Raw genomic sequence first — 144,179 nt, forward strand, 5'->3', positions numbered from 1 at the left:
ATTTGTCTCCGAAGCAACTCGAATACCACAAATAAAACAAAACAAAGGATTTGGCTTGCAGAATAAGCTGGAACAAATACATATGATAGAGATTTTGTCCGAAGTTTTCGTGGTGGGGCCCACACAGGCTCGATCGTACAGCACCATCATGTACAAGGCAGTGCACATGACGTACAAAGCGTCCCCGAATCGGCATAGCCAAGGGTTCTTTAAGACACAACGAGACCACTGTAAAAACGACCGTGGATAAGAGGACCACTAGACGTCGAACCCCAATCTCATATCATGCATCTGTCGGAAAGATATTCTAGGAGCTACTTGAATTCCCACTTATAAACTCCCGAAACTTTCTGGTTATGCAATATGGTGTTGGGGATACAGGGGAAGCAATATATATCTCACCCAAAACTAACAATCCCTACATCCGGCTGTATCCACCCATCAACACATAACCAAGAAACCTTCGGAAATCGTGTACCTCAACCTTCAAAAAGCATCCGTTATACGAGCTATGGCAATACTCCCGAACTCCCTAGTACTGGGTGGCGTCGAGGTTATCTTACCACTAGCTGCATAAAAGAGATTTTCGATGTCAGCAAAACTAAGGTATTCCAGAACTGCAACGATAAAATTATGACGACAACACCTCAGAGCTCAACTCCCCGGGACACTGCCACAACTCCTAAATATCAGAAGGCACCAAGAACAATGTTCTCGTCATAATAATATCGGAACGATCCCAAGATACCCGCGTGATCCTAAATTTTTTTTAGTGAAATTTGAGGCGAGGAAAGACAAAACATATACGTCAGGAGGCCTCACCAGAGCAACGAAGGGACTGAGGAGTGAAAAGAATCCTACTCTCCGATATATATAATCCTAAGACTCAAAATATTTTTTGTTCTAGACTCAACAATGCCAGCGATTCGATCAAGCAGGGGGCTCTTAAGTTGGGGACGGCTCTGATTACCAACTTGTAACACCCACGATGCGGCTATATCTCCCACGTGTCAAAGCACGACTTAGAGGCATAACCGCATGGTGGGTTTATCGCAAGAAGGATCATCTTCACACAATCCCATGTAATGAACAAGAATGGGATAAAGAGTTGGCTTACAACCACCACTTCACACAATAAACATATAATTTATACCTCATTCAGAGCATACGCATAGTCCGACTATGGACGAAGCCAAAAGAAAAGAAGATAACCCAACTGCTAGATCCCCGATCATCACAACTGGGCTCCACTACTGATCAACATGAAACGCAACATAGCAACGACCAAGATCTCCATTGAGCTCCCATCTGAGCTCGGTTGCATCGCCTGCACTGGTATCATCGGCACCTTCAACTGTTGTGATAGTATCTGGTGAGTCACGAGGACTCGGCAATCTCAAAATTCGTGACATCAAGACTATTTAAGCTTATGGGTAGGAAGTGGTAATGAGGTGGAGTTTCCGCAAGCACTAAGCAAATATGGTGGCTAACATACGCAAATAAGAGCGAGAAGATAAGCAACGGAACAGTCGAGAAGCTAGAAGTGATCAAGAAGTGATCCTGAAACTACTTATGCACAATCATAACACAAAGACCGTGTTCACTTCCCAGACTCCGCCGAAAAGAGCCCATCACGGCTACACACACGGTTCATGTTTTTTAATTGAATCAAGTGTCAAGTTCTCTACAACCGGATATTAACAAATTCCCATCTGCCACATAACCGCGGGCACGACTCTCGAAAGTTTATACCCTGTAGGGGTGTCCCAACTTAGCCCATCACAAGCTCTCATGGTCAACAAAGGATATTCCTTCTCCTGGGAAGACCCGATCAGTCTCGGAATCCCGGTTTACAAGACATTTTGACAATGGTAAAACAAGACCAGCAAAGCCGCCCGATGTGCCGACAAATCCTGATAGGAGCTGCACATATCTAGTTCTCAGGCACACTAGATGAACACTACATACAACTAAAACCAGCCCTTAAGTTTCCCTGAGGTTGCGCTGCAAGTGGCTCTAGTTTGAACCAACACTCGGAGGAGCACTGGCCCGGGGGGGGGGGTAAAATAAAGATGACCCTTGAGTCTGCAGAACCCAAGGGAAAAAGGCTTAGGTGGCAAATGTAAAAACCAAGGTTGGGCCTTGCTGGAGGAATTTTATTCAAAGCGAACTGTCAAGGGGGTCCCATAAATCACCCAACCGCATATGGAACGCCAAATCAAGGAACATAACACCGGTATGATGAAAACTAGGGCGGCAAGAGTGGAACAAAACACCAGGCATAAGGCCGAGCCTTCCACCCTTTACCAAGTATATAGATGCATTAATTAAATAAGAGATATTGTTATATCCCAACATAATATTGTCCATCATGGAGCAATCTTAAACTTCACCTGCAACTCACAATGCTATAAGAGGGGCCGCGCAAAGCGGTAACATAGCCAAGCAATGGTTTGCTAGGAAGGGTGAAAAGGTTAGAGGCTGACATGGAAACTTGGGAGGCATGGTAAACAAGTGATAGGTAGCACAACATAGCGATAGAACGAAGCAACTAGCAAGCAAAGATAAAAGTGATATCGAGGGTAATGGTCATCTTGCCTGAGATCCCGCAAGGAAGAAGAACGAATCCAAGAAGAAGACAAACGGACGTAGTCGAACAATCCTCACAACTCCGGAACAAAACCGAAGCTAACTAGAGAAGCAAACCAGAAAGGAGGAAACAACATGGTAAACACACAAGCATAATCATGGCATGATGCACAATCAAGTATGATGCATGTCCGGTTTAATGAGGCATGGCATGGCAAAGTGCAACAAACAATACTACAAGTTAAGTGTAGCTCAATATGCAACGAGTTGCATATTGACAAAACACGACATGCAATTATTTAGTTTGATCTCGTTATAAGCTACTCAACAATATTAAATGTTGTTAAACATGGCAAGAGGTGAGGCATAAGTAAACTAACTATTTAGGCAAATTTAAATGAGGCCGGAACAGCAACCAACAATTTCGGAAAATCCCCATGTCATTTAGCAATTTTAATGCAAACATCAATTTTAGACATTTTAAATGTTGTTATCATGATGCGGATGACATATGCGAGTTTTATGCAATTTTATGAAATGTTGACATGAGCATGTTATGAAGCATTTGTCACCATTGCGGAACGAAAGGGGTGCCACGGCAACAAATTCAAAAATGATGCCACGGCAACATATTTATTCCGGTAGCTCATGGAGGTACCGGTGCAAAAGGACGTGCGACATGAGCGAGTCATGCAAGATGGTGGGGTGATCCCGGATTCAGGGTTCCCACGGAACGGCGGCATGAAAAACAAGGAGGAACATGCCAAGACAACTCGGACTGGGAGCAAAATAGGGTGCATCTCATACAACACATGCATTCATTCACGGGCGGTCCTCTCGGTGGTATACCTTTGAAGCGTGCGTTTTCGGGGTGGAACAAGTCGGTGCGAAGTAGAGGAAGTAGACATTCTCGTGGCGGTCGTAGTGGAAGTAGTGGTAAACGGATCTTGTCGGATCCACGACGACGGTAGTCATACAACGGTTCGTAGGCGTTCGAGTCATTGGTAGAGGAACTTGGCGGACCATGTAGTCGAACTTGGCGCATCCGAAGGGGTACTTGATGAAATCCACCTCAGATGTAGTCGTACATGTGTAGTCGGGCTTGACAAAAATGCACACCAGTTGTAGTGGTACACAGCTCGTAGACCTCCAGGGTCATCGTAGAGGTACTTGATGTTCACGAAACTAGCAGCAAAGCGCACGGGTCTCGAGTCCTGATCTTTAGGAGGTTAGCAAACACTGCAGGTACACGGGAAGGCTACACCGGGGCCCAAGGCAAGCAGGCGGGCTACGACAACGAAGTAGTAGAGATGGCATCAGTGTCATCGGGGGTGCCAGGAGGTGGATCTCAAGTAGAGGAGGCTTGGGGTGGCGTGGTGGTGTGGAAAAACAGCAGTGGCTGCAGGGCATGGAGGATGTCAGGAGTGCGGGTCAGGACGAGGCGGGACGTGAGGACGAGGCGGACAAGGAGCTGCAGAGGAGTGGCTAGAGATGGTGGTGGCAGCGCCATGGCTGCGAAGCTCGAGCAGGGGCGATGGGGAGGCGCGGGTCCATGAGATGTTGCGGGGCGGTGGCCTGGTTCTGTGATGACTAGCGGCGAACGACAGAGGGGCAGGCGAGGAGAAGCAGGAGAGGTCTCCGACGAGGTAGGAGATCAGCGGAACGCGGGCTCTTGGTGGAGCTCGTCGGCAACGGCGGTCACCGGCACGGCACGGCGAGGTGCGGGCGGCTGGCGCGAGGAGGTGGAGAGGCGCTGCGAGGTGAGAAGGGGAGTCACGGGATCGAGGGGAGGAAGAGAGATGGGGATCAAGCAAGCTGGGCTCTCGCTCCTCTCTGTGTGTGGTGGCGGAGGAGGACGACGATGGGGAGAGGGGATAGGGCGCGAGGCGCGGGTGTGTGTGGGGGTGTGCGGCGCACGGGGAGAGATGGGGATCAATCGGGTGAGGGAAGAGGCTGCGAGGGGATAGGCTAGGGTTTAGGAGAGGGTTAGGTGGGCTGGTGGAGGCCAATGGCTGGGACTGCGCGGATGGGCCGGTGTCGGTGTCAAAACCGGCGGATCTCGGGTAGGGGGTCCCGAACTGTGCGTCTAGGCGAAGGGACACGATGTTTTTACCCAGGTTCAGGCCCTCTTGATGGAGGTAAAACCCTACTCCTGCTCGATTAATATTGATGATATGGGTAGTACAAGAGTAGATCTACCACGAGATCGGAGTGGCTAAACCCTAGAATCTAGCCTATGGTATGATTGTTGTTCGTCCTATGGACTAAAACTCTCCGGCTTATATAGACACCGGAGAGGGCTAGGGTTACACAGAGTCAGTTACAATGGGAGGAGATCTTCATATCGTATCGCCTAGCTTGCCTTCCACGCCAAGGAAAGTCCCATCCGGACACGGGACGGAGTATTCAATCTTGTATCTTCATAGTCCGGGAGTCCGGCCAAAGGTCTTAGTCCGGCCATCCGGACACCCCCTAATCCAGGACTCCCTCAGTAGCCCCTGAACCAGGCTTCAATGATGACGAGTCCGGCGCGCAAGTTGTCTTCGGCATTGTAAGGAGGGTTCTCTTGCAAATTCTCTGTACCCGTTGAATAGTGTCCGGCTTCTAGTGTGTGCTATCCTCCTCGGCTTATGTGCCCCATAATGGCCATCTTCCACGCGTCAAGCGAATGTGAAAAGCCAGGGGGTTTTCTTTTCACTTACCCCTCCCCCCCGGTTGCGTTAACGAGCCGCCCATAAAAGAGACGGGGATTTAGATCCAACTCGCACCATCTTCCCTCTGCGAGTCTTCATCAGAGCGCCTCTGACAGAGATCCATTCCAACATGGCCAGTCGATGCCGCTCCTCCTCTCGCTCCTCCAACCCTCGGCACGGAGATTGGGGGCGGTGCTCCGTCCCACATAGCAAGTTAGTAGTGCTTCAGTCCAAGGGGCTTCTCCCCCCAGCATATATGGTCCCCGTTCGGGCCGGGATTGCTGCCCATAGCGGCGGAGAGCAGGTGGAGGGCGTTCCCAACCCCTCTCAAGGAGAGCGGGTATGCCTAGTCCCTTATTTGATGAGAGGGCTTGGATTTCCAATTCATCCGTTTCTCTGAGGGTTGCTAGAGTTCTATGGCCTCCAGCTACATAACCTCACGCCCACCTCCATTCTGCACATCGCGGGCTTCGTGGCCCTCTGCGAGCTGTTCTTGGGTGTTGAGGCCCATTTTGCGCTGTGGAATAGGTTGTTTTGCCTTGTGCCCCATTCTCAGGAGGGGTCTATTTATCAGGTGGGCGGAGCCGAACTATGGCGCATCGCTGGGACCGGATATCTATCCGGCACCCCAAAGAGGGCGTTTGAAGACTGGCCCTCGGAATGGTTTTATATAGATGACGTCCCCCTGCCGGACCCTGTAAGGATCGGACTCCCCGAGTTTAATAATGCCCCGTTGAAGAAGCGCCTGAGTTGGCACCCACGGAACCCTTAGAGGGAAGCCGACAGGGACGTCTTGTACCTGATGAGCCGGATAAGGTTGTTGGCTCACTCCGGACTGACCATGATTAAGGTCATGGCCATATGCATTACACGAGGGGTGCAACCGCTTCAATACAGAGGCCACCCCATGTGGGATTTCAACGAGGAGGATGACGCCACCCGGTGCGGTCGCAAGGGGCCAGATTCGGCCGCCACCTTAACGAGAATCTTATCCGCGGGAAGAGGAAGAATTCCTCCGTGTCAACCCGGAAGGCGGATTCTCTATGTACAATCCTCCTAGTTGGGTGAGCGGACATTTTCACTTGCCTGTCCGTTTGTGAAATTCCCGTAGTTGAGTACTTAGACTTAGTAATGTTCAAACGCAGTAGCTGCGCCAGGCTGTGAAGGAAATAAACAGCCCTGCTCCACAACCCGAGGACCCGGGACGTCCCCGCGATCCGGACTCCCAAGAAGATCCGGACTTATGCGTGGAGTTGATTGATGGAGTATTTCATCAGTTGAGCAAGGATGACTCCTTAGTGGCCATCACGGCCGACTATCCCGGACAACTTCCAGCCTCCAAGGTAACTAAGACCGAAGTCCCAGTATTCTAATGCTTTATCTTGCATACCGTGTACTAACAACGTTTCGCAGGGTAAATCCTTGAGGCAGAAGGCCGAGCCCGCGGTGGGCAGCCAACAAGGGCCACTGAAGCCAAGCGGGTCAAAAAGAAGTGCGGACCAGATCGAGATTCCGGCGCAGCGGTATGGCTTGCGGATTTAACGCCTAGGGTTTACACCCTTGAGTCTTACTAATGCTCATGATTTTCTTAGGAATAAGAGAGCCCGCCGGACTATGTCCACCGACGAAGGCTCGAGGCCGGGTCCGGAAGCGGAGACGGACACGGAACGCGCCTCGGGCGCTCCTCCGATAGAGGGCGCCGACAGGCTATCCGCCACCAATTCAGAGGTGGAGAGTGCCCTGAACCATAGGCGTCGCCGGACTATTCTTCGTGACGCGTGTTTTCCCCCAGAGGCATTGGACGCCTTTAATATAGGAGATGCGTATTTCCGTGCTGCTCAAAATGGTCTAGCCAGAGCCACGGAGCAGTATGTGAAAGACATACAGGTGAGTAAAATTGAAGGTTATATATGTCAGTAGCCCCCGCGACTTGAAACAATGAAGATAACTATTTGAAGGATCATTTGCTATGCAGTGTCTTACAAAGAAGAACACGCAATTGTCCCAGGAGCTCGAAGAGTGCAAGGCTCAACTCGAGGCCGCATTGGCCACTTCAGAGAATGTCAAGGGGACGCCCGCAGGTAATATGTGCTTCGAAAGGTACTTCCGTTTTGAAATGCGGCAGGCGTGCAACCCTGACTATAATAATGCAGATGAGGCCGGAGTAAATCCGGACCAGCAACAACTCCTACGCCAACTAAAGCCTGGCGAGAACATGCTGACGAGGGTGAGGCAAGAGAAGAACAAGCTTCAAGACGCTAATACCCAGCTAGGCGAGGAACTGAAAGATGTTCGTATTCAGCTGTCTTCTGCCGTGAAGGAGAATCGGTGACTTCGAAGCGGCATTTTTAGTAAGTGCTTGAACGAATCTTCAAAAAAAGAATTCGGCGAGGAAGTCGATTGACAGAGCTATGTCTGTAGGTCTGCTGACGGGTCGTCCGGCGGAGGAAATGCCCGGTTCATTGGGAGACCTTCTTCCCGAGCTGTTGCAACTACACGAGCGAGTTCGGCAGGCAATGCAAGGCGTCATCCAGGCTATGTGGCCATCCCTCTCCATGCCCGAAGGCCTTGAGGAGCTTGCCAAGAAGCTGGAGGGAGTGCGGCAGCGCTTCCGGATGTGGAAGATATCGGCTTGCTGTCAAGGTGCCAGGGAGGCCTGGGCCATGGTGAAGACTCGGTACACGAAGGCTGACCCAAACCACATGGTCGAGGTCGGCCCTATAGGTCCGGACGGAAAGGAGATCCCGGTCAGCTTGGCATATGGCCAGGTTGTGACGCCCGGATAATTAGGCTACAGTAATTCCACGTTAATGATGCCACATCACCACTCTTATTGTTGCTAACCTCGCAATGATCCGAAACCTTTTCAAATTCAAATTCAAATTGATGTCAAGCGACAAAGTTTTCAAAATATTAAACTAAAATGTTTGGAGTGTGCAGTTAAATGCCTAGGTGATTATAGTGCAACAAACACCCTTTTTGAAAATGTCTAAATATATTAAAATGAAATAAAATAGAAAAATGAAATAAATAAAAGGAAAAGACAAATCTAACTAAAAATAAAAAAAAGAGGCACCCCCACTGGGCCATCTGTGGCCCAGCTGGCCAGCCCAACTGGGCAAAGGCCCAGCCGACTGGCCCAGTCGGTCGACCCACCCCGCTCCCACCTTATCCCCCCACTCGACAGAAACCCTAACCGCTACCCCCCACTCCCCTCGACCCCCACGTCTCGCTCCCTCCCCCTCCCCTCCCGATCCAGATCGGGGGCAGCTAACACCGGCGACCGCGCCGCCTCATGCCTCGCCGCGGCGCCCCGACGATGCCACCGCCCGACGTCGTCTCACCGCCTCGACCACGCCTCCTCGCCGGACCGTCACGCCGTCGTCCTCCCCTACGTCGCCGTCATCGCCACGTCGCCCATGCCGCCGCCCGACGCCGCAAGACACCGCCGCCACCCGAGGACCGCTCCGCCGCCTCAACAACGCCGCCTCGCCGGACCGCCTCCCCAACGTCGCCGCCGACCCCGACCTTCATCGAGCCCATGGCCCCGTCCCCTACACTCCCTCGGTGAGGCCCCGGCCTCCTCTTCTCTCTCCCGGCACCGTTCCGTCGCGCCGTTTGGATCGCCGAACGGCACCACGGCCACCGCACCGCCTCCCCCCTCCTCCCGCTCGCTCGCGCGCCCACGGTCGCGCGCTCGCGCCGACCGCAGCTGCGGCTGCCCTTCCCCGTGCCCTGGTGTGCCGCGCCCCCCTCGCTGCGGCTCCCCTCACTGCCGACCCGCGCCCACCCAGGCCATCCCAGGCCACCGCCCCCCCCTCTTCTCCGGCGCTCTGCCGTGGTCGCCGGCGCCCCGGGTGGGTTGCCCTTGCCGGTCGCGCCCGCAGCGCCCATACGGGCTGCGCCTGTGCCCGATGCCCGCTCGCCCGCCTGCCCGCTATGGCCCCTGTGCCTATGGCACGTGGGGCCCGACCCAGAACGTTTAAAAAAGGAAAAGAAAAAAAGGAATTAAAAAATAATAAAAAAAAAAATAAAATAAAAATAAATATATTAAATAAATAAATACCAACTAAAATAATTAAAATATTAATTAATTAATTAATTAAGTAATTAATTAAGTTAATTAATCCTGATTAGATTAACCTAATCACTAATTAAATTATCTAATCTGTAATTAAACTAAACAGAGTATGACAGGTGGGTCCCACTGGACCCACACGTCAGGTTGACCAGGTCAATGGTCAACGTTGACCTGCTGACATCACTCTGATGTCATGCTGACATCATAAATTCATTTTCGAATTAAATAATTAATTAATTAAATTCCAGAAATTAATATAATCTTTAGAAAATCATATCTTTTAATCCGTAACTCGGATGAAAATACTTTCTACATGAAAGTTGCTCACAACGACGAGACGAATCCGGAAACGCAGCCCGTTCGTCCGCCACACATCCCTAACCTATCGAACTTGTAACTTTCCCACTCCAGTCTAACTGTCCGAAAACGCGAAACACCGGGGATACTTTCCCGGATGTTTCCCCCCTTCATCGGTATCACCTCCTACCACGTTAGGGCACACCTAGCATCGATACTTGTCATGTCATGCATCGTTATGCACTTTCTTGCTATGTATTTACTGTTTCTTCCCGCCTCTTCTCTTCGGTAGACTACGAGGCCGACGCTGCTGCTGCCCAGTTCGACTACGGAGTTGACGACCCCTCCTTCTTGCCAGAGCAACCAGGCAAGCCCCCCCCTGATCACCAGATATCGCCTATTCTCCTCTATACTGCTTGCATTAGAGTAGTGTAGCCTGTTACTGCTTTCCGTTGATCCTATTCTGATGCATAGCCTGACATTGTTGCTACACCTGTTGATACCTTACCTGCAATCCTAAATGCTTAGTATAGGATGCTAGTTTATCATCATTGGCCCTACATTCTTGTTGGTCTGCCTTGCTATACTATTGGGCCGTGATCACTCGGGAGGTGATCACGGGTATATACTATACATACATACATACTATACAGATGGTGACTAAAGTCGGGTCAGCTCGAAGAGTACCCGCGAGTGATTCACGGATTGGGGGCTGAAAGGACCTTTGTCCCGACGGCCCTCTGTGTGGATCTTTGTGGCGGAGCGACAGGGCAGGTTGAGACCGCCTAGGAGAGAGGTGGGCCTGGCCCTGTTCGGCGTTCGCGGATTAACGCTGAACGAGATCTTGGTATTTGATCTGAGTTGGCTACGAGCCTATACGCACTAACCATCTACGTGGGAGTAGTTATGGGTATCCCGACGTCGCGGTATCAGCCGAAGCACTTCAGACGTCAGCGACGGAGCGGCGCGCGCCGAATTGGACTGGAACGCCACTAGGCTAGGTCTGCTTTTGGCCGCCCTCGCAACGTGCAGGTGTGCTATGGGCGATGGGCCCAGACCCATGTGCGCTTAGGTTTAGACCGGCGGGCTGGCCTCTCTGTTGTGCCTAGGTGGGGCTGCGACGTGTTGATCTTCCGCGGCCGGGCATGACCCAGGAAAGTGTGTCCGGCCAAATGGGATCAAGCGTGCTGGGTAAGTTGGTGCACCCCTGCAGGGAAGTTAATCTATTCGAATAGCCGTGATCTTCGGTAACAGGACGACTTGGAGTTGTACCTTGACCTTATGACAACTAGAACCGGATACTTAATAAAACACACCCTTCCAAGTGCCAGATACAACCGGTGGTCGCTCTCCCTCAGGGATACGAGGAGGGGATCGCCGGGTAGGATTATGCTATGAGATGCTATTTGGAGATGCTACTTGGAGATGCTACTTGGAGGACTTCAATCTACTCTCTTCTACTTGATGCAAGACGGTGGCTGCGAGAAGCGTAGTCTTCGATAGGACTAGTTATCCCCCTCTTATTCTGGCATTCTGCAGTTTAGTCCACTGATATGGCCTCCTTACACATATACCCATGCATATGTAGTTTAGTTCCTTGCTTGCGAGTACTTTGGATGAGTACTCACGGTTGCTTTCTCTCCCCTTTTCCCCCTTTCCTTTCTTTCTGGTTGTCGCAACCAGATGCTGGAGTCCAGGAGCCAGACGCCACCGTCGACGACGACCCCTACTACACCGGAGGTGCCTACTACTACGTGCTGCCCGCTGACGACGACCTGGAGTAGTTTAGGAGGATCCCAGGCAGGAGGCCTGCGCCTCTTTCGATCTGTATCCCAGTTTGTGCTAGCCTTCTTAAGGCAACTTGTTTAACTTATGTCTGTACTCAGATATTGTTGCTTCCGCTGACTCGTCTATGATCGAGCACCTGTATTCGAGCCCTCGAGGCCCCTGGCTTGTATTATGCTGCTTGTATGAGTTATTTATGTTTTAGAGTTGTGTTGTGATATCTTCCCGTGAGTCCCTGATCTTGATCGTACACATTTGCGTGCATGATTAGTGTACGATTGTATCGGGGGCGTCACAAGTTGGTATCAGAGCCGACTACCTGTAGGAATCCCCCTTTCCAACTCCTTGGCCGAAGTTGAGTCTAGTCATTGCAAAACTTTTACTAACTTGGCTGTGTGCCTTACGGGCCCACGTCGCCATTGGGTGGTAGTAGGATCTTTTATTCCTCAACCTATGCTCTGGGACTCTGACATCTCTTCTATTCGGGTTAAACGATTTTTACTAAAATCTGACTTTAGGTTCTCGAAAATACTTTCTCCCGGAGAGCCCCTTCAGTCCAGGTGATCGCCGGCTACACCAGAAGATTTCGAAGTTACTCGCCGAAACTCTTTTGAGACTTTGTGCCCGTTGCCTTTGCAATTCCCTACCATCGAAATATCCCTATGGATAAATACATACACTTGACGTTCTTACTTTTATTCTCAGTTGATCTTGTTATCACAAGATACCCCGAAATTCTCTCTATTGATCCGAGAATATCTTGTGCCTACTGTCTTGCAATTCCTTGTCACCTGAATACCCCTATGGATAATTCTCGCACTTGTCGAGTAACCGCTTATCCCCAGTTGTTCATGTGTTTCACGAAAGTCTTCAAAATAATATTCGATCTTCCGAAAATCCTCTGGAGCCTTTGGCTCTTGAAATTCTTGCTTGCTTGCATTATGGTTAATCCCATAAGTCTCGTAGTCTTAATGACATTCCTTGTCATTATCATTTTGAGTCTGTTGACTCAATATTCTGCGAATACACGCAATCATCATTGATCCTTATAAATTACCTTTCCGGCTGAGCTTCCATTCTTTTAACTGGAATTGGTTCTCGACCAATCCAATTGTCATTGATTGTACCCTAAGGCTATTCAACTTATCCATCCCTACTCAGAGCATTGCTTCTGATCCCTTGATTTGGAAATCATAATTCCTTTGCATTTGACAATTGAGTTAGTCAGTTGTTTCTATAATCTGATCTCCTTGCAATCTTCTTCCTCTAGTTGAGTACCGATGCTCACGTCAGATCCCTTGTGGACCACCAGATCCTTTGTTGGATTTTATCTGACAACGCCCTTCATATTCTATAACCTTGTGAGCCTTTCCTCTGATACATAATGCCTTTGGTAAATTGTATCCTCTGCTTTCTTAACCATGCTCTGTCTTCGAGCTTGAGTTAATTACTTCTAAAGATTCTGGTATATGATTCTAAGATGCCCCGATGGGTTGAACCTATGCCTTCCTTAATAGGTGTGAACTCGAAAGTTTTCACGAGTCATACTCTTCTGGTATTTTGCCAGATAAAATTTCAAAACTACAACTTCATTGAGCGCGAGAAGTGAATGAAAGGTTGTGCATTGGAGAAGTGGGAGTCGACCTTGAACTTTGCATTCATGCCCATGGACACGATGTACATCTTCTCATCGAAGCTTCTTTTAAAATCAATTATTCCCTTGGTATAAGTTCATCTTATATCTGAGATCTGGCCTTTTTGCAATCGTGGTTCTGACCATGTTCTCCTTTAAATATCATGTCTTGTGCAAGTTTAAGCACTTGTCTTCTATAGAGCAATACCCCAGTTCAACTTCTAGTTTGATCTGTCGTCGAGTATTACCACCTGGTATCTCGAGATTATCTTGGAACTGCATAATTTCTTATGAGTTCTTCATCAAGTACTACATACTCACCGATTACAATTTTTCATGGGCTCGGAGTTATTGAACACTCAAAGACACCGATAACTGAACCGAGTCCGCTCTATGGTTCAACAACTCTTCAGTAAGCTTCTATAAGTACGAGTTTGTACCCGATCACGCCATTCCTAGCCTGTTTGGCTATATCATTGTCGTGACGATTCTAACGGTGCTACCTGGTCCTTATTCTCGGAGCACCAATTTTCGACGATGAACTAACCTTACGTCGATTTTCCTCGTCATACCCTTTCACCTTAAACAACAAGCTTGAGTTCGAGTTTGTGTCGTACCCATGGTTCCAATAACCTCTTGCTTCATCATTCTTTTGACTTGATGTGATCGCGGATCGATTACATCTTCAGGTAATCTCTCGACAAATGTGTCGTGATCATTATCAACTTTCTGAGCTATTCCAGAATAACAATCAAATTCATGATAAGAATTACCATCCTTGCCCCTCGATGAATTGTGTGTCATCGACTACTTCCTTGCCTTCTTTCCAACACAAACTTGTTTGTGTTGTGGCTATACCTTGAGTTCACCAGACACCTCCTTGTCCTCTCCTTGGTTTAATGGTGAACTATTGCTTCAGAAACCCGCTCCCATAGTTCATTTCTCGAGGATCTTGCAATGCCATTTCGACGATTTGTGTTGCACCTTTTTCCTCTCGGACCCCCTGAGTCTGAGGTTTCATGACACCAATTGGATATGAATCTCGGTCAGATATGATGGTTGGGGACAACTTTCCAAGAGTTATGATGTTGATCCTTTGATGACCCGGTAACATGATGTCATGCCTAGCACCCCCCCCCCCCCGGCTGGAGGACCTATCATTATAGATTCCTTTTCAGCAAGGTTATCAATTCATCCATGAGGAAATTGTAAGACTTATTCTACAAGTTATTCCTGATGGATCCTTCGTGTTTTCCAAAGTCTGATCTTCACCTGATGACCATGTCAATGCTATCTCGAAGCATGTCTATGGTACTCCGATTTTCAACAAGAACATTTGAAGCCCAATGCCAAATGTTTCTTGCTCAATTATCCAAACACCGTTGTATGGGTAATGGCAAGAAATTTCTCTCCCCTTTCCTAAAGGGTTTTCACGTTATATCCCGTCATGGATATCATGCTCTGCTTGCCCTTGGGAAGGATATACCCCTGAAATATGTGTTTAAACACATTTTCCTTTACATTGTTCTGTTTAATCTGATGATCACCTTTTCCTTTCCATTTGTTTTGTTAATCTTTCTTGCGATCTATATGATCTAAGCAGTAATAATTCACTGCTTATAAACACCTCGGTGTACAACTCTATCAGTGAGACCCTGTTACTTTTGTTGGTGACATTTCGGTAACCACCGATGGACGAGAACTTTGCCTATTGGTCCGCCTCGTTTCAACGAGCAGGAAAATGGTTCTCCTTGTCCCTCGCCTTGGTACCGATGTAGTTGCTGACATATAACTGACAGGATAACCTCTGACATGCCTTACTTGCATGATCGTGCAAGACATTACCGCCTTCCTACTTTTAACCCACATGGTGGGCCCATAACCCACAGTTCCACAGGATCGAAACCTGACTCTCCTGTACAACCTGATGTCAAAGTTATTCCTCGTGCTTGACTTTGTATGTAATTCACGGGCCACTTGCCTGTTGATCTATTCTGGTATCGGACACAATACTTATTCCCGTTGCTCTGAACCCCTTTCGCACTCTGCTTCAGGCAATGAATGATTGCCTATCCGCTTGAAACTTCTTATTACACCGTCTTACTTTGCTCTCGATGTGTGTCATTTGTTCAACTCGAGAGATACTCATATGTTCATTCTTGGGATACCCCCAGATGAATTTCCCTTATGACATCCTATCATTGTAGAGCTGCCCCTTACCTATTCGTAAGTACGATGGAGTTCCCCGAAGAAAGGACGACAACTTCATCATGACGCTTTGGAATAAAGGATTGAAGACATCAACGAAAGGGATTAACTTCTTCGAGAAGATCCATTAGAATAACCATAACTTTCCCCCTTACTCCCCCTCTTAAATCTCGGGACGAGATTTCCTGTAGTGGAGGAGAATTGTGACGCCCGAATAATTAGGCTACAGTAATTCCACGTTAATGATGCCACATCACCACTCTTATTGTTGCTAACCTCGCAATGATTCGAAACCTTTTCAAATTCAAATTCAAATTAATGTCAAGCGACAAAGTTTTCAAAATATTAAACTAAAATGTTCGGAGTGTGCAGTTAAATGCCTAGGTGATTATAGTGCAACAAACACCCTTTTTGAAAATGTCTAAATATATTAAAATGAAATAAAATAGAAAAATGAAATAAATAAAAGGAAAAGACAAATCTAACTAAAAATAAAAAAAAGAGGCACCCCCACTGGGCCATCTGTGGCCCAGCTGGCCAGCCCAACTGGGCAAAGGCCCAGCCGACTGGCCCAGCCGGCCGACCCACCCCGCTCCCACCTTATCCCCCCACCCGACAGAAACCCTAACCGCTACCCCCCACTCCCCTCGATCCCCCACGTCTCGCTCCCTCCCCCTCCCCCCCGATCCAGATCGGGGGCAGCTAACACCGGCGATCGCGCCGCCTCACGCCTCACCGCGGCGCCCCGACGATGCCACCGCCCGACGTCGCCTCACCGCCACGACCACGCCTCCTCGCCGGACCGTCACGCCGTCGTCCTCCCCTGCGTCGCCGTCATCGCCACGTCGCCCATGCCGCCGCCCGACGCCGCAAGACACCGCCGCCACCCGAGGACCGCTCCGCCGCCTCAACAACGCCGCCTCGCCGGACCGCCTCCCCAACGTCGCCGCCAACCCCGACCTTCATCGAGCCCATGGCCCCGTCCCCTACACTCCCTCGGTGAGGCCCCGGCCTCCTCTTCTCTCTCCTGGCACCATTCCGTCACGCCGTTTGGATCGCCGAACGGCACCACGGCCACCGCACCGCCTCCCCCCTCCTCCCGCTCGCTCGCGCGCCCACGGTCGCGCGCTCGCGCCGACCGCAGCTGCGGCTGCCCTTCCCCGTGCCCTGGTGTGCCGCGCCCCCCTCGCTGCGGCTCCCCTCACTACCGACCCGCGCCCACCCAGGCCATCCCGCGCTCTGCCGTGGTCGCCGGCGCCCCGGGTGGGTTGCCCTTGCCGGTCTCGCCCGCAGCGCCCATACGGGCTGCGCCTGTGCCCGACGCCCGCTCGCCCGCCTGCCCGCTATGGCCCCTGTGCCTATGGCACGTGGGGCCCGACCCAGAACGTTTAAAAAAGGAAAAGAAAAAAGGAATTAAAAAATAATAATAATAAAAAATAAAATAAAAATAAATATATTAAATAAATAAATAACAACTAAAATAATTAAAATATTAATTAATTAAGTAATTAATTAAGTTAATTAATCCTGATTAGATTAACCTAATCAATAATTAAATTATCTAATCTGTAATTAAACTAAACAGAGTATGACAGGTGGGTCCCACTGGACCCACACGTCAGGTTGACCAGGTCAATGGTCAACGTTGACCTGCTGACATCACTCTGATGTCATGCTGACGTCATAAATTCATTTTCGAATTAAATAATTAATTAATTAAATTCCAGAAATTAATATAATCTTTAGAAAATCATATCTTTTAATCCGTAACTCGGATGAAAATACTTTCTACATGAAAGTTGCTCAGAACGACGAGACGAATCCGGATACGAAGCCCGTTCGTCCGTCACACATCCCTAACCTATTGAACTTGTAACTTTCCCACTCCAGTCCAACTGTCCGAAAACGCGAAACACCGTGGATACTTTCCCGGATGTTTCCCCCCCTTCATCGGTATCACCTCCTACCACGTTAGGGCACACCTAGCATCGATACTTGTCATGTCATGCATCGTTATGCACTTGCTTGCTATGTATTTACTGTTTCTTCCCCCCTCTTCTCTTCGGTAGACTACGAGGCCAACGCTGCTGCTGCCCAGTTCGACTACGGAGTTGACGACCCCTCCTTCTTGCCAGAGCAACCAGGCAAGCCCCCCCCCCTTGATCACCAGATATCGCCTATTCTACTCTATACTGCTTGCATTAGAGTAGTGTAGCATGTTACTGTTCGGTTACCCCTATTCTGTTGCATAGCCTGTCATTGTTGCTACAGTCATTGATACCTTACCCGCAATCCTAAATACTTAGTATAGGATGCTAGTTTATCATCATTGGCCCTACATTCTTGTCGGTCTGCCTTGCTATACTATTGGTCCGTGATCACTCGGGAGGTGATCATGGGTATATACTATACATACATACATACTATACAGATGGTGACTAAAGTCGGGTCAGCTCGAAGAGTACCCGCGAGTGATTCACGGATTGGGGGCTGAAAGGACCTTTGTCCCGACGGCCCTCTGTGTGGATCTTTGTGGCGGAGTGACAGGGCAGGTTGAGACCGCCTAGGAGAGAGGTGGGCCTGGCCCTGTTCGGTGTTCGCGAATACTTAACACGCTGAACGAGATCTTGGTATTTGATCTGAGTTGGCTACGAGCTTATACGCACTAACCATCTACGTGGGAGTAGTTATGGGTATCCCGACGTCGCGGTATCAGCCGAAGCACTTCAGACGTCAGCGACGGAGCGGCGCGTGCCGAATTGGACTGGAACGCCACTAGGCTAGGTCTGCTTTCGGCCGCCCTCGCAACGTGCAGGTGTGCTATGGGCGATGGGCCCAGACCCCTGTGCGCTTAGGTTTAGACCGGCGTGCTGGCCTCTCTGTTGTGCCTAGGTGGGGCTGCGACGTGTTGATCTTCCACGGCCGGGCATGACCCAGGAAAGTGTGTCCGGCCAAATGGGATCAAGCGTGCTGGGTAAGTTGGTGCACCCCTGCAGGGAAGTTAATCTATTCGAATAGCCGTGATCTTCGGTAACAGGACGACTTGGAGTTGTACCTTGACCTTATGACAACTAGAACCGGATACTTAATAAAACACACCCTTCCAAGTGCCAGATACAACCGGTGGTCGCTCTACCTCAGGGATATGAGGAGGGGATCGCCGGGTAGGATTATGCTATGAGATGCTATTTGGAGATGCTACTTGGAGATGCTACTTGGAGGACTTCAATCTACCCTCTTCTACTTGATGCAAGACGGTGGCTGCGAGAAGCGTAGTCTTCGATAGGACTAGTTATCCCCCTCTTATTCTGGCATTCTGCAGTTCAGTCCACTGATATGGCCTCCTTACACATATACCCATGCATATGTAGTTTAGTTCCTTGCTTGCGAGTACTTTGGATGAGTACTCACGGTTGCTTTCTCCCCCCTTTCCCCCCTTTCCTTTCTTTCTGGTTGTCGCAACCAGATGCTGGAGTCCAGGAGCCAGACGCCACCGTCGACGACGACCCCTACTACACCGGAGGTGCCTACTACTACGTGCAGCCCGCTGACGACGTCCAGGAGTAGTTAGGAGGATCCCAGGCAGGAGGCCTGCGCCTCTTTCGATCTGTATCCCAATTTGTGCTAGCCTTCTTAAGGCGAACTTGTTTAACTTATGTCTGTACTCAGATATTGTTGCTTCCGCTGACTCGTCTATGATCGAGCACTTGTATTCGAGCCCTCGAGGCCCCTGGCTTGTATTATGATGCTTGTATGATTTATTTTATTTGTAGAGTTGTGTTGTGATATCTTTCCGTGAGTCCCTGATCTTGATCGTACACATTTGCGTGCATGATTAGTGTACGATTAAACCGGGGGCGTCACACAGGTGGAGCTGGCTGCAAAGTATTCCCAACCGGACTGTAAATTAGGCCGCCTATTGGATGGCACATAAAAAATGTCCTCTAGCCGGATTGTAGATCGTTTGTCATTGCGGACCTTTTTGCTTCGACCTCTGGACCCTATAGTCCGGAGGGTGTCCGAATACCCTCTTGGTTATCTAAGAACTGGGGCATGCATGGAGACAAGGCGTAGGGGTCATAAGTGCTTTAGCAAACAAGTGCCCAACTAGTTATGTTATATTACATGGTTAGTAAGAAACATTTTCCAGAGAGAATAGTTTCGTGAGGGGTTCCTTTCCCTGGGAGGCATGCCCTAAAGTGCATGTCCGAACTGCCGAAAAGAGCAGAAAAGCATCTGGGGGCAAATGAATAAATACGATCATCTTTTAGCTGACCGACCAAATATTCCCTTAAGAACGCTAGCTTTCAGCTTCACCCAGTCTGAGGTACACATCCGGCTGACCCGGCAATAACAATCGCAGAGGTGCTCCCTTTACCACCTAGCCGAACGAACGGGAACGTAGGGGTAAGCACAGGAGCCAGGCAACCCAGCTTGGCCAAAACATAAGTCATATCGATGCATATAATGGTGTATAAAAGGTTCATGCGGAAGCATCGCACATGTTTTGGGCATGAGGCTCGTTTTATATAAACTTCTTGGTATTGAAGCCCCCAGGTATTGTGAGCGCAGGTAGCGCGTCGGGTGCGTGCGAATATTGCACATGCAAGCCCCTAAGGGCTTGTGAGAAAAAAGGGGAGGGAGAAGGAACAAAATCTCGGACTGCCAAAAATAAAAGTAAAAAATAAAACAAAGGGACGAGGGATGGAGATGAACACGGAGTCCGGTGCTAGGCGTAGAACCTTCGTAGGCGTGCTACATTCCATGGGTTCGGCTCGAGTCGGTTGTCCGATGCGCCTCGCAGATGGTACGCTCCGCCGGTCAGTACTTGGTCGATGATGAAGGGGCCCTCCCATTTGGGCTTTAATTTATCCTTTTTCTTGTCTGGCAGGCGTAGAACTAGTTCGCCAACGTTATGTGTTTTGGCCCGTACTTCTCTGCTTTGGTATCTTCGAGCCTGCTATTGATAGAATGCGGAACGAGCCTTTGCCAGGTCGCGCTCCTCTTCCAATGCGTCCAAGCTGCCCTGCCGATCGATATTGGCTTCTCTTTCTTTGTACATGCACACTCGAGGTGAGTCATGGATTATGTCGCATGGCAGTACTGCCTCTGCGCCGTATACCAGAAAAAATGGTGTGAATCCGGTAGTGCGATTCGGCGTGGTCCGCAACCCCCAGAGTACGGAGTCAAGCTCCTCTACCCAGTGCGTGTCAGATTCCTTGAGGGATCGCACTAGTCTGGGTTTGATGCCGCTCATAATGAGACCATTCGCCTGTTCGACTTGACCGTTAGTTTGAGGGTGATAGACTGAAGCATAGTCGAGCTTGATGCCCATGTTTTTGCACCAATGTTTGACTTCATCGGCCGTGAAGTTTGTGCCGTTGTCGGTTATGATGCTGTGGGGGACGCTGTAACGGTGTACGACCCCGGATATGAAGTCTATCACTGGTCCGGATTCGGCCGTCTTTACAGGCTTGGCTTCTATCCATTTGGTGAATTTGTCCACCATGACTAGTAGGTATTTTTGCTTGTGGGTTCCTCCTTTAAGGGGTCCGACCATGTCAAGCCCCCAGACCGCGGAAGGCCAGGTAATGGGTATAGTTTGTAGGGCGGTAGGCGGCATGTGGCTTTGATTGGCGAATAACTGGCAATCAACACATCGTTGCACTAAGTCCTGAGCGTTTGCCCGGGCCGTTGGCCAATAAAATCCGATATGGAAGGCCTTGCTTACAAGGGCCCGGGCTGCGGCGTGGTGCCCGCCGAGTCCGACATGAATTTCAGCCAAAAGGTCTCGCCCTTCTTCTTCGGAGATACACCTTTGAAGGACTCCGGTTGTGCTTTTCTTGTAAAGTTCTCCCTCGTGGACTTTGTAGGCTTTAGATCGCCGCACTATGCAGCGGGCCTCGTTTTGGTCCTCGGGAAATTCCTGCCTAGTTAGGTAGGCTAGGAATGGTTCTGTCCAAGGGGCAATGACTGCCATTATTTCGTGGGCTGACGGCGTTCTTTCGTTGGCGTAGCCCCCAATTGTGTCAGAATGTTCGGTGAGGGGCAGTGTAGTTGTGTCCGGGCTATTGTTTTCGGATTCTCCTTCCCATGATACAGATGGCTTGAACAGCCTTTCTAGGAAGATGTTGGGAGGGACAGCCACGCGCTTGGCGCCGATGCGTGCCAGCACGTCTGCTGCTTGGTTATTTTCTCGGGCTATGTGATGAAATTCGAGCCCCTCAAACCGAGTTGACATCTTTAAGATGGCGTTGCGGTAAGCTGCCATTTTCGGGTCCTTGGCGTCGAAGTCTCCATTTATTTGGGATATTGCAAGATTTGAATCCCCGCGGACCTCTATACGTTGAATGCCCATGGAGACTGCCATTCGGAGGCCATGTAAAAGGGCCTCGTATTCGGCTGCGTTGTTCGAATCCGTGTACATTATCTGAAGTATGTATTGGACTGTGTCCCCGGTTGGGGACGTCAGAATGACGCCAGCCCCCAGGCCAGCCAACATTTTGGAGTCGTTGAAGTGCATGATCCAGTTGGAGTATGCGCCGTATTCTTTAGGGAGTTTGGCTTCAGTCCATTCGGCGACGAAGTCAGCCAAAACCTGCGACTTAATAGCTCACCTTGGCTTGTAGGTTATGTGGGAGGAGCTCGATGGTCCATTTGGCAATCCGGCCCGCTGCGTCGCGGTTGTTTATAATGTCATTAAGGGGTACTTCGGATGCCACTATTACGGAGCACTCTTGAAAGTAGTGTCGCAGCTTCCGGGATGCCATGAACACCGCGTATGCTATCTTTTGATAATGCGGGTACCGTGACTTGCATGGGGTTAGCACAGTGGACACGTAGTACACTGGTTTTTGGAGGGGGAACTTGTGTCCGTCCGCTTCTCGTTCAACGACGAGCACCGCGCTTACAACTCGATGGGTTGCCGCGATGTATAATAGCATTGGTTCGCCCGTGTTGGGCGCGGCCAGGACCGGATTTGTTGCCAATATGGCTTTTATTTCTTCGAGTCCGACTGTGGCGGCCTCCGTCCACTCGAAGTGGCTGGTGCGTCGCAGGAGGCGATAGAGGGGTAATGCCTTTTCTCCTAAGCGGGAGATAAAGCGGCTTAGAGCCGCCACGCATCCTGTCAGTTTTTGTATTTGTTTGAGGTCCTTTGGGGTATCTAAATGTGACAGAGCTCGGATCTTGGCTGGGTTTGCTTCAATTCCTCTACCGGATATGATGAAGCCCAGGAGCTTTCCGGCTGGTACGCCGAAAATGCATTTTTCCGGGTTGAGCCTAATGTTATATGTTCGAAGATTGTCGAACATGAGCCTCAAGTTGTCTACTAGAGTATCGGCGTGTTTTGTTTTGACGACCACGTCATCTACGTATGCTTCGACTGTTTTGCCAATCTGGTTGGCCAGACATGTCTGAATCATGCGCTGATATGTTGTGCTGGCGTTTTTGACCCCGAAGGGCATCGTGTTGAAGCAGAATGGGCCGTATGGGGTGATGAATGCCGTTGCGGCCTGGTCTGACTCTGCCATCTTGATTTGATGGTAGCCAGAGTATGCATCAAGGAAACACAATGAGTCGTGTCCTGCGGTGGCGTCGATGATTTGATCAATTTGGGGGTGTGGGAAAGGGTCCTTTGGACAGGCCTTGTTTAGGTCTTTGAAATCGACACATAGGCGCCAAGATTTGTCCTTCTTTGGTACCATCACCAGGTTTGCTAGCCAGTCCAGATGTTTTATGTCTCTGATGAATCCGGCTTCAAGCAGTTTTGCTAGCTCCTCTCCCATGGCTTGTCTCTTAGGTTCGGAAAAGTGCCGTAGGGTCTGCTTGACGGGTTTAAACCCTTTTATGATGTTCAGGCTGTGCTCGGCCAGCCTGCGTGGGATTCCTGGCATATCCGAGGGGTGCCAGGCGAAAATGTCCCAATTTTCTCGCAGAAAGTCTCTGAGTGCGGCGTCTACATCGGGTTTTAATTGTGCCCCGATGAAGGCCGTTTTTGTAGGGTCCGTTGGATGGACTTGGAATTTGACTATTTCGTCCACTGGTTTAAAAGAGGTGGACTTGGATCTCTTGTCTAGTATCACATCGTCCCTGTCCACCGTAGAGCGCAACGCCGTTAATTCCTCGACCGCTAGGGCCTTAGATAATGCCTCCAGGGCCAGTTCGGATGTCTTGTTTTCAGCGCGGAGTGCTATGTCCGGATCACTTGCGAGAGTGATGATTCCGTTGGGTCCGGGCATTTTGAGTTTCATGTACTCGTAATGGGGTATGGCTTGGAAAATTGTAAATGCTTCTTGCCCTAGCAGAGCATGGTAGCCGCTGCTGAACGGGGCCACTTGAAACGTGACCTCCTTGGATCTGTAATTATCCGGCGTGCCGAACACCACATCCAGTGTGATTTTTCCTGAACAGCACGCTTCCCGGCTTGGTATTAGTCCCCTAAAAGTTGTGTTGCTTTGCTCAATGCGGCTCCACTCAATTTCCATTTTTTGCAGGGTTTCCTCGTAGATGGGGTTGAGTCCGCTGCCGCCATCCATGAGTACCTTTGTAAGTCGGAAGCCGTCCACTATCGGACTGAGGACCAATGCAGCTGATGCTCGGGCTGTCCGGAATTTAGGTTCGTCACTGGCATTAAAGGTGATAGCCGTGTCACTCCATGGGTTTATTGTTGCTACTTGGTAGACTTCGGCGAGGTTGCGGAGCGTTCGTTTCCTTGCATTGTTTGATGTGAAGGTCTCAAATACTGTCAACACCGTACTGGGGTGGTATTCTTCGGGTGCTGGAGTTAAAAGCTCCTCGCCACTTCTGGCTACCTGCCGTAGTATCCAACATGCTCTGAGGCTGTGCGTTGGTGTGGCTTTCCCTGAATTATGAATTTTACAGGGTCCATTGAGCCATCCTTCCAATACGGTCCCGTACCCTGTAGAGGGTTTTTGTATTTTCATGTTTGGCTCAGATGTGTGGTGATAATGCGCCCATTTGTTTCGGACTCGTGTTATATACGGGGCCGGATTGTCCCAGAATTTATCTTCGGTTTTCTGAACGCTTTCAGTCGCACAATACTTTCGTACTATGGATGTCAAGTCGGCGAATCGTGTAGTTTCGTGACGACTTATGGCGTTGAGGATTCCGATGTCCGTGCAGTTGTTAAAGAAGAGTGAAATTGCTTCTTTCTCATGGCAGTCCTTTATCCTGTTCATAACCAGGAGGAATCTGGCCCAGTAGTGGTGTACTGTTTCTCCAGACTCTTGCCCTATTAGTGATAAATCCTGTATAGTTGGGTGGGCGGGTGGAAATAAATCCGGAACCCTGCCCGATGTAAGATTCAGGGGCCGAGCGGTTTCCGAATTCGGAAGCTTGCTTTCTCGGATATCATTCAATGAATCGGGCCTGCTGCCTGACTTTAGGTTCAGGGTTTGGGTGACATCCTCCCCTCTGCGAGTATCCGGCTTGGAGGGATCGGGAATCCAGACGCATCTGGTCCTTAGGGCGGGCAAAGACTCGCTGCATTGTTCTTCCACCACTTTGACGTGGTGGGTAATCTGGGGAGAGTCAATCTCTCTCTGATTAGGTTTAAGCCCAATCTGGTAGTAATCAGTAGCGACTCCTAGGGCCGCGATGCGATCCAAGAGTTCGTTCAGGGAGAAGAGCTCCATCAGATCTAACTGCTCGGCGAGCTCCGAGCTGATGTGAAGATTGCTTCCGATGGCCCGAGAGGTCATCGTTGGCGCGGCGGCCGGACTGGCGGTCATCAAAAACCTGCCTAGCCGGATAGTTTGGCCGACAGCCAAAGCTCCTTTAGCAACGACGCCATATTTAAATACGGGATGCGACATCCTTCCTGATGGTGATGACACAGCTGAACTCTCAATGAAAGCACCAATGTCGGTGTCAAAACCGGCGGATCTCGGGTAGGGTGTCCCGGACTGTGCATCTAGGCGGATGGTAACAGGAGACAAGGGACACGATGTTTTTACCCAGGTTCGGGCCCTCTCGATGGAGGTAAAACCCTACTCCTACTTGATTAATATTGATGATATGGGTAGTACAAGAGTTGATCTACCACGAGATCGGAGTGGCTAAACCCTAGAATCTAGCCTATGGTATGATTGTTGTTCGTCCTACGGACTAAAACTCTCCGGTTTATATAGACACTGGAGAGGGCTAGGGTTACACAGAGTCAGTTACAATGGGAGGAGATCTTCATATCGTATCGCCAAGCTTGCCTTCCACGCCAAGGAAAGTCCTATCCGGACACGGGACGGAGTCTTCAATCTTGTATCTTCATAGTCCAGGAGTCCGGCCAAAGGTCTTAGTCCGGCCATCCGGACACCCCCTAATCCAGGAATCCCTCAGTCGGCCTGGTTGGTCAGGCCCAAGAGGCCGATGGGTGCAGGCTACCTCTCTCTCTCTCTAATCCCCCACTTCTCTTTTATTTACCAAAAGCAATAAATAGCAAAGAATGAAAAAATTAGATAAAGAAAGGGTTGGAGAAATAATTTGAGCATGGGGTTCATTTTCCTGGACTCATAAAAATGAGCCTGACCCAAGAAAAATGGAGTGGGCAAGATTGCAAGAATGAAATTCAAAGTCATTTGAATTTAATTCAAATGGTTTGAACAAGGACTAGGATTTAGAAGTGTCCAAAAATGTTGAGAATTTAGGAGGAGCCTGATAAATGGAGAAAGAATTATGGAGAAAGTTTGGAGAACGAACTTGAAGCAAAAGGCATGAGAATTAAATTGCAAGTGTGTTGCGGTTAATTCCAAACTAATGGAATATTTATTATAACTCCCTAAATATCGAGAGGATATGTTATAAAGAGAAATCACCATGTGAATCCCTCGATTTAAATGGACCAAAGATCCATACAATTTTATTTAGATGAGTTTTTCAAATTAAATGACATGCTGGCATGATGACATGATGCAATGCAAATGATGCTAAGAAGAATGCAACAAACAAATACATCACGCGGTAAAAGTCAGGATAGCTAGAAGTCTTCTGGAGCGTCGGTCTCGGGGCGTCACACCATGGCAGCAAAGTATGTTTTGCTTCTGTTGCTCATCCAGGGACCAACGGCCAGGCAGAATTGGCAAATGCTAAAGAGCTACGGGGCCTCAAAACAAGAACTTTTGACAGGCTTCACAAGTGCGGAAGACGCTGGATTGATGATTTGCCGACAATTCTTTGGTCAATCAGAATGACACCAAATCAAGCCACTGTTCAGACGCCCTTCTCCCTGGTATATGGGGCGGAAGCAGTCCTCCCCACAGAACTAATATACGGGTCACCCCGAGTGCTTGCTTATGATGAGCTTGAGCAAGAGCAGTTGCACCAAGATGATGCTACGCTCCTTGAGGAAGATCGTCTTCAGGCTGCTGTGCGAGCCGTGTGCTACCAGCAAGCCTTGCACCGCTACCATAGCCGCAAGGTTCATGCCCGAAGACTTGAGGAAGGCGACCTTGTTCTTCGGCGCACTCAGTCTGCCAAGAATTCCAACAAGTTGACGCCAAAGTGGGAAGGCCCTTATCAGGTAATACGAGTCACCAGGCCCGACGCAGTCCACCTGGAGACGGAAAATGGCATTCCAGTGAGCAACTCGTGGAATATCGAACATCTTCGCAAGTTTTACCCATAAGGCGTGGTTGCCGGGTCCCCCGGCAACCCCCTTTTGTACTAGCCTTGCTGGCAAGGCATATAACCCTATGTACAAAGCCAGATGCAGACCCTGTGCGAAGTTGAATAACCTTGAATATGTACAGTTCTTGTTGATTTCCATGTTTATGTATATATATATGTATGTATCTATCTATCTATATATATGTATGTATATATATATATATATATGCATGCCTGTCCAGGATATTGTGCTACTTTTGTCTCCAGCAAGTACTGATGAACCGCCAAGGTTCCATTTTCCTATTTTCTCTTCTTTCTTTTTCTCAAAGGGCAGAAGATTCCCTCACATACAGGTTTTGATGCGGAGCATCCTTTGGTCATCCCCATGGACCTTCCATCGTCTCACCAAGCACCAAGAGGACCCATGACTAGAGCACGAGCTAGAGCTCTCGAGACCGAGGTGACTTCCCTCCTTAGTGATATATCACATGATCCTCTCGAGACATGGCTACTACCTCAATTCGAAATGTTGTGCATGATTAGGTAGCAAGAGGACCCTCCCGAGGATGCACGTGAAGATGGTCAAGACCCCAAGTTCACAAAAGAAGAGAACCAATGGAAGAAGGCAAGAACAACCTCTAGGCACCGGACATCCGGCCAGGACCCCGGACATCTGGCCCCTGGAGATCTACATGGCCAGGCCTCTGCAGAAGAATCTACAGGGCCGAAATCTGGCATCATGCCCGGACATCCGGCCCCCCTCACCGGAAATCTGGCCAAAATCCCGGACATCTGGCACCAGCGTCCTAGGAGCACAGAAGGTTGCCCCATCAGCCCGGACATCCGGCTAGCACCCCGGACATTCGGCGCCTCCTGAAGCAGCGGACATCCGGCGCCGCCCATCCAGAGGACAGAACGGCCATCTTCACCAGCCCGGACATCCGGCCCTGCCGACCGGACATCCGGCCCCTCGCGAGCCACTGGACATCCGGCCCGACGCCCGGAAATCCGGCCTTCCCTGTCTGCGCACAGTGTAGGGCCGAGGCCCATGTATCCCTCTTCGCCCCTAGACTATATACACTCCATCCCCTCCTATGTTTTATGGTTAGCATTGTGATAGCTCATTTAGAGACAGAGGTCTGCTCATCCGTACCGGGTCTACTCTACGTGAGGGACCGTGCCTCTTCGGAGAAGATCCATTCGGATTCAAGGCCTCCACCAAGAGAAGACAATCAAGACCTCCTCACGGAGAAGAAAGGTTACTCTTGTATCTTCCTTTGTTGATTTTGGATCTCGTGATACTTTGTGCTTTCGGTGATCTAGCCCTTGTGTGATCGATTCCTTGTCGGTTGAGTGTTTCTCTCGTTTCCCTTTGTGTTTTCCCTGTGTTCTTCTGCATGTTCTTCGTGTCTCCACGTAGGATCCACTCCAAACATGAAAGATCGGCCCCTAGGGTTCTGCCCTACATCATCTTGGTATCATGAGCCACGTTGATCACGTTTTTGGAGCCCCTACCCCGTGTTTTCTAGCTTGATTTTGTTTGTTTTTGTCCTAAATCTGAAAATTCCCCACCAAAAATAGCCCCAATTTTTTTTTTGTGATTTGTTGGTGTGATGAAGTTTTGTTGGATTTGATCCACGGATCTGCTTTGCATTTAGTTGATGTAGCTTTTCCCCATCTCTCCCGCGATTTCCATCCACCAATTCATCAAAATTTTGTCTGGGAGTTGCAATTTTTCCCGTGGAGTACATCGTTTTCGTCCCCGATCCAGGAGCCCGGACATCCGCCCCGTGTCCACCGGTGCCCATGCCTACTTCCGCATACCCCCAACGCTTTCCACAAGCACCACCACCACTCACCGCTACCTCCTATGTCAATTTTGACACATTTTGGTCTTTGAGATTTTAGGTTGTGGTTTCCGTGTCCTATTGTGTTTTGCTATATAGGTATGGTTCGACGTCACCATCACCACTGCTCATCTCCATCAACTAATCATCATCGCCAAGGATGGTAACCTCGACTATATCTTTGTCATACCTTGCAATTGCATTGATACCCACATGGCCTTACTTTTGCGTAGCTTACCCAACGAGACTAGCCATTGAGTATTGCTGGCAACATGACTTGTGCACATTAGTGATCATACTCCATAGCATACATACCATACCATCGTGGTGCATATCTTGGCATCAACTTTTGTGTCACAAAGTTGTCATCGCATACACAATTGCTATCTTGGTTCGTGAAGTTTTGCATAAGAAAAGATCTCAAAAGTGAAAGAGCCACCCGAGCTTTTAAGCAAAGAAGAAAGATAAGCAAAGAGATTATAAGCAAGAACCATAACATCATACTACATTAAGATTGTCATACTCGATCATCTTGGATCGTAGCACTGAAATAGCATACATATAGAATACATAGGATAGAGATCGTTGCATTTTTTCCTAGTAGGTTATGCACAAGTTCCGTATCCGCCTATTGGGCAATCGTGCTTGCGTCTCTCGTGTATTGTGCAACAAGAGCATTCTTGTGGATTCCACATTTTGGCTCACTTTTGGTGTGCACAATCCCATTTATCTATTTGTGTGTGTGTTTCCGTGTACTCCCCCACTTGCTTGCTCTACTTGTTGCATTTGCAAATTTGTGAATCTTTTCCAACATTATTGAAGCTGACTTTCAATTGCATCAAATTTTGTGACACCATCCTAACCAAGCTCCACCATAAGCTTTTACTTGTGTATGTTTGAGAACCGACAAGAATTGGTACCAATAGTGCTATTTCATTGTCCGCATTTGAGTGAAATTGATTCATCGTCAACATCGGACAAGGTACATTGATATAAGTTCTTCTCCGTCCACCACTCACATTTTTGCTTGGAATGACGGATAGGCCGAGTACCTCTACCAACCCACTCTTCATCGAGCAAGACGAGGACATGTCATCATACGTCACCAAGAGCCACCTCTTTGGTGCACAATGAGCGTTGCATCAAGAGCAACAAGCTATGAATGAAAGCATTGACAACCTCGCCACCGACTTGCGACTCTTTGAGCAACGTACCAAGGACTACTTCGACAACAAGCTCGACGTGCACAAGCAAGAGAATGATGCAAGAATGGACGAGATCCGCACCTTGTTGGCGAACCATCCTCCTTCCCAATTTTAGGACCTTGAAGGACCAAATGGAGACCAAAGCTCTGATAGCACTTGTAGGACCTTGAAGTATGTCTAGAGGGGGGTGATTAGACTACTTGACCAATTAAAAACTTAACCTTTTCCCAATTTTAGACTTTGGTAGATTTTAGCTATCTTTGGACAAGTTAAGCAATCTTCACACAATTCAAGCAAGCATGCAAAGAGTATATGAGCAGCAGAAATTAAAGCATGCAACTTGCAAGAATGTAAAGGGAAGGGTTTGGAGGATTCAAACGCAATTGGAGACACGGATGTTTTTGTCGTGGTTCTGATAGGTGGTGCTATCGTACATCCACGTTGATGGAGACTTTAACCCATGAAGGGTAACGGTTGCACGAGTCCACGGAGGGCTCCACCCACGAAGGGTCCATGAAGAAGCAACCTTGTCTATCACACCATGGCCGTCTCCCATGAAGGACTTGCCTCACTAGCAGTAGATCTTCACGAAGTAGGCGATCTCCTTGCCCTTACAAACTCCTTGGTTCAACTCCACAATCTTGTCGGAGGCTCCCAAGTGACACCTAGCCAATCTAGGAGACACCACTCTCCAAGAAGTAACAAATGGTGCGTTGATGATGAACTCCTTGCTCTTGTGCTTCAAATGATAGTCTCCCCAACACTCAACTCTCTCTCATAGAATTTGGATCTGGTGGAAAGAAGATTTGAGTGGAAAGAAACTTGGGAAAGGCTAGAGATCAAGATTCATATGGTAGGAATGGAATATCTTGGCCTCAACACATGAGTAGGTGGTTCTCTCTCAGAACTGGTAAGTTATAAGTGTAGGTTTGTTCTGATGGCTCTCTCCACGAATGAAGAGGAGGTGGAGGGGTATATATAGCCTCCACACAAAATCTAACCGTTAGACACAATTTACCATTCTTGGTGGGACCGAATCGAGAAACTCTGTCGGACCGATTCAGTAAACCTAGTGACCGTTAGGGTTTTCGGTGGGACCGACATGCAACTCGGTGAGACCGATATGGTTAGGGTTAGGGCATAACGTAATCTCGGTGAGACCGATTACACAAACTCGGCGAGACCGATTTTGGTAATTAGCTAAACAGAGAGTTGGTCAGGTAAACTCGGTGGGACCGATTCGCTCTTTTCGGTGAGACCGAAATGTTACGAAAGGGAAACAGAGAGTTTACATTGCAATGTCGGTGGGACCGATCGCTCACTTCGGTTAGACCAAAATGTTACGAAGGGAAATAGATAGATTACAATACCATCTCGGTCAGACCGAGATCCCTATCGGTAAGACCGATTTGCCTAGGGTTTGTGGCAGTGGCTATGACATTTGAACTCGGTGGCGCCGGATAGAAAGAATCGGTAGGACCGATTTTGGCTTTGAGTTTAGGTCATATGTGGATGTGAGAAAGTAGTTGAGGGTTTTTGGAGCATATCACTAAGCACTTGAAGCAAGAGGCTCATTAAGCAACACCTCATCTGTCCTTGATAGTATTGGCTTTTCCTATAGACTCAATGTGATCTTGGATCACTAAAATGTAAAATATAGAGTCTTGAGCTCTTGAGCTTGAGCCAATCCTTTGTCCTTAATATTTTGAGGGATCCACTTTCATCATCCTTGCCATGCCATTCATTGAGCTTTCCTGAAATATTTGTCTTGGAATAGCATTAGCTCAATGAGCTATATGTTGTTATGAATTACCAAAACCACCTAGGGATAGTTGCACTTTCAATCTCCCCCTTTTTGGTAATTGATGACAACATATAGATCAAAGCTTCGACAAATGATAATAAGATTGAAAAACATCATCGCTTTGAGAAGTATGTGATAAGCAAGAGCTCCCCCTAAATTTGTGCATAGTTTAAGATTTGCTTTGGACTGCAAATGCACAAGGAATTAGGCTCATGGGTTACTCTTCCATGTCACATACATCTTGGTGGAGTGCTCAAAATAATAAAGATTGAATACATGCACTCATCACCAAGCAAAGTGAATGATCATATAAGGATAAGTAAGATAATATCATTTAACAAGCATAAGTGTAGCTTATGATCAAACACATGATCATCAATGTCTCACAAATAATAGCATAGTATCTCAAGCAAGCAAATAAAGTTTAACCACCAAAGCAAGAGAGAACAAAAAGCAACACTCTCTCTCGAAGCCTATGATCTATACATTTTTCTCCCCCTTTGGCAACAAGTTACCAAAAAGTTCATAGAAAATGCATAGTACTAGATCGACTCTCAGGCTTGATCTTTAGTGGGTGGTGTAGATAGAATGGCAAGGACGAAAGCATCAGTTGATGTAGATGGAGCTGGAGGTGTGGGTGCTGAAGATGGTTGCACTGGAGCTGTAGGAGCTGTAGCTGGTGCAGATGAAGTGGCTCTGGTGTCTGTCACTGGCACTGCAGCTGATCTCTGAGCTCTAGGAAGTTTGGAAAATGCATCTGTGGTTATCTTTCCCTTCCTCTCCTCCATGTCATCCTGAAGCTGCTCAACAACAGACTGGATCTGAGTCACCTTCACATCTAAATTGTAGAACTTCTGCTCCATTATCCTCTCCAGGCTCTCCTGGTTTTGAGTCAAGGTGGCCAACCCCTTTTCTATCCTTAGAGTGGATGCAATCAAGTAGCATAGTTGATCCTGTTTGCTTTTCAGAAAGTACTAAGATGCCTCTTCCATTGTTGTCATCTTGGTAGCCTTCTCTGTCCTTGCCTTCTCCTTCTTTGCTTGAGCATGCACAGAAGATGGTTCATCCTCATTCATCACAACTTGGTTGTCCTCAAATTCTGGATAGATAGCAAAATTTTCCTTGTCCAGCAAGTATGTGCCTGTGCCCATCTTGGAGTTAATAAGATCCTGAATCTGTGGGGCATACCCACAACTTCTCTTCTGGTCTGCTGCTGTCCTCTTGATAGTCTCAACAATGAGGCTCATGACCTTGAATTTCTGTGGCACATAAAACAAGTGTAGCAAGTTTATAGCATGGCCTCTTATCATGTTGTGGTCACCTGACTTGGGCAATAGAGTATGCCTTAGGATCCAGTTGATCGTTGGGAGTCCTGATAGAAGATAATGTACAAATCCAAATTTATGTGTCTCAACTACAGCATCTGGGATCTCCTTGTACATATGAGCCATGGAATTGTGATCCATCTTCTTCTTGGCATAAACGTCCAAGTCATCTTCACTCTCCTTTGGGGCATTTATCAGATTGGCCCATTCCTCAATAGTTGATTGGTACCTTGTACCTTTAGACATCCACACTATCCTGCCATCTGGATAGAAATGTGCTGTGGAGTAGAATTGCATAATGAGATCATCATTCCACTTTGTGAGCTTCTGCCCAACAAAGTATGCAACTCCACAAGCAATGAAATTGTCTTGCACTCCTGGATAGTGTTCCTCATTCTCCTTCATGTAGGTCTAGTCGACCCACCTCATGTCACAAACTATAGGCTTCTTGTCCAACAACACTGTCTCATAGAAATCCTGCTATTCCTTGGTGTGGAACCTGTAGTCAACAGCAGTCCTTCTCCTGATAGCATAGGGATCATACAACCTCCACTGTCTGAATCCTGCATCCTTTCTCAGCTTCATGTTCTCAGCCACAGGATGAGCATCATTGTGGTTTGGAATCTTTGGCTTTAGCTTTCTCAACACATGCTCTTCATCTTCTTCCTCAACAACAGTTTCATGCACTGGGGCCTTGTTCTTCTCAGCAGCTGGTATACTCCTGGTATTCCTCTTTGGTACATTCTTGGGCTTGGAGGAAGCTTTGGGTGCTTCTTTGGGCTTTGATGTTGCAGCCCCTGACTTTATAGCATCACACATCAGCTTTTGTGCCTTGGGTGCTGGTGCAGCAACCTCTTCTTCCTCTTCCTCAGAGTCTCTCCTCATAGAGGGATTGCCAAGAACTTTGGCATTGGTGGTTCTGAGTCTCTTCTTCTTTTTGTCTTGACCAGTAGCCTCATCTTCTGACTCAATAGTAAACTTCATGGTTTCTCCAGTGGCAACCTTCCTGGGTTTGGAAGTGGGAATCCTTCTTGTAGGTGCCTTTTTCTGCACAACTGGCTTAGTGGCTGCAGCTGACCCATATTCTTTCTTGACCACCTTCCTTTTAGAAGTGGTCTCATCTTCAGCTGCCACATAATCCTCATCCTCAGATTCTGAGGTTCTTTTCTTCCTTGTCCGGGTGGCAGCTTTGGGCAAATTGCTTGGGGTGCTTCTACTGCCATCATCTAAGGAACTAGAGGGACTAGTGCCCTCACTCATGTGAATCTGCTCTTCTTCCCTGTTCTGGCTGTCACTTTGGTCTGGCATGCTGCAAACACTGACTGCTGACCCTGTGAATAGTTATAGATGAGATAGAATGGATGAGCATCACAAAATGCAGAGATTTTTGCAAAAGAATGATTTAAAAACTTAGTTTTAGTTTTCCATAGAAAGCATTTCAGATCAACCGATTTTCAAACTCGGTGATACCGAAGCAGTTTTGGAACCTAAACTAGTGAACTCGGTCAGACCGAGTCATAGTTCAGTGGCACCGAGACTGCTAGGGTTTCACAAAGTTCTAAAATCGGTCACACCGATTAGCAATTCTCGGTCAGACCGGGAGTTACTAGTGCAATGGCGTTAGCCGAATGGGTGGGACCGAGTTTTTCAACTCGGTGGGTCCGAGATGGTTTCGGCGGAAACCTAACCCTAAATTTTCAAATTGCATATATTCTAAGGATTGTTTTGACTGGATAGAGGTATTTCAATCGTGGCAAGAATCATGATGAACACAATGTGCCGAGAATCAGACGAGGATAGCACTGTGATCGAGTTCATACCCTAGTTCGGCAATGAACTCGCTACGGCGGCAACGGCGGAGATGAAATCCATAGACGGCGGCGGAGACCAGCGACAGGAGGTGGCTGGCGACGAAGTCGACGATCCGGAAACCTAGAAGGTAGAGCGAGCTATGCGCGGGCGAAGAGGTTTGGAGAAAGTTTTCCAAATTTTTGCCCATGTGAATATATAGCCCGACCTGTCGGTGTGACCGAGTGGAACGACTCGGTGGCACCGAGATGCATAACTGTTGATAGTTACAGCAACTCGGTGTGACCGAAAAGTTCAAATCGGTTGCACCGAGATTGAAAACCTAGATCGACTTAGTGATCTCAGTATGACCGAAATGGAAGAATCGGTCAGACCGAAAAGCACAAAGAAGTTTTGGAATTTTAAGTCTATGACGAATCGGGGACTCCGAGTGCTCCTCACACCGAGTGGTTCGAATCTGACTTGATCAAATTTTGTGATGTAGCATGAATAGAGTTTGAGACGAGAAAAGCACAGATAGCTAGAGAAGGTTCTTATGCATTGTTGTCCATCCACTTGGCAAAAGAAAAAGGATCCAATCAGTCAAAACAACAAGTGGATGTACTCGAATGAGTAAAATATGCAACCAACATGCTCACACAATAAAATGGCAAATGAAATATGTGGCAAAGCATTCACAACCAATTCTAGCATCTATCAAACAATTGGCGATGACTAGGTCATCTATATATGAGTATATTGACTTAGGAGTCAAATGAGAACATTTGATCATAGGTCATACTCATCGTTTAAGCTCAAGTGGGGTTACCACTTTTACATAATGCATTGATGTGTTCACATCATTAGAGTTGCTTTGAGTCAATTCTTAGACTTAAGCTCCCCCTAGATGTGAGATCCCCCCTTAGAGGGATGAACTAACCTTGGGTTTTGTCGATGATGACTTCATGTAGGTGTTGAAGATGTGGATGCTCAATGTTGATGTATATCATTTGGAGCAATCCTTTGGAGTGAGTTGCACTTTCAATACCTACATGGGTTAGTCCCACAAGGAACAAACAAGAATATCCATAGACATAGAGTGATGCACACACAAGATGATGTCCATGAAAACATTAGGTTACCTTGTCCCTTGCCTTACGAACATGAGGGTTTGTGACTCCTTGAACTAGTGCAAGATATGGAAGTTGATTGCACTTGTCCTTGCCATAATGATATGAGTGAAGAATGTTGGCAGAGTCACCCTCAAGAACTCTCTAGTTTTTCTTCTTCGGGATCCACATCATCTTGATGGGAATCCTTGGAGTTGTAGTTGTACTTGATGAAGTAGAACTTGACGTAGTCTTGGGAACCCACTTGACCAAGGTCTTAGGTGCTTCTTCAAATGCATCAATCTCCTCTTAAAGCTTGTCCTTGCCTTTGTTCTGGTGGTCTTTTGGTGGAAGATCATATTGTGCTTGTGTTCCCTTGAAGGAAGTAGGATCATACTTCTCTTGTTGAGGAACAAACTTCGTCTTGGGGTATTGATATTCTTCCCACTCAACTCCATTGGCATTGAACTTCCGTTCAAAACCAACACCTTGATTCTTCCGGTGCCTTCCTTGCTTGCGTACAATTTCCTCGAATTGCTTACTTCCGGCAAGGCTCTTGTATACACCCTTCTCTATAATTCCCTTCAATAAGCTATTTTCTTGCTCAAGTGTAACTTGGCTAAGAGAATCATTAGTGGAATCAAGAGAACTACTAGAAGCAACAATATTGGATTTGGCATTATTATTGTTACTACTAGAGGAAGAATCTTTCTTGTTCTTGTTACTAGACTTGACTTGAGGCATGTAAGTAGATAAGAGTAAACGCTTGGCAATGTAAGAAGAACTTTTCTTATGGAGATCATCATTGATTGCCTTTAAGAACTCATGCTCTTGCTCAAGATTGAGCTTTTCAAAGCGTAACTTCTCATGAGCCCTTAAAAGTTCTCGATGATCTTCAAAGATAGTTTCATGAGCTAACTTAAGAGTGTTTAGTTCTTTAGTTAGAAGCTCAATATTCTCCTTATCATTGTCATTCGTTTTATCTTGATTAGCATGATTAATTGACGTTTCATCATAGTATTCATCACTAGAGTTGTCAATAAGTAAATCATCATCACCTAACAAGTCATCTTCATCACTATTAAAATCAACATACTCGGGGTGTGTTACCTTAGGACCTTTGGCCATGAAGCATCTTCCAATTCCTTCATTTGGTGAATCAAATATGTTGTAGGAGTTGGTTGACACAAGTGCTAGACCGGCAACACCTTCATCTTGAGTATATTCGGAGTCAGAGTGATAGCTTCTCTCGGAGTGATTGTCGGAGTCGGAGCCGGATACCCATTCACCAACATGAGCTTGATGTCTTTGTTTTGTGTAGCTCTTTGATGACTTGTCCTTCCTTTCCGAATCCTTGCTTCTCCGTGAGGGTCTTCGTTCATAACGATCATCTCTACTCCTTCTCTCTCTTGGTGGTGATTCTTCTCTTCTACTTCTTCTTTTTGGAGAATCTTCTCTTCTTTTGTAGGGTGCCGTACACTCATTGGAATAGTGTCCGGGTCTCCCACAATTGTAGCAATTGCACTCTGACTAGAAGATCTTTTGTCATGGTAGGACCTTGACTTAGAGCTTCTTTCTTTGCTTCTTCTCTTGTAGAATTTGTTGAAGTTCTTCACCATTAAGCTCAATTCTTCATTGAAGGTTTGTTTCTCACTTGATGATGTGGGGGCTTCACATGAGGCTTTGTAAGCACCACTTGACTTGTTGTGAAGTTCCTCCTTATGCTTGAGTGACATCTCATGAGCAAAAATTCTTCCAGTGACTTCTGTTGGCTTGAGATCTTTGTAATTTGGCATCATTTGGATCAATGTGCACACGGTATCATACTTCCCATCCAATGCTCTTAGGATCTTCTTGATGATGAATCTGTCGGTCATCTCTTCACTTCCTAAGCCGGCAATCTCGTTTGTGATAAGAGCAAGCCTAGAGGACATTTCAGCGACAACTTCACCATACTTCATTTTGAACTTGTCAAGCTGACTTTGGAGCACATCCGACTTGGATTCCTTGACGGAGTTGGTACCTTCATGCATATCAATCAAAGTATCCCAAATTTCCTTTGCATTCCCAAGACGGCTGATTTTGTTGAATTCTTCGGGGCACAAGCCATTGAAGAGGATATCACAAGCCTGAGCGTTGTATTGCAGCATCTTCAATTCATCCGCGCTAGCTTCACGGTTCGGTTCTGTCCCATCAAAGAATTCACCTTGCAAGCCAATACACACAATAGCCCAAACGACGGGGTTATGTCCAAGAATATGCATTTTCATCTTATGCTTCCAACTAGCAAAATTAGTGCCATCAAAGTAAGGACCTCTACGGTGATAATTTCCCTCGCTAGACGCCATACTCTCCTAGGTTGTGAAACCAAGGCTATGACCACCAAAAGCTATGGAAATCAAAGCAAATGGAGACCAAAGCTCTGATACCACTTGTAGGACCTTGAAGTAAGTCTAGAGGGGGGGGGGTGATTAGACTACTGGACCAATTAAAACATTAACCTTTTCCCAATTTTAGAGTTTGGTAGATTTTAGCTATGTTTGGACAAGTCAAGCAATCTTCACACAATTCAAGCAAGCATGCAAAGAGTGTATGAGCAGCGGAAATTAAAGCATGCAACTTGCAAGAATGTAAAGGGAAGGGTTTGGAGGATTCAAACGCAATTGGAGACACGGATGTTTTTTGTCATGGTTCCGATAGGTGGTGCTATCATACATCCACGTTGATGGAGACTTCAACCCACGAAGGATAATGGTTGCGCGAGTCCACGGACGGCTCCACCCACGAAGGGTCCACGAAGAAGCAACCTTGTCTATCCCACCATGGCCGTCGCCCACGAAGGACTTGCCTCACTAGCGGTAGATCTTCACAAAGTAGGCAATCTCCTTGCCCTTACAAACTCCTTGGTTCAACTCCACAATCTTGTCGGAGGCTCCCAAGTGACACCTAGCCAATCTAGGAGACACCACTCTCCAAGAAGTAACAAATGGTGCATTGATGATGAACTCCTTGCTCTTGTGCTTCAAATGATAGTCTCCCAAACACTCAACTCTCTCTCATAGGATTTAGATCTGGTGGAAAGAAGATTTGAGTGGAAAGCAACTTGGGAAAGGCTAGAGATCAAGATTCATATGGTAGGAATGGAATATCTTGGCCTGAACACATGAGTAGGTGGTTCTCTCTCAGAACTGGTAAGTTGGAAGTGTAGGTTTGTTCTGATGGCTCTCTCCATGAATGAAGAGGAGGTGGAGGGGTATATATAGCCTCCACACAAAATCTAACCATTACACAGAATTTACCAATCTTGGTGGGACCGAATCGAGAAACTCGATCGAACCGATTCAGTAAACCTAGTGACCGTTAGGGTTTTCGGTGGGACCGACATGCAACTCGGTGAGACCGATATGGTTAGGGTTAGGGCATAACGTAATCTCGGTGAGACCGATTACACAAACTCGGTGAGACCGATTTTGGTAATTAGCTAACCAGAGAGTTGGTCAGGTAAACTCGGTGGGACCGATTCGCTCTTTTCGGTGAGACCGAAATGTTACGAAAGGGAAACAGAGAGTTTACATTGCAATCTCGGTGGGACCGATCACTCACTTCAGTTAGACCGAAACTTTACGTAGGGAAACAGAGAGATTACAATCCCATCTTGGTGAGACCGAGATCCCTATTGGTAAGACCGATTTGCCTAGGGTTTGTGGCAGTGGCTATGACATTTGAACTCAGTGGCGCCGGATAGAAATAATTGGTAGGTCCGATTTTGACTTTGAGTTTAGGTCATATGTAGATGTGAGAAAGTAGTTGAGGGTTTTTGGAGCATATCACTAAGCACTTGAAGCAAGAGGCTCATTAAGCAACACATCATCCCTCCTTGATAGTATTGGCTTTTCCTATAGACTCAATGTGATCTTGGATCACTAAAATGTAGAATGTAGAGTATTGAGCTTTTGAGCTTGAGCCAATCCTTTGTCCTTAATATTTTGAGGGATCCACTTTCATCATTCATGCCATTCCATTCATTGAGCTTTCCTGAAATATTTGTCTTGGAATAGCATTAGCTCAATCAGCTATATGTTGTTATGAATTACCAAAATCACCTAGGGAGAGTTGCACTTTCAATTACCCAAATCGTCAAGGGCGTCATCATCACCATCACCAACTACAAAATGAAGAGCAATGCTATGGCAAGCTTAAATTCACCATGCCCAAGTTCAATGGAATCAATGATCTAGAAGAGTACCTCTCATGGGCATTGAAGGTAGACAAAATCTTTCGTTTGCACAACTATGAGGAATAGAAGAAGATCGCTATGGCATCACTTGAGTTCGAAGACTATGTGCTCATATGGTGGGAACAAGTCCTTGAGCACCGACAAGCAAGAGGTGAACCTCCTATCACCACTTGGTCTCAAATGAAGGATGTCATGCGAGCACGTTTTGTGCCCACCGACTACAACCGTGATCTCTGCAACAAACTCCAACTCCTCGAGCAAGGAACAAAGAGTGTTGAAGAATACTACAAGGAAATGGAGATAGCTATGATTCGAGCCAATGTCACGGAAGATGATGAGCAAACTATGGAACGTTTCTTGAATGGACTCAATCATCCCATCAAGAAGATGGCCGACTTCCAACCCTACTCCAACCTCATTGAGCTCGTGCATCAAGCTACAAAGGCGGAACACCAAGTGCAAGATGACTTCAAGTACGCCAAGTACTCGTCCAAGACCTACGGCTTCTCCAATATCGAAGCTTCAACAACTCCTCCAACATCTACATCAACCAAGCCTTCTCGAAGCAACGACGACAAGTCAAGTTACAAGAAAACTTCGACTAGCTCGAGTCGTCCTCCTCCTACTACAAGCAACTTCAAGCCGCATGCTTCATCATCTACTCCGACCGATGAGACCATCAAGGCAAGCTCCTTCAAGTGTTTCACTTGCTGCGACCGAGGCCACAAGTCTTATGAATGCACAAACAAGCGCACCATGATCCTCAACGACGATGGCACCTATGACTCCATGAGTGACGAGGAGATGGAAGCCCTTGAGCAAGTGGACATGCACCAACGAGTGAATGAGGATGAAGATGATCAAGTCTTTTGTGATGAGGATTTGAGCCCCGCTCTCGTTGTCTCCAAGGTCTTGACTCTTCAACATGAACAAGAAGAATACCAATGATGCCACATCTTCCACACAAAGGCCGGCATCAATGGAAGGTCCGTCAAGGTCATCATCGATGGAGGTAGTTGTCACAGCTTGGCAAGTGAGGAACTATGCTCCAAGCTTCAATTGGTCAAGATGAAGCACCCGCACCCCTACAAGGTTCAATGGCTAAGTGACTCCGGCACTATACGATTTGAGCATATGGTCCAAGTCTCCTTCAAAATTGGTGCATATGAAGACACTTTGGAGTGTGATGTTGTCCCAATGTTCGTTTGCCACCTCCTTCTTGGTCGACCATGGCAATTCCACCGTGGTGTCATCCACAACGGGCGTACCAATCACTATAGCTTCAAGATGAAAGGGAAGGAATATGTGCTACGACCTATATCTCCTAGTCAAGTGATAGCCGATAAGCAAGCCACCCATCATGGAGAGAAGAGTGAGAAAGTGATCCACCAAGAAGTGAGTGAGAGCCACAAGCCAAACTTGAGCGCCTCTTCGCCTAGAGAGAAAAACCTAGTTCTATTTGCCACAAAAAGTGAGATGAGAGAAGTGTGTGAGAACCCATCACGTGTGATGCACTTTGTCCTCGTGTGCAAGGATGGGGAACAAAAAGCTAACACCGCTCATGAGCTACCTTTAGTGTTTCAATCTCTTTTGCAGGAATTCCAAGATGTTTTCCCTAATGAGCTACCTCCAGGTCTACCTCCTCTACGAGGCATTGAGCATCGATTGACCTCATCCCCGGAGCGCCACTTCCAAACAAAGCTCCATACCGTGCCAACCCCGAAGAAACTAAGGAGATCCAATGGCAAGTCCAACAACTAATCGACTATGGTCATGTACGTGAAAGCTTAAGTCCTTGTGCCGTTCCCGTTATACTTGTGCCTAAGAAAGATGGAAGTTTCCGCATGTGTTCCGATTCTAGACATATAAATGCTATTACCGTTCGCTATAGCCATCCCATTTCTCGCTTAGATGATATGCTTGATGAACTTAGCGGTGCCGCCTTTTTCTCAAAAATTGATCTTAAAAGTGGATATTATCAAATCCGCATACAAGAGGGTGATGAATGGAAAACTGCTTTCAACACCAAATTTGTCTTATATGAGTGGTTAGTTATGCCTATGGGTTTATCGGAAGCTCCCGATACTTTCATGCGTCTTATGCATTATGTGCTTCGACCTTATATTGGACTCTTTGTTGTGGTTTACTTTGATGATATTATTGTGTTTAGCAAATCCATGAAAGAGCATATTAATCATGTTAGGGCTGTTTTGCAAACGCTTTGCAAGGAACGTCTTTATGCCAACATGAAAAAGTGCATGTTTGGTTTTGACAAACTAGTTTTCTTGGGTTTTGTCGTTTCTTCCAAGGGTGTCCATGTTGATGAATCTAAAATTGAAGCAATTAAAACTTGGCCCCAACCCACCAATTTGCAACAAGTGCGTAGTTTTCTTGGCCTCACAGGTTTTTATCATCACTTCGTGAAAGACTTTAGCACTATTGTCGCTCCTTTGCATGCCTTGAGTAAGAAGAATGCTCCTTTTGTTTGGGGATCTTGGCAATCCACCGCTTTTGATGAGCTCAAGTCTTTGCTTACTCATGCACCGATTCTTGCTTTGCCCAATTTTGACAAAACTTTTGAGGTTCATCATGATGCAAGTGGTACCGGAACTGGCGGAGTCTTGATGCAAGAAAAATGAGCCATTGCATATTTTAGTGAAAAACTATCCGGTGCTCAACTTAACTATCCCATATATGACAAAGAATTGTATGCTTTAGTGCATGTGCTACATGTTTGGGAACATTATCTTAGACCTGATGAGTTTGTCATCCATACCGATCATGAAACGCTTAAGTACTTAAAAGGTCAAACTAAGTTGAACAAGCGTCATACCAAATGGAGTGAATTTATTGAATCTTTCCCATATGTGATCAAGTACATTAAGGGTAAGGAAAATGTAGTTGCGGATGCACTTTCGCGCATATGCACGCTTTTCACTAAACTTAAGTCGAATCTTATTGGCTTTGAGCACATAAAAGACTTGTATGCTAATGATCCATCTTTTGCTACTCCTTATGCTAAGTGTTTGACGCATACATCTTGGGAAAAATATTACATCAAGGATGGTTATCTTATGAGAGCTAACAAACTATGCATTCCCGAGTCTTCTCTTTGTTTGCTCCTTTTGCAAGAGGCTCATGGAGGCGGACTCCTGGGACATTTTGGACGCGACAAGACATTCGCCACTCTCTCCAGGAACTAATTTTGGCCCAAGATGTTCCGCGACGTCTCACGCTTCACCAACCGATGCTCTACATGTCGCAAGGCTATGTTTAAAGCTCAATCCCATGGTCTGTACATGCCTCTTCCTATTCCTTATCAACCTTGGAAAGACATTAGCATGGATTTTGTACTTGGTTTGCCTAGAACTCATAATGGAAAGGACTCTGTGTTTGTTGTTGTGGACCAATTTTCTAAGATGGCACATTTCATTCCTTGCAACAAGATAGATGATGCGTCACACATTGCAAATCTCTTTTGTAGGGAAATCTTGCACCTCCATGGAGTACCAAAGACAATCGTCTCCAACTGCGACGTCAAGTTCTTGAGTTACTTTTGGAAGACGCTATGCGCCAAGCTCGGAATCAAGCTCTTGTTCTCATTCGCATACCATCCTCAAACAGGCGGCCAAATGGAGGTGATGACCCAAACACTCTCCACTCTACTTCGCGTGTTGATCAAGAAGAACATCAAGGAGTGGGAGGAGTGTCTACCCATCGCCGAGTACGCCTAAAACCGTGCAAGACATTCGACTACCGGCAAGTCCCCTTTCGAGGTCATCTACGGCTTCAACCCTTTGTCCCCACTGGACATTCTACCTCTTCCTCTACAAGAGCGCACCAACCTCGACGCAAGTGCCCGTGCAAGCTACATCAAGAAGATGCATGAAGATACAAGGCACACCATCGAGAGCCAAGTACAATGACTCGCGACCAAGCTCAACATCAACAAGCACCCCATGATATTCAACATTGGAGACCTCGTGTGGCTACACATTTGCAAGGACCGCTTCCCAAACAAACACAAGTCCAAGCTTTTCCGTCGAGCCGATGGACCATTCAAGGTGCTAGCACGCTACAACAACAACGCTTAGAAGAGAGATCTCCCACGCGACAAGTACAATGTGAGCGACATCTTCAATGTCTCCGATCTCTCCCCATACCATGGTGATGAGGATTTCAAAACCAAGGTGACTTCTCTCCTTAGTGATATATCACATGATCCTCTCGAGACATGGCTACTACCTCAATCCGGAATGTTGTGCATGATTAGGTACCAAGAGGACCCTCCCAAGGATGCACATGAAGATGGTCAAGAACCCAAGTCCACGGAAGAAGAGAACCAACGGAAGAAGGGAAGAACAGCCTCCAGGCATCGGACATCCGGCTAGGACCCCGGACATCCGGCCCCTGGAGATCTACACGGCCCGGCCTCTGCAGAAGAAGCTGCAGGGACCGGACATCCGGCGTCCAGCCCGGACATCCGGCCCCCCTCACCGGAAATCCAGCCAAAATCACGGACATCTGGCACCAGCGTCCAGGGAGCACAGAAGGTTGCCCCGTCAGCCCGGACATCCGGCTAGCACCTCGAACATCCGGCGCCTCCCGAAGCAGCGGACATCCGGCACCTCCGAGCGGACATCCGGCGCTGCCCATCCAGAGGACAGAACGGCCATCTTCACCAGCCCGGACATCCAGCCCCTCGCGAGCCACCGGACATCCGGCCCTACGCCCGGACATCCGGCCTTCCCTGTCTGCGCACAGTGTAGGGCCGAGGCCCATGTATCCCTCTTCGCCCCTAGACTATATATACTCCATCCCCACCTACGTTTTAAGGTTAGCCTTGTGATAGCTCATTTAGAGATAGAGCTTTGCTCATCCGTACTGGATCTACTCCACGTGAGGGACTGTGCCTCTTCGGAGAAGATCCATTCGGATTCAAGGCCTCCACCCGGAGAAGACAATCAAGACCTCCTCACGGAGAAGAACAATTACTCTTGTATCTTCCTTTGTTGATTTTGGATCTCGTGATACTTTGTGCTTTTAGTGATCTAGCCCTTGTGTGATCGATTCCTTGTCGGTTGAGTGTTTCTCTCGTTTCCCATTGTGTTTTCCCCGTGTTCTTCTGCGTGTTCTTCGTGTCTTCCCGTAGGATCCACTCCAAACATGAAAGATCGGCCCCTAGGGTTCCGCCCTACATCAGGTTTGCCAGGGGGATAGAGAGTATGGGCACCAACAGGCACCGTTCGAAGTGGCATCTTGCGGAAAAGAACATAGTGACGACAAGCTAAGTCATGCCAAACCTTGAGTGATTTTCTTTTCAAGTGTAAGGTTATTTTCATCGAATGGTTTTGATTCTTGTATGGAAAACCTTTCACGCGAAGGAACCCTGCCACAATTGGTAGCGCCCTTGTTCTGTTTCGAGTTTGCTCAGCAGTTCAAGTGGTTGCGCTAAGAGCGGCAAGGTGTCTTGCCAGCAGCAACACCCCCAACAGGCTGCTAAGGATCCCTTCCTCAATGTACTCGTGGCAAGGGAGCGTGCACCGGCAAGCCTTTCCAAATGAGCGTAGGGTGTATGCCATACAAAGAGGGATCAAACAGGAAGATAGCTTGCATTCAATCCAAAACACATCAAGTTATAGTACATCGGTGGTTGTTGTAGTTCTAGCTTAAGATAAAATCATCTTGTTCACGGTGGCAAGGAGAAGTGAAGCAGCTAGTCCTGGCGCTGGCCTTCCAACGTTTTGGCTCCGTCAACCTTGCTGATGATAGGCGTTACAAGCTCTTCAAGCGCCTTGAGGTTCGCTTCCTCTGCAAGCTCTCAAGCGCGTTGGTGAGGTCGAGGCCGGGGTTCCACTATGCCACCTTGGTGAGCACTTTGGGAAGGACGCCCCAGCAAAGCTGTCAGTGCAACAGACCCTGGGCCTATTGACCTGACTATGCACAGGCACATGATCAACATTGAAGCACCAGAACAAGAGACCAAGAGACTCGAAGAACCAACTAGCAGATCAGAAGGGACCAAGACTAATTCAGAGGAGCCAGATGTTATCAAGTAAGAAGCCTCCCTTGCCGGATAGGCGATCCCGACAAGGGGCGAGGCCACCCCTAGAAGAAGAGGACCCATGCACCCCGGCAGGGCATGCCGAGGCTCACGGAGGCCAAATCACCTCTCTATCTACTTCACCATGACCCACGTTGTTGATCAGTGCGGTGTCAAGATGCATGATGATTAAGTGGCAGCCATTCGCCACATGGCGGCTACTTCCTACCAAGTGAACCCACAGATGACACCCGTCCAGTGACGTGTCAAGCACGCAAGCGTGGAGTTAGTGAATTAGCCCGACAAGCCTTGCCGAGGAACCAATGATATGACACTAAGCGGCGTGATACGTCTCCGTCGTATCTATAATTTTTGATTGTTCCATGCCAATATTCTTCAACTTTCATATACTTTTGGCAACTTTTTATACTATTTTTGGGACTAACATATTGATCCAGTGCCCAGTGACAGTTCCTGTTTGTTGCGTGTTTTATGTTTCGCAGAAACCCAATATCAAACAGAATCCAAACGGGATAAAAACGGACGGAGAATTATTTTGGAATATTTGGGATTTTCCGGAGGAAGAATCAACACGAAACAGTGTCCGAGGTGGCCACAAGACAGGGGGGCACGCCCACCCCGCTGGGCATGCCTGGCACTCTCGTGGGCCACCTGTAAGGGGTTAATGCTCTTCTTTTTCCGCAAGAAAGCTAATTTTATGAGAAAAATCTGGGCGAAAGATTCACCCCAATCGGAGTTACGGATCTCCGGATATAAAAGAAACGGTGAAGGGGAAGGATCTAAGAACGCAGAAACGGAGAGATAGATCCAATCTCGGAGGGGCTCTCTCCCCTCCCAAGCCATGGGAGCCAAGGACAAGAGGGGAAACCCTTCTCCCATCTACGGAGAAGGTCAACGAAGAAGAAGAAGAAGGGGGTCCCTCTCCCCCTTGCTTCAGATGGCGCCGGAACACCGTCGGGGGCCATCATCATCACCGTGATCTTCATCAACACCTCTGCCATCTTCACCAACATCTCCATCACCTTCCCCCCCTCTGTGACGCCCCCGATTCAATCGTACACTAATCATGCACGCAAACGTGTATGATCAAGATCAGGGACTCACGGGAAGATATCACAACACAACTCTAAAACATAAATAAGTCATACAAGCATCATAATACAAGCCAGGGGCCTCGAGGGCTCGAATACAAGTTCTCGATCATAGACGAGTCAGCGGAAGCAACAATAACTGAGTACAGACATAAGTTAAACAAGTTTGCCTTAAGAAGGCTAGCACAAACTGGGATACAGATCGAAAGAGGCGCAGGCCTCCTGCCTGAGATCCTCCTAACTACTCCTGGTCGTCGTCAGCGGGCTGCACGTAGTAGTAGGCACCTCCGGTGTACTAGGAATCATCGTCGACGGTGGTGTCTGGCTCCAGGGCTCCAGCATCTGGTTGCGACAACCAGGTAGAAGGGAAAGGGGGAAAAGAGGGAGAAAAGCAACCGTGAGTACTCATCCAAAGTACTCGCAAGCAAGGAACTAAACTACATATGCATGGGTATATGTGTAAGGAGGCCATATCAGTGGACTGAACTGCAGAATGCCAGAATAAGAGGGGGATAGCTAATCCTGTCGAAGACTACGCTTCTGGCAGCCTCCGTCTTGCAGCATGTAGGAGAGAGTAGATTGAAGTCCTCCAAATAGCATCTCCAAGTAGCATCTCCAGTAGCATCGCATAGCATAATCCTACCCGGCAATCCTCTCCTCGTCGCCCTGCGGAAAAGCGATCACCGGGTTGTCTGTGGAACTTGGAAGGGTGTGTTTTATTAAGTATCCGGTTCTAGTTGTCATAAGGTCAAGGTACAACTCCAAGTCGTCCTGTTACCGAAGATCACGGCTATTCGAATAGATTAACTTCCCTGCTGGGGTGCACCACATAACCCAACACGCTCGATCCCATTTGGTCGGACACACTTTCCTGGGTCATGCCCGGCCTCGGAAGATCAACACGTCGCAGCCCCACCTAGGCTCAACGGAGAGGCCAGCATGCCGGTCTAAACCTAAGCGCGCAGGGGTCTGGGCCCATCTCCCTGAGCACACCTGCACGTTGCGTACGCGGCCGGTGAGCAGACCTAGCAACCTCCATTACAAAGGAAGTTGCGTTAACGCAGTCCAACCCGGCGCGCGCCGCTCAGTCGCTGACGTCACGAAGTGCTTCGGCTGATACCACGACGTCGGGATACCCATAACTACTCCCGCATAGATGGTTAGTGCGTATAGGCTCGTAGCCAACTCAGATCAAATACCAAGATCTCATTAAGCGTGTTAAATATCCGCGAATGCCGAACAGGGCCAGGCCCACCTCTCTCCTAGGCGGTCTCAACCTGCCCTGTCGCTCCGCCACAAAGTAACAGTCGAGGGCCGTCGGGAACCCAGGCCCACCTCTACCGGGATGGAGCCACCTGTCCCTTCAGCCCCCTCATCAGAATCACTTGCGGGTACTCATCGAGCTGACCCGACTTTAGTCACCGTCTGTATAGTATGTATGTATGTATGGTATATACCCGTGATCACCTCCCGAGTGATCACGCCCCAATAGTATAGCAAGGCAGACTGACAAGAATGTAGGGCCAATGATGATAAACTAGCATCCTATACTAAGTATTTAGGATTGCGGGTAAGGTATCAATGACTGTAGCAACAATGACAGGCTATGCAACAGAATAGGGGTAACCAAACAGTAACATGCTACACTACTCTAATGCAAGCAGTATAGAGTAGAATAGGCGATATCTGGTGATCAAGGGGGGGGGGCTTGCCTGGTTGCTCTGGAAAGAGAGAGGGGTCGTCAACTCCGTAGTCGAACTGGTCAGCAGCAGCGTCAGTCTCGTAGTCTACCGGAGAGAAGAGGGGGAAGAAATAATGAATACAGAGCAAACAAAGCATCACAAAATATAACAAGGCAATACGCGGTGTTCGGTGTGCCCTAACGCGGTAGTAGGTGATACCGGTGAAGGGGGGAAAACATCCGGGAAAGTATTCCCGGGGTTCCGTGTTTTCGGGCAGAGGAGCCGGAGGGGGAAAGTTGCGAGTTCGATAGGTTAGGGGGGTGTGGCGGACGAACGGGTTGCATATCCGGAATCGTCTCGTCATTCTGAGCAACTTTCATGTTGAAATTATTTTAATCCGAGTTACGGATTAAAAGATATGATTTACTAAAGTTTTATTAATTTCTGGAATTTAATTAATTAATTAATTAATTCGAAAAAATGGATCTATGACGTCAGCATGATGTCATGCTGACGTCAGCAGTCAGCAGGGTTGACTTGGTCAACCTGACATGTGGGTCCCGTGGGACCCACCTGTCATACTCTGTTTAGGTAACTAGGGTTTAGGCTAAACTAATTACTGTTTAGTTAGACTAACAGGTTAATTAGATTAATTAAGTAGGATTAATTAACTTAATTAATTTGTTAATTAATTAATTAATTATTATTTTTTAATTCTTTTTTTATTATTCTTTTTCTTTTTAACAGGGGCATGGGGGGCCACTGGGCAGTGGCCCAAGGGCCAAACCGGGTGCGGGCGTGCGGGTACCGGGCTCAGGGGCTCGCGGGTGCGAGCGTTCATGCCCGAGGCCACATCCAGGCGCGGCAGGGAGAAGGCCCCTGGGGCGCGGCGAGGTCGCCGGCGACGGGGAAGCTGCGAGCGCTTGCGGGGTGGCAGACGACGCGGGGGCGAGGTGCGAGCAGGTGCGGCCTCGCGCGAGCGTGCGGGACGCGTAGGCGCGACGAGCAGGGGCTGCCGGGGGTGAGGTGAGGGTGGTCGGGCGCGGTCAGCAGTTGCGGAGGATGCGTGCGCGTTGCGACATCGAGCGAGGTGAGGCATGTACGGGCAGAGGCGGCATCGCCGGCGCGACGCACGGGCAGGCAGGGGGAGGCCGGTGTGCGCGGGCGATGATGGAGATGGGCGCGGTGACGGTCGCGAGGTGCGACCGCGCGCGCGGCGGTGCTGTGTAGTAGCAGCAGCAGGTCGTGGGCGAGCGTGGCGCGCGGGAGACGGGCGCCTGGGTGCGGCCATGTGCGGGCGCAGTAGCGCCGGAGAGGCGACGGACGGGCGCGCACGAGGCCACGCGCGGGGTGAGGAGGGAGCGGCGCGGGGAGGTCGGGCGCGATGTGGGGACAGGGGAAGGAGAGGAGGGGCGCGGAGGCCGTGGCCTCACCGGGATTCGTAGGGACGGGGCAGCGGGGGTTGAGGAGGAGGACGGTAACGAGCGGCGGAGGGGATGCAGGCCGGCGGGGAGGAGGCAGTCCGGTGGGGGAGCTCCAAGCGGGGTCCCACGGCGGCGGCGCGAGCTCCAGGCAGCGTCCGCGAGGCGACGAGGCGATGGGGTCGGGGAACCATTTTCGGGGGCGAGCGCCCCCGATCCAGATCCACGCGGGGGAAGGGGAAAGAGATCGGGGGGATCGTGGGGGGGAATGTGGGGTGCGGCTAGGGTTTCGATCGGGTGGACCGTGGGGTTAATGGGGGAGTGGGTGGCCGGTTGGGCCGGCCAGGCGGCCTAGTGGCCAGCTGGGCCACGGTCCAGCAGGGAGGGGTTCCCTCACTTTCCCCTTTTTTGTATTGTTTAGTAAAATATGAAAATAGCCCCAAAAATAGTGTGTCAAAATAATCCACTGTTCTAAGAAGTTTTACCTCAGAATAAAAATAGTTTAGTATTTGGTAAAATATATTAGGAGTATAACTAATTGTTTTGATGTTGTTTTAATCACTTTAGTGTATTTAAATATCTTATAAAGATGTTGTTTCTCCACCAATAATATCCATGATTTATTTGTCACATTAAGAACATTTTAGTTTTGACCTTTGAAAACTTTAGTTGTTTGACTTGATTTTAAATTTGAATTTGAATCATTTTTGAACCATCGCGAGATTAACAATAGTAACCGAGGTTACATGGCATCATTAGCGTGGAATTACTGTAGCCTAAATATCCGGGCGTCACAATTCTCCTCCACTACAAGAAATCTCGTCCCGAGATTTAGGCGGTGGAGTAAGGGGGGAAAGGTGTTGGTAGCGAAAAACCTAACGAGTCTTCTCGGTCTTGGCTGCCCTTTCGAAGAGGTTGATCCTTTTCGTTGATGTATTCATTTTTCTGCTTTACGTAATCATGATGAAGTGGCCATCCTTTCTTCGGGATCTTTATCGTACTTACGGAAAAGAATAAGGGGTGGGCATTCCGGGAGAAACGGACCTCTGCAAGGTCGACTATCTGGTCGATAACATCGAGGAAGATGGCGGAACTAACTCTCGAATTTAATCTTAAGAAGATATCAAGAGAAAAGTTAGGAGGTATCATGTGAAGTTTCGAGCGGGCAGGCAATCGTTTGATGCCTGAAATAGGGCGTGGAAGGGGTTCAAAGCAATAGGTATAAGTATTGTGTCCGATACCAGAATTGATGATCTCTCAGAAGGTGGCTCGTGAATCACATACGAGGCCAAGTGCGAGGAACAACCTTAAAATAGGGGGTGTATAGGAGAGTCAGGTTTCGATCCTGTGGAACTGTGGGTTATGGGCCCACCATGTCGTTTTTTTTATAGGAGCAGTGACATCTTGCACGGTCATGATAGTAAGGCATGTCAGAGAGTACCATGTTAGTTATGTCGGCAACAATGTTGGTACCAAGGGCGAGGGACGAAGAGAACCATTTTCCTGCTCGTTGAACGAGGCGGACCAGTACGCAAAGTTCTCGTCCATCGGTGGTTACCGGAATGTCATCAACAAAAGTAACAGGGTCACACCAGACAGGAAGGTACACCGAGGTGTTTACCTAAGCAGGGGATTACCACTGCTCGATTAAGTAGTTTACAAGAAAGTTTGAACAAAACAACGGGAAGGAAAATGTGCTTAAACACGTATATTAGGGGTATATCCTTCCCAAGGACAAGCAGAGCATGATATCCATGACAGGATATTATGTAGGAAACTCCTTAGGTAGGGGAGAGAAATTTCATGACATTACCCATACAACGGTGCTTGGATAATTGAGCAAGAAACATTTAGCATTGGGCTTCAAATGTTCTTATTGAAAATCGGAGTACCACAGGCATGCTTCGAGATAGCATTGACATGGTCATTAGGTGAAGATCAGACTTTGGAAACACAAAGGATCCATCAGGAACAACTTATAGAATAAGTCTTCCAATTTCCTCACGGAAGAATGACTAACACTGCTAAAAGGAAGAACTATAAGAATAGGCCCTCTGGGCAGGTGTGTTAGGATGACATCACCTTATCGGGTTAAAGACCAATGAATATGTTCAAACCATCACATCTGACCAAGGTTCAGGTATGATTGGTGTCAGGATACCTCGGGCTCAGGATGCCTGAGAAGAAAGGTGCAACACAAATTGATGGGATGACACTGTAAGATTCTCGGGAAATGAACCATGAAGTGATTTCCGTTAACAAGAGTTCATCATTATCCCAAGGAGAGGACAAGGAGGTGGATGATGAACTCAACGACAATTCTTCGAGATTTCCAAAAGATGGATTTCCACAATTAAGTGAACAAGGAGATAACATTGGTCAGATCAAATGATATAAGGAAATATGCTCGAGGAAAACATACATAATTAAACATTGGTTGAAAGGTGCGCCCGAAATATGGGTTGGGTTGCACGACCAATGTCAGAATGGTGATTCAATAGTCAATAGCCTAAGAATGAACTTCCGACCATTAACTTCAAAAAAAATTAGGGTTGCTAGAAGGAAAGAATCCAAACAACACCGTTCACTTGTTGGAATTAACACGGGGACCAAGAAAGAATGGTGATGTTGAGAAGTATTTCTATGTCAAGAATTCTCAAGAGGTGGAACAAATCTCAGAACATTCTTGACATAAAGGATGGTAATACTCCAAGGTAAAGAAGAACAACTGCTGGATAGCAAGGAACTCAAGGTATAACACCAAACATGAACAAGCTTGTGTTGGTGGGAGGGCAATAAAGTGGTCGACGATAATACAATTCATCGAGGGCAAGGATGGTATTTCTCATCATGAATTCAATTAATATCCTGGATGAGCTCAGAATGTTGATGATCACGACACCTTTGTCGCGAGAGTTCAAGAAGATGTAATCGATCGGTGACGACATCAAGTCAAGTAATGATGAAGTGAAAGGTTATTGGAACCAAAGGTACGACACAAACTCGAAACCAAGCTTGTTGTTCAAGGCGAATTGATATGACGATTAGGATCGACGTAAGGTTAGTTCATCGTCGAAAATTGGTGCTCCGAGAATTAGGACCAGGTAGCACAGTTAGAATCGTCACGACAATGATATAGCCAAACAGGCTAGGAATGGCATGATCGGGTACAAACTCGTACTTATAGAAGCTTACTGAAGAGTTGTTGAACCGTAGAGCGGACTCGGTTCAGTTATCGGTGTCTTTGAGTGTTCAATAACTCAGAGCCCGCGAAAAATTGGAATAAGTGGGAAGGTAGCACTTGATGAAGAACTCATAAAATGTTATGCAGTTCCATGATAATCACGAGATACCAGGGGGTAATACTCTACACAAGATCAAAGTAAAGGTTGGTCTGGTGTATTGATCCATAGAAGACAATTGTTTTAACTTGTCCGAGAAATGAGATCAAAGAAGAACAATCATGGTCGGAACCACGACTGCAAAAGGCCAGATCCTAGATATAAGATGAACTTATACCAAAGGAATAATTCATTTAAGAGAAGCTTTAATGACAAGATCTACATCGTGTCCATGGGCATGAACACAAGTTCAAGGTCGACTCCCACTTCTCCAATGCATAACCTTTCATTCACTTCTCATTTTCGATGAAGTCGTAGTGTTGAAATTTTATCTGGTAATCACCCGAAGAATATAACTCGTGAAAACTCTCGGGTTTGCACAGTCTAGGGAAGGCCTTGGTCCAACCCATCGGGTATCTTAGGAACATATACTACAAAGTTCAGAAGTAAATAACTCAAGCTCGAAAGCAGAGCAAGGTTGAGAAAGTAGAGGATACAATTTACCAAAGGCATTATGTATCCGAGGGAAGGCTCACAAAGTTATTGAATATGAAGGGCGATGTCGGATAAAATCCATGAAAGGATCTGGGGTGAGTATCGGCACACAACCAGAGGAAGAAGCAAGGCAAAGACATTGGATTGTAGAAACAACTGAATAACTTAGAGCTCAATTGCTAAGGAATTATGATTTACAAAGCGAAGGATCAGAAGCAGACGCTCTGATCAAGGATGGATAAGTTCAATAGACTTAGGGGCACAATCGACGGCAATTGATTGGTCGAGAACCAGCTCATGTTCAAAAATGACGTCTGAGCCGGAAGGAGGAATTCTAGGATCTGTTTGAGGATTGCGAGCATTCGCAACAAATCGAATCAACGGACTCAAATGATAATGACAATGGATGTCAACAAGATTACTAGACTTATGGGATTAACCATAATGCAAGTAATCAAGAATTTCAAGAGCAATAGGATGCTCAGGATTTTCGGAAGATCCAATGGTATTTCGAGGATTCGTGACATACATGCATCAACTGGGGATGAGTGGATACTTGGTAAGTGCGAGAAATTATCCGTAGTGGTATTCAGGCGACAAGGAACTGTAAGGCAGTAGGCACAAAAGGATTCTCGGAACATTAGAGAGAATTTCGGGGTATCTTGTAATAACAAGATCAATGGGGGATGATCGTAAGAATGGCAAGTGTAAGTAGTTATCCATACGGATTTATCGGTGGTCAGGAATAGCCAAAGTGATGGGCACAAGTCTCGAGAGAACATCAGAGAGTATCTTCGGAATCTTCTGATGTAGCCGGTGATCATCCGGACTAAAGGACCCCTCCGGTAGAAAGTATTTTCGAGAACCTAAAAGTTAGAATTTAGTAAAAATCGTTTAACCCGAATAGAGGAGAGATCAGAGTCCCATAGTAAAGGTCGAGGAGTAAAAGATCCTAGTACCACCCAATGGCGACGTGGGCCCATGGGCCGCACAGCCATGTTAGTAAAAGTTTTTGCAATGTCTAGACTCGACTTCGGCCAAGGAGTGTGGAAGGGGGATTCCTACAGGCAGTCGGCTCTGATACCAACTTGTGACACCCCCGATTCAATCATACACTAATCATGCACGCAAACGTGTACGATCAAGATCAGGGACTCACGGGAAGATATCACAACACAACTCTAAAACATAAATAAGTCATACAAGCATCATAATACAAGCCAGGGGCCTCGAGGGCTCGAATACAAGTGCTCGATCATAGACGAGTCAGCGGAAGCAACAATAACTGAGTACAGACATAAGTTAAACAAGTTTGCCTTAAGAAGGCTAGCACAAACTGGGATACAGATCGAAAGAGGCGCAGGCCTCCTGCTTGAGATCATCCTAACTACTCCTGGTCGTCGTCAGCGGGCTGCACGTAGTAGTAGGCACCTCCGGTGTAGTAGGAATCATCGTCGACGGTGGCGTCTGGCTCCAGGGCTCCAGCATCTGGTTGCGACAACCAGGTAGAAGGGAAAGGGGGAAAAGAGGGAGAAAAGCAACCGTGAGTACTCATCCAAAGTACTCACAAGCAAGGAACTAAACTACATATGCATGGGTATATGTGTAAGGAGGCCATATCAGTGGACTGAACTGCAGAATGCCAGAATAAGAGGGGGATAGCTAATCCTATCGAAGACTACGCTTCTGGCAGCCTCCGTCTTGCAGCATGTAGGAGAGAGTAGATTGAAGTCCTCCAAATAGCATCTCCAAGTAGCATCTCCAGTAGCATCGCATAGCATAATCCTACCCGGCAATCCTCTCCTCGTCGCCCTGCGGAAAAGCGATCACCGGGTTGTCTGTGGAACTTGGAAGGGTGTGTTTTATTAAGTATCCGGTTCTAGTTGTCATAAGGTCAAGGTACAACTCCAAGTCGTCCTGTTACCGAAGATCATGGCTATTCGAATAGATTAACTTCCCTGCAGGGGTGCACCACATAACCCAACACGCTCGATCCCATTTGGCCGGACACACTTTCCTGGGTCATGCCCGGCCTCGGAAGATCAACACGTCGCAGCCCCACCTAGGCTCAACGGAGAGGCCAGCACGTCGGTCTAAACCTAAGCGCGCAGGGGTCTGGGCCCATCGCCCTGAGCACACCTGCACGTTGCGTACGCGGCCGGTGAGCAGACCTAGCAACCTCCATTACAAAGGAAGTTGCGTTAACGCAGTCCAACCCGGCGCGCGTCGCTCAGTCGCTGACGTCACGAAGTGCTTCGGCTGATACCACGACGTCGGGATACCCATAACTACTCCCGCGTAGATGGTTAGTGCGTATAGGCTCGTAGCCAACTCAGATCAAATACCAAGATCTCGTTAAGCGTGTTAAATATCCGCGAACGCCGAACAGGGCCAGGCCCACCTCTCTCCTAGGCGGTCTCAACCTGCCCTGTCGCTCCGCCACAAAGTAACAGTCAAGGGCCGTCGGGAACCCAGGCCCACCTCTACCGGGATGGAGCCACCTGTCCCTTCAGCCCCCTCATCAGAATCACTTGCGGGTACTCATCGAGCTGACCCGACTTTAGTCACCGTCTGTATAGTATGTATGTATGTATAGTATATACCCGTGATCACCTCCCGAGTGATCACGGCCCAATAGTATAGCAAGGCAGACTGACAAGAATGTAGGGCCAATGATGATAAACTAGCATCCTATACTAAGTATTTAGGATTGCGGGTATGGTATCAATGACTGTAGCAACAATGACAGGCTATGCAACAGAATAGGGGTAACCGAACAGTAACATGCTACACTACTCTAATGCAAGCAGTATAGAGTCGAATAGGCGATATCTGGTGATCAAGGGGGGGGGGCTTGCCTGGTTGCTCTGGCAAGAGAGAGGGGTCGTCAACTCCGTAGTCGAACTGGTCAGCAGCAGCGTCGGTCTCGTAGTCTACCAGAGAGAAGAGGGGGAAGAAATAATGAATACAGAGCAAACAAAGCATCACAAAATATAACAAGGCAATACGCGGTGTTCGGTGTGCCCTAACGCGGTAGTAGGTGATACCGGTGAAGGGGGGAAAACATCCGGGAAAGTATTCCCGGGGTTCCGTGTTTTCGGGCAGAGGAGCCGGAGGGGGAAAGTTGCGAGTTCGATAGGTTAGGGGGGTGTGGCGGACGAACGGGTTGCGTATCCGGAATCGTCTCGTCGTTCTGAGCAACTTTCATGTTGAAATTATTTTAATCCGAGTTACGGATTAAAAGATATGATTTACTAAAGTTTTATTAATTTCTGGAATTTAATTAATTAATTAATTAATTCGAAAAAATGGATCTATGACGTCAGCATGATGTCATGCTGACGTCAGCAGTCAGCAGGGTTGACTTGGTCAACCTGACATGTGGGTCCCGTGGGACCCACCTGTCATACTCTGTTTAGGTAACTAGGGTTTAGGCTAAACTAATTACTGTTTAGTTAGACTAACAGGTTAATTAGATTAATTAAGTAGGATTAATTAACTTAATTAATTTTGTTAATTAATTAATTAATTATTATTTTTTAATTCTTTTTTTATTATTCTTTTTCTTTTTAACAGGGGCGTGGGGGGCCACTTGGCAGTGGCCCAAGGGCCAAACCGGGTGCGGGCGTGCGGGTACCGGGCACAGGGGCTCGCGGGTGTGAGCGTTCATGCCCGAGGCCACATCCAGGCGCGGCAGGGAGAAGGCCCTTGGGGCGCGGCGAGGTCGCCGGCGACGGGGAAGCTGGCGAGCGCTTGCGGGGTGGCAGACGACGCGGGGGCGAGGTGCGAGAGGGTGCGGCCTCGCGCGAGCGTGCGGGACGCGTAGGCGTGACGAGCAGGGGCTGCCGGGGGTGAGGTGAGGGTGGTCGGGCGCGGTCAGCAGTTGCGGAGGACGCGTGCGCGTCGCGACATCGAGCGAGGTGAGGCGTGTACGGGCAGAGGCGGCATCGCCGGCGCGACGCACGGGCAGGCAGGGGGAGGCCGGTGTGCGCGGGCGATGATGGAGATGGGCGCGGTGACGGTCGCGAGGTGCGACCGCGCGCGCGGCGGTGCTGTGTAGTAGCAGTAGCAGGTCGTGGACGAGTGTAGCGCGCGGGAGACGGGCGCCTGGGTGCGGCCATGTGCGGGCGCAGTAGCGCCGGAGAGGCGACGGACGGGCGCGCACGAGGCCACGCGCGGGGCGAGGAGGGAGCAGCGCGGGGAGGTCGGGCGCGATGTGGGGACAGGGGAAGGAGAGGAGGGGCGCGGAGGCCGTGGCCTCACCGGGATTCGTAGGGACGGGGCAGCGGGGGTTGAGGAGGAGGACGGTGATGAGCGGCGGAGGGGATGCAGGTCGGCGGGGAGGAGGCAGTCCGGTGGGGGAGCTCCGAGCGGGGTCCCACGGCGGCGGCGCGAGCTCCAGGCAGCGTCCGCGAGGCGACGAGGCGATGGGGTCGGGGCACCATTTTCGGGGGCGAGCGCCCCCGATGCAGATCCACGCGGGGGAAGGGGAAAGAGATCGGGGGGATCGTGGGGGGGAATGTGGGGTGCGGCTAGGGTTTCGATCGGGTGGACCGTGGGGTTAATGGGGGAGTGGGTGGCCGGTTGGGCCGGCCAGGCGGCCTAGTGGCCAGCTGGGCCACGGTCCAGCAGGGAGGGGTTCCCTCACTTTCCCCTTTTTTGTATTGTTTAGTAAAATATGAAAATAGCCCCAAAAATAGTGTGTCAAAATAATCAACTGTTCTAAGAAGTTTTACCTCAGAATAAAAATAGTTTAGTATTTCGTAAAATATATTAGGAGTATAACTAATTGTTTTGATGTTGTTTTAATCACTTTAGTGTATTTAAATATCTTATAAAGATGTTGTTTCTCCACCAATAATATCCATGATTTATTTGTCACATTAAGAACATTTTAGTTTTGACCTTTGAAAACTTTAGTTGTTTGACTTGATTTTAAATTTGAATTTGAATCATTTTTGAACCATCGCGAGATTAAGAACAGTAACCGAGGTTACATGGCATCATTAGCGTGGAATTACTGTAGCCTAAATATCCGGGCGTCACACCCTCTATCTATAGAGGATCACTCTCCCACAACCTAGTGTACCCTCTAGTTGAACATGGTGCATTATGCTTCATGTTATTTTCCAATGATGTGTTGCCATCATATGATGTCTGAGTAGATTTTCGTTGTCCTATTGGTGGTTGATGAATTGCTATGATTGATTTAATTTGCTTGTGGTTATGTTGCTGTCCTTTGGTGCCCATCATATGAGCACGCATGTGGATCACACCATAGGGTTAGTTGTATGTTGATAGGACTATGTATTGGAGGGCTAGAGTGACAGAAGCTTCAACCTAGCGTAGAAATTGATGCATACGGGATTGAAGGGGGACCAATATATCTTAATGCTATGGTTGGGTTTTACCTTAATGAAAGTTAGTAGTTGTGGTCTGCTTGCTAATAGTTCCAATCATAAGTGTATAGAATTCCAAGTCAGGGATGACATGCTAGCAGTGGCCTTAATACTTGCTATCGGTCTAGTAACGTAGTCAATTGCTTAGGGACACTTTCACAACTCCTACCACCACTTTTCCACAATCGCTTTATTTAATTTATTGCATCTTTATCTAAACAGCCCCTACTTTTCATTTACATGTTCTTTATTATCTTGCAAACCTATTCTATCACACCTACAAAGTACCTCTAGTTTCATACTTGTTCTAGGTAAAGCGAACGTCAAGCGTGCGTAGAGTCGTATCAATGGGCGATAGGACTTGAGAGAGTATTTGTTCTACCTTTAGCTCCTCGTTGGGTTCGACACTCTTACTTATCAAAAGAGGCTACAACTATCTCGTATACTTGCGGGTTATCAAGAACTTTTTCTGGCGTCGTTGCCGGGGAGTCATAGTGTGGGGTGAATATTCTCGTGTGTGCTTGTTTGCTTTCTCACTAAGTAATTTTTATTTGAAGTTCTAAGTTGTTCCCTATCTTTAGTTATGGATATGGAACACGAAATACCAAAAAAATTAGGTGTACTTTCTACTCATGGAGATGGGGTAACTCCTAAAACCCTCGATTCTCATTATGTGAAAGATATTATGTACTACTTTGATAATCCTGAGAAAACCCCATTCAACTTTATAATGGGAGACACGTTGGATCAACGTGAATACTTTAGGGATTATCGCTTTACACAAAAAGGGAAATTATTATGGGATCAAATTAATATGTTGAGTTGGTATGCTCGGGATCTACGCTTGAGATATGATATTACTTGTTGCTCTAGGATGAAGGCTCCACACCTTCCCTTTTCACGCAAATTTAATGATAATGAAACCTTAGCTTCTTATGCTAATGGGATATATGATTACTATGATGTTGAACAAATTCAAGAATTTATTGCTTTTAAGGCTGCTTATGAAATTAAATCTTTGTTTGAAAAGTATGAATCTTTTGATAATGATGGTGTTTATAGGCCTGAAAATTTTGCTATATTTAGATGTTGCTATGAAAATTATGAATACAATTACAATATTAATGCATTTATTGAGAAAGTCTCCGCTGTCCAAGAAGAGAATAATATTTTCCAGGAAGCTATGGAAGAAGAAATTGATGAAACTGTGAGCTCATTGGATGAAAAAGATGATGAGGAGAGCGAAGAACAAAAGGAGGAAGAGCGGATTGATCACCCGTGGCCACCTTCTAATGAGAGTAACTCTTCAACTCATACATTGTTTAATTCCCCTTCATGCTTACCGAAGGATGATTGCTATGATTGCTATGATCCTGTTGGTTCTCTTCAAATATCCCTTTTTGATGATACTTGCTATGCTTGTGGCCAAGATGCCAATATGAATTATGCTTATGGAGATGAACTTGTGTGGGGACCCCGACTCATAAGTCGAGATCACCGAATGCACGTGTACAGTGATCCCAGACATCAATGCTCAGTGAACACACAAAAGCTGAATAACAAGAGTCTTACATCGATACATACCGTTTTACACAAGTAGGACCATTACGGTCAAGTCTTGAGTGTATCATCTCAGCGGAAATCTTCAATAACAACTTGGACTCATGCCAGCCCTACAGGCATTCTGACTGGGAAGCGTCCTAGCTCGCATATTCGTCACCAAGGTACTCTTCATTATATCTTGTTCTTTTATGCCTGGCCAACAAAATAACCAGTGGCAAGCCAATGAGTACTTTGAATGTACTCGCAAGCAACCCAAGAGTGATAACAAAATAATTATGCAAAGCTCTACTGCTTAATTGGCATTGTTGCGGAAAGCTAATTTTTTTTCTCATGCAAGTATGATCAACATTTACCAAGGACATTAATGCGTCTACAACAAGTATCAGGAGGTTACAGACCTCAACAACGAGAAAGAGTTATGAATGACTCATGCTCAAGCTCATTGTGACTTCCTCACGAGTCACATCATTAATATCACCAAACTATGTTGTTTGTCAGAAACATATTGACATAGTATAAGCAGCACCACCCAACTGTCCTTGACCGTGGACACGGCTATTCGAATAGTTTGACACTCTGTAGAGGTTGCACACTTTACCCACAAGATCCGGGAAGCTTTCGTGTCATCCACGATCCCGCAGTACCCCAAGTTCTCGGGGGAAGCACGCGATCACTATCATACCCTAGGCGACACTAACATAGGGTCCACTCGTTGGTACACGACCTTTGTGTATAAACATCAAGATCTTGGGACTCTGCCCTTTTCATTATCACACATACACGCAGAGACCAACAGTGTGTCCTGTGCCTTGTGAAAATAGTCATGGCCGCCTATCCATGCACAACCGCATCCCGAGAGTGACCTCATGTCACCCCCATTACTAGTAATGTGGGAACCATGCTAGTACAGGCCTAGGTAATCAATAATGCCCTTTCCCATATAAGAGTAGAGTGGTTGCACATGTAGGGTTGGGACAGTCAACAAATCTTAAATCTAATATGTTTCTGTAAACAACACTTTCATCAAGCCTCGGTACACTATACCTCCACCAAGTAGTGATCTAGATCATCATCATCATCTTCCAGGGTCATTAGTGGCACCCAATGGGGCTATTTGCAAGTATGTCAAACCACACTTGTTCCTTACCATGCATAACTCTGACCCATTTGCTCATCCAACAACTATAGCATATTTCTACAACCCACCAACACAACTCTAAACAAGGATAGAGTCATGAGCAATGCAAGTATCAATGGGGTATGCAACGAAGGCAAACCTAGCAAGGTTGCCATTCAAGATATCATGCATTCAACAATCACAGTAAGAAATGATATTATGATTAAAAGGGTTCATCATGGTCAAAGGGCTGCTTGCCTATTTTAATAAAGTCTTTGAGGTCTTCAAATATCTCTAGTCCAACTTCGAGAATTTTGTCTACTTCGTCAACTATCGTCGAAAGCAACCATAATAAGCAACACAACAAGGCAAAAAATTAAAGTGCCCTAAAAATATTAATTTGGCTTTTCTAGGACATCTCTGGTTATATGAAAAATAACCAGAGTGGTTTCATTGGAATTGGATCAGTAGTTATTTCTGAACATTTCAATATGATGGAACAATGGATTTAATGGATCTGCAAGTTGTCTACAGAATGCCTTTTTATAAAAATGAGTAAAAGTACCCATTAAATCAGGCATGATTTTAGAAAGATTTATAAATTGGTTTCACTGGATTTGGAGTTGAAATGAATGTAATATGGATTTTTGAAGTGGACTTATGTGGATAAATGACCTTTTTAAAGGGTCTAGTAAAAACCAAGAACAACAAAAATGTCCACTGTGGCCCATTAATTAGAACTTGATTTATGGAGTCAGAAGAAATTTGATTCGTCAAATTGGGACACTATTTGAATTATTTGTGGATTTTATAAGTTTACAGAAAGGAAAAAAAAGGAAAAAGGGTTTTACCCTTATCTTGCATGCGGGATGGGAGATAGCAGTGGGCCGGCCCAGCAGCACGGCCACACGGGCGAAAGCGGTGACGTCGAAGGCGGATTCGGCCGAAGTCGTTTCCACTTAAACGGGCGGGGCCCGCCCACCGGGTCGCTGATGAGCGGGGCCTGGTGCTCAGGCCGTCTCCTACCTCCCGCTCGAACAGAGCAGAGGCAGGGGAGGCGAGGCCGAGCGGGCGCCGGCATTCTCCCCGGCGATACTGGCCATCTTCGGCGACGCCCGACGTACAGGCGTGCTTAGGAGAGCGTGTCGCATCCTCCGAGGTGCGCCATGATCATAGGGGTGGCTAGACACAAGCGCATCATCAGTCGTGGCGGGCGAGGCCGGCGGTGGTGATGGAACTCCATGGAACAGCCACGGGGAGGAGAGGGAGAAGCACGGGAGGGGCTCGCGGTGATGGTGGAGGTGCTCTAGTGTGGTCTAGATGGGAGGAGGAGGAGTGGTGGGCGCGAATTTAGGTGGAGGCCGACGGAAAGGCTCTGTCCATGGTGGTGGATGGAAGGCACGGGAGGAAGAATGGGTTGGCCTGGGTGACGTTCGGGAGAGAGAGGGAGAAAATGAAGCAGATAAGAGGGCCTGGGACGGCCTCAAGTAGGAGGGGGCGAGGTGCACCTTGGGCAGGGCGCTCGGCCTCCGCTGCAACGATGCTGGCGACCGTTTGAGGGACGGTGAGCGTGTTTGAGGCATACGTGGGAGTCGTCTAGGTCGTGGGGGAGAGAGAGGAGAGGAAGGGCAAGGCTCTGGCACTTGCGCGTGTGTGGCCACGCTTTGGCCTAGCCGGGCGGCGGCGGGCACGCGCCACAGGAGGTGAGTGGGAGAGGGGAAGGAGGGGGCCAGCACGCTGACGCACCGAGGATGTCAAGGCAACCTCGGGGGACATCATCCCTCTGCCCAAGGCCTGCAGGAGACCTCGGGAGGGTCGAGCCACAATGCTCTGGTGCCCTAGAGCGCGACTTTGGCTGACATGGGCATGTCTTTTTGCGGAGTGGGCGCGACCACTTGTGTCTGGGAGCTTTATGGGGAGTAAACAAAGTGGAAATGGCATTGGATGCCCTGGGGAGCCAGTAGAGGAGAGGAGGGGTGGAGAGAAAGTGAAAATGCTGCTGTCCCGAGAAGAAAAAAGAGCTTTTCACCCCCATCATCATGGCTCCTCTGGTAGGGAAAGATGCAGGGGTTAGAGGAGGACCATATGAGGCTGTGGGAAAAAGTTGGGCTCATGGAGATTAGTGGAAATGGCCAAAACATGCATTTTAAATTTCTGTCAGAAGGTGTTTGATGTAGGTTTGGGCAAGTAAATGGACTTCCCTTGTCATGAGGCTTGACAGTGTTAAATGGCATGAGAAAATAAGAGGTTACACCAAGATTGAGTTCATTTGGGCAAAGTTGCCAATGCAACTTTTGTAAACCCTAGAAATCAACAGAAATGGACTTTCCAAGATTTACTGATGCAAATCTATTCTCCTTGATGCACCACTTGGTGTAGTGTCATAATTTTAGGTTCTGAACATGTCCAAAAAAGTTTAGATCAAAAGGAGAAAGTTGCCAATGTAGAGTTGTTCAAATTTGGTTCTGGAGAGGAAGGGTTTTGGGGCATTTTGATCAAGTTAACTTGTTCTCCAACAAGTGCCACTTGGTCTAGACGAGTAATTAGACCATTTGAGCATGTTCACAAAGTTTGAGAACATTTGGACATGTTTGGCAATGTAAAGTTGCTCAAACTTCAAAATGGACAGACATAGTTTTGAGGGGATTTCATGGGGTTATATTATTCTCCATGACATGAGGCTTGGAAATATCATCAAACATGTCATATGTGACATGCTAGAATTTTCTTGGATTTTTATGAAAATATTTCCTGTAGAAATATTTTAAATCCTTAAAATGAGCAGAAATGGTTTTGGGAGGTTTTGTCCAATATTTTGAACATGACCATGTGTCGAAACTCTTATATATGGACAGTATATGTCCAATGAGCTTCCATGAATTTTGTCAAATATTTTGAAACAATAAAATAATTTTTCCCTATTAAAGATCATTTCTGGCCTTAAGAAAAAGCTTTTAAATAAAATAGGAAAATAACTTTTAAAATTATATTTTTGTGGTTTAAGGGAGTCCTATATCTAATAGGTTTTAAATGTACTTTTTTAAATATTTTTCATACCCCAAATCAAGTACTTGTACCGCAAACCTTAATTCAGGGGTTTTTGGAAAACTAAATTTAGAAAATACTTTTTGGCCAAATTATTTTTGTAAGAAAATTCTATACTGTACTATACACATGGCATGATCATTGGGCAGAAGTTTTGGATCAAGGAGAAGGAGTATAAGAGTTGGAGGATTTATTGGATTTTTAGAGCACTTGCAAACAACAGACAAAATCAAATCAAGGCAAAGCCCAAAACACTCAAAAGTTTTTGTAAAACCACATTTTGTCATGATTTATTAGTTTAAGTGTTGTGGCATGAAAATTAGGGTGTGACAGACCTACCCCCTTACAAGAATCTCGTCCCCGAGATTCCCAAACTAGGCGTGGAAAGGAATACGGAAACTTAGCTATGCGGTACTCTTCACGTCCTGATACTGCTTGTGCTTCCGAGTGGTGCTCCGTTGAACCTTGAAGTACTCGATGGCATGTCTTCGTGTATGACGTCCTGCTTGATTGCAATTGGGGTCTCTCGCGTAGGTCATATTGGGCTGGAGGTCGATGGTTCGGTGATCGATGTCCTTGTCGAGATCGGGCTAGTTAGGAAGTTGAAAACACTTTCGGAGTTGTGTCGCATGGAAAACATTGTGCATAGTGGGTAACTCAGGTGGTAACTCCATCTGGTAACTGTCTTCTCTTCGTCTCGTAGCGATCCCAAAGGGGGTCGATAATCTTGGTGTGAGCTTCACTTGACATGAAAATGCTTGGTTCTGTTAAGAGAGAAGTGGCTTGCATACACACCTGGTCTTCGACGCGGAGGTTTACTTCTTGAAGGTGGTGGTTGGTGTAGTTCTTCCTCCTAGACATGACGATCTTCAGATGTTCCTTGACCAGCTCAACGATTCTTCTTCCGTCTTCGGGAAGACAAGTATGTTACCAAAATGAAGATGACAACCAACTTGTCCAAGTACTCCATGAAGTCTATGGGGTACACGAACTAGGTTGGGTCATTGGTGGTGGTCCCGGTTGAGTATGGGTCAGGGTCTTCTCGACCTGGGCCAAAGCCCATGGCCATGATCTAACCATGTTATGGCTTGGTTGGGCTTGAGGGTTTCAAGGATTCTAGTATGTGGGTGAACGTTTATCGTCTTATCCTGAAGCACAGTTTCTAAGATGCCAATTGTTCTACCTAGTCTTCCAAACAAATAACCTTATACCAACGAAAGCATCATCTCGTATGGGTCAACTCCAATCATCACTCATGCTATTCATGTCCTCATGACTCCCAAGAGGAGGTCTAACAAAATCATACATGTCAACTATCTCCAAACTCATGTGTATGGCTGTCCCTATGCAAAAATCCATGGGTAGAGCATACAAGCTTCCAAGCTTGAATTTAATCATGACAATCCAAGTGCTCGGCCTATCCTTCCAAGGTCATGTTTCCTTCGTATATATCAAATCCAACAATCCATTAGCTTCCGTCAATCACTAGAAATCCAATATCTATGGTGTTCCACACAACCTACTAATGTCCTTTAATCCCCAAATACTTGGATGGGATTTCTTTACTATAGCCAGTCCACCAATTTCCATTACCATGATCTAGTAAACTCCAAAGTCAGGCGTATATAGATCCCTAAATCAACTCCGACAATTGATCCAATATCCTAGTTTATCGTGCACTGAGAAACATGGTATCATGATCGAGATCATCCGTCTAAATCCAATTTACTCCGTACCATGTAGACATACTTAGCATCTATACTCCACTAGGATCACCTATTTAAATCCAAACCCCATGTTCAATGAGAACTCCTACATGTTTCCCCTAAGTCATCATCATAGTGTCAACTATCTCTTTTCAATATCCCCCGGTTAAGACAAATCCCTATACTTCCAAGAATTTCATCGTACGATCGTAATCGTCCTACAAAAAAATCCAATTTACACCCGGGTAATGAAAGTTATGCTACTCTATCAACATGATCCCACCAAGTTCATCTACTAAAATGAAAGCCTCACAATCCACCACAAGTCTCAATAGTTCCTCAAGGTCTCTAAAAATTAACTCATCAAGTCATATGTTCTCTATACATATATCCTCAAATTGGTCTCCACTATGGCATCATCAGTTTTGATACTATCTTAGGATTATAATGTTCTCGTTCACTATGTCCACTAGTTCCATAATGAACCCAGTGTCGTGCAGGGTTACGGAGGCTTAACTGGTGCTTGCAATTTTGTGGGTTAAGCACATGGTTAAGGACTCGAGCTGGGGTACGTTGCAAAGTCTCGGAGGGTCTAGGAATGGGCTTGTAATCTTGAGGATTAAATATATCCCAATGGGGTTGCACTTGGTCGAGGAGGTTGTAGCAAAAGTTTTTAGTGCTCTTTGGTTGTCGAAATAGAACCCTTGGTGCATCTTGTCTTGCTTGTCTTCCGTTGAGGAGAGAGACGAGATGGAAAAGTAGCATAGAGGAGGTGGAATGCCTAAAGGGGGTTCTATAGTGCAAGTGTGAAAAAAAACAGGTGCAAAAAGGGCCAAACACAAGCATTAAGATAAGGAAGGAGATAGAGTCACGTACTTGTTGCCTAGGGCAAAAAGGGCAACTGATACCAAAACACAAACAAGTAAAAACAAGCAACACACAATCATGGTTCTATTCGAACCATCATACGGACTCGACTGCGCTTAGGGGGTACGCGACTCATCCTACCCTAGGGGTCCTCGGATTCAGTAGTCGTGCTTTGCTCCATGCCTCGAGCAGTCATCTGGGTTTTCCTCAGGTGTTGCTACATCTCTTGTAGTTGTTCGATGAAACAATCCGGGTTGAGCCTGAAGATTCTTCAACAACTTCTCGCCTGTTGAAGTGATGGGGTGAAGGCGGCTCCTCATAGCAGGCATTGACTCGGTCTTCTGTTGTCCTCTTAATCATGACGATCCCTTTTTGCCTTCTAAGGCATCAAGGGTTCCAGGTAGGTAATCCTTTAGGCAAGGACAATAACAAGGCATATTAGAGGTCCAACATGTCGGTTTCATTGATGTTAACATCGAAACCAAGAGCGAGGGATGAAGAGAACCGCTTTCCTGCTCACTATAGTGAGGCGGACCTAATGGCGAGGTTCTCGTCCACAGGTGGTTGCCGATACAACAACGGTAAGGACATGGTTGCTCTCTTAGCGATGTATCTCATGATCTTGCATATCTTACACCCTGATCGTCTTAGGACAAGATTGCATCATCCTAGGGAAATGTCGAGGGTGTCACCGTCTTCTGGGTCTTGATGTCCTCATTCCTTGAGGATGCATCTTCTGTTGGTATCGTCTTGTTCTGATGTCGCCAATCTCGTGTCCAGAAGTGGTGGGTGATTGTCTGGCAAGGCGTCTTCCTTCTAGATTATCCACGAGGGTTACAAGGAATCCCGTGGTCAGGGGCATAAGGAATCTTGCGACCATTTAAAATTTGAAGGGGAAGAGATTAATAAGGAAGGTATTCCTTAGCTATCGAAAAACTGAGAATGGGAAGAGGAGTATAGATAGTTTTCAAAAATTAGTGATAGTTTTTGGAAATAGTTTTACCCTAACTGACGACCATGCTAACTAAGGCTTCCTACAATCAGGATGGCTCTGATACCAGCTCTGTGGGGACCCCGACTCATAAGTCAAGATCACTGATGCACGTGTACAGTGATCCCAGAGATCAATGCTCACCAAACACACAGAAGCTGAATAACAAGAGTCTTACATCCATAGATACCGTTTTACCCAAGTAGGACCATTATGGCCAAGTCTTGAGTGTATCATCGCAGCGGAAATCTTCAATAACAACTTGGACCCATGCCAGCCCTACAGGCATTCTGACTAGGAAGCGTCCTAGCTCGCATGTTCGTCACCAAGGTACTCTTCATTATATCCTGTTCTTTCATGCCTGGCCAATAAAATAACCAATGACAAGCCAATGAGTACTTTGAATGTACTCGCAAGCAACCCAAGAGTGATAACAAAACAATTATGCAAAGCTCTACTGCTTAATTGGCATTTTTGCGGAAAGCTAGTTTTTTTTCTCATGCAAGTATGATCAACATTTACCAAGGACATGAATGCGTCTGCAACAAGTATTAGGAGGTTACAGACCTCAACATCGAGAAAGAGTTATGAATGACTCATGCTCAAGCTCATCGTGACTTCCTCACGAGTCACATCATTAATATCACCAAACTGTGTTGTTTGTCAGAAACATATGGACATAGTCTAAGCAGCAGCACCCAACTATCCTTGACCGTGGACACGGCTATTCAAATAGTTTGACACTCTGCAGAGGTTGCACACTTTACCCACAAGATCCGGGAAGCTTTCGTGTCATCCACGATCCCACAGTACCCCAAGTACTCGGGGGAAGCACCCGATCACTATCTTTCCCTAGGCGACACTAACATAGGGTCCACTCGTTGGTACATGGCTTTTGTATATAAACATCAAGATCTTGGGACTCTGCCCTTTTCATTATCACACATACACGCAGGGACCAACGGTGTGTCTGGTGCCCTGTGAAAACAGTCATGGCCGCCTATCCAAGCACGACCCCGTCCCGAGAGTGACCTCATGTCACCCCCATCACTAGTAATGTGGGCACCATGCTAGTACAGGCCTAGGTGATCAATACTGCCCTTTCCCATATAAGGGTAGAGTGGTTGCGCATGTAGGGTTGGGACAGTCAACAAATCTTAAATCTAATCCGTCTCTATAAACAACACTTTCATCAAGCCTCGGTACACTACCTCTCTACCAAGTAGTGACCTAGATCATCATCATCATCTTTCATGGTCATTAGTGGCACCCACTGGGGCTATTTGCAAGTATGTCAAACCACACTTTTTCCTTACCATGCATAACTATGACCCATTTTGCTCAGCCAACAACTATAGCATATTTCTACAACCCACCAACACAACTCTAAACAATGATAGAGTCATGAACAATGCAAGTATCAATGGGGTATGCAACAAAGGCAAACCTAGCAAGGTTGCCATTCAAGATATCATGCTTTCAACAATCACGGGAAGAAATGATATTATGGTTAAAAGGGTTCATCATGGTTAAAGGGCTGCTTGCCTATTTTAACAAAGTCTTCGAGGTCATCAAATATCTCTGGTCCAACTCCGAGCATTTCGTCTACTTCGTCAACTAACATCAAAAGCAACCATAATAAGCAACACAACAAGGCAAAAAATTAAAGTGCCCTAAAATATTAATTTGGCTTTTCTAGGACATCTCTGGTTATATGAAAAATTACGAGAGTGGTTTCACTAGAATTGGATTAGTAGTTATTTCTGAACATTTAAATATGATGGAACAACGGATTTAATGGATCTGCAAGTTGTCTACAGAATGCCTTTTTATAAAAATGTGTAAAAGTACCCATTAAATCAGGCATGATTTTAGAAACATTTAGAAATTGGTTTCACTGGATTTGGTGTTGAAATGAATATAACAAGGATTTTTGAAGTGGACTTATGTGGATAAATGACCTTTTTAAAGGGTCCAGTGAAAACCAAGAACAACAAAAATGTCCACTGTGGCCCATTAATTAGAACTTGATTTATGGAGTCAGAAGAAATTTGATTTATTTTTGGATTATTTGTGGATTTTATAAGTTTATAGAAAGAAAAAAAGGAAAAATGGTTTTACCCTTATCTTGCGCGCGGGCCGGGAGATAGTAGTGGGCCGGCCTAGCAGCACGGCTGCACGGGCGATAGCGGTGACGTCGAAGGCGGATTCGGCCGAAGCCGTTTCCACTTAAACGGGCGGGGCCCACCCACCGGGTCGCTGACGAGCGGGGCCTGGTGCTCAGGCCGTCTCCTATCTCCCGCTTGAACAGAGTAGAGGCAGGGGAGGCGAGGCCGACTGAGGGAGTCCTGGATTAGGGGGTGTCCGGATGGCCGGACTAAGACCTTTGGCCGGACTCCCGGACTATGAAGATACAAGATTGAAGACTCCATCCCGTGTCCGGATGGGACTTTCCTTGGCGTGGAAGGCAAGCTTGGCGATACGATATGAAGATCTCCTCCCATTGTAACCGACTCTGTGTAACCCTAGCCCTCTCCGGTGTCTATATAAACCGGAGAGTTTTAGTCCGTAGGACGAACAACAATCATACCATAGGCTAGATTCTAGGGTTTAGCCACTCCGATCTCGTGGTAGATCTACTCTTGTACTACCCATATCATCAATATTAATCAAGCAGGAGTAGGGTTTTACCTCCATCGAGAGGGCCCGAACCTGGGTAAAAACATCGTGTCCCTTGTCTCCTGTTACCATCCGCCTAGACGCACAGTTCGGGACCCCCTACCCGAGATCCGCCGGTTTTGACACCGACATTGGTGCTTTCATTGAGAGTTCCGCTGTGTCGTCACCATCAGGAAGGATGCCGCATCCCGTCTTTAAAGACGGCGTCGTTGCTAAAGGAGCTTTGGCTGTCGGCCAAACTCTCCGGCTAGGCAGGTTTTTGATGACCGCCAGTCCGGCCGCCGCGCCAACGATGACCTCTCGGGCCATCGAAAGCAATCTTCACATCAGCTCGGAGCTCGCCGAGCAGTTAGATCCGATGGAGCTCTTCTCCCTGAACGAACTCTTGGATCGCATCGCGGCCCTGGGAGTCGCTACTGATTACGACCAGATTGGGCTTAAACCTGATCAGAGAGAGATTGACTCTCCCCAGATTACCCACCACGTCGAAGTGGTGGAAGAACAATGCGGCGAGTCTTCGCCCGCCCTAAGGACCAGATGCGTCCGGATTCCCGATCCCTCCAAGCCGGATACCCGCGGAGGGGAGGATGTCGCCCAAACCCTGAACCTAAAGTCAGGCAGCAGGCCCGATTCATTGAATAATATCCGAGAAAGCAAGCTTCCGAATTCGGAAACCGCTCGGCCCCTGAATCTTACATCGGGCAGGGTTCCGGATTTATTTCCACCCGCCCACCCAACTATACGGGATTTATCCCTAATACGGCAAGAGTCCGGAGAAACAGTACACCACTACTGGGCCAGATTCCTCCTGGTTATGAACAGGATAAAGGACTGCCGTGAGAAAGAAGCAATTTCACTCTTCTTTAACAACTGCACGGACATCGGAATCCTCAACGCCATAAGTCGCCGCGAAATTACACGATTCGCCGACTTGACATCCATAGTACGAAAGTACTGTGCGACTGAAAGCGTTCGGAAAACCGAAGATAAATTCTGGGACAATCCGGCCCCGAATATAACACGAGTCCGAAACAAAAGGGCGCATTATCGCCAGGCATCTGAGCCAAACATCAAAAAACAAAAACCCTCTACAGGGTACGGGACCGTATTGGAAGGATGGCTCAATGGACCCTGTAAAATTCATAATTCAGGGAAAGCCACACCAACGCACAGCCTCAGAGCATGTTGGATACTACGGCAGGTGGCCAGAAGTGGCGAGGAGCTTTTAACTCCAGCACCCGAAGAATACCTCCCCAGTACGGTGTCGACAGTCTTCGAGACCTTCACATCAAACAATGCAAGGAAACGAACGCTCCGCAACCTCGCCGAAGTCTACCAAGTAGCAACAATAAACCCATGGAGTGACACGGCTATCACCTTTAATGCCAGTGACGAACCTAAATTCCGGACAGCCCGAGCACCAGCCGCATTGGTCCTCAGTCCGATAGTGGACGGCTTCCGACTTACAAAGGTACTCATGGATGGCGGCAGCGGACTCAACCTCATCTACGAGGAAACCCTGCGAAAAATGGAAATTGACTGGAGCCGCATTGAGCGAAGCAACACAACTTTTAGGGGAATAATCCCAAGCCGGGAAGCGTGCTGTTCAGGAAAAATCACACTGGATGTGGTGTTCGGCACGCCGGACAATTACAGATCCGAGGAGGTCATGTTTCAAGTGGCCCCGTTCAGCAGCGGCTACCATGCTCTGCTAGGGTGAGAAGCATTTACAATTTTCCAAGCCATACCCCATTACGGGTACATGAAGCTCAAAATGCCCGGGCCCAACGGAATCATCACTCTCGCAAGTGATCCGGACATAGCACTCCGCGCTGAAAACAAGACAGCCGCACTGGCCCTGGAGGCATTATCTGAGGCCCTAGCGGCCGAGGAATTAACAGCGTTGCGCTCTACGATGGACAGGGACGATGTGATACTAGACAAGAGATCCAAGTCCACCTCTTTTAAACCAGCGGACGAAATAGTCAAATTCCAAGTCCATCCAACGGACCCTACAAAAATGGCCTCCATCGGGGAACAATAAAAACCCGATCTAGACGCTACACTCAGAGACTTTCTGCGAGAAAATTGGGACATTTTCGCCTGCCACCCCTCGGATATGCCAGGAATCCCACGCAGGCTGGCCGAGCACAGCCTGAACATCATAAAAGGGTTTAAACCCATCAAGCAGACCCTACGGTGCTTTTCCGAACCTAAGAGACAAGCCATGGGAGAGGAGCTAGCAAAACTGCTGGAAGCCGGATTCATCAGAGGCATAAAACATCCGGACTGGCTAGCAAACCCGGTGATGGTACCAAAGAAGGACAAATCTTGGCGCCTATGTGTCGATTTCAAAGACCTAAACAAGGCATGTCGAAAGGACCCTTTCCCACTCCCCGAATTGATCAAATCAATGACGCCACCGCAGGACACGACTCATTGTGTTTCCTCGATGCATACTCTGGCTACCATCAAATCAAGATGGCAGAGTCAGACCAGGCCGCAACGGCATTCATCACCCCATACGGCCCATTCTGCTTCAACACGATGCCCTTCGGGCTCAAAAACGCCAGCGCAACATATCAGCGCATGATTCAGACATGTCTGGCCAACCAGATCGGCAAAATAGTCGAAGCATACGTAGATGACGTGGTCGTCAAAACAAAACACGTCGATACTCTAGTAGACGACTTGAGGCTCACGTTCGACAATCTCCGAACATATGACATTAAGCTCAACCCGGAAAAATGCGTTTTCGGTGTACCAGCCGGAAAGCTCCTGGGCTTCATCGTATCCGGTAGAGGAATTGAAGCAAACCCAGCCAAGATCCGAGCTCTGTCACAATTAGATACCCCAAAGGACCTCAAACAAATACAAAAACTGACAGGATGCGTGGCGGCTCTAAGCCGCTTTATCTCCCGCTTAGGAGAAAAGGCATTACCCCTCTATCGCCTCCTGCGGCGCACCGACCACTTCGAGTGGACGGAGGCCGCCACGGCCGGACTCGAAGAAATAAAAGCCATATTGGCAACAAATCTGGTCCTGGCCGCGCCCAACACGGGCCAACCAATGCTATTATACATCGCGGTAACCCATCAAGTTGTAATCGTGGTGCTTGTCGTCGAACGAGAAGCGGACAGACACAAGTTCCCCCTCCAAAAACCAGTGTACTACGTGTCCACTGTGCTAACTCCATGCAAGTCACGGTACCCGCATTATCAAAAGATAGCATACGCGGTGTTCATGGCATCCCGGAAGCTGCGACACTACTTTCAAGAGTGCTCCATAACAGTGGCATCCGAAGTACCCCTTAATGACATTATAAACAACCACGACGCAACGGGCCGGATTGCCAAATGGGCTATCGACCTCCTCCCGTTCGACATAACCTACAAGCCAAGGCGAGCTATTAAGTCGCAGGTTTTGGCCGACTTCATCGCCGAATGGACTGAAGCCGAACTCCCTAAAGAATATGACGCATACTCCAACTGGATCATGCACTTTGACGGCTCCAAAATGTTGGCTGGCCTGGGGGCTGGCGTCGTTCTGACGTCCCCAACCGGGGACACAGTCCAATACGTACTTCAGATAATGTACACGGATTCGAACAACGCAGCCGAATACGAGGCCCTTTTACATGTCCTCCGAATGGCAGTCTCCATGGGAATTCAACGCCTAGAGGTCCGTGGGGATTCAAATCTCGCAATATCCCAAATAAATGGTGACTTCGATGCCAAGGACCCGAAAATGGCAGCTTACCACAACGCCATCTTAAAGATGTCAGCTCGGTTTGAGGGGCTCAAATTTCATCACATAGCCCGGGAAAATAACCAAGAAGCAGACGTGCTGGCATGCATCTGCGCCAAGCGCGAGGCCGTCCCTCCCAACATCTTCCTAGAAAGGCTGTTGAAGCCATCTGTATCATGGGAAGGAGAATCCGGAAACAATAGCCCGGACATAGCTACACTGCCCCTCACCGAACATTCTGACACAATTGGGGGCTACGCCAACGAAACAACACCGTCAGCCCATGAAATAATGGCAGTCATTGCCCCTTGGACAGAACCATTCCTAGCCTACCTAAATAGGCAGGAACTTCCCGAGGACCAAAACGAGGCCCACTGCATAGTGCGGCGATCTAAAGCCTACAAAGTCCACGAGGGAGAACTTTACAAGAAAAGCACAACCGGAGTCCTTCAAAGGTGTATCTCCGAAGAAGAAGGGCGAGACCTTTTGGCTGAAATTCATGCCAGACTCGGCGGGAACCACGCCGCAGCCCGGGCCCTAGTAAGCAAGGCCTTCTGTACCGGATTTTATTGGCCAACGGCCCGGGCAGATGCTCAGGACTTAGTGCAACGATGTGTTGGTTGCCAGTTATTCGCCAACCAAAGCCACATGCCACCTACCGCCCTACAAACTGTACCCATTACCTGGCCTTTCGCCGTCCGGGGGCTTGACATGGTTGGACCCCTTAAAGGAGGAACCCACAAGCAAAAATACCTGCTGGTCATGGTGGACAAATTCACCAAATGGATAGAAGCCAAGCCTGTAAAGATGGCCGAATCCGGACCAGTGATAGACTTCATATCCGGGGTCGTACACCGTTACGGCGTCCCCTACAACATCATAACCGACAACGGCACAAACTTCACGGCCGATGAAGTCAAGCTCGACTATGCTTCAGTCTATCACCATCAAACTAACGGTCAAGTCGAACAGGCCAATGGTCTCATTATGAGCGGCATCAAACCCAGACTAGTGCGATCCCTCAAGGAATCTGACACGCACTGGGTAGAGGAGCTTGACTCCGTACTCTAGGGGCTGCGGACCACGCCGAATCACACTACCGGATTCACACCATTTTTTATGGTATACGGCGCAGAGGCAGTACTGCCATGCGACATAATCCATGACTCACCTCGAGTGCGCATGTACGAAGAAAGAGAAGCCGAGCTCGATCGGCAGGACAGCTTGGACGCATTGGAAGAGGAGCGCGACGTGGCAAAGGCTTGTTCCGCATTCTATCAACAACAGGCTCGAAGATACCAAAGCAGAGAAGTACGGGCCAAAACATATAACGTTGGCGAACTAGTTCTACGCCTGCCAGACAAGAAAAAGTGTTGGGGAACGTTGCAGAAAATTAAAATTATTCCTACGGTTTCACCAAGATCCATCTATGAGTTCATCTAAGCAACGAGTCAAGGGAAGAGTTTGCATCTACATACCACTTGTAGATAGAGTGCGGAAGCGTTCAAGGGGATGGTGATGATGGAGTCGTACTCGTCGTGATTCGGATCACCGATGACCAAGTGCTGAACGGACAGCACCTCCGCGTTCAACACACGTACGGGACGGACGACGTCTCCTCCGTCTTGATCCAGCAAGGAGGAAGGAGAGGTTGAGGAAGGCAGCTCCAACGGCAGCACGACGGCGTGGTGTAGTTGGTGCAGCAGTACTCCGACAGGGCTTCGCCAAGCATGTACGGAGGAGGAGAGGTGTTGGGGAGGGGAGGGGCTGCGCCTTGAGTTGTGGTGTTGCAGCCCTCCCCTCACCCCTCTATATATAGGAGGAGAGGGGCAAGGGGGCCGGCCCTCTAGGGGAAACCCTAGAGGGGGGCGGCGGCCAAAGGGTGGGGGGCTTGCCCCCCAAGCAAGGGGGGTGCGCCCCCTTTAGGGTTTCCCCCCCCCAACCCTAGGCGCATGGGCCCAAAGGGAGGGCGCGCCAAGCCCACCAGAGGCTGGCTGCTATCCCTACGCAGCCCAAGTGGCCCCCCAGGAGGGGTGGTCCCTCCCGGTGGACCCCCGGAACCTTTCCGGTGGTCCCGGTACAATACCGGTATGACCCCGAAACTTTCCGGTGCCCGTTTAACAACTTCCCATATATAAAACTTTACCTCCGGACCATTCCGGGACTCCTCGTGACGTCCGGGATCTCATCCGGGACTCCGAACAACATTCGGTAATCACATACTTGTCTTCCTGATAACCCTAGCGTCACCGAACCTTAAGTGTGTAGACCCTACGGGTTCGGGAGACATGCAGACATGACCGAGACTCTCCGGTCAATAACCAACAGCGGGATCTGGATACCCATGTTGGCTCCCACATGCTCCTCGATGATGTCATCGGATGAACCACGATGTCGAGGATTCGATCAAACCCCGTATACAATTCCCTTTGTCAATCGGTACGTTACTTGCCCGAGACTCGATCGTCGGTATCCCAATACCTCGTTCAGTCTCGTTACCGGCAAGTCACTTTACTCGTACCGCAATGCATGATCCCGTGACCAAACACTTGGTCACCTTGAGCTCATTATGATGATGCATTACCGAGTGGGCCCAGAGATACCTCTCCGTCATACGGAGTGACAAATCCCAGTCTCGATCCATGTCAACCCAACAGACACTTTCGGAGATACCTGTAATGCACCTTTATAGTCACCCAGTTACGTTGTGACGTTTGGTACACCCAAAGCACTCCTACGGTGTCCGGGAGTTACACGATCTCATGGTCTAAGGAAGAGATACTTGACATTGGAAAAGCTCTAGCAAACGAACTAACCGACCTTTGTGCTATGCTTAGGATTGGGTCTTGTCCATCACATCATTCTCCTAATGATGTGATCCCGTTATCAACGACATCCAATGTCCATAGCCAGGAAACCATGACTATCTGTTGATCACAACGAGCTAGTCAACTAGAGGCTCACTAGGGACATATTGTGGTCTATGTATTCACACGTGTATTACGATTTCCGGATAATACAGTTATAGCATGAATAAAAGACTATTATCATGAACAAAGAAATATAATAATAACACTTTTATTATTGCCTCTAGGGCATATTTCCAACAGTCTCCCACTTGCACTAGAGTCAATAATCTAGTTACATTGTGATGAATCGAACACCCATAGAGTTCTGGTGTTGATCATGTTTCGCTCGCGAGAGAGGTTTAGTCAACGGATCTGCGACATTCAGATCCGTATGTACTTTGCAAATTTCTATGTCTCCATCTTGAACATTCTCACGGATGGAGTTGAAACGACGCTTGATGTGCCTGGTCTTCTTGTGAAATCTGGGCTCCTTCGCAAGGGCAATAGCTCCAGTATTGTCACAGAAAAGTTTGATCGGCCCCGACGCATTGGGTATGACTCCTAGGTCGGTGATGAACTCCTTCACCCAAATAGCTTCATGCGCTGCCTCCGAGGCTGCCATGTACTCCGCTTCACATGTAGATCCCGCCACGACGCTCTGCTTGCAGCTGCACCAGCTTACTGCTCCACCATTCAACATATACACGTATCCGGTTTGTGACTTAGAGTCATCCAGATCTGTGTCGAAGCTAGCGTCGACGTAACCCTTTACGACGAGCTCTTCGTCACCTCCATAAACGAGAAACATGTCCTTCGTCCTTTTCAGGTACTTTAGGATATTCTTGACCGCTGTCCAGTGTTCCTTGCCGGGATTACTTTGGTATCTTCCTACCAAACTTACGGCAAGGTTTACATCAGGTCTGGTACACAGCATGGCATACATAATAGATCCTATGGCTGAAGCATAGGGGATGACACTCATCTCTTCTTTATCTTTTGCCGTGGTCGGGCATTGAGCCGAGCTCAATCTCACACCTTGCAATACAGGCAAGAACCCCTTCTTAGACTGATCCATTTTGAACTTCTTCAAAATCTTATCAAGGTATGTGCTTTGTGAAAGACCTATGAGGCGTCTCGATCTATTTCTACAGATCTTGATGCCTAATATATAAGCAGCTTCTCCAAGGTCCTTCATTGAAAAACACTTATTCAAGTAGGCCTTAATGCTGTCCAAGAATTCTATATCATTTCCCATCAAAAGTATGTCATCTACATATAATATGAGAAATGCTACAGAGCTCCCACTCACTTTCTTGTAAACGCAGGCTTCTCCATAAGTCTGCATAAACCCAAACGCTTTGATCATCTCATCAAAGCGAATATTCCAACTCCGAGATGCTTGCACCAGCCCATAAATGGATCGCTGGAGCTTGCATACTTTGTTAGCGTTCTTAGGATCGACAAAACCTTCCGGTTGTATCATATACAGCTCTTCCTTAAGATGCCCGTTAAGGAATGCCGTTTTGACGTCCATCTGCCATATCTCATAATCATAGTATGCGGCAATTGCTAACATGATTCGGACGGACTTAAGCTTCGCTACGGGAGAGAAAGTCTCATCGTAGTCAATCCCTTGAACTTGCCGATAACCCTTAGCGACAAGTCGAGCTTTATAGATGGTGACATTACCATCCGCGTCCGTCTTCTTCTTAAAGATCCATTTGTTTTCTATCGCTCGCCGATCATCGGGCAAGTCAGTCAAAGTCCATACTTTGTTTTCATACATGGATTCTATCTCGGATTTCATGGCTTCTAGCCATTTGTTGGAATCTGGGCCCGCCATCGCTTCTTCATAGTTCGAAGGTTCACCGTTGTCTAACAACATGATTTCCAGGACAGGGTTGCCGTACCACTCTGGTGCGGAACGTGTCCTTGTGGACCTACGAAGTTCAGTAGCAACTTGATCCGAAGTACCTTGATCATCATCATTATTTTCCTCTTCAGTTGGTGTAGGCATCACAGGAACATCTTCCTGAGCTGCACTACTGTCCCGCTCAAGAGGTAGTACTTCATCGAGTTCTACTTTCCTCCCACTTACTTCTTTCGAGAGAAACTCTTTTTCCAGAAAGGATCCGTTCTTAGCGACAAAGATCTTGCCCTCGGATCTTAAGTAGAAGGTATACCCAATGGTTTCCTTAGGGTATCCTATGAAGACGCATTTTTCCGACTTGGGTTCGAGCTTCTCAGGTTGAAGTTTCTTGACATAAGCATCGCATCCCCAAACTTTCAGAAACGACAGCTTAGGTTTCTTCCCAAACCATAATTCATACGGTGTCGTCTCAACGGATTTAGACGGTGCCCTATTTAAAGTGAATGTAGCTGTCTCTAGAGCGTATCCCCAAAATGATAGCGGTAAATCGGTAAGAGACATCATAGACCGCACCATATCCAATAGAGTGCGATTACGACGTTCGGACACACCGTTACGCTGAGGTGTTCCAGGCGGCGTGAGTTGTGAAACGATTCCACATTTCCTTAAGTGTGTACCAAATTCGTGACTTAAGTATTCTCCTCCACGATCTGATCGTAGGAATTTTATCTTTCGGTCACGTTGATTCTCTACCTCATTCTGAAATTCCTTGAACTTTTCAAAGGTCTCAGACTTGTGTTTCATCAAGTAGACATACCCATATCTACTCAAGTCATCTGTGAGAGTGAGAACATAACGATATCCTCCGCGAGCCTCAACACTCATTGGACCGCACACATCGGTATGTATGATTTCCAACAAGTTGGTTGCTCGCTCCATTGTTCCGGAGAACGGAGTCTTGGTCATCTTGCCCATGAGGCATGGTTCGCATGTGTCAAACGTTTCATAATCGAGAGACTCCAAAAGTCCATCAGCATGGAGTTTCTTCATGCGCTTGACACCAATGTGACCAAGGCGGCAGTGCCACAAGTATGTGGGACTATCGTTATCAACTTTACATCTTTTGGTATTCACGCTATGAATATGTGTAGCACTACGTTCGAGATTCATTAAGAATAAACCATTGACCATCGGAGCATGACCATAAAACATATCTCTCATATAAATCGAACAACCATTATTCTCAGACTTAAATGAGTAGCCATCTCGTATTAAACGAGATCCAGATACAATGTTCATGCTCAAACTTGGCACTAAATAACAATTATTAAGGTTCAAAACTAATCCCGTGGGTAAATGTAGAGGTAGCGTGCCGACGGCGATCACATCGACTCTGGAACCATTCCCGACGCGCATCGTCACCTCGTCCTTCGCCAGTCTCCGCTTATTCCGCAGCTCCTGCTGTGAGTTACAAATATGAGCAACGGCACCGGTATCAAATACCCAGGAGTTACTACGAGTACTGGTAAGGTACACATCAATTACATGTATATCAAATATACCTTTAGTGTTGCCGGCCTTCTTATCCGCTAAGTATTTGGGGCAGTTCCGCTTCCAGTGACCCTTCCCCTTGCAATAAAAGCACTCAGTCTCAGGCTTGGGTCCATTCTTTGACTTCTTCCCGGCAACTGGCTTACCGGGCGCGGCAACCTCTTTGCCGTCCTTCTTGAAGTTCTTCTTACCCTTGCCCTTCTTGAACTTAGTGGTCTTATTGACCATCAACACTTGATGTTCTTTCTTGATTTCAACCTCTGCTGACTTCAGCATAGAAAATACTTCAGGAATGGTCTTTACCATCCCCTGCATATTGTAGTTCATCACAAAGCTCTTGTAGCTTGGTGGGAGCGACTGAAGGATTCTGTCAATGACTGCCTCATCAGGGAGGTTAATATTCAGCTGGGTCATACGGTTGTGCAACCCAGACATCTTGAGTATGTGCTCACTGACAGAACTATTTTCCTCCATCTTACAACTATAGAACTTGTCGGAGATGTCATATCTCTCGACCCGGGCGTGAGCTTGGAAAACTAGTTTCAGCTCCTCGAACATCTCATATGCTCCGTGATGCTCAAAACGCTTTTGGAGCCCCGGTTCTAAGCTGTAAAGCATGCCGCACTGAACGAGGGAGTAATCATCAGCACGAGACTGCCAAGCATTCATAATGTCTTGGTTCTCTGGGACGGGAGCGTCACCTAGCGGTCCTTCTAGGACATATTGTTTCCTGGCAGCTATGAGGATGATCCTCAGGTTCCGGACCCAGTCCGTATAGTTGCTGCCATCATCTTTCAGCTTGGTTTTCTCTAGGAACGCGTTGAAGTTCATGTTGACATGAGCGTTGGCCATTTGATCTACAAGACATATTTGCAAAGGTTTTAGACTAAGTTCATGATAATTAAGTTCTAATCAAATTATGAACTCCCACTCAGATTAGACATCCCTCTAGTCATCTAAGTGTTACACGATCCGAGTCGACTAGCCCGTGTCCGATCATCACGTGAGACGGACTAGTCATCATCGGTGAACATTCTCATGTTGATCGTATCTTCCATACGACTCGTGTTCGACCTTTCGGTCTCCGTGTTCCGAGGCCATGTCTGTACATGCTAGGCTCGTCAAGTTAACCCTAAGTGTTTTGCTGTGTAAAACTGTCTTACACCCGTTGTATGTGAACGTAAGAATCCATCACACCCGATCATCACGTGGTGCTTAGAAGCGACGAACTTTAGCAACGGTGCACAGTTAGGGGAGAACACTTCTTGAAATTGTTGTAAGGGATCATCTTATTTACTACCGTCGTCCTAAGTAAACAAGATGCATAAAACATAATAAACATCACATGCAATTATATAAAGTAGTGACATGATATGGCCAATATCATATAGCTCCTTTGATCTTCATCTTCGGGGCTCCATGATCATCTTGTCACCGGCATGACACCATGATCTCCATCATCATGATCTCCATCATCGTGTCTTCATGAAGTTGTCACGCCAACGACTACTTCTACTTCTATGACTAACGCGTTTAGCAATAAAGTAAAGTAAGTTACATGGCGTTCTTCAATGACACGCAGGTCATACAAAAATAAAGACAACTCCTATGGCTCCTGCCGGTTGTCATACTCATCGACATGCAAGTCGTGAATCCTATTACAAAGAACATGATCTCATACATCACAATTCATCATTCATCACAACTTCTGGCCATATCACATCACATGATCAATCGCTGCAAAAACAAGTTAGACGTCCTCTAATTGTTGTTGCATCTTTTACGTGGCTGCAATTGGGTTCTAGCAAGAACGTTTTCTTACCTACGAATAACCACAACGTGATTTTGTCAACTTCTATTTACCCTTCATAAGGACCCTTTTCATCGAATCCGCTCCAACTAAAGTGGGAGAGACAGACACCCGCCAGCCACCTTATGCAACTAGTGCATGTCAATCGGTGGAACCGGTCTCACGTAAGCGTACGTGTAAGGTTGGTCCGGGCCGCTTCATCCCACAATACCGCTGAAGCAAGATAAGACTAGTAGCGGCAAGCAAGTTGACAAGATCTACGCCCACAACAAAATTGTGTTCTACTCGTGCAAAGAGAACTACGCATAGACCTAGCTCATGATGCCACTGTTGGGGAACGTTGCAGAAAATTAAAATTTTTCTACGGTTTCACCAAGATCCATCTATGAGTTCATCTAAGCAACGAGTCAAGGGAAGAGTTTGCATCTACATACCACTTGTAGATAGAGTGCGGAAGCGTTCAAGGGGATGGTGATGATGGAGTCGTACTCGTCGTGATTCGGATCACCGATGACCAAGTGCTGAACGGACAGCACCTCCGCGTTCAACACACGTACGGGACGGACGACGTCTCCTCCGTCTTGATCCAGCAAGGAGGAAGGAGAGGTTGAGGAAGGCAGCTCCAACGGCAGCACGACGGCGTGGTGTAGTTGGTGCAGCAGTACTCCGACAGGGCTTCGCCAAGCACGTACGGAGGAGGAGAGGTGTTGGGGAGGGGAGGGGCTGCGCCTTGAGTTGTGGTGGTGCAGCCCTCCCCTCACCCCTCTATATATAGGAGGAGAGGGGCAAGGGGGCCGGCCCTCTAGGGGAAACCCTAGAGGGGGGCGGCGGCCAAAGGGTGGGGGGCTTGCCCCCCAAGCAAGGGGGGTGCGCCCCCTTTAGGGTTCCCCCCCCCAACCCTAGGCGCATGGGCCCAAACGGGGGGCGCGCCAAGCCCACTAGGGGCTGGCTGCTATCCCTACGCAGCCCAAGTGGCCCCCCGGGAGGGGTGGTCCCTCCCGGTGGACCCCCGGAACCTTTCCGGTGGTCCCGGTACAATACCGGTATGACCCCGAAACTTTCCGGTGCCCGTTTAACAACTTCCCATATATAAAACTTTACCTCCGGACCATTCCGGGACTCCTCGTGACGTCCGGGATCTCATCCGGGACTCCGAACAACATTCGGTAATCACATACTTGTCTTCCTGATAACCCTAGCATCACCGAACCTTAAGTGTGTAGACCCTACGGGTTCGGGAGACATGCAGACATGACCGAGACTCTCCGGTCAATAAACAACAACGGGATCTGGATACCCATGTTGGCTCCCACATGCTCCTCGATGATGTCATCGGATGAACCACGATGTCGAGGATTCAATCAAACCCCGTATACAATTCCCTTTGTCAATCGGTACGTTACTTGCCCGAGACTCGATCGTCGGTATCCCAATACCTCGTTCAGTCTCGTTACCGGCAAGTCACTTTACTCGTACCGCAATGCATGATCCCGTGACCAAACACTTGGTCACCTTGAGCTCATTATGATGATGCATTACCGAGTGGGCCCAGAGATACCTCTCCGTCATACGGAGTGACAAATCCCAGTCTCGATCCATGTCAACCCAACAGACACTTTCGGAGATACCTGTAATGCACCTTTATAGTCACCCAGTTACATTGTGACGTTTGGTACACCCAAAGCACTCCTACGGTGTCCGGGAGTTACACGATCTCATGGTCTAAGGAAGAGATACTTGACATTGGAAAAGCTCTAGCAAACGAACTAACCGACCTTTGTGCTATGCTTAGGATTGGGTCTTGTCCATCACATCATTCTCCTAATGATGTGATCCCGTTATCAACGACATCCAATGTCCATAGCCAGGAAACCATGACTATCTGTTGATCACAACGAGCTAGTCAACTAGAGGCTCACTAGGGACATATTGTGGTCTATGTATTCACACGTGTATTACGATTTCCGGATAATACAGTTATAGCATGAATAAAAGACTATTATCATGAACAAAGAAATATAATAATAACACTTTTATTATTGCCTCTAGGGCATATTTCCAACAAAAAGGATAAATTAAAGCCCAAATGGGAGGGCCTCTTCATCATTGACCAAGTACTGACGGGCGGAGCGTACCATCTGCGAGGCGCATCGGACAACCGACTCGAGCCGAACCCATGGAATGCAGCACGCCTACGAAGGTTCTACGCCTAGCACCGGACTCCGTGTTCGTCTCCATCCCTCGTCCCTTTGTTTTATTTTTTACTTTTATTTTTGGAAGTCCGGGATTTTGTTCCTTCTCCCTCCCCTTTTTTCTCACAAGCCCTTAGGGGCTTGCATGTGCAATATTCGCACGCACACGACGCGCTACCTGCGCTCACAATACCTGGGGGCTTCTCTACCAAGAAGTTTATATAAAACGGGCCTCATGCCCAAAACATGTCTGATGCTTCCGCATGAACCTTTTATACACCATTATATGCATCGATATGACTTAAGTTTTGAACAAGCTGGGTTGCCTGGCTCCTGTGCTTACCGCTACGTTCCCGTTCGTTCGGCTAGGTGGTAAAGGGAGCACCTCTGCGATTGTTACTGCCGGTCAGCCGGATGTGTACCTCAGACTGGGTGAAGCCGAAAGCTAGCGTTCTTAAGGGAATATTCGGTCGGTGAACTAAAAGATGATCTTCCGTATTTATTCATTTGCCCCCAGATGCTTTTCTGCTCTTTCTGGAAGTTCGGACATGCACTTTAGGGCATGCCTCCCAGGGAAAGGAACCCCTAACGGAACTATTCTCTCTGGAAGATGTTTCTTACTAACCATGTACTATAACATAACTAGTTGGGCACTTGTCTGCTAAAGCACTTATGACCCCTACGCCTTGTCTCCATGCATGCCCCGGTTCTTACATAACCAAGAGGGTATTCGGACACACTCCGGACTATAGGGTCCAGAGGTCGAAGCGAAAAGGTCCGCAATGACAAACGATCTACAATCTGGCTAGAGGACATTTTTATGTCATTTTTACAGAGTCAATCCGACTCGGCATATTCTTCTTCAATGCCATCCGACAGCCGATCTAATTTACAGTCCTGTTGGGAATACTTTGCAGCCAGCTCCACCTGGCCATATGCCAAGCTGACCGGGATCTCCTTTCCGTCCGGACCTATAGGGCCGACCTTGGCCATGTGGTTTGGGTCAGCCTTCGTGTACCGAGTCTTCACCATGGCCCAGGCCTCCCTGGCACCTTGACGGCAAGCCGATATCTTCCACAACCGGAAGCGCTGCCGCACTCCCTCCAGCTTCTTGGAAATCTCCTCAAGGCCTTCGGGCACGGAGAGGGATGGCCACATAGCCTGGATGACGCCTTGCATTGCCTGCCGAACTCGCTCGTGTAGTTGCAACAGCTCGGGAAGAAGGTCTCCCGATGCACCGGGCATTTCCTCCGCCGAATGACCCGTCAGCAGACCTACAGACATAGCTCTGTCAATCGACTTCCTCGCTGAATTTTTTTTCGAAGATTCGTTCAAGCACTTACTAAAAATGCCGCGTCGAAGTCGCCGATTCTCCTTCACGGCAGAAGACAGCTGAATACGAACATCTTTCAGTTCCTCGCCTAGCTGGGTATTGGCGTCTTGAAGCTTGTTCTTCTCTTGCCTCACCCTCGTCAGCACGTTCTCGCCAGCCTTTAGTTGGCGTAGGAGTTGTTGCTGGTCCGGATTTACTCCGACCTCATCTGTATTATTATAGTCAGGGTTGCACGCTTGCCGCATTTCAAAACGGAGGTACCTTTCGAAGCACATATTACCTGCGAGCGTCCCCTTGACATTCTCTGAAGTGGCCAATGCAGCCTCGAGCTGAGCCTTGCACTCTTCGAGCTCCTGGGACAATTGCGTGTTCTTCTTTGTAAGACACTGCATAGCAAATGATCCTTCAAACAGTTATCTTCACTGTTTCAAGTCTCGGGGGCTACTGACATATATAACCTTCAATTTTACTCACCTGTATATCTTTCACATACTGCTCCATGGCTCTGGCTAGACCATTTTGAGCAGCACGGAGATACACATCTCCTGTATTAAAGGCGTCCAACGCCTCTGGGGAAAAACACGCGTCACGAAGAATAGTCCGGCGATGCGTGTGGTTCTTGGCACTCTCCACCTCTGAATTGGTGGCAGATAGCCCGTCGGCGCCCTCTGTCGGAGGAGCGCCCGAGGCACGTTCCGTGTCCGTCTCCGCTTCCGGACCCGGCCTCGAACCTTGGCCGGTGGACATAGTCCGACGGGCTCTCTTCTTCCTAAGAAAATCATGAGCATTAGTAAGACTCAAGGGTGTAAACCCTAGGCGTTAAATCAACACACCATACCGCTGCGCCAGAATCTCGATCCGGTCCGCACTTCTTTTTGACCCGCTTGGCTTCAGCGGCCCTTGTTGGCTGCCCACCGCGGGCTCGGCCCTCTGCCTCAAGGATTTACCTTGCGAAACGTTGTTAGTACACGGTATGCAAGATAAAGCATTAGAATACTGGGACTTTGGTCTTAGTTATCTTGGCGGCTGGAAGTAGTCCGGGATAGTCGGCCGTGATGGCCACTAAGGAGTCATCCTTGCTCAAGTGATGAAATACTCCATCAATCAACTCCACGCATAAGTCTGGATCTTCTTGGGAGTCCGGATCGAGGGGTTGTCCCGGGTCCTCGGGTTGTGGAGCAGGGCTGTTTATTTCCTTCACAGCCTGGTGCAGCTCCTGCGTTTGAACATTACTAAGTCTAAGTACTCAACTACGGGAATTTCACAAACGGATAGGCAAGTGAAAATGTCTGCTCACCCAACTAGGAGCATTGTACATAGATAATCCGCCTTCCGGGTTGACACGGAGGAATTCTTCCTCTTCCCCCTTGTACAAAGCGGATAAGATTCTCGTTAAGGTGGCGGCCGAATCTGGCCCCTTGCGACCGCACCGGGTGGCGTCATCCTCCCTGTTGAAATCCCACATGGGGTGGCCTCTGTATTGAAGCGGTTGCACCCCTCGTGTAATGCATACGGCCATGACCTTAATCATGGTCAGTACGGAGTGAGCCAACAACCTTATCCGGCTCATCAGGTATAGGACGTCCCTGTCGGCTTCCCTCTGAGGGTTCCGTGGGCGCCAACTCAGGCGCTTCTTCAACGGGGCATTATTGAACTCGGGGAGTCCGATCCATACATGGTCCGGCAGGGGGATGTAATCTATATAAAACCACACCGAGGGCCAGTCTTCAGACACCCTCTTTGGGGTGTCGGATAGATATCCGGTCCCGGCGATGCGCCATAGTTCAGCTCCGCCCACCTGATAAATAGACCCCTCTTGAGGACGGGGAACAAGGCAAAACAACCTCTTCCACAGCGCGAAATGGGCCTCAACACCCAAGAACAGCTCGCAAAGGGCCACTAAGCCTGCGATGTGCAGAATGGAGGTGGGCGTGAGGTTATATAGCTGGATGCCATAGAACTCTAGCAACCCTCGGAGAAACGGATGAATTGGAAATCCAAGCCCTCTCATCGAATAAGGGACTAGGCATACCCGCTCTCCTTGAGAGGGGTAGGGAACGCCCTCCACCTACTCTCCGCCGCTATGGGCAGCAATCCCGGCCCGAACAGGGACCATATATGCTGGGGGGAGAAGCCCCTTGGACTTAAGCACTACTAACTTGCTATGTGAGACGGAGCACCGCCCCCAATCTCCGGGCCGAGGGCTGGAGGAGCGAGAGGAGGAGCGGCATCGACTGGCCATGTTGGAATTGATCTCTGTCCAAGGCGCTCCGATGAAGACTCACGGAGGGAAGATGGTGCGAGTTGGATCTAAATCCCCGTCTCTTTTATGGGCGGCTCGTTAATGCAACCGGGGGGGTAAGTGAAAAGAAAACCCCCTGGCTTTTCACATTCGCTTGACGCGTGGAAGATGGCCATTATGGGGCACAGAAGCCGAGGAGGACAGCACACACTAGAAGCCGGACACTATTCAATGGATACAGAGAATTTGCAGGAGAACCCGCCTTGCAATGCCGAAGACAACTTGCGCGCCAGACTCGTCGCCATTGAAGCCTGGTTCAGGGGCTACTGAGGGAGTCCTGGATTAGGGGGTGTCCGGATGGCCGGACTAAGACCTTTGGCCGGACTCCCGGACTATGAAGATACAAGATTGAAGACTCCGTCCCGTGTCCGGATGGGACTTTCCTTGGCGTGGAAGGCAAGCTTGGCGATACGATATGAAGATCTCCTCCCATTGTAACCGACTCTGTGTAACCCAAGCCCTCTCCAGTGTCTATATAAACCGGAGAGTTTTAGTCCGTAGGACGAACAACAATCATACCATAGGCTAGATTCTAGGGTTTAGCCACTCTGATCTCGTGGTAGATCTACTCTTGTACTGCCCATATCATCAATATTAATCAAGCAGGAGTAGGGTTTTACCTCCATCGAGAGGGCCCGAACCTGGGTAAAAATATCGTGTCCCTAGTCTCCTGTTACCATCCGCCTAGACGCACAGTTCGGGACCCCCTACCCGAGATCCGCTGGTTTTGACACCGACACCGAGCGGGCGCCGGCTGTCACACCCTAGTTAGCCATGCATTAGAGTGTTGCATCATGTTTACTCTTTCATCAGAAACCTGAAATGGGGATGACAGAACCCCCAGTCCCCTCTGAAACCAATTAGGGTTTACTAAAAACTTTTTCAATGAACCTGAAATGCCCTTCTAAAATGCCCATCATTTTTGTCTTGGTTCAGAACAAGTGATGCACATTTTCCTAGGCCATCTTAGGGTTTTTGAATTAAATCATAAATATTTGAATTTGGGCATTTAAAATTATATAAAATATTTAAATGCTCAAATATCTCCAAACTAAAATGTTTCATGTTGGAAATAATCCAACTATGGACCAGGAGTAGTTTGGTGATTTTAGGAGTTGCCTAAGTATTTTATTTAATTCAACAAAGTTGCAGAAGTATTAAAAAAACAGAAAACAGAAAGAAAATGGAAAAACTTACCTGACGCCTGCTCCCGGCCCACCTGCCGGCCCAGCCCAGCGCCGCTCCAGCGAGCTGCCTGCCGGCCAAGCAGGCAGGCAGGTGCCCGACGGCGACCACAGCGCGCGCCATGCACCTGCTCGCCGCCTCGCCGCTCCCCGCGCCCGGTGACGTCGTGGATCAGCCTCCCTCGCTCCCCCGAACCCCCCAGACACCCCCCTCCTCTCTCCAGCTCCTCCCCCTCGCGCTCCCCCGCCATGACCGACGCCACCATCGTCGTGCCTTCGTCGTAGCCGTGCTCCTCGCCACCCGTGCGTCCTCTCATCGTGTCCAGGCCATCCGGAGCTCCGCCGCTGTCCACTCCATCGAGCAAGCCGAGCCCCGAGCGCTCGCAACGCCCGAGTCCACCGCAACGACCTTGCCCGAACCGCCGTCGCCGGAGATCCCCTTCAACGCCGTCGTCGCTCCGGTCCATCTCCGGCCGCACCAAGGGCTTCGTCGCACTCACTGTAAGCTTAGACATCTTTCCCCCCCTCCTTTTCTTGCTCCCGAGCCGTGTAGCGACCTCCCGGAGCTCAACCGCACCCACCGCCGTGGAGCTCGTCGCCGACGTGCTCCCGGTCACCCTCCGACCACTCCACGGTGTCCATCATACTCACCGTGTCCCGTAGCACCTAGCTAGCTACTCCCCGAGCCTCACCGACCCCTCTAGCGTCAAGTTCGTCTTCGGCCGAACCCCGGTGGCCGCCAAAGTCGTCGCCGGCGCCAACTCCGGCCACCCCGACCCCAACGGACTCCACCAAGAGCTGCGGCTCGTCCTCAGCTCCACTCCGGTGGTCTCCGTGACCCATTTGGTGGCCGAAACAGCCAAAACCACTTCCGCCGCCGCGTCGGGCTCGCCGGCGGCTAAACGCCGGTGAAGCCGACCCGGGTTTGACCACGGGTGGGCCCTGGTTGACTCCCCTGAGTCAATGACAGGTGGGGCCCAGCCCTGTTAATTAAACAGGTTTAGTTTTATTTAAACTTTAATTAAATTAATCACCCTGACACGCGGGACCCACTATCAGGTTTGACCTGGACATGTCCCGTTGACCTGCTGACATCACACTGACGTCAGGCCGACGCAATAATTGATTTTTTCGAATTAATCTAATATAGGAAATTCCAGAATATAGTTTAAACTTTAAAAATTCATAACTTTTATTCTGTAACTCCAAATCAGACAAATTATATATGAAAAATGATCAGAAAATCCAATCTATCCATCTGTACTATTTTCATGCATGACTAAACAAGTTAACTTGATGTTTAATGCAGAACAAGGAAAAACACTTTAAAGGACCATATTTGAGTTTGAAATTTGAATCTTTGATTCAAATTGGTACAAACCCTTCTGGTCTTAGTTGCATTAGCCCAACACACTCATATTGCTATGTTTCATGCATGCATCATATTGTTGCACATTGTTTGGTGATGGTTGTGTATTGGTGTTCTTGCGGCAGGTTCTGCCTCCGAGGAGTACCGTGATTACCCTAACGAAGAACCGTATCAGTGCATCGAACCATCAGGCAAGCAACCAACCATTTGATCATATCGATACAATCCCATGTTCTCGCTCCTGCTCTCTTTTACTGCATTAAGACAACGCATTTCAAACTGCTGTGTGCTATGGTAGTTGAACCCACTTCCTCTGCATGACCTATCATTGCCACAGTAACTAGATGAAACCCACTAGCATGTGTAGGAGTTGATTGAGCCATATGTATGTGTTGTTCCTACCTTGCTATGCCTGCTATGCTTAGAGTCGTGTCAGTTCTGGTTCATCTGGGTGATGGGCTAGAGTGAAATGATTATGTCGGTAATGAGAGTGGTGTGGTGAACACGATTTGGTAAAGGTATCGATGAGAGGCCATGTAGGAGTACATGTTGGGTTGTTTCATTGAAGCCGACCTTAAGCACTGAGATCCGTATGTGTGATTTAAGAATCAGCTACTACCATGCATTGGGCCCGAAACCCATGGACCCTCTCGGCTTCTTATTCACCCTAGTTCTCCGTCCAGGAGTTGCAAGTAGTTTCTGGTGTTTGTAGCCTACTGGAGGCCGTGGACAGCGCTGACCGTAGGGGTGGGCTGTGATGCGGTAGGTACGTGGCCGGGTGTACCGAATACCCGTTAGGTATCTCGGGAACCCTGTTCACATCGTTCGGGTCCGTATGGGAAACCTCGGCCGGACTCCCTACGGATGGAACCTGGATAGGCGATAAACCTGGACTGGAGGCTTAGGTGATTAGGTAGGTCGTGGCCGACACCCACGTTGGGCTTCCGCTTGAAGGTTGCCGAGTACATGTCGTGTAAACGATGGTAAGTGGTGAGAGCGTGTATGAAGAAGTACACCCCTGCAGGGTTATCATGAACTATTCGAATAGCCGCGTCTGTGGTAAAGGACTACTTGGTTACCTATACAGTTCATAGACAAGTAAATGGAAACTACTAAAAGCCTCAAGATAAGTGTGAGTGCCGAGGATGGCTCTTCCGTAGGAAGACGGAGGTGGATCCTCGGTAGTGTATTGAATTGGTGAGTAGTGGACTCGTGTACGCAAAACCATTTCAAGTTGGAGTCTCGTAGGTTAGCCTAGCCAAGAGTCAAAGCTGGCTTGCTGCAACAACTCCACCAACCCTTCTTGATAATATGCATGTATGTAGGATCTGATGTAAGTCTTGCTGAGTACCTTTGTACTCATGTTGCTATAATTTACATTTTTACAGAAGACGCTGCAACCCCTTCTGATGGGTTCTACGTAGAAGTTGACATCAATGAGTAGGCTAAGGCCCAGGTGGTGATCCTGAGCTTGTGAAGGACCACGTAGTATAGCTAGGCTTTCCAAGCCTCTTTTATTTTTCTAGTTGTCTGTACTCAGACAAGTTACTTCCGCTGCTGGTTTGTATGACTGTATGACTTGAATGCTGGGTCGTGTGACCCGTACCTTTGTGTATGTTATGTATGGCTCCCTGAGCCTTAAATAAAGTACTTGTGTCATAGAGTCATGTTGTGGTGCCTTGTTGTGTTTGCACATATCGAGCATATTGTGTGTATGATTGAAATGCTTGGTATGTGTGGGATCTGTCTATCTAGTTGTTTATCCTTATAGCCTCTCTTACCGGGGAATGTCTCCTAGTGTTACCACTGAGCCATGGTAGCTTGCTACTGCTCTGGAACATTTAGGCTGGCCGGCATGTGTCCTTCTTCGTTCCGGTGTCTGTCCCTTCGGGGAAATGTCACACATTGAGTACCGGAGTCCTGCTAGCCCGCTACAGCCCGGTTTACCGGAGTCCTGCTAGCCCAGTGCTACAGCCCGGACCCACTTCCTGATGACCGACACGTTCGAAGATGGGTCATGGATGCCTGTCCCTGTAAGTCTGTGCCACTTTGGGTTTACGACTAGTCATGTCAGCCCGGGCTCCTTATCATATGGATGCTAGCGACACTATCATATACGTGAGCCAAAAGGCACAAACGGTCCTGGGCAAAGGTAAGGCGACACCCGTGGGGATACCGTGCGTGAGGCCGCAAAGTGATATGAGGTGTTACCGGCTAGATCGATGTGACATCGAGTCGGGGTCCTGACACCGGCGTTCTCCTCGGTGATACCGGCCATCTCCGGTGATGCCCGGCGTACCGGCATGCTTAGGAGAGCGTGCCACATTCTCCGAGGTGCGCCACGATCGCAGGGGTGGCCAGACGCAAGCGCATCATTGGTCGTGGCGCGCGAGGCCGGCGGTGGTGATGGAACTCGACAGAACAAACACGAGGAGGAGAGGGAGAAGCACGGGAGGGCTCGCGGTGATGGTGGAGGTGCTCTAGTGTGGTCTAGAGGGGAGGAGGAGGAGTCATGGGCGCGAATTTAGGCGGAGGCCGACGGCAAGGCTCCGGCCATGGTGGTGGATGGTAGGCACGGGAGGGAGAATGGGTTGGCCTGGGTGATGTTCGGGGGAGAGAGGGAGCAAATTAAGTAGAGAGGAGGGCCTGGGACGGCCTCAAGTAGGAGGGGGCAAGGTGCACCGTGGACAAGGCGCTCGGCCTCCGCTGCAACGGCGCTGACGACCGTTTGAGGGAGGGTGTGCGTGTCTGAAGCGTACGTGGGAGTCATCTAGGTCGTGGGGGAGAGAGAGGAGAGGAAAGGCAGGGCTTTGGCGCTTGCGCGTGTGAGGCCACGCATTGGCCTAGACGGGTGGCGTCGGGCACGCGCCGCAGGAGGTGAGAGGGAGAGGGGAAGGAGGGGGGCAGCATGCTGACGCACTGAGGATGTCGAGGCGACCTCGGGGGACATCATCCCTCTGCCCAAGGCCTGCCGAAGACCGTGAGAGGGTCGAGCCACAGTGCTCTGGTGCCCCAGAGCGTGACTTTGGCCGACATGGGCATGTCTTTTTGCAGAGTGGGCGCGGCCACTTGTTTCTGGGAGCTTTATGGGGGAGTAAACAAAGTGGAAATGTCATTGGATGCCCTAGGGAGCCAGTAGAGGAGAGGAGGGGTGGAGAGAGAGTGAAAATGCTGCTGTCCAGAGAAGAAAAAATAGCTTTTCACCCCCATCATCATGGCTCGTCAGACAGGGAAAGATGCAAGGGTTAGAGGAGGACCATATGAGGCTGTGGGAAAAAGTTGGGCTCATGGAGATTAGTGGAAATGGCCAAAACATGCATTTTAAATTTCTGCCAGAAGGTGTTTGACGTAGGTTTGGGCAAGTAAATGGACTTACCTTGTCATGAGGCTTGACAGGGTTAAATGGCATGAGAAAATAAGAGGTTACACCCGGATTGAGTTCATTTGGGCAAAGTTGCCAATGCAACTTTTGTAAACCCTAGAAATCAACAGAAATGGACTTTCCAAGTTTAGTCATGCAAATCTATTCTCCTTGATGAACCACTTGGTGTAGTGTCATAATTTTAGGTTCTGAACGTGTCCACAAAAGTTTAGATCAAAAGGAGAAAGTTGCCAATGTAGAGTTGTTCAAATTTGGTTCTGGACAGGAAGGGTTTGGGGGCATTTTGATCAAGTTAACTTGTTCTCCAACAAGTGACACTTGGTCTAGATGAATAATTAGACCATTTGAGCATGTTCACAAAGTTTGAGAACATTTGGACACGTTTGGCAATGTAAAGTTGCTCAAACTTCAAAATGGACAGAAATGGTTTTGAGGGTATTTCATGGGGTTATATTATTCTCCATGACATGAGACTTGGCAATATCATCAAACATGTCATATGTGACATGCTAGAATTTTCTTGTTTTTTTATGAAAATATTTCCGGTAGAAATATTTCAAATCCTTGAAATGAGCAAAAATGGTTTTGGGAGGTTTTGTCCAATATTTTGAACATGACCATGTGTTGAAACTCTTATATATGGACAGTATATGTCCAATGAGGTTCCATGAATTTTGTCAAACATTTTTGAAACAATAAAATAATTTTTTCCTATTAAAGATCATTTCTGGCCTTAAGAAAAAGCTTTTAAATAAAATAGGAAATAACTTTTAAAATTATATTTTTGTGGTTTAACGGAGTCCTATATCTAATAGGTTTCAAATGTACTCTTTTGAAAAATTTCATACCCCAAATCAAGTACTTGTACTGCAAACCTTAATTCAGGGGTTTTTGGAAAACTAAATTTAGAAAATACTTTTTGGCCAAATTATTTTTGTAAGAAAATTCTATACTGTACTATACACATGGCATGATCATTAGGCAGAAGTTTTGGATCAAGGAGAAGGAGTATAAGAGTTGTAGGATTTATTTGATTTTTAGAGCACTTGCAAACAACAGTCAAAATCCAATCAAGGCAAAGCCCAAAACACTTAAAAGTTTTTTTAAAACCACATTTTGTCATGATTTATTAGCTTAAGTGTTGTGGCATGAAAATCTGGGTGTGACAACTTTCTATAGTTCCTTATGTTAAACATGAAATTGTTGCTATTGCACCCACGCATGATAGTCCTATTATCTTTTTGAATTCTCCAAACTACACTATATCGGAGAAGTTTGTGCTTTGTAAGGATTATATTGACGGGTTACCTTTTACCATTGCACATGATGATTTTGATGAATATAATATGCATGTGCTTGCTGCTCCTACTTGCAATTATTATGAGAGAGGAACTACATCTCCGCCTCTTTATGCTTCCAACATGACAGAATTGCAAGAAACTGATTATACTATGCATTGGCCTTTACTATGTGTGCATGAATTGTTCTTTTATGACATGCCAATGCATAGGAAGAGAGTTAGACTTTGTTGTTGCTTGATATATGTTACTTTGTGCTCACTACTAAATTACAAATCATTGTTAATTAAAATTGGCTTTGATATACCTTGGGATCCGGGTGGATTCGTTACTTGAGCACTAAATTCCTAGCTTAATGTATTTAAAGAAAGTGCTGCCAGGGAGACAACCCGGAAGTTTTAGAGAGTCATTTATTTCTGTTGAGTGCTTTTATATAGTTTAAAAACAAAAAAAATAAAGAGGGGAACCGAAAACTTTTGAAAAAGGAAAGTGAAAGTGAGAGAGACAAGCATTGTTGAAGTGGGGGAGCTCCTTGAACTTTGTTCATGCTCACGGAAACTTTGTGAATCTTGATTACAGAAACTTTTAATCAAAAATAATTATCCCCTTGTACTATTCCATTGTATTATAAAAATAATGTGCCAAGGTTTGCCTTTAGGATGTTTACAATGCTTGTTGGTTTGTACAGTGCAGGACAGAAACTTTCTCTGTAGTGGGAGATTTTACATTTTTAACTAGAATGTCAATTGGTTCTGATTCCTTTTTCACTGTCTTTATATACAACTTGTTTAGTTTTCCTATTTTTTGTAGAATTTTTGGGGTTACAGAAGTACGGTCGATGTTCAGATTGCTACAGACTGTTCTGTTTTTGACAGATTCTGTTTTTGATGCATAGTTTGCTTGTTTTGATGAATCTATCAATTTATATTAGGGGATTAAGCCATGGTAAAGTTATATTACAGTAGAAACAATGCAAAAACAAAATATGAATTGGTTTGCAACAGTACTTAGAGTGATGATTTGCTTTATTATACTAACGGATCTTACCGAGTTTTCTGTTGAAGTTTTGTGTGGATGAAGTGTCTAAACGAGGAGGTCTCGATATGAGAAAAAGGAGGAGAGGCAAGAGCTCAATCTTGGGGATGCCCGAGGCACCCCAAGTAAATATTCAAGGAGACTCAAGCGTCTAAGCTTGGGGATGCCCCATAAGGCATCCCCTCTTTGTTCAACATGTATCGGTATGTTTTCGTATCCGTTTCGTTCGTGCGATATGTGCAAGTCTTGGAACATATTTTGCATTTAGTTTTCACTTTTCTTTTATGCACCATGCTGGTATGAGATAGTCCTTGGTTGATTTATAGAATTCTCATTGCACCTCACTTAAATATTTTGAGTATGGCTTTTTAGAATGCTTCATGTGCTTCGCTTATATCATTTGAAGTTTGGATTGCCTGTTTCTCTTCATATAGACAACCGCCATTTGTAGGATGCTCTTTTGCTTCACTTATATTTGTTAGAGCGTGGCATATCTTTTGTAGAAAGAATTAAACTCTCTTGCTTCACTTATATCTATTTAGACAGATGACACGAATTGGCCATTCACATGGTTAGTCATAAAATCCTACATAAACTTGTAGATCACTGAATATGATATGTTTGATTCCTTGCAATAGTTTGGCGATATAAAGGTGGTGATGTTAGAGTTGTGCTAGTTGAGTAATTGTAAAATTGAGAAATACTTGTGTTGAGATTTGCAAGTCCCGTAGCATGCACATATGGTGAACTATTATGTAACGAAGTTGGAGCATGAGGTGCTCTTTGATTGCTTTCCTTATGAGTGGAGGTCGGGATCATGCGATGGTTAACTCCTACTAACCCTTCCCCTAGGAGCATGCGTAGTAGTACTTTGCTTCGAGGGCAAGTGGACTTTTGCAATAAGTATATGAGTTCTTAATGACTAATGTAAGTCCATGGATTATACGCACTCTTACCTTTCCGTAATTTGCTAGCCTCTACGGTACCGTGCATTGCCCTTTCTTACCTCGAGAGTTGGTGCAAACTTTGCCGCTGCATCCAAACCCCGTGATATGATACGCTCTATTACACATAAGCCTCCTTATATCTTCCTGAAAATAGCCACCATACCTACCTATTATGGCATTTCCATAGCCATTTCGAGATATATTGCCATGCAACTTCCATCATCATCATATTCATTACTTGAGCATTCATTGTCATATTGCTTTGCATGATCGTAAGATAGCTAGCATGATGTTTTCATGGCTTGTCCATTTTTTGATGTCATTGCTATGCTAGATCATTGCACATCCCGGTACACCGCCGGAGGCATTCATATAGAGTCATGTCTTTGTTCTAGTATCGAGTTGTAATATTGAGTTGTAAGAGTGTGATGATCATTATTCTTAGAGCATTGCCCCAGTGAGGAAAGGATGAAGGAGACTATGATTCCCCCACAAGTTGGGATGAGACTCCGTACTTTATGAAAAATAAAAGAGGCCAAAGAAGCCCAAATAAAAAAAGAGGCCAAAGAAGCCCACCAAAAAGAAATAAAAAAATGAAAATAAAAGAAAAAATGAGAGAAAAAGAGAAAAGGGGCAATGTTACTATCCTTTTACCACACTTGTGCTTCAGAGTAGCACCATATTCTTCATATATAGAGTCTCTTGAGTTATCACTTTCATATACTAGTGGGAATTTTCATTATAGAACTTGGCTTGTATATTCTGATGATGGGCTTCCTCAAACGCCCGAGGTCTTCATGAGCAAGCAAGTTGGATGCACACCCACTTAGTTTCCAGTTTGAGCTTTCATAAACTTATAGCTCTTAGTGCATCCGTTGCATGGCAATCCCTACTCCTCGCATTGACATCAATTGATGGGCATAACCATAGCCCGTTGATTAGCCGCATCGATGTGAGACTTTCTTCCTTTTTGTCTTCTCCACATAAACCTCCACCATCATATTCTATTCCACCTATAGTGTTATGTCCATGGCTTGCGCTCATGTATTGCGTAAGAGTTGAAAAAGCTGAAGCGCGTCAAAAAGTATGAACCAATTGCTTGGGTGAAACCGGGGTTGTGCATGATGGGAGTATTTTGTGTAATGAAGATGGAGCATAGCCAGACTATATGATTTTGTAGGGATGAGCTTTCTTTGGCTATGTTATTTCGATAAGGCATAATTTCTTGGTTGGTATGCTTGAAGTATTATTGTATTTATGTCAAATGATAGACTATTGCTTTGAATCACTCATATCTTAATATTCATGCCATGATTAGACATATGATCAAGATTATGCTAGGTAGCATTCCACATCAAAAATTATCTTTTTATCATTTACCTACTCGAGGAGGAGCAGGAATTAAGCTTGGGATGCTAATACGTCTCCGTCGTATCTATAATTTTTTATTGTTCCATGCCAATATTCTTCAACTTTCATATACTTTTGGCAACTTTTTATACTATTTTTGGGACTAACATATTGATCCAGTGCACAGTGCCAGTTCTTGTTTGTTGCATGTTTTATGTTTCGCAGAAACCCAATATCCAACGGAATCCAAACGGGATAAAAACGGACGGAGATTTATTTTGGAATATTTGGAATTTTCCGGAGGAAGAATCAACGCGAAACAGTGTCCGAGGTGGCCACGAGACAGGGGGCGCACCTGGCACTCTCGTGGGCCACCTGTAAGGGTGTTGACGCTCTTCTTTTGCCAGAAAGCTAATTTTATGAGAAAAATCTGGGCGAAAGATTCACCCCAATCGGAGTTATGGATCTCCGGATATAAAAGAAATGGTGAAGGGGAAGGACGTGAGAACGCAGAAACAGAGAGATAAATCCAATCTTGGAGGGGATCTCGCCCCTCCCTTGCCATGGGAGCCAAGGACCAGAGGGGAAACCCTTCTCCCGTCTAGGGAGAATGTCAAGGAATAAGAAGAAGAAGAAGGGGGGCCCTCTCCCCCTTGCTCCAGGTGGCGCCGGAACGCCGCTGGGGGCCATCATCATCACCGCGATCTTCACCAACACCTATGCCATCTTCACCAACATCTCCATCACCTCCCCCCCCCCCTCTATCTACAGCGGTCCACTCTCCTGCAACCCGCTGTACCCTCTACTTGAACATGGTGATTTATGCTTCATATTATTTTCCAATGATGTGTTGCCATCCTATGATGTCTGAGTAGATTTTCGTTGTCCTATTGGTGGTTGATGAATTGCTATGATTGATTTAATTTGCTTGTGGTTATGTTGCTGTCCTTTTGTGCCCATCATATGAGCGCGCGCGTGGATTACACCATAGGGTTGGTTGTATGTTGATAGGACTATGTATTGGAGGGCTAGAGTGACAGAAGCTTCAACCTAGCATAGAAATTGATGCATACAGGATTGAAGGAGGACCAATATATCTTAATGCTATGGTTGGGTTTTACCTTAATGAACGTTAGTAGTTGCGGACTGCTTGCTAATAGTTCCAATCATAAGTGCATACAATTCCAAGTCAGGGATGACATGCTAGCAGTGGCCTCTCCCACATAATACTTGCTATCGGTCTAGTAACGTAGTCAATTGCTTAGGGACACTTTCACAACTCCTACCACAACTTTTCCACACTCGCTTTATTTACTTTATTGCATCTTTATCTAAACAGCCCCTACTTTTCATTTACGTGTTCTTTATTATCTTGCAAACCTATTCTATCACACCTACAAAGTACCTCTAGTTTCATACTTGTTCTAGGTAAAGCGAACGTCAAGCATGCGTAGAGTCGTATCAGTGGCCGATAGGACTTGAGAGAGTATTTGTTCTACCTTTAGCTCCTCATTGGGTTCGACACTCTAACTTATCGAAAGAGGCTACAACTATCCCGTATACTTGCGGGTTATCACGGGGCATTAATGCACGTTGTCAACCTGCGGAGTTAGGTATGATAGCACTGTTTGCTATCATATCAGTGTCTAATGACTAATTTGCCACTATGGTAACCCCTTGATCTATAAAAGGAGGCCCATGGCAACTATTTGAGGGGTTAGAAGTTTAGTCCATTCACACCCCCGTACGCGCGTAATCGCCGCTGCCCCGAAGCAAACCTTGCCAGGCAAGTGTACTACGCACCAGCACCACCATTTTCCAATCAATCCACCAAAGCAGAAGTGGGGTTTTACAACTCGCGGCGGCTCGAACTAGGGTAAAACTACCGTGCGATCCCTGCCATGCTGCCTTGCGTTGGTCTGCTCTTTGTGCAAGCGACTCCCGCTGCCAAACCAACAAGGGGACATCCTGGTCCCATAGGTGGCCGTGGTTTCCTGCGACATCTTTGGCATGCCAGGTAGGTGGTACATTTGCGCAAACCTGAATTCGTAAGAAGCGCGTGATCTTCATCACCAATTGCATCATCAACAGCGCCATCGACCATGTCGCCCAAGAAGAAATCAGCTCCTTCAGCTCATCTGTCCACCTCGAAGGCTCCCGCTACCTACAGCCTCCAATGCTGCGGGGGGCGCGGAGATGTGCGAGGGAGCGAACACTGGAGGGGATGTGGCTGGAGCAGGAGGCACCGCTACCATCCCCCTCGCGGCCGACGCTGGAGCAGAAGTTGCCAGAGGAGAGCGACATCAGCAACACCCCGGCGGTTGCACTCAAGCCGTTGACGAGCGCAGCCATAGTGATGGCGCTCGGTCTGGGGCGAGCCACCACCCTACAGTCGTCCTCGTCGCGGGCATGACTGCTGCGCGTGCGCTCTCCCCAGGGCGGGCTGACCGAACTGGTGCACCCGACGGAGCTGATCGCCCTCGGGCACCTCCGCCTCACCACCCTGCTGCCCAGGTGGTTGTACCGCAGCAGCGGGGGCGCAGTGCAGCTATCGCTTTCTCTGCCAAGAGCAGAGCAATGCCGCGATCGACTTCATCGTCATCTATGCCAAGCACATCCTCGGTGGCCATGGCGCGGGCTCAGCTGCTGCTAAGGCTTCCACCAGCGACCGAGTAGATGGACGAATGGTGTGCCACCATTGAAAGTATGCTCGGTTTCACCGAAGCCGAAGGCTCACGACGGGCTGCCCCGCCACGACCTCCCCAAGCAATGGCTACGACCCATGTCGCTGCTCGTATGGCGGGAGCTGTCCCCATGGTGCAATCCCCGTCTCGGCGGCCGGCGTGGGCATGACCAAATCAAGACCCCGATGATGCCTCGATGGCGTCTTCTGATCCTCAGGCACATCTAGGAAAATGGCGAATCCTGGAACATGGGCGGATGGGAGACGTGTGTGTCGTCGAGAAACGCCGCGTCAACCTCCTCCGAGCTAATGGGAATGGCGGCCCTGACATTGACGAGCCCACTCTTGGTGCTAACGGGCTCCTGCCCTTCAAGTCTGGCTGCCCTGCCTTCACCCATGAGCTGCAACAAGTCTATTGGCTGTCCATTCGCACGTTCAAGCCGGACATACCTGAGAAATACGACAAAAGACCGAACCTAGCAGAGTTCCTAAGCATCTACACCATAGCTGTTCAGGCTGCTGGGGGAAGAAATGAGAAGGTGTTCGCCAACTACTTCCCGTTGGCACTCAAATCCAACATGAGGTCCTGGCTGATGCACCTGCCGGAGAACTCCATTTCGTCGTGGGCAGATCTGTGCCATGAGTTCATTGGCACTTTCACCAGTGGCCACTAGGAGCCGACCACCCCGGCGATCTGCAGCTTCTCCAACGGAAGGAAGGAGAAAGCCTTCGTAAGTATTTGTAGAGGTTCAGTAAAGTTCATAGGAATATCCCAAATATCCATCCGGCAGCCATGATAGCTGCCTTCCAGTCCAACATGTGCAACCGCCGAATCCATGCCAAGATGAACGTGTGGGTGCCCAAGACTATGAAGGAGCTGTACACCCTAGCGGATAAGTGTGCCCAGATGGAGGAAGGGGGGAAATTGCCTGGAGGAGAAGATTGCATTGATGTTGATTCAGAGAACGACGACGAATCCACCAGTTAGAAGAAGGCTAAGAAGCGCAGTAAGAAGCGAAGGGATAAAGCAGTATTGATTGTTGAAGGGTCAGGCACCCCTAGTACTGGCAAGATCGCCAAGACAGAGGCCCCCGACAAGGAGGTTGCCGCGTGGGCCGATTGCTGGGAAGCTGCAGCTGCCAAGAAAGCTGGAAAGGGTGATGGTTTGTACTACAAGATCCACCGGACCAAGGGCCACGACCTTTAGGAGTGCTATCAGATCGAGGAGTTGGTCAAGAGATAGAGAGCAGAATATGTGAAGCATGATAAGTAAAAGGGTCAGAATGTCGCTGGCGGTAAGGGCTAAGGCGATGGAGCAAATCGCCTCGGCAAGCCCTTTCAGAACAAAGGAAAACCCACTAGGGGCCAGGAGAAAGAAGTCTATGGTGATGAGAGTGACAAGGGGGATGAAGAGGAAACCAGTGAGTAGGAGTTCCAGAAGGCCACGGATGCCCAGTGCGTTGAAGGAGGTGCATCTTTGCACACCTCCCATCGCCAACTCAAGCGGTGGGCTCAGGAAGTCAATTCCATGGAACCAGCGTCGGAGGCTCGGAAGCCACTCAAATGGTCCTGTACACCCATCATCTTCGATGAAGAGGACCATCCTAGCCGCACCACTTCGGTAGGATGCCCGCCTTTGTTGGTTTCTCAAACAATTCGCAACCTCAAGGTCACAACGATGTTGGTGGAGGGTGGGGCCGGACTGAATCTGATTTCCTCGGCAGTTATCAACCGGCTTCAGGTAGCAGAAGACGAGTTAGAGGTTAGAGGCACGTTTCAAGGAGTCAACCCCGGCAGGAGTCATCCTAAAGGGAAGATTACGTTGCCTGTAACATTTGGGGGACAACTTAACTACCAGACTGAGAAGGTTGTGTTTGACGTAGTTGACCTCCCGTTGTCGTACAATGGGATCCTTGGACCCCCGGCCTTGGCTAAATTCATGGCGGCATCCCACTATGCCTACAATACCCAGAAGATGCCTGGGCAGCTAGGAGTCCTCACCATACCATCAGAGAGAAAGATGCCATCATTTGTGTGGAGAGGATGTACAGGGACGCGGTCACAGCAGAGGCTGCGAAGGCAGTGGTTCCCGCCAAGGAGAGCAAAGGGAAGAAACAGGATTGTAGGACCATTGGCAAAGAGTCCGGGAAGCGTGCCCCCTCGGAGTGCACGGCACCTATTGACGACGTGCCAGAGTGTTCCCACAACAAGAGACCCAAGGTTGCTGCTCTGCAGGTGAAAAAGGTCCTAGCAGGGTTGGCTGGCATTGATGTTACTTTCACCATAAGGGCCACCCTCGATGACAAATAGGAAAGCGCGCTCGTTGGCTTCATGCGGGCGAATATTGATGTGTTTGCTTGGAAGCCATCTGATATCAGCACCACCTTGCTGTCTGCCCACACGCCAGACCTGTTAAGCAGAAAGTCTGGAAGCAGGCCCTGGAGAGGCAGCAGTTTATTGCAGAAGAGATCAAGAAGCTTGAAGTAGCTGGATTAGTCAGAGGAGTGCTACATCCCACTTGGCTAGCAAACCAAGTGGTATTTTGGAAGGCGAACGGGAAGTGGAGGATGTGCATTGACTTCACAGACCTCAACGAGGCTTGCCCAAAGGACCCGTTCCCCTTACCGCGTATTGATCAGATAGTGGATTCTACCTCAGGTTGTGATTTGCTCTCATTTCTGGACGCCTATTCTAGGTACCTCTAGATCTTCATGTCAAAGGAGGACGAGGAGAAGACGTCGTTCATCACTCCACGTGGTACGCATTGCTTTGTCTGCATGTCGTTCCGATTAAAGAGTGCCAGGTCTACCTTTGCAAGGGCAGTCCAGATTGGTTTTGAACCTCGGCTGCATGGAAACATTGAGGCTTATATGGATGACATTGTGGTCAAAACCAAAGACAGAGCAACTCTCATTCAGGCCTCCAAGGAGATGTTTGCCAATCTGCGCAAGATCAACTTGAAGCTAAACCCAGAGAAATGTGTGTTTAGCGTTCCCTCCGGCAAGCTGCATGGATACTTTGTGTCCCACAGGGGGATCGAAGCCAATCCCGACAAGATCAAGGCCATCAAGTAGATCCAAGCGCCAAGAATAGTCAAGGATGTGAGGAACCCGAAGGGATGCGTTTCCGCGCTAAGCAGATTCATCTCCAAGTCTAATGAGTGTGCCCTGCCATTCTTCAAGATTTTGAAGAAGGCAAGGCCCATAAAGTGGACCCTTGAAGCGGATGCAGCCTTGCGAGAGCTAAAGACGTACCTATCCTCTGTGCCCACCCTGGTTGCACCCAAGCTTTAGGACCCGTTATTGTTATACTTGGCGGCAACAAATCAAGTGGTCACTGCAGCCTTAGTAGTACAGCGAGAAGTGAATGAGAAAGATAGTAGGAAGCGGCCGGCAGAGCCAGACGAGGTTCAGAGCAGCAGCAAGCACGACAACCATGACAACTCCAAGGATGCGGCAAGGACGAAAGTGGTGCAGCTCCCAGTGTACTTTGTCAGCTCACTTTTACTGGGGGCTAGGTCAAGGTACTCTGGTGTGCAAAAGTTGATCTTTCGCCTCATCATGGCCTCAAGGAAACTGCGCCAGTACTTCCAAGCCCATGATATCATGGTTGTTACTCGTTTCCCGTTGCAACGGATACTCCGAAACCCAAAGGCTACCGGCAGAATAGTGGAGTGGGCTTTGGAGCTATCCAGCTTTGGTCTGAGATTTGAGAGCACATCAACTATGCAGAGCAGGGCGTTGGCAGAGCTTATTGCAGAATGGATGCCAACCCCTAACAAGGAAGTGATAGAGACAGTTGTCCCCGGCAAGGAATCACCCCAAGAATGGATTATGTATTTTGATGGTGCTTTTTCCCTGCAAGGTGTGGGGGCTGGCGTGCTTCTTGTTTCCCCCACCGGGGAGCACTTGAAGTACATCGTCCAGATGCATTTTTCATGGGAAGAAGCCACCAACAATACAACAGAGTATGAAGGGCTCCTTGCCGGACTCAGGATTGCAGCAGAATTGGGAATTAAGAAGCTGATCATTCGAGGAGACTCACAGTTGGTGGTGAGGCAAGTTAACAAGGATTATCAAAGTCCATTAATGGAGGCATACATCAAGGAAGTAAGAAGATTGGAGGAGCATTTTGACGGATTGCAACCAGAGCACATACACCATGCAGAAATCAACATAGCTGATCATCTATCAAAGTGTGCTGCGCACAAGCTTCCCATGGAACCAGGGAATTTTTTTTCTCCATCTTACTCAGCCCTCCGTATCCCCAGCAACAATGGCCCAGAAGAGGAGAAAGTTGGACATCGGAAAGCCTTTCCCAGTAGAGCCATCCGCTCCCGGCAGAGACCCTACCAGAAACAACTCCTCACAGCCTGCCAGACCACAACCCACGCATGAGGCCAGTGCTCCCGCAGTAGAGGAGGTGCCTCTAGTCCTCGTTGCTGAGCCACAGGCTCCAACTTTGGCAAGGCCCATTGTCCGCTTCCTCCAAACCGGGGAGCTTCCCGGCGATCAAGAAGAAGCTGAAAGAGTATCCTGGAGGGCTAGTATGTATCAGTTTGTCGATGACACTCTATACAGAAGGAGGCCCAACGGTGTGAAATTGAAGTGTGTCTGCCGGGAAGAAGGAAAGGAAGTGCAAGCTGAGATTCACAAAGGAATGTGCGGCTCCCACATTGGATCAAGGGCATTAGTTGGGAAAGCATTCTGGCAAGGATTCTATTGGCCCACAACCCTCCAAGATGCGGTCAAGCTAGTCACTAAGTGTGAAGCCTGCCAGTTCCATTAGAAGAAAACCCACCTGCCTGCCCAAGCGCTTCAGACAATACCTCTATCATGGTCATTTTCGGTCTGGGGGCTTGATATCCTCGGCCCCTTGCCCCCGAGAAACCGGGGCTTCCAATTCTTGTTCATTGCCATCGACAAGTTTACAAAGTGGCCAAAAGTTACTGCCATGAGAAAGGTGACTGCTCAGTCAGCTATCAACTTCTCGAAAGATCCGGTGTGTCATTTTGGAGTTCTGGCAAGGATCATCACTGACAACGGTACCCAGTTCACGAGCTGTTCCTTCATGCAATATGTTCATGCCCTCGGATGCAAGATCTCATTTTCCTCTGTGGCACCAACCCGGTGCAATGGACAAGCTTATAGGGCGAACGCTGAAGTGCTACATGGACTCAAGACAAGAACCTTTGATACGCTGCAGAAGCACGACAGGACATGGATTGAGAAGCTGCCGGTAGTTCTCTGGTCCCTCAGAACGACACTAAACCGAGCTACCGGGCAGACTCCCTTCTCCCTGGTCTATGGGGAAAAAGAAGTTATCCCGATGGAACTCATTTACGGGTCACCTCGAGTACTTTCTTACAACGAGATCATGCAAGATCAGCACCGGCGTGACGACATTGTGCTACCCGAGGAGAACCGTCTCCAGGCTGCTACGTGTACCTTGTCCTTAGGCGCGTTTAGTCCGCCAAGGGTACACACAAGCTGTCACCAAAGTGGGAAGGCCCTTGCCGGGTAGTACGAGTCACCAGACCTGGCGTAGACCGTCTAGAGACTGGAGATGGCACTCTGTTGCAAAACTCATGGAATATTGAGCATCTTCGCAAGTTCTACCCGTAAGGCGCGAGGCTGCCGGGCACACCCATTTGTACATGCCTTCCTCAGCTTCATGTAACCCCTTGTACAAAGCCGGGGTGATGACCCCGTGCAAGAGAAAATAAAGAAGCACTATAGAGGGGCCCCAACCTAGATTGCATGCATGAATGAGCATTTCAGATTACTGAATAAGCATTTCATGAGCATCTACATATTCATAAGATAGGATTGCATCATGCATTCATTCTCATCTGCATGAACTTACAGGTTCTCACTATGGACTTGGCTTCGACAAAGGAGTGAGAAGATTGCCCAGCACTGCGATCCTGGCAAGCCAAACTGAAAAGTTCTACCTCTTGTCCATTCGTGTTCTGTAAGCTATAACTTGTGCATTAGAAAGCCTCGCCGCTCCTTTTATGCTTGGGTGCTCCCATTCCTGGCTTGAAAGCTACTTCAGTCAGGGGGGTTGTAGTTGCTGATGACCCGCAAGTATACAGGATAGTTGTTGCCTCTTTCGATAAGTAAGAGTGTCGAACCCAACGAGGAGCTAAAGGTAGAACAAATACTCTCTCAAGTCCTATCGGCCACTAAAACGACTCTACGCACGCTTGACGTTCGCTTTACCTAGAACAAGTATGAAACTAGAGGTACTTTGTAGGTGTTGTTGGATAGCTTTGGCAAGATAATAAAGAACACGTAAATAAAAAGTAGGGGCTGTTTAGATAAAGAAGCAATAAACTAAATATAGCGGGTGTGGAAAAGTGGTGGTAGGAGTTGTGAAATTGTCCCTAAGCAATTGACTATGTTACTAGACCGGTAACCACTATTGCAATTCTATTTGAGGGAGAGGCATAAGCTAACATACTTTCTCTTCTTGGATCATACGCACTTATGATTGGAACTCTAGCAAGCATCCCCAACTATTAAAGATTCATTAAGGTAAAATCCAACCATAGCATTAAAGCATCAAGTCCCCTTTATCCCATACGCAACAATCCCCTTACTCGGGTTTGTGTTTCAGTCACTCACGCAACCCACTATAAGCAAATCATGAACGCATTGTAACACCCTACAGCGGGAATCCCTCACGCTTGCGCGACACGGAGGGCGCAATAGGACAACACCAATAATAAATATACAACTCAAACCAATCATAGCAATTCATCAATCACTGATAGGACAACGAAAATCTACTCAGACATCATAGGATGGAAACACATCATTGGAAAATAATATGAAGCATAAAGCACCATGTTCAAGTAGAGGGTACAGAGGGTTGCGGGAGAGTAGACCGCTATAGATAGAGGGGGGAAGGTGATGGAGATGTTGGTGAAGATGGCAGAGGTGTTGGTGAAGATCGCGGTGATGATGATGGCCCGCGGCAGCGCTCCGGCGCCACCGGAAGAAAGGGGGAGAGAGCCCCCCTTCTTCTTCTTCTTCTTCCTTGACCTCCTCCCTAGATGGGAGAAGGGTTTCCCCTCTAGTCCTTGACTCCCATGGCGTGGGAGGGCGCGAGAGCCCCTCCGAGATTGGATCCATCTCTCTGTTTCTGCGTTCTCAGATTCTACCCCTTCACCGTTTCTTTAATATCCAGAGATCCGTAACTCCGATTGGGTTGAATCTTTCGCCCAGTTTTTTCTCATGAAATTAGATTTCTTCCGGCAAAAGAAGAGCATCAAACGCCTTAAGGGGGCCCACAAGAGTCCAGGGCGCGCCCAGGGGGGAGGCCGCGCCCCCCTGTCTCGTGGCCACCCTAGACACCGTTTAGCGTTGATTCTTCCTCCCAAAAATCACAAATATTCCAAAATAATTCTCCGTCCGTTTTATCCCGTTTGGACTCCGTTTGATACTGGGTTTCTGTGAAACAAAAAACATGCAACAAACAGGAACTGGCACTAGGCACTGGATCAATATGTTAGTCCCAAAAAATAGTATAAAAAGTTGCCAAAAGTATATAAAAGTTGTAGAATATTGGCATGGAACAATAAAAAATTATAGATACGACGGAGACATATCAGCATCCCCAAGCTTAATTACTACTCGTCCTCGAGTAGGTAAATGATAAAAAAATTGATGTGGAATGCCACCTAGCATAATCTTGATCATATGTCTAATCATGGCATGAATGTTAAGACACGAGTGATTCAAAGCAATAGTCTATCATTTGACATAAAAACAATAATACTTCGAGCGTACCAATAAAGCAATCATGTCTTTTCAAAACAACATGGCCAAAGAAACTTATCCCTACAAAATCATATAGTATAGATGTTGCTCTATCTTTATCACACAAAGTATTTAATCATGCACAACCCCGATGACAAGCCAAGCAATTGTTTCATACTTTAATAATCTCAAACTTTTTCAACTTTCACGCAATACATGAGCGTGAGCCATGGATATAGCACTATAGGTGGAATAGAATATGATGGTGGAGGTTATGTGGAGAAGACAAAAAAGAAGAAAGTCTCACATCGACTAGGCGTATCAACGGGCTATGGAGATGCCCATCAATAGATATCAATGTGAGTGAGTAGGGATTGCCATGCAACGGATGCACTAGAGCTATACGTGTATGAAAGCTCAAACTGAAAACTAAGTGGGTATGCATCCAACTTGCTTGCTCATGAAGACCTCGGGCATTTGAGGAAGCCCATCACTGGAATATACAAGCCAAGTTCTATAATGAAAAATTCCCACTAGTATATGAAAGTGAAAGCATAGGAGACTCTCTCTACGAAGAACATGGTGCTACTCTGAAGCACAAGTGTGGTAAAAGGATAGTAACATTGCCCCTTCTCTATTTTTCTCTCATTTTTTTTTTATTTTTCATTTTTTTATTTCATTTTGGTGGGCTTCTTTGGCCTCTCTTTTTTATTCGGGCTTCTTTGGCCTCTTTTATTTTTCATAAAGTCCGGAGTCTCATCACGACTTGTGGGGGAATCATAGTCTCCGTCATCCTTTCCTCACTGGGGAAATGCTCTAATAATGATGATCATCACACTTTTATTTACTTAGAACTCAATATCTAGAACAAAGATATGACTCTATATGAATGCCTCCGGCGGTGTACCGGGTTGTGCAATGATCTAGCATAGCAATGACATCAATGAAAACATCATGCTAGCTATCTTACGATCATGCAAGGCAATATGACAATGAATGGTCAAGTCATGTATGTGATGATGATGGAAGTTGCATGGCAATATATCTCGGAATGGCTAGGGAAATTCCATAATAGGTAGGTATGGTGGCTGTTTTCAGGAAGGTATATGGTGGGTGTATGGTACCGGCAAAAGTTGCGCGGCACAAGAGAGGCTAGCAATGGTGGAAGGGTAAGAGTGTGTATAATCCATGGACTCAACATTTTTCATAAAGAACTCATATACTTATTGCAAAAATCTACAAGCCATTGAAAACAAAGTACTAGGCGCATGCTCCTAGGGGGATAGATTGGTAGGAAAAGACCATCGCTTGTCCCCAACCGCCACTCATAAGGAAGACAATCAATAAATAAAATTGTGCTCCAACTTCATCACAAAGCGGTTCACCATACGTGCATGCTACGGGAATCACAAACCTCAACACAAGTATTTCTACTAATCCCCAACCACCCACTAGCATGACTCTAATATCACCATCTTTATATCGCAAAACTATTGCAAGGAATCAAACATATCATATTCAGGGATCCACAAGTCTATGTAGGATTTTATGACTAACCATGTGATTAACAAATTCCTGTCATGTCTCTAAATAGATATAAGTGAAGCAAGAGAGTTTAATTCTTTCTACAAAAGATATGCCCACGCTCTAACAAGTATAAGTTAAGTAAAAGAGCATTCTACAAATGGCGGTTTTCTATGTGAAGAGAAACAGGCAATCCAAACTTCAAATGATATAAGTGAAGCACATGAAGCATTCTATAAAGCCGTACTCAAAAGATTTAAGTGAAGTGCAATGAGCATTATATAAATCAACCAAGTAATATCTCATACTAGCAAGGTGCAAAAAGGAAAAATGAAAAATAAATGCAAAAGACGCTCCAAGACTTGCACATAATGCATGAACGAAACGAATTCGAAAACATACCGATGCTTGTTGAAGAAAGAGGGGATGCCTTCCGGGGCATCCCCAAGCTTAGACGCTTGAGACTCATTGAATATTTACTTGGGGTGCCTCGGGCATCCCCAAGCTTGAGCTCTTGCCTCTCTTCCTTTTCCTCATATCGAGACATCCTCGATTAGACACTACATCCACACAAAACTTCAACAGAAAACTCGGTAAGATCCGTTAGTATAATAAAGCAAATCACCACTCTAAGTACTATTGCAAACCAATTAATATTTTGTTTTTGCATTGTGTCTACTGTAATATAGCTTTTCCATGGCTTAATCCACTGATACAAATTGATAGATTCATCGAAACAAGCAAACTGTGCATCAAAAACAGAATCTGTCAAAAACAGAACAGTCTGTAGCAATCTGAACATCCACCATACTTCTTGTACCCCAAAAATTATACCAAAATAAGGGAAAATAAACAAGTTGTATGGAAAGACAGTGCAAAAGGAATCAGAAACATTTTACATTCCAGTTAAAAATGTAAAATCGTGCACTACAGACAAAGTTTCTGTCCTGCACTGTACAAACCAACAAGCATTGTAAACATCCTAAAGGCAAACCTTGGCACATTATTTTTATAATACAATGGAATTGTACAAGGGGATAATTATTTTTGATGAAAATTTTCTGTAATCAAGACTCAAAAAGTTTCCGTGAGCATGAACAAAGTTCAAGGCTAGCTCCCACTTCAACAATGCTTGTCTCTCTCACTTTCACTTTCCTTTTTGAAAAGTTTTTAGGTTCCCCTCTTTATTTTTGTGTTTTTAAACTATATGAAAGCACTCAACAGAAATAAATGAGTCTCTAAAACATCTGGGTTGTCTCCCTGGCAGCACTTTCTTTAAAGCCATTAAGCTAGGCATTTAGTGCTCAAGTAATGAATCCACCCGGATCCCAAGGTATATCAAAGCCAATTTTAATTAACAATGATTTGTAATTTAGTAGTGAGCACAAAGTAACATATATCAAGCAACAACGAAGTCTAACTCTCTTCCTATGCATCGGCATGCCATAAAAGAACAATTCATGCACACATAGTAAAGGCCAATGCATAGTATAAGCAGTTTCTTGCAATTCTATCGTGTTGGAAACATAGAGAGGTGGAGATATAGTTCCTCTCTCATAATAATTGCAAGTAGGAGCAGCAACAACATGCATATTATATCTATCAAAATCATCAAGTGCAATGGTAAAAGGCAACCCATCAACATAATCCTTAATAAGCACAAACTTCTCCGATATAGTGTAGTCGGGAGAATTCAAAAAGATAATAGTACTATCATGCGTGGGTGCAATAGCAACAATTTCATGTTTAACATAAGGAACTATAACAAGTTCATCCCAATAAGCATAATTCATATTGGCATCTTGGCCACAAGCATAGGAAGCATCATCAAAAAGGGATATTCCAAACAAATTCAAGGGATCATAGCAATCATCGTAGCAATCATCCTTCGGTAAGCACGAAGGGGAATTAAACAATGTATGAGTTGAAGAGTTACTCTCATTAGAAGGTGGGCACGGGTGAATCCGCTCTTCCTCCTTTTGTTCTTCGCTCTCCTCATCATCTTTTTCATCCAATGAGCTCACAGTTTCATCAATTTCTTCTTCCATAGCTTCCTGCAAAATATTAGTCTCTTCTCGGACAGTGGAGAAGTCCTCAGTATATGGTTTAACATAGGCATTAGAAGCATAATTATCATAACAATATTGAAATATGGCAAAATTTTCAGATTTGTAAAGAGTAGCATCATACTTCAAATCAAAGAGGCAATCTCATAAGCACCTTTAAAAGCAACAAATTCTTCAATTTGTTGAACATCATAGTAATTGAAAACACCCTTAGCATACGAAGATACGATTCCATTATCAATAAACAAGCATTGATAGGGTAGGTGTTTCTTAGGGTCTTCAGAACAACAAGTAAACTCATATATTTCACATAAATTCCAAGCATAGCATTGCAAACGTTGAATTTGATCCCATAATAGTTTCCCTTTTTCAGATATACGGTATCGCACACAATAGGCATGCTCATCTAAAGATTTTCCCGCAACTAAGCTAGTTGGGGTTTTAGCACGAGCACAAAGGGATCGAAGATGATCCAAGTAAAAAGCTTCAGTAGTGTGATAGATTTTGAGTGGTTCTTCAACCATTGGTTCAGTAGGTACAACTAATTTTTTGGTATTTTGCGTTTCCTACCCATAGCTAAAGATAGAACACAACTAAGAACAGCAAATAAAAATTACTTAGTGATAAAGTAAACAAGCACACACGAGAGTATTCACCCCACGCTATGACTCCCCGGCAACGGCGCCAGAAAAAGGTCTTGATGACCCGCAAGTATACGGGATAGTTGTAGCCTCTTTCAATAAGTAAGAGTTTCGAACCCAACGGGGAGCTAAAGGTAGAACAAATACTCTCTAAAGTCCTATCGGACACTGATACGACTCTACGCATGCTTGACGTTCGCTTTACCTAGAACAAGTATGAAACTAGAGGTACTTTGTAGGTGTTGTTGGATAGCTTTGGCAAGATAATAAAGAACAAGTAAATAAAAAGTAGGGGATGTTTAGATAAAGAAGTAATAAAGTAAATATAGCAAGTGTGGAAAAGTGGTGGTAGGAGTTGTGAAATTGTCCCTAAGCAATTGACTATGTTACTAGACCGGTAATCACTATTGCAATTCTATTTGAGGGAGAGGCATAAGCTAACATACTTTCTCTTTTTGGATCATATACACTTATGATTGGAACTCTAGAAAGCATCTGCAACTACTAAAGATTCATTAAGGTAAAACCCAACCATAGCATTAAAGCATCAAGTCCCCTTTATCCCATACGCAACAATCCCCTTACTCAAGTTTGTGTTTCAGTCACTCACGCAACACAGTATAAGCGAATCATGAACGCATTGCAACACCCTACAGCGGGAATCCCTCACGATTGCGTGACACGGAGGGCACAATAGGACATCACCAATAATAAAACATGCAACTCAAACCAATCATAGCAATTCATCAATCACCGATAGGACAACGAAAATCTACTCAGACATCATAGGATGGCAACACATCATTGGAAAATAATACGAAGGATAAAGCACCATGTTCAAGTAGAGGGTACAGCGGGTTGCGGGAGAGTGGACCGCTGTAGATAGAGTGGGTAAGGTGATGGAGATGTTGGTGAAGATGGTAGAGGTGTTGGTGAAGATCGCGGTGATGATGATGGCCCCCGGCAGCGCTCCGGCGCCACCGGAAGAAAGGGGGAGAGAGCCCCCCTTCTTCTTCTTCTTCTTCCTTGACCTCCTCCCTAGATGGGAGAAGGGTTTCCCCTCTAGTCCTTGGCTCCCATGGCGTGGGAGGGCGCGAGAGCCCCTCCGAGATTGGATCTATCTCTCTGTTTCTGCGTTCTCAGATTCTACCCCTTCATTGTTTCTTAATATCCGGAGATCCGTAACTCCGATTGGGGTGAATCTTCTGTCCAGATTTTTCCCATAAAATTAGCTTTCTTGTGGCAAAAGAAGAGCGTAAACCGCCTTACGGAGGGCCCACGAGAGTCCACGGCGCGCCCAGGGGTGGAGGGCACGCCCCCCTATCTCGTGGCCACCCCGGACACTGTTTCGCGTTGATTTTTCCTCCCAAAAATCACAAATATTCCAAAATGATTCTCCGTCCGTTTTTATCCCGTTTGGACTCCGTTTGATATTGGGTTTCTACGAAACCAAAAACTTGCAACAGACAGGAACTGGCACTGGGCACTGGATCAATATGTTAGTCCCAAAAATAGTATAAAAAGTTGCCAAAGGTATATAAAAGTTGTAGAATATTGGCATGGAACAATCAAAAATTATAGATACGACGGAGACGTATTAGTTGCCTTTGGTAAAGGGAAGTTGGTGGGGGGCGGGTCCTTCTATCTGTAACCCGACAGATAAGATTCTCCAGCAGACAAAAAGAGGGCCGGCGGGATAGCCTACCGGGGCAAACTCGTTTATTTGCACTAAAGAGGGATCTCACCTCTGCGTGGACGTATACATGCACGAGTTCTCAGCAAGGTTTATATTTTTTGATTAAACATGATGATACAACTACAAGCATTATAGAACACAAACATGGACTTGAGGGATTACATTATTTGATCTAAAATTCGGCGAGTGCCTACAGATTTAAGACTGACAAAAAGATAAGGGCTCTGTAAACTCCTCTCCCTGTTCCTTCTCCCCTTAGGATATACGGAGAGAAGAAGGAGGCTGGAAGTAGCGCCCAAGATAGAGCCCACCCTGATCTCGACGTGGCCTGCCGGGCGCAAGGCCTGACAAGATCGGGACTGGCAAACCTGCGAAGGACAGAGACGGCCCAGCGGCGCCCTTGGTCGCCACTGCCAGAGACCTCCAGAAGCCCCAGCTTGAGCGACAGTGGATTCATCCACCAAAGCTTAGCTGGAGGAGGTGAAGGCACCAAGAGAATAGCCCCCTCCCTGGCAACCAGGAGGCTGGTAATGACGATGTCGGGGATGAAGGGAGGAATGAGAAGACGAGGCGGCAGGACATCAAGATGAGATGAATGCGTCGATGCAGTCATGCTTTGTCCTTATAACTTGCCTCCCGCCATCTCCACCTTCCCTGGCTTTATCTTCATCAACACCTCACCAGGGGAGCACCAAGAGTCCAGTCCATCGCCCCCTCTAGAGAGGCAACAAACGGCCAAGGCGGCCAAGGGGCGAGAATTGCAACGCTCCCCTCCTCGGCGGGCAGGAAGGCGCGCCCCTCGTCAACATCAAATCTAGCTCCGATGAGAGGGGCTATACTGGGATTTCCAATGATCCCGAGCCCCTCCCCTTGGACTTGGACCAAGCTCACTCTCCAAGCACTGGCACCTTCGCTCGACATTATCAGCCCAAAACTAAAACCTGGAGGCCAGCCCCAGGCTCCCCTTTCCAACATATTCAAGACGAAGCAAGACAGAAGAAGAGGGGGATCCAGTGGATGCCTCCGTCCTCCCCCGCTCTTCCTTTTATAGGCCGACGGGGGACTGGGGGGTGGATCCACAACGGGTGACCACCGCCCTTCTCCACCAGTTCAAGGAAGTCGGACCCTCGCCATCATACTCTCCGATGCCACATGCCTATGTTACCTACCCCGTGCGGTGCATGCGGTATACGTGGCTGAGGATAAGGGCGTAGTAGGAAGAGTGAATTGGCAGTTTCTACCACGTGCATTAAAGTCATTCACGGGCCATTATTAGAGCGGCCCCACCACCATTGGCTTTGCTCGATGCGAAGGGAAAACCAGAAACTGGCCCAGTATCGAGACTAATGAAGAAGCAAAGAAGATCTCAAGAAGACCAGCCTCTTCGACAATGTTGCATGTGCACTTGTTAGGCCCTACCCCGATGACGCTCGGTAGAGTGCCCGGGGCAGGCCCGGGGGCTTCTATAGGTGCAACAGACCCGGGGACTGTAGACCTGAGTGTGCACAGGCAAAAGATCAAGATTGAAGCACCAGAATAAGAGACCAAGAGACTCGAAGAACCAACTAGCAGATCAGAAGGAACCAAGAGTAAGATAGAGGAGCCAGGTTTTATCAAGCAAGAAGCCTCCCTTGTCAGGCAGGCGAGCCCGGCAAGGGGCGAGGCCAAATCACCTCACCAACTACTTCACCATGACCCACGTCGTCGATCAGTGCGGTGTCAAGACGCATGATGATTAAGTGGCAGCCGTTCACCATATGGCGGCCACTTCCTACCAAGTGAACCCACAAATGACACCCATGCAGTGACGTGTCAAGCAAGCAAGTGCGGAGCTGGAAAATTGGCTTGCCGGGTAACCAACTGATACGTCTCCATCGTATCTCTAATTTTTGATTGCTTCATGCAAATATTATTCAACTTTTCCATACTTCTGGTAACTTTTTATATGATTTATTTCGACTAACTTACTTATCCAGTGCCTAGTGTCAGTTCCTATTTGTTGCATGTTTTCTTATCGCACAAAATCCATATCAAACAAAGTCCAAACGTGATGCAACTCAACGGAGAATTATTTTGGAATATTTGTGAATTTTAGGAGTTGGAATCACCGCAAACGGAGGTCCACATGGACCACGAGACACTAGGACACGCCCCAGGCCCCTGGCGCGTGGTGGTGGGTGAGGGAGTCCTGGATTAGGGGGTATGTGGACAGCCGGACTGTGTACATCATCCGGACTATTTGAGCGTGAATATACAAGACTCAAGACTTCGGCCCGTGTCTGGATGGGACTCTCCTTTGTGTGGAAGACAAGCTTAGGGATTTGGATGTTATATTTCCTTCCTTGTAACCGACTCCATGTAAACCCTAGCCCTCTCCGATGTCTATATAAACCGGAGAGGTTGGTCCTTAGAAGGCCGGTCACAACTACAATCATACCATCATAGGCTAGCTCTTAGGGTTTAGCCTCTACGATCTCGTGGTAGATCTACTCTTGTACTACTCATATCTTCAATATTAATCAAGCAGGAAGTAGGGTTTTACCTCCATCGAGAGGGCCTGATCCTGGGTAAACATTGTGTCCCTTGCTTCCTGTTACCATCAGCCTAGACGCACAGATCGGGACCCCCTACCCGAGATCCGCCGGTTTTGACACCGACATTGGTGCTTTCATTGAGAGTTCCTCTGTGTCTTCGCTGCAGGGCTTGATGGCACCTTCAATCGTTAGCAACACGGTCTAGGGGGAGACTTTTCTCCCCGGACAGATCTTCGTGTTTGGTGGCTTCGCACTGTGGGCCAATTCGTTTGGACGTCTGGAGCAGATCGATAGCTACGCCCCTGGCCACCAGGTCAGGTTTGAAAACTTGAACCACACAACGGATATTCGCGGAGACTTGATCTTCAACAAATTTGGGCCCGCGCCAAGAGCACCGAACAGTCACGACGAGCACGGCTTAGACCTGCTGTCGGACAAAGCTCGGGATATCACCCCTGCAGTAGCCTCGGATCTAAATCCGGAGCAAGTTGCGTTGCCTAAGGACGGAGGGGTGGACCCTGCCCCGCAGTTCGCACACCCATCGGTGGTGGAGCCGAACACAGGTCTCACCTCTGTGGAAGCCTGTAACCCCGGGACCCCGGACTCGCATCCGGTTGTTGGTTCCGGTCCGCATACCCTCGAGCCAGCCGAGCCAGGTTGGGCTCCGGTAACGGAGTTTACCGCGGTGGACACCTTCCAGCATTCACCCTTTGGCGACATGCTGAACTCATTAAAGTCTCTCTCTTTGTCAGGAGGCTCTGGGCCGAACTATGTCCGGCTTGAGTGGGAAGCAGGCGACGAAGGAATTCGCTGCCCACTCACCACCCACTTCACTGCCATGGTCGATGATTTAACCGACGTGCTTGACTTCGACTCCAAAGACATCGATGGTATGGACGATGATGCAGGAGAATTACAGGAGCCACCGCTCACAGGGCGGTGGACGACCACCTCCTCATACGATATATACATGGTGGACATTCCGAAGGAAACCCAATGGCGACGAGGCAACGGAGGATAACCCCTTAGGAGGAAAAACAAAGCATGGGCGTCTTCGGCGCCGCTCCAAGCCCCGCCACATCAATACCGGTCCCGGAGATGAAAGCAATCCAGATGGTGCCAAAGAGGAACACATCCCTGATCAGCCTACCTTCAAGCAGGCCGGACCGGCCACAATGGGATACTTGGAGAGGGACAACTATACACCCCCCTCCAAAGATGAGGTAAGCCTCGTCAATGACGAATTCGGCGTGCCTGAAGATCTAGTGGAACAAGTTCGCTTCAAGCGACGGCTCATGGCCACGGCAAGGAGCCTGCAAAGGAAGCAAGAGCAGCTTAAAGCTGACCAAGATCTGCTAGTGGATAGGTGGACCAAGATCCTGGCCACCGAAAAGTACGGACTCGACCGCCCTAACAAGGGGCATACGCGACACAACTGGCTACCTCAACCTAAGCAGGAGAACCAAAGGCACACACCCCGACGTCCACACATCACTACGGTCCAAGACAGTAAGAAGGAGACACGAAGAGGCATCCTCAAGCCTCGGCGCAATGGTCATAAACGTCAAGTCAGGGAAGCTGGCACCAAGTCCAGCAACCCTCAGTCCGGTCAACGGATAAAGAACAGCTCAAGCCTATTCGGCCCGAGCCACACACTCGATCAACTGTGTGCAATTCACGGTACTCCTAGAAGGACAGCAAAGCATACCAATAGATAATGCCGAATCCTCAAAACAAAACGACCGGTCGTGTGTCGGAAACAATGAGGGAGGCGTCTAGTCAAGAGACCCCCCAGAACATAAAAGTACAGCCGATTGTCCTAGATCACACTTACCACAGCAATTCAATTGCCGTACCCATAGACCTAGTAGTCCGGGGGCTCCATAACACACAAAACCCCCACGGGTACGAAACCATAAATAACATCTTCTAAAGGATGTCAGGTGCAAAGGCCAAGTTAATTGGCCCACCACCCTAACGATTGTTTTTGAATCACCAAAAAATGCCATGCCAAAGAGTAATTCTTCAGCACCTTCCCCTCATACGATAATTTACCGTATGCTAACGGGACGAACCACATTGACTAGATTCCACGTGATAAACCATTAGGCCAACATCGTCTAACATGGGCAAGGCCGGACCCCGCCCTCAGAGCCGAAATCATACAGCCGCCGGAGTAGTGAGTCGCGCATGCCTATCAAAATTTTGATACGACAGCCAACTATCCAGACACCAACTGAGGAGTCCGCGCTACTTCACGGTATAACGGTTGGGCTCACTAGGGTCTGATCAGGAACCCTTAGACCAACCACAAGAGGACGTTCAACTGCCTCCAAGCATTTGCCTTTACAAACTAACTTTGACGCAGAACAGGATTGGTGCCGCGGAATCAGCCCGGACATACAATGGCAGGAACATGCAGGTAGAAGGCAGTTCGGATTCACTCTTGTTCCACTCACAACCCCCTCTAGTCCGGCCATCACAGGTTCCGCCAAAAAACACCTCTTTTCATAATCATACATCGTACTCATATGCATAGACATATCATCCTACTACAATACGTAGACTTAAATAACACTTACCGGCCGTCGTTTATCGCCGGCGCCTCTTTGCCAAAAAACAGCATCCACGCTTCGTGCTACACCCGGTTATGCCAGGGGCTTCACAGTACGGCAATAAAGTCCGACCACCTTTTCGGTCGCTCGGCACCCCGAACTTATAGCATTATATGCATCAGCTCTGAATCATGTCTCGGGTCATTGGTTGGGTTTCCCCGGCTACCATGTTTTGGTACCTTACGTTCCGTTCCATCGGCTAAGGTAGCGCTGGGAGAACTACTGCGATTGTGTCCCAGTTCTGCCGGATGAGCACCACAGTAGAGGAAGCCAAAAACCGACTGTCATGATGCAGCGAGAGCTGGTCAGCTGTTCGAGAGGTTGTAAAATCCTTGAAGATTTATTCCACACAACGCCATTATAAATGCAGAGTGTGATGGACCGGTCTTCTGATCAGGCGCCAATAGAGCCCCTAGTTTGGCCTTCCAAACACTAGGGGCTGCGCCTACCATACTCGAATTCCTATGGCTAAGTGAGAGTAATAAAGCCTTATAGTCCGATTGCCTGGTTCGTGGTGAGAAACACCTCCTTAAAAGGACCCAACTATGGGATAAAGAGCGTTCAGATATATCCCGAACACCCCCGTATTCTTTTTACGTGGGTGCAGAAGCCGACGACTGGCCAACTCTCATGATTTGCATACAATAAACAGCCGCATAGGACGAACATATGTTCAAACAAAACAGGCAATATATAATAAAAATGCCATTATCCCATATTACAAAAAGCGGCACGAATGCCCACAGGGAAATATAATGTCTTTGGCACACTAATCCGCCGCAAGGTGGCCCCCTTTTAGTACACCTTCATAGTACAGCTCGGGCTTGTGGTGCTCCTTACCCTCCGGCGGCCCCTCAGTCATCAGCTTCTCTGCGTCAAGCTTCCCCCAATGCACTTTTGCATGGGCACACGCCATGCGCGTACCTTCTATACAGACTGATCGCTTGATAGCATCAAGCCGAGGACAGGCACCCACAATCCGCTTAATAAGTCCAAAGTAACTGCTTGGAATTGGCTCCGCATGCAACAGCCGGACAACCAAGTCCTTCATGGCTAGTTTGGCCGCCTGGTGCAGTTCGACCAGCTGCTTCAGCTGATCGATAAAAGCCACCGGATAGTTCGGCGCCAAATACTGCGACCAGAAGTTCCTCTCCGCAGACTTCTTCTCCTCGGTCCGATAAAATTGGGCGGCATCTGATATGCTGTGAGGCAGAACCGCAAACGCCCCTGTAAAAACAAGAATTCAACTTGTCGCTTAAGAGTTCTCCCCACTATCATGTAAAAATAGCCATGAATACAACATGCCTTACCAGCCGCAACTTTCCGGGCCTCCTGAATGTCCCGTACAACACCTTGGGCTTCTTCCTGAGCATCTTCCGCGGCTTTGAGAGCTTGGGCGAGTTTGGATTCTTTCCCTATTAGACTCTGCTCCAAGCCCTCGCTTTTCTTCATAGCCTCCTGGAGCTCCCGCTCGGCTGTGATGACCCTGGCCTCGTGTTTTTCATGAAGCGCTTGCTCGGCGGTAGCCTTCTCGTTGGCATCAGCCACAACCTTCTTCAATGCCTCATATTCGACACTCGCTCCTAGGGCATACAACAAAAATACTTTTCAATAGGCACAATTACTCATTCATGCCTAATGCAACACAATGCTTCAACATACCTTGCTTATCCTCTAATTGCTTCTTCACATGGCCAAGTTCTTCCTCGGCCCGTTCCAGGCTCTGCTTCAGTTCGGACACTTCCACATTATGAGTGGACGTCTTCTCCGCACATGCCTGTTTTGAAACAAAGAGGTACACATCATTAACAAAGGATTTGATCCCCTGCCCGGCTACCTCTCTTTCGCCGGACAGTGTATCAGGGGCTACTGCTCATATTATGATAATTCCTCAAAGGTTTCTTAGAAAACAAACCTCAAAGGCCTTTATAAGGCCATGGCAGGACTCATTCAGCCCAATCTCGGCGAACTGAATCTTCTCAACCACCGCACCCATGAGGGTCCGATGCTCATCGACGATAGATGCGCTCTTCAACACTGTCGAAAGATCGCCGGGAAGCTCTGCTCGAACAGAGGAGGTCGGCGGGGTAGGCAGGCCTCCCACCACCGAAGGTGGTTGTTCGCTCGATCTTGGAACCTTAGAGGTCCCGGGGGCCTTATCCGCTCCCGTGTGTCCGGCTCTAGAAATATGTCCTCCCTGGTCCGGGTCCGGTTGAGATGACACCTCGGTGTCGCGCCTGGACTTTGGGGAAGGGGCCTTTGGAGGCGTCTCGCTCGCCAAGGCGTCTGAGCCTAGCGAATCCTCCGATGAGGACTGTCCAGCGCGAGACCTCGCCGGGCTGTGCAAAATATGGCAACAGTTAAAACTGCTATACATAAATAACTCCGGACGCATATACGTGTTTAGTTTCCGTATACTTACGACTTTTCCAGGGGTTGGGCCCTGGGATCCCACTCCGGGCTGCTATCGGCAGCCGTGGCAGATGCCTCTGGGATGGAACCTTTCCCCCTCTTGGGCAATTCGGCCTCCAGGGATGAGGAGGTCGTCCTTTTCTTCCCACCTCCAGAGTGAGGCTCATCCTCTTCTACTTCCTCCTCTTCGTCTTCGGAAGAAGGAGCGTGGCTAGAGTCTTCGGATTTTGTGTCCGAAGCCTCGCGACGACGGAGTCCACTCCGAGTCTTCTTGACCCTCTTGGAGGCCTCTTTCTTTGGCGCCTCGTAAGGCACCGGGACCAGCATCTTCGTCAGAAGAGGTCCGGCCGGTTCCTCAGGTAGCGGGGCCGGACAATGTATGCGCTCCACCTTTTTTATCCATCCCTGGGGTCATAATAGAGCACGATAGAAATGTCTCCCTCAGGACATGCCAACTAAAGCCTAGATGGACAGAGTGTGGCCATAACTTACTGGGCTTGCAGAATGGGATAATTGGTACCCACGGTCCTCGGCGAAGCCCGTCCATGATTTACCGGACTTAAAGAGCACCTTCAGATGTCCTCGTGGGAAGAATCATAGAGCTCCCGTAGGGTTTGGTGCTCGGTTGGGTCGTACTCCCATAAATTGCAGGCTCAGTGCTGGCAAGGGAGGACTAGGAGAACTAACATCACCTGGACTATGTCGACGAGCTTGACGTCCTTGTCGACCATACTCTGAACGCGCGTTTAGAGCATTGACAACTCATTGGACGAGCACCAGTTCAGGCCCTTCTTGGGCCAGGACGTGAGCCGCAGTGGGGCTCCGGATCTGAACTTAGGAGCTGCGGCCCACTTTTAGCGGCGTGGTTCGGTGCTGCCACTCCTTGACGGAGTCGTTGAAGGCACCCGTCGGCCAAACGACCTTGGGCATCTTTCTCACCATGGCGCTGCCGCACTCGGCATGCTCGCCACTCACCACCTTGGGCTTCACATTGAAGATCTTCAGCCACAGGCCGAAGTGAGGCGAAATCCGGAGAAAAGTCTCGCACACAATGATGAACGTCGAGATATTGAGGAAAGAATTGGGGGAAAGATCATGAAAATCAATCCCATAGTAATACATGACTCCGCGAACAAATGGGTGAAGGGGATACCCAAGCCCACGGAAAAAATGAGAAAGAAACACGACTCTCGTGGGGCTCCGGAGTAGGGACGATCTGTCCCGCCGGTGGAAGACGATGGCCGATCTTCTTGCCCAGGTACCCGGCCTCTCGGAGCCTCTTGATGTCCTTCTCTTGGACGGTAGAGGCCATCCATTTGCCTCCTGCTCCGGATCCGGACTTCTTCGAAAAATCCTCTCTTTGATGGAGAGGAGGAATGCTTGGGTGCTAGAGCTCGAATAGAGGGGAATGGACTAGTGAAAGGAGGAGGCGTGGGTAAAGAGGAAGAGACCTTATCTCTTTATAGAGACGGTGAAAGCTTTTTTTGCACCTCCCCACTTTCCTGGTGGAACCCGCTCGTTCCCCACTCGCCGCGATTAGCGGTGTGGTTAGATTACCCATGCCATATTGATGAGAATCCCGTAATAAGGGGACACGATCTCTGCTTTGACAAGACATGTCAAAGAAACCGCCTCGCAATATGCGTTGTGGCTGGTTGTGGGAAAACGGTTCAATAATGATCCAACCGTAATGACATGTCCCGTTGTCTAAAAGAGTTGTCAGCAGATTGCATTTGTGAAATATCATTCTCTCTATGGCGGTATATGAAGATCATTTTGTGGATCCGGACACGATTCAAGTGTTCGATAATTACTTTGGAGTATTTGGAGAAGGAACCCACCCTGCAATGCCGAAGATAAGACTATGTGCCAGACTTATCGTCATTGAAGCCTGGTTCAAGGGCTACTGAGGGAGTCCTGGATTAGGGGGTATCCGGACAGCCGGACTGTGTACATCATCCGGACTATTGGAGCGTGAAGATACAAGACTCAAGACTTCGGCCCGTGTCCGGATGGGACTCTCCTTTGCGTGGAAGATAAGCTTAGGGATTCGGATGTTATATTTCCTTCCTTGTAACCGACTCCATGTAAACCCTAGCCCTCTCCGGTGTCTATATAAACCGGAGAGGTTGGTCCTTAGAAGGCCGATCACAATTACAATCATATCATCATAGGCTAGCTCTTAGGGTTTAGCTTCAACAATCTCGTGGTAGATCTACTCTTGTACTACTCATATCTTCAATATTAATCAAGCAGGAGGTAAGGTTTTTCCTCCATCGAGAGGGCCCGAACCTGGGTAAACATTGTGTCCCTTGCTTCCCGTTACCATCAGCCTAGACACACAGATCGGGACCCCCTACCCGAGATCCGTCTGTTTTGACACCGACAGTGGGTGTTGCCCTCCTTGAACGTCGGTTAGAGCTGTACTTCGGGCGCAAGGAAGCTTATATCTGGAAAAAAAATCATGTAAAAAGATCAGCGCAATCGGAGTTACGGATCTCCGGGAATATAAGAAATGGTTTTCTGCCAGATCTGGGGAGCGCGAAACAGAAGAGAACAGAGAGGGAGATCCAATCTAGGAGGGCTCCTGCCCCTCTGCCGCCATGGAGGCCATGGACTAGAGGGTAAACCCTCCTCCCATCGAGGGTGGGGGGAGGCCAAGGAAGAAGAAGAAGGAGGGCGGCTCTGTCCCCGTCTCTCCCGGTGATGTCGGAACGCCGCCGGGGCTAGGATCGTGACGACGATCTTCATGAACAACCTTGCTACCATCAACACCAACTTTCTCCCCCTCTATGCAGCGGTGTAACACCTCTTCCCTATGATGTAATCTCTACTTAAACATGGTGCTCAACTCCATATATTATTTCCCAATGATCTATGGTTATCCTATGATGTTTGAGTAGATCCATTTTGTCCCATGGGTTAATCGTGATCTTGGTTGGTATGATTGTATATTTTATTTATGGTGCTGTCCTACGGTGCCCTCCGTCTCGCGCAAATGTGAGGGCCCCCCGCTATAGGGTGTTGCAATATGTTCATGGTTCGCTTACGGTGGGTTGCGAGAATGACAGAAACTTAAACCCGAGTAGGTGGTGTATGACGTATGGGAGTAAAGAGGACTTGATACTTAATGTTATGGTTTTGTTTCACGACCTTAATGATCTTTAGTAGTTGCGGATGCTTGCTAGGGTCCCAATCATAAGTGCATATGATCCAAGTAGAGAAACCATGTTAGCTCATGCTTCTCCCTCATATAAAATTACAAGATTGATTACCGGTACTTGTTATCGATTGCCTAGGGACAAATGACTTTCTTGTTGATTAAAGCTATCTACTTTTATTACCTTGCAATTTATTCTTAGTTTTATTTTCTCAAAGTACTCGTAGTTTTATTCTCGCAAAACAGTTTCGTACTTGTTTTAGGTAAAGCAAACATCAAGTGTGCGTAGAGTTGTATCAGTGGCCGATAGAACTTGAGGGAATATTTGTTCTACCTTTAGCTCCTCAGTGGGTTTAACACTCTTACTTATCGAAAGAGGCTACAATTGATCCCCTATACTTGTGGGTTATCAAAACCTTTTTTGGCACCGTTGCCAGGGAGCAATAGCGTGGGGTGAATTTTCTCGTGTGTGCTTGTTTGCTTTATCACTAAGTAGTTTTTTTCCTGTTCTAAGTTGTTCTCTATCTTTAGTTATGGATATGGAACATGAAACACCAAAAAAATAGTTGTACTTACTACTCATGGAGATGGGGAACCTCCAAAAACCCTTGATGCTCGTTATGTAAAAGATATTATGCACTACTTTGATAATCCTGAGAAAACCCCATTCAACTATATAGTGGGAGAAACGTTGGATCAACGTGAATACTTTAGGGATTATCGCTTGACACAAAAAGGGAAACTTTTATGGGATCAAATTTATATGTTGCATTGGTATGCTGGAGATTTATGCTTGAGATATGATTTTACTTGTTGCTCTAGGATGAATGCTCCACACCTTCCCTTTTCATGTGAATTTAATGATAATGAAACCTTGGCTTCTTATGCTAGAGGTATATATGATTATTATGATATGGAACGAATAGAAGAATTTGTTGCTTTTAAGGGTGCTTATGAAATTGAATCTTTGTTTGAAAAGTTTGAAGCTTTCGATGATGATGTTTATAGGCCTAAAAATTTTGCCATCCTTAAATATTGCTATGATAATTATAAATTCAATTCCAATATTGATGCATTTATTGAGAAAGTCTCCGCTATCTAGGAAGAGACTAATATTTTGCAGTAGTCTATGGAAGAAGGAATTGATGAAACTTTGAGCTTGGATGAAAAAGATGATGAGGAGAGCAAAGAACAAGTGGAGGATGAACGGATTAGCTACCCGTGCCTACCCATGCTTACCGACAGATGAATGCTATGATAATTGCAATGATCTCATTGATTCATTTGAAATATCCCTTTTTGATGAACTTGATGCTTGTTATGCTTGTGGCCAAGATGCCAATATGAATTATGCTTATGGAGATGAACTTGCTATAGTTCCTTATGTTAAGAATGAAATTGTTGCTATTGCACCCACACATGATAGTCCTATTATCTTTTTGAATTCTCCAAACTATACTATATCAGAGAAGTTTGCTCTTATTAAGGATTATGTTGATGGGTTGCCTTTTACCATTGCACATGATAATTTTGATGAATGTAATATGCATGTGCTTGCTTCTCCTACTTGCAATTACTATGAGAGAGGAACTACATCTCCACCTCTCTATGTTTCCAACACGATAAAATTGCAAGAAACTACGTATGCTATGTATTGGCCTTTACTTGATGTGCATGAATTGTTCTTGTATGACATGTCGATGCATAGGAAGAGAGTTAGACTTCGTCATTGCTTGATATATGTTGCTTTGCGCTCACTACTAAATGTCAAATCATTTTTAATTAAAATTGGCTTTGATATACCTTGGGATCCGGGTGGATTCATTACTTGAGAAATTTATGCCTAGCTTAATGGCTTTAAAGAAAGCGCTGCCAGGGAGACAACCCGGAAGTTTTAGAGAGTCATTTATTTCAGTTGAGTGCTTTTATAAAGTTTAAGAACAAGAAAAATATATAGGGGAACAGAAAACTTTTCAAAAAGGAAAGTGAAAGTGAGAGAGACAAGCATTGTTGAAGTTGGGGAGCTCCTTGAACTTTGTTCATGCTCACGGAAACTTTGTGAATCTTAATTACAGAAACTTTTCAACAAAAATAATTATCCCCTTGTACAATTCCATTGTATTATTAAAATAATGTGCCAAGATTTTCCTTTAGGATGATTGGATTGCTTGTTGGTCTGTGCGGTGCAAAACAGAAACTTTGGCTGTAGTGCTCGATTTTACATTTTTACTGGCACAAAACGGTTGTGAAACTTTTTTCACTATCTTTCTATACAAAATGTTTATGTTTCCTAATTTTATCAGAATTTTTTGAGTTACAAAAATATGGTGGATGTTCGAATCTTTACAGACTGTCCTGTTTTCACAGATTGTTGTTATAGCTTCGTTATTTGCATATGTTTGAATTCTTGTTGAGGCCTCCTTGACTTGGGAACATAGAATTGTGATAGCATACAGTGGCTAATATTTGTTTATAATTATACAATAATGTTTCAGAAGTACATGATGGGATTTCATTGCTATTTTCACTAACCCCGTCACTAAAAGTTCGTTTAAGTTTTGTGTGGATGAAGTGTTTGAAGATCGAGGAGGTCTCGATATGAGGAGAAGGAGGGGAGGCAAGAGATCAAGCTTGGGGATGCCCAATGCACCCCATGTAAATATTCAAGGAGACTCAAGCGTCTAAGCTTGGGGATGCCCCAGAAGGCATCCCATCTTTCTTCAACAAGTATCGGTATGTTTCCGGATTCGTTTCGTTCATGTGATATGTGCAAATCTTGGAGTGTCTTTTGTGTTTATTTTTCACTTTGCTTTTATGCACCATTCTTGTATGAGATAGTCCATGGTTGATTTATAGAATGCTCATTGCACTTCACTTATATCTTTTGAGTATGGCTTTATAGAATGCTTCATGTGCTTCACTTATATCATTTGAAGTGTGGATTGCCTGTTTCTCTTCACATAGAAAACTGATGTTCGTAGAATGCTCTGTTGCTTCACTTATATTTGTTAGAGCATGATATTTTGTAGAAAGATTTAAACTCTCATGTTTCACTTATATCTATTTAGAGAGTCAACAGGAATTAGTCAATTGCATGGTTAGTCATAAAATCCTACATAAAACTTATGGATCACTGTATATGATATGTTTGATTCCTTGTAATAGTTTTGCGATATAGAGATGATAAATATGTGGGAAGTACTAGTAAACGGTTGTGGTTAAGTAAGAATATTGGTGTTAAGGTTTGTGATTCCCGAAGCATGCACGTATAGTCTCTCGTTCTGCTATGAAATTTGGAGCGCAATTTATCCTTGAGTGTCTTCCTTATTAGTGGCGGTCGGGGACGAGCGATAGTCTTTTCCTACCAATCTATCTCCCTAGGGGCATGCGTAGTAGTACTTTGCTTCGAGGGCTAATAAACTTTTGCAATATGTATATAGTTCTTTATGACTAATGTGAGTCTATAGATTATACGCACTCTTACCTTTCCGCAATTTGCTAGCCTCTACGGTACCGTGCATTGCCCTTTCTCACCTCAATACATGGTGCACACTTTGTCGGTGCATCCAAACCCCGTGATATGATACGCTCTATCACACATAAGCCTTATTATATCTTCCTCAAAATAGCCACCATACCTACCTATTATGGCTTTTCCATGGCCATTCCGAGATATATTGCCATGCAACTTCCACCGCTTCTGTTTGATGACTTGAGCATTCATTGTCATATCGCTTTGCATGATCATATAGCTGACATAGTAGTTGTGGCTCAGCCACCGTGCATCATTTTTATACATGTTACCCTAGATCACGTGTCAGAGGCATTCATATAGAGTCATATTTTGTTATAGGTATCGAGTTGTAATTTTTATTTCTGTTAAGTTATAAGTAAATAGAAGTGTGATGATCATCATTTTTAGAGCAGTGCCCCAGTGAGGAAAGGATGATGGAGACTATGATTCCCCCACAAGTCGGGATGATACTCCGGACATTGAGAGAGAAAAAAAAGAAAAAGAAAAGAAAAGAAAGAAAAAAAGAAAAAAATAAATAAAAGGGAGAAGGGGCATAGTTAGTATCCTTTACCACACTTGTGCTTCAAAGTAGCACCATGTTTTTCATATGGAGAGTCTCCAATGTTGTCAATTTCATATACTAGTGGGAATATTTCATTATAGAATTAGATGCACACCCACTTAGTTTTCATATGGATCTTTCATACACTTATAGCTATTAGTGCATTCATTGCATGGCAATCCCTACTCCTTACGTTGATATCAATTGATGGGCATCTCCATAGCCCATTGGTTATCCGCATCGATGTGAGACTTTCTTACTTTTTTGTCTTCTTTATATTTACCCATATCATCTTACTCTATTCCACCTGTAGTGCTATATCCATGGCTTGCACTCATGTATTGCGTAAGGGTTGAAAAAGCTGAAGCGCGTTAGAAAGTATGAACCAATTGCTCGGGTTGTACGTGATTTATACTTTGTGTTAAGAAGACATAGCATGACAAGACTATATGATTTTGTAGGGATAGCTTTCTTTAGCATTGATATTCGGAAAGACATAATTGTTTGTTGGGATGCCTGAGTATTGATGTCTTTATCTCAAATTATAGACTATTGCTTTCAATGACTTATGTCTTAATATTCATGCCATGACTTAACATATGATCAAGTTTATGTTAGGTAGCAATCCACATCAAAAAATATCTTTTGTATCATTTACCTACTCGAGGACGAGCATGAATTAAGCTTGGGGATGCTGATACGTCTCCGTCGCATCTATAATTTTTTATTGTTTCATGCCAATATTAGACAAGTTTTACGTACTTTTGGCAACTTTTTATATGATTTATTTGGACTAACTTACTTATCTAGTGCCCAGTGCCAGTTCCTGTTTGTTGCATGTTTTTGCATCACCGAAGATCCATATCACAAGAAGTCCAAACATGATGCAACTCCACATAGAATTATTTTGGAATATTTCTGATTTTTGGGAGTTGGAATTACCGCAAACGGAGGCGCACACGGACCACGATACACCAGGGCGCGCCCAAGGCCCCTGGCGCGCGGTGGTGGGTTGTGCTCACCTTGTACGTCAGGCGCAAGGAAGCTTATATCCGAAAAAAATCATGTAAAAAGATCAGCGCAATTGGAGTTACGAATCTCTAGGAATTTAAGAAACCGTGAAGGGCCAGATCAGGGGAGCGCGAAACAGAAGAGGACAAAGAGACAGATCCAATATCGGAGGGGCTATCGCCCCTCCACAGCAATGGAGGCCATGGACCAGAGGGGGAACCCCCTCCCATCTAGGTGGGAGGCCAAGGAAGAAGAATAAGTGGTGGGCTCTCTCCCCATCTCTCCCGGTAGCGCCGGAATGCCGCCAGGGCTAGGATCATGACAGCGATCTACATCAACAACCATGCTACCGTCAACACCAAATTTATCCCCCTCTATGCAGCGATGTAACACCTCTTCCCCCTTCTGTAATCTCTACTTAAAAATGGTGCTCAACTTCATATATTATTTCCCAATGATCTATGGTTATGCTATGATGTTTGAGTAGATCCGTTTTGTCCAATGGGTTAATCATGATCTTGGTTGGTATGATTGTATATTTTATTTATGATTTTGTCGTACGGTGCACTCTGTCTTACGCAAACGTGAGCGGCCCCTACTATAGGGTTTTGCAATATGTTCATGGTTCACTTACGGTGGGTTGCAAGAGTGACAGAAACTTAATCCCGAGTAGGTGGGGTATGACATATGGGAGTAAAGAGGACTTGATACTTAATGCTATGGTTGGGTTTCACGACCTTAATGATCTTTAGTAGTTGCGGATGCTTGCTAGAGTTCCAATCATAAGTGCATATGATCCAAGTAGAGAAAGTATGTTAGCTCATGGCTCCCCCTCATATAAAATTACAAGAATGATTGCCTGTACTTGTTATCAATTTCCTAGGGACAAATGACTTTCTAGTTGACAAAAGCTATCTACTTTTATTACCTTGCAATTTATTCTTAATTTTATTCGAGCAAAGTACTCATAGTTTTATTCTCGCAAAATAGATTCATACTTGTTTTAGGTAAAGCAAACATCTAGCATGCGTAGCGTTGTATCGGTGGTCGATAGAACTTGAGGGAATATTTGTTCTACCTTTAGCTCCCCATTGGGTTCGACACTCTTACTTATCGAAAGAGGCTAAAATTGATCCCCTATACTTGTGGGTTATCAATAGCCCACTTAAGGACACGTCTTTTACTTTGGGCTGGAGGCTCCTCCTCATCAGTTGTCTCTTCGGCCGCCTCTTTAGCAAGAGGACCCCCGACGCCCGTGCTGCTGTGCTCTCTGGCGGGCTCCTTTCACTTAGTGAAATCCTTCTCCTCATCGGCCTCGTCCTCCACGGAGCCGAAGCTGCCGGCCTCCATGGCAAGGGCTGCCTCCTCCACCCTACTGGCAATATACGCCACCTCTTCGTTGGGGCATACAGAATGGATGTGGCTCCTTCTCCACGATCCAGCACCACTTGCTCTACCATTCGTCCCATTCTCCTTTTGGGTTCCCTCTAGGTATGTATACTTGCTTATGGCCCTCGGGATCCAAGTGACGCAGCCAGAGAGAGCCTCTCCTGGCTGGATGCGAGGGGCGAAGTAGTGGCTAAAGAGCACCATGTTGGGGACCACCCGGGGGAAGCCCTCGCAGAGTGGGCAAAGATGGCCATACACGCCAGGTCGTTCGGTGTAAAATCAAGAAGATGGAAGCCAAAGGTGTACATGATGTTGTTGAAGAAATCTGAAAATGAAGGGCAGAGCCCATAGTAGAAGTAATCAACAAAGAAACGATATTTATCTGAAGCAGGCGCGGCGAAAGAAGCAGGGGTGACGCGAGTGGTGGGACGCCCCGACGTCTCTTTCCTCCACATGTACTGATATCGATCCCTAAGCGTGAGCGCGTCGACCGTCGGGGCGAAGACGATGTACTTCTTCCGCAGCTTCACCAGTTCACTCTCCGGCACCTCTTTCCCTTTGCTCGTCTTGGACGCTCCCTTGCCCTTGTGTAACACCCCGGATGTAACTTTCCATCTTTGTATCTCCAACTTTTGCCATTTTCGGCTATGTGATATGATATTCCCACCGTGGTTGGGTTTTGTCTTTTATTTTGCATTTTATTCATGTCATGCATATCATATCATGTCATCATGTGCATTTCATTTTGCATACGTGTTCGTCTCATGCATCCGAGCATTTTCCCCGTTGTCCGTTTCGCAATCCGACACTCCCACATGCACCGGTGCACCCCTCTTGTCTCTTTTCGTGTGCGGGTGTTGAACGTTCTCGGAATGGACCGAGCCTTGCCAAGTGGCCCTGGTATAGCACCGGTAGACCACCTGTCAAGTTTCGGGTCATTTGGAGCTCGTTTGGTACTCCAACGGTTAACCACACTCTCGCAAAGGCCTCTTTTGAGTTGCAGCCCAACACCCCTCCAAAACAGCCCATTAACCCATCCAAGTCACTTCCATGCTCTCTCTCGTCGGATCACGATCGTGTGGGCGAAAACCGCACCTCATTTGGACAATCCTAGCTCCTTCTACCTATAAAACACCCCCCTCCCCCGAAATCCCGGGTCATTTCCAACCTAACCCTAGCCCCGCACCTCTCCGCGCCGCCGGACACGTCCGGACAGAGCCGGACGCGTCCGCCGCCGCGCCCCCCGGCGAATCAGGAGCTGCCGCGTGGCCTCCGCCGCGCACCCGCGCCGCCGGCCCGCCGGGCCCAGGCGGGGCCCTCCAGGCCCGCGCGCCCGGGCCGCGCCCCCGCGCTCCGCCGCCGCCGCCCGCTCCACGGTCCACCGCCGCCGCGGCCGTTCCGCCCGCTCGAGTCGCCGTCCGGCCATCTCCGGGCCGCGCTCAGCCGCGCCCTCCGCTCCGCGCCTCCGGCCGCCCGGCCCCGTCCTTCCCCGACTCCGGCAGCCGCCGCCCCGGCTTCATCCTCCTCCGGCCGCTCCGGCCGCCGCCCCGGCCGCCTCCGACTCCGGCAGCCTCGCTCCGTCGAACCTCGAACCGCGTGCGCAGCCAGATCCAGATCTAGCGGTTGACTTCTTCCCCCCCCCCCCCCCCCCCCCGTTTTTTTCGTCTAAGTCCTAATCTGTGTTAAATTTGTTGCATCTTCATTGCATCACATCTTCGCACCCGTGGCTCCGTTTTGGGCGTGTAGCATACCGATTTGTTCGCCTCGAAGAGTACATCATTTCATTCCATTGCATCATTTACATTTGAGCTCATCTTGATGCCCGAAATGCTATTGGAAGAGGGCTTCATAATGTTAGTTTCAGAATCTTATCAGCACGAGCTCTTTTGTCATTTTTGCCATGATTGATGTGTGCATCCTATGAACTTGATCACTAAAGGTGTTTTGAACTAGGCTATGTCTTTTTTATAGAGGTGCTTACCATGTATTTTTGTGATCAATGTGGTGACTAGCACAAGCATGCAAACTAGGCTTCGTGATAATGCTGATTTTAGTCCCTGTTCTGCTGTAATTTTGATGCCATGTAAACATGTTGCTACAGACAGATCCATGCATATTTTGAGACACTTCACTAAGGGTGTTTTAAAAATATGGTTTTTCTCTATCCATCCATGGTCCTGGTTGCAATTATGGAGTAGTCTAGCATGTCATTTTCGTGCTCTAATTTTGCTTCAAAATGTTTCCTGGCAGATTGTTTACATGTTAGTCAATTTGGCCAATGTTGTTGTAGTTGATCCGTGTATGCTATGATGTTGTTCTTGCCATGTATAGCTTCTATGACATGTCTTCTTGATGGATGCATGCTTAATTTATCATGGGATGCTCTGTAGTGACTGCATAGAGCTCACGAAGGTGCCTTCGTAATTATGTCAATGCCATGCTTTGTTTGCTGAATCTGTTAACGAAACTTGCTATGTTTACGTGGGTGCCATCATATTTTCTGATCCTTTTTGGCTTATGGTCAGTAAGGGACTTTTGATCTATGCTTTGAGTAGATTCATGCCATGCCTTATTTTGCTATTACAAGTTCCTGTAGCATGTTGATAACCTGCTCTGAACATTGCTTCGTGATGCTGTTTATGCCATGTCCAACCTGATATTTTTTGCACTTTCTCCATGCTTGTTTGAACATGTTATGATGTGATTTAGCCATAGCTCAGTGTTCCTCTTTTGTAAAGCATCTCCTATAGATCATTGACATATGCTTTGTTTTTATGTTGGGGTGCTGTAGCATAGTTTCTTGTTGCATGCTAAGTAGCTTCGTGCTGTTAAACGCAACTTTGTGCCATTCTTGTTTAGCTTGCCATTTGCAAACCGTGCATCCGAATCCGGTGATCTTTATATCGATTTCAACCGAAATCATCTCATCTTTCCAGCGGCGTACTTGGTTTGCCAAGTTGATGCCTTGTTCATCATTTTTCCTTCCGAAGCACGCATAAGCATTGCATATCACATCTCGCATATCATGACATGTATTGCATCATGTTGTTTGTGCATTGCACCGTGATTTATTGTGGTTCCTTGCTTGTGTTCTTGCTTTGGGTAGAGCTGGGAGACGAGTATGTGCATGAGGAACCTGTTGAGAATGCTAACGAGGATCAAGCCTTCGACTACTCTGAGAACCTTGCAGGCAAGATGACCATACCTTCGATATCACTTCTATCTTTGCTTGCTAGTACTCGCTCTATCGCTATGTTAGCTCTACTTGCCATTGTTTACCATGCCTACCTATTGCCATGTTAAACCTCTAACCATCCTGTCCTAGTAACCGTTGATTGGCTATGTCACCGCTTTTGCTCAGCCCCTCTTATAGCATTGTTAGTTGCAGGTGAAGATGAAGTTTGTTCCTGGCCGGAACATGGATATTTTGGGATATCACAATATCTCCTATTTAAATTAATGCACCTTATATACTTGGTAAAGGGTGGAAGGCTCGGCCTTATGCCTGGTGACTTGTTCCACTCTTGCCGCCCTAGTTTCCGTCATACCGGTGTTATGTTCCTTGATTTTGCGTTCCTTACACGGTTGGGTGATTTATGGGACCCCCTTAACAGTTCGCTTTGAATAAAACTCCTCCAGCAAGGCCCAAACTTGGTTTTACCATTTGCCACCTAAGTCCTTTTCCCTTGGGTTTTCGCGAGCCCAAGGGTCATCTTTATTTTAACCCCCCCGGGCGAGTGCTCCTTCGAGTGTTGGTCCGAAATGAGTAGACTGTGGGGCCACCTCGGGGAAACTTGAGGGCTAGTTTTATTCGTAGGATGTCTCATCCGGTGTGCCCTGAGAACAAGATATGTGCAGCTCCTATCGGGATTTGTCGGCGCATTGGGCGGCTTTGCTGGTCCTGTTTTACCATTGTCGAAATGTTTTGCGAACCGGGATTCCGAGACTGATCGGGTCTTCCCGGGAGAAGGTTTATCCTTCGTTGACCCTGAGAGCTTGTGATGGGCTAAGTTGGGACACCCCTGCAGGGTATATAATCTTTCGAAAGCCGTGCCCGCGGTTATGAGGCAGATGGGAATTTGTTAATGTCCGGTTGTAGAAAACTTGACACTTGACTTCATTAAAATGCATCAACCGTGTGTGTAGCCGTGATGGTCTCTTCTCGGCGGAGTCCGGGAAGTGAACATGGCTTGAGTTATGCTTGACGTAAGTAGTTTCAGGATCACTTCTTGATCGCTTCTAGCTTCTCGACCGATGCGTCGCTTCTCTTCTCGCTCTCACTTGCATATGTTAGCCACCATATATGCTTAGTGCTTGCCGCAACTCCACGATGTTACCCCTTTTCCTACCTATGAGCTTAAATAGTCTTGATCTCGCGGGTGTGAGATTGTTGAGTCCTCGTGACTCACAGATTCTACCAAAACAGATGCAGGTGCCGATGACACCAGCGCAGATGGCGCAACTGAGCTGAAGTGGAAATTTGATGAGGCCCTTGGTCATTACTATGTATCGTTTCCAGATGATCAGTAGAGGAGCCCAGTCGGGGCGATCGGGGATCTAGCATTTGGGGTTGTCTTCTTTTCTTTTGAACTTGACAGTAGCCGGTCTATGAGTGTTCTTTGAATGATGTATGATCATATTATTGTTCATTACATGGGATTGTGTGAAGATGACCCTTCTTGCGACAAAACCACTATGCGGTTATGCCTCTAAGTCGTGCTTCGACAAGTGGGAGATATAGCCGCATTGTGGGTGTTACACCTTGCTCCTCTTGGGTGCCATGGTGGCCGACGGAGGGCGGGGGATCGAGAGCGGTGAGGGTGCGGTGGCGGTTGACGGAGGCGGAGGCTCTGGTTTGGGCTCGAGGAAGAAGGGGGAGGCGCTTCCTAGATTGTGAAAGGCAAGAGGGCTAAATGAGCAGCACTGCTGTGGATTCCTCTTTTTATGGGGAAGGCGTGGAGTGCCTCTTTACTGTTCTATGTGAAGGCGTAGCAGGCGTGCTGCGACCGATCCCACACGACCCCCACATCGCACACTGATGACCCTCAAGTATAGGGGATCTCTCATAGTCCATTCCTTACCAAATTCCACCTATCAAAGGCACTTCACTCCCCGGCAACGGCGCCAGAAAAGAGTCTTTATGACCCATAAGTATAGTGGATCTATCGTAGTCCTTCCAATTAGTAAGAGTGTCGAACCCAACAAGGAGCAGAAGGAAATGACAAGCGGTTCTCAGTAAGGTATTCTCTGCAAGCATTGAAATTATCAGTAACAGATAGTTTTGTGATAAGGTAATTCGTAACGGGTAACAAGTAAAAAAAGTAAAAAAGGTGCAGCAAGGAGGCCCAATCCTTTTTGCAGCAAAGGACAAGCCTGGACAAACTCTTATATAAAGGAAAGCGCTCCCGAGGGCACATGGGAATTATCGCCAAGCTAGTTTTCATCATGCTCATATGATTCGCGTTCGTTACTTTGATAATTTGATATGTGGGTGGACCGGTGCTTGGGTACTACCCTTCCTTGGACAAGCATCCCACTTATGATTAACCTCTCTCACAAGCATCCACAACTACTAAAGAAGAATTAAGGTAAACCTAACCATAGCATGAAACATATGGATCCAAATCAGCCCCTTACGAAGCAATGCATAAACTAGGGCTTAACCTTCTGTCACTCTAGAAACCCATCATCTACTTATTACTTCCCAATGCCTTCCTCTAGCCCCAAATAATGGTGAAGTGTCATGTAGTCGATGTTCACATAACACCACTAGAGGAAAGACAACATACATCTCATCAAAATATCGAACGAATACCAAATTCACATGACTACTTATAACAAGACTTCTCACATGTCCTATGGAACAAACGTAACTACTCACAAATCATATTCATGTTCATAATCAGTGGGGTATTAATATGCATAAGCATCTGAACATATGATCTTCCACCGAATAAACCAACTAGCATCAACTACAAGGAGTAATCAACACTACTTGCAACCCACAGGTACCAATCTGAGGTTTTGAGACAAAGATCGGATACAAGACATGAAATAGGGTTTGAGAGGAGATGGTGCTAGTGAAGATGTTGATGGAGATTGACACCCTCCCGATGAGAGGATCGATGGTGGTGACGATGGTGACGATTTCCCCCTCCCGCAGGGATGTTTCCCTGGCGGAACAGCTTCGCGAGAGCCCTAGATTGGTTCCGCCATGGTTCCACCTCGAGATGGCAGCGCTTCATCCCGAAAGCTTCCTTACGATTTTTTCTAGGGAAAAAGACATCTTATACCAGAAGATGGGCATCGGGGGGCTTCTAGGTGGCCCACGAGGCAGGGGCACGCCCAATGGGGTAGGGCACGCCCTCCACCCTCGTGGACAGTGGGTGGCCCCCCCCCCTCTGGTGCTTTCTTCGCCCAATATTTTTAATATATTCCAAAACTGACTTTCATGGAGTTTCAGGACTTTCGGAGTTGTGCAGAATAGGTCTCTAATATTTGCTCGTTTTCCAGCCCAGAATTCCAGCTGCCGGCATTGTCCCTCTTCATATAAACCTTATAAAATAAGAGAGAAAAGGCATAAGTATTGTGACATAATGTGTAGTAACAACCCATAATGCAATAAATATTGATATAAAAGCATGATGCAAGATGGACGTATCAACTCCCCCAAGCCTAGACCTCGCTTGTCCTCAAGCGGAAGTCGATATTGAAAAATATGTCCACATGTTTAGAGATAGAGGTGTCGATACAATAAAATATGGACATGAGGGCATCATGACCATTCTTAGAACAACAACATATATATTTTCATATGAATTCTTATGCTAAAGTAACAATCTATTCACAATGTAAAGTATGAATCAGAAACTTCATTGAAAACTAGCAAACTATAATCTCAGTTATTGAAGCAATTGCAATTTATGATAACATCAGAAAGAGTCAATATAAGAGCTTTTCAGCAAGTCCACATACTCAACTATCATTTAGTCTTTCACAATTGCTAACTCTCACGCAATACTTATGGGTATGAAGTTTTAATCAGACATAGAGAAAGATAGGGGTGTTTCGCCTCCCAACCTTTTACCTCAAGGGTAATGTCAACAATAATACTTCATGAAAACCTACATCCAATTGGGTATATGTATCATGATCTTTCCAACACATAGTGCTTGCCAAAGGAAAAGTGTAAAAAGGAAAGGCGAAAATCACCATGATTCTTGTATAAGGTAAAAGATAAAAATAAAACATAGGCCCTTCGCAGAGGGAAGCAGAGGTTGTCATGTGCTTTTTGGTTGGATGCACAAAATCTTAATGCAAAAAAACGTCACTTTATATTGCCACTTGTGATAGGGACCTTTATTATGCAGTCCGTTGCTTTTATTTCTTCCATATCACAAGCTCGTATAATGCTTATTTTCTCCACACTAATAGATCATACATATTTAGAGAGCATTTTTTATTGCTTGCCACAATGACAACTTACTTGAAGGATCTTACTCAATCCATAGGTAGATATGGTGGACTCTCATGGCAAAACTAGGTTTAAGGATGTTTGGAAGCACAAGTAATATCTCTACTTGGTGCAAAGAATTTGGATAGCGTGAGGGGCAAAGGCAAGCTCAACATGTTGGATGATCTATGACGATATACTTTATTTCAGATATAAGAAAACATAACCCATTATGTTGTCTTCCTTGTCCAACATCAACTTTTTTAGCATTTCATACTTTAATGAGAGCTCACAATCATAAAAGATGTCCAAGATAGTATATTTATATGTGAGAACCTCTCTTTCTTTATTACTTCCTATTGATTGCAAGGATGAGCAAAACTATGTTTGTTAACTCCCAACAACTTTTATTCATCATAATTTTTATATGTGAAGTCATTACTCTCCATAAGATCAATATGATCTTTTTGTTTCTTTTTATTCTTTCTTTTTCTTTTATTCCCTCAAGTCATAGAAAGATAGCAAAGCCCTCGACTTAAAACTAATCTTTATTATATATAGCTCACGGACTCGATTACATAGATAGGGATCAACACAAAAACTCAAAGCTAGATCGTACTAAAGTTTATTCTACTAGATCAAGATATAACTAAAAGGATCAAACTAAGAAAAATGGTAAAGATAGAAGTGTGATGGTGATACGATACCGGGGCACCTCCCCCAAGCTTGGCGGTTGCCAAGGGGAGTGCCCATACCCATGTATTTGTGTCTCTTTCATCGGAGGTGGCGATGTGATATTTTTGGCGATGATGCCCCTTAGGATACGGTTCTCCTCCTCTAGCTTATTGACATGATGCTTAAGATCCATTGTTTCCTTACAGAGTTTACCCGCGACGGTTAAAGATTCTTTCACCCATGTATGTTGGATAGCTGCGGGCGAGAAAATAACAATATTTTTCATATTTTCATAAGAAAGAAATCTAGCATTGGGAGGGATGACCGAGTTTGAGATTGCTGAGCTTTGGAGTTCCTCCATCGTAAATCTGGCTTGGAGACGGGAGGTAACTTCTTGATCCTCCTCCATTGCATCTATCCTTTTTAAGCCGACCTCCATCTCTCCCTTCGCTGATGGCCCAAAGCAGTCAGCATCGCTGTTTGCTTTTGGCCCCGGTGTCGGATTAGATACCCGACTCTCTCCAACTGACTCTTGAGAAGACATCTTGCTCTAGATCTGTTGCAGAAACAGCTCAAAAACAAAAACAGAGGATTTCGTCATGGTACAGTGGTCAAAACCTTCTAGAGATTATATAATGATTTTTTACCGAACAAAAGAAGTATCATGCAAGAAAATGGAGTCCGGAGGGCACATGAGGTGCCCACGAGGCAGGGGACGCGCCCAGGGGGGTAGGGCGCGCCCTCCACCCTCGTGGATGCCTCGCGTCCTTTCCAGACTACTTTTTATTTTCCTATTTTCTTAAATATTCCAAAACAAAAAAATTTCTATTAGAACTGTTTTGGAGTCGATTTACTTACCGTACCACATACATGTTCCTTTTCGGAGTCTGAAACGCTCTAGAAGGTGTCCCTTATGTACTCCTCCAAGGTTGTAGTGTCAATAACATTGGTTTCAACATTTATGGGATTACCTGAGATATAATGTTTGATTCTTTGATAGTTCACCACCTTCGGATTCGTGCCTTCGAAATTGTTGATTTTTATGGCACCGGAATGATATACTTCCTCGATAACATAAGGAGCTTCCGATTTAGAGAGAAGTTTTCTTGCAAAAAATCTTAAACGAGAGTTGTATAGCAAAGTATAATCACCTACATCAAACTCATGCTTTTGTATCCTTTTGTCATGCCATATTTTAACTTTTTCTTTATACAGTTTGGGGTTCTCATAGGCCTGGGTTCTCCATTCATCATGTGAGCTAATGTCAAATAGCCTCTTCTCACCCGCAAGTTTGAAATCATAATTGAGCTCTTTAATGGCCCAATATGCCTTATGTTCTAGTTCGAGAGGTAAGTGACATGCTTTTCCATAAACCATTTTATACGGAGACATACCCATAGGATTTTTATATGCTGTTCTATAGGCCCATAATACATCATAGAATTTCTTGGACCAATTCTTTCTAGATCTATTAACAGTCTTTTGCAGAATTAATTTAAGCTCTCTATTACTCAGTTCTACTTGACCACAAGACTGTGGATGGTATGGAGATGCAATTCTATGATTAACATCATACTTAGCAAGCATTTTACGAAAAGCACCATGAATAAAATGTGAACCACCATCAGCCATTAAGTATCTAGGGACTCCAAACCTCGGAAAAATAACTTCTTTAAGCATCTTAATAGAGGTGTTATGATCAGCACTACTAGTTGGAATATCTTCTACCCACTTAGTAATGTAGACAGTAGCAACTAAAATATGTGTATACCCATTAGAGGAAGGAAATGGTCCCATATAATCGAAGCCCCAAACATCAAATGGTTCAATAACAAGTGAATAGTTCATAGGTATTTCTTGACGTCTACTAATATTACCAATTCTTTGACATTCATCACAAGACAAGACAAACTTACAAGCATCTTTGAAGAGGGTATGCCAATAAAAACCCGATTGAAATACCTTATGTGCAGTTCTATCTCCCGCGTGGTGTCCTCCATATGCCTCAAAGTGACACTTGCGTAGGATCTGTTCCTGTTCATGCTCAGGTACACAACATCTAATGACACCATCTACTCCTTATTTATAAAGGTGTGGGTTATCCCATAAGTAATGTCTTAAATCATAGAAAAACTTTTTCTTTTGCAGGTATGTGAAACTAGGTGGTATAAATTTAGCAACAATGTAATTAGCATAATCAACATACTGTGGAGCAGTACGAGAAGCATTTATGACAGCTAATTGTTCATCAGGAAAGATATCATCAATAGGTAGTGGGTCATCAAGAACATTCTCTAACCTAGACAAGTTGTCTGCAACGGGGTTCTCAGCTCCCTTTCTATCAAATAGATTGGAATCAAATTATTATCACAAGAGAACCCATCTAATAAGTCTTTTCCATAAGGTATTTAATAACAACATGATTAGTGTGAACAGTTACTTTGGAATCAACAATATAAGGTTTGAACTTATCACAAGCAAATACAACTGCTAAAAATTCTTTTTCAGTAGTAGCATAATTTCTCTAGGCATTGTCTAGAGTTTTACTAGCATGTTGGATAACATTTAATTTCTT

The sequence above is a fragment of the Triticum aestivum genome, chromosome 4B, assembly GCF_018294505.1.
Source record: "Triticum aestivum cultivar Chinese Spring chromosome 4B, IWGSC CS RefSeq v2.1, whole genome shotgun sequence".
Classification (NCBI taxonomy): domain Eukaryota; kingdom Viridiplantae; phylum Streptophyta; class Magnoliopsida; order Poales; family Poaceae; genus Triticum; species Triticum aestivum.